We start from the raw sequence: 116,798 nt of genomic DNA, 5'->3' as shown, positions 1-116,798 counted from the left end.
GCAAGTTATAATTGTGATATTTCACACAACCTGGAGAAGATGGGGAATAAAAGAGTCATTTTCAGTGTCTTTAAAGTCACCTTCTTTGTGATTCTGTGTACAAAATCAGTCTAGTCTGTTGTTTATAAAGTCAAAAGGCTGGATATTGGATGGTAGTGTATTTGAATTTTATGCAGTTTCAAACATAAAGAGAGATTCCTTTGCAGATGTCCTTTTGACTTTTAAAAGCCCAGCGATGGTGGTGTTGAGTTGTGAAGCCTCAGTGAGAGGGGGCAGGGCAATGCCTTGCTTTGGAGGAAATCTGGAACCTATAAACTTGAGCAACTTCTGGGACAAGGAGGCAAACGTCACAACATTTAGATCTGGTTGGCTGCACAACAGATCTCTCTCTCCGCCTCGTCGCTTCGACTGGACCAATCAGTTAGGACTCACTCCTCTTGCGTCCTGAAGCTTCACTGTCCTAAAATCCGTTTCAGGCCAATCAGGGAACTGAGTGGGAGGGCAGCTGAAACATTCACAGTTGCCTGCCTTTAAAAATGTACACTCACTATGCTCTTGTTTCACATGCTGCTTTAGGAGAATAACGTGAGAGAGTTTGTGCCTCATAATGCATTCTTACAGAGACTGGAAGAGATCATTGTCGGGTTTTCATATGTGTGGATGAAGGAGATGACACTGAGTGCTTGCTCTTCCACTTTGGCTTGATTAAATATTCCCCAGGGAGAAGCTGTAAGGAAAAGGACAACAGCAGAAGAAAGACAAAGCAGAGAAGCAGAGGGAGGATCTCAAGAAGAACAGAACAGAGAAAAAAGACAATACACTTGAAAAAACTAGGTAAGCACAAGAGCGGAACACATAGAGCAATTGAAAGAACTAAAGGGGAGGAAGAGTGTGTCAAAGTATGAGAGAGGATGAACTGTCCAGAGATGATCACCCTAAAGGAAGGGTGGTTCCCAAAGAGAAGCTGGCAAGACCACTTTCTAATGCCTGTCCTGTTGTTGTAGCCACTCCAGGCATTACCGGACGTAAACGTCAGATTGGCTCACACACAGAGGATCACCTTACTCCACTTACCCCTACCTCATCGGACAACAGCAACAAAATCACACCAGAGGACAGCATTCAGATATACACCCCAACAGGCCCCAAAAAACTCAAACAGAGCCCTCAGCATCAGCCGCCTTCTTCCAGCCCCTCGCTTTCTCCCCTGCCGGGTCACAGTCCTGGAGGACTCCCAGCCCTTGAGGACCCACAAGCTCAGCGGGCCATAGCCAACATCCGTGAACGCCAGCGGACTCAGTCGTTAAACGAAGCGTTTGCCTCACTGCGCAAGATCATTCCAACGCTTCCCTCGGACAAACTGAGCAAAATTCAGACTCTCAAGTTGGCATCCCGCTATATTGACTTTCTGTACCAGGTTCTGCAAAGCAACGAGATGGACAGCAAGCTTGCCGGGTGCAACTACCTGGCACATGAGAGACTGAGCTATGCCTTCTCTGTGTGGCGGATGGAAGGGGCATGGTCAACTATGTCTGCAGGTCACTAGCTGGGTCTGAAAGGTCAACAAAGTTCACAGGGAAGCATTCAAACATAAAGAGAGATTCCTTTTCAGATTTCCTTTTGACTTTTAAAAGCCCAGCGATAGTGAAGGCTTTCTGTAAGCCACATTAGCCTTAAACCTCTTCAGGCTTGTGAATCAGATAGCCTCTGGACTGTTATTTAAATGTTTCAAGTGATTATTGGGGGAGGGACACTAGAACACACTCAAAGTAAGACCTCCGTATGAATGTGTATTCTGTTTACATTGTATCTAATTAAGCTTAGAAAACTGGTCTTCATTGAAGAAGTTCAAAGACTATCTCTCCAAACGTTTCTCCACATGAGAAGAAATAATTTTACTTAAGGTCTTTTAATCTATTTGTTTTCTTTGGATCTGAAGTCAGACTGCTGTTTAAATATAGCTGCTCTCCCCTAATTTTATCACTGCATCCATAAGCCTAATTTAAACTTTACGTTGAGTATTTTTCTGTATGTCTGCTATATCTTGGGTTAGCAAGAGGAAATTTGTGTGAGATATATAAAACCCAGCAGCTGTAGGGTTTAGATGAAACTCTTAAAACTGATCCTGGACCTTTGCCTTACCCAAATCCTTTCAACTTTTAATTTTCCAGCCCTTGAAATCCCTTGGCCACCTCAGAATTCGAGTAACAGCGGAAAATGTAGCCATGGGCAGTTGCCTCTTTTAAAACAAAACCAAGCCCCTTTGTGTTTTCTCCTGGTTCTAAAGAGAAACTCCTGTTGAAATATTTTCCTCCAGTTCTGGCTCAAATTTAGCTTGCATGGCACGGATCTCTGATACAGCTACAGTTCGCTGACGAGGAGGCGTAATGAAAACAAACAGTCTTTTTACAGCCATTAATCATGTGTGTCATCATCAAAGGGGAGGCTGATGTGGCTCCCCACTGGGCTTAGCATAAACCATGGGCAGTGATGGAGGAGGTGAGAGCTGATTTATGCACACAAATGTGGACGTGTGCATAGGTGTAGCCGTTTGCATGTACACATTCCCTGCAAATTGCATGTTCTTCATGTATTAGGTTCTAAAAATACCTCTGCAGTATATGTTTAAAGTCAGAAGTATTACCAGAGTAAAGTTCACTTTTTTGCCCCATTGAAGCACCATGGTTATTATTCTTACTGTTGCTTTTATTTTAACAAGAGAAGTACAAAGAGAAATGAGCAGGCAGGTTGGTTTGTTATGCTTCCAAAACAAACCAATGACAAACCTGACAAACCACTTCTTACTTCAGTGCCAGCATGCAAAAAGATCAGCAACCTATCATTTGTCACAAGGAAAAGTTTCCAACTGAGATGAATAATTGTAATTTTTTTTTAGCCCTGCAGTCAGTTCAGTGTGGTCTCAGAAGGCTTAAGGTCTCTGGCATATTAGAAGATGCTTGACTTTTCAAAATGACTCATCATCCAGGAGAGATAATATTGAATACATTGCAAAAGAGCTGCTAAAATGTTCCAAATTACTTTTCTATATTTTTTAAGTATATTTGTTCAAGCAAATTGTATGTCAATTTCAAATGCGGATTTGCAGATGGTTTCTGATGTTTATGGCCCCATTTGTATCTGGGTTACCTCGAAACAGGTATTTGCATGAATTAAAACTGTTCATCTCGATTCTTGAATATATAGAACAGCATCTCTAAACTTGACAGATTCTAAAAATCCATATTTGTGTTCCTTCCATAACATTTTGCCTTTTTTTTTACTTCAAGCTGATAAATAAAGTCTGATGTTTCAAATTATTTGGCAAAAAGTGGCACTTCATTACAGGCTGGATAAGAAATGTGTGTCTTTTTACCTCTGCTGTCAAGTTATCTCCATTATTGCCTCTTTACCATGATTTGCTGCAATAGTAAATATTGTGCTAATTTCAGCTTGCTTATATTGATACAGCTATAAAAACACAAAAATATCTTTGGAATTAGATGCGCATTCACCTAATTTGTATGAAGACTAAAAATTTTGGGATATTTCTTTAAACCAAATACATGTTATTGAGGGGGTAAATTTAAATACCCTGCTCACACCTGACAGTAACATTTTTGGATATGTTAGAGAAAAGACTAGAAGATGATTTGTCATTCATTTCTCAATGAAATAATGAATTGTAAAATAGTAAAATGATAGTAATTTTAATGCTAGTGGGATGTATTTATGACTTCAAATCACAATAGAAAACCTGGTTCACTTAAGTCAGTGGTTCCCAAAGTGTGTGGCACGCCCCCTAGGAGGGGTGCCGTGCCATTGCAGAGTGCGGGAAGAGGTTTGGATGAATGAAAAAAACAAAACAGTTACACAAAAGTGTTTCACTGTACAGATGGTTTGTAGTGTGTTTTGTTGCAACTTGAAGTGTGAAATAAACTTCAGCGGAGGTTGAAAACAAAATATGTGTCTAGGTTTCTGTCTGACTGAATGATGTGTGTGCCCAGTTGATTTTTTTTTTCTTTTATGGGCGGATTTTATTGTAATTCATAGAGGGGCCCAGAAAATCTTTGGGAACCACTGACTTCAGCTAACATTACCTGTCAAGCTGCTAGTTAGCATAAACTAGCGTTAGCCATATTCAACATTCACACTTTGACCGAAGAATTGATCAAGAAGTTAAGGAAAGCTATATCAAAAGTGTGCTAAATGGAAGATGTATTTTGTTGTCCAAATTCTATTATTTATGACTAAAAGACGTAATACTTTAGTTTATGGTTTTGAATTCAAAATAACCTACCCTCTTAAAACTGCGTGGTGAAAACAATCCTCAACAATCTTCTGCACTTCTGTTCTTTGACGATAAACCCTGTAAATATTTATTCGGCCACTATGCCCTCTCTGTCTCCTGCTTCTCTTGTTAAACTGTCTCCCTCTGTTCCTGGTCCGCTCTCCCTGGTCTCTTTTTTTAACGAGGTCCCGGTGCCTTTGCCTGGTCAATCACGAACAGTTAATAACTCTGCAAAAGAACAAGGTAGTGTGCAATTACAGCGTGCCGAACATTTATAGCCTGCTTGGTCCTGAGTATATGTTATTCTTGCATTATATGTTTTCATTGAAGCAGCAGTGACCTGCTTGACACTTTTACAAAAACTGAATTTTGAGATTGACGAGACTAGAAAGTAAAAAATAAAAAATAAAGTTACAAAGGATTCTGCATTAGAAATATGAAAGCAGGATGTGTTTTGTGTAGTAAAAGTTATAACAATCATAATTTTAAAGTTTCTAATTTAAACATATGACTGCAACATTTCTCCATCAAGGACATTTATTTTCAGTCCACCATTTTGTTTGAACTATATTTCATTATGAGAGGTGATAAAAGCTGCAGCCACCTCAGTTTAAGTAATACAATATTTTTGCTGTAATAAATTTATGTTCATGGCCTAAAAGTTTTGGCAGTGGTATAAAAAACTTGTAAACTCTGCAGCTTAGAGTTTTTCTGCTGACAGTTATTGTTTCTAGGTTACTGTTCATCGTGATGAGAGGCATGATAATACACTGTTGAACAGGGTTTTGGGGGGCTTAAAAAGTTTATTTTCAAGCAAAAAAATATGGTTTGAATTTGTGACACACAGTTTGTTTACTTTATTTCAGTCACATCACAGATGGAGCTACAAAAGAGTCCAACTAAAATCACTAGCAATCTAATTCTATATACAAGAGGTGTAGATGTCAGCAGTATATACCTCTGAAGAAAAGACTGCTGCTATTGTTCTTCTACTAAGATCTTTAAAAAGTTCACTGGTAGGGAAAAAGTTTTACAAGAAAAAAATGATTTTCTACTGAGAGAGAGCTCCCCACCAGTGCAAAGTTAAGCAGGTTGGTTACTTACTAAAAAAACATAATCTCACAGTATGATGCTGCCACAACCACATTTAACCAAAAGAATATTTTGTTCAGGGTGATGTCCCCCCAATACGCCTTGTAGCAAACTGCAAACAGGAGCTTTTACATCTGTCTTTTAACAATGGCTTTCTTCTTGCCTCTTTTCCACAAAGTCTGGATTTCATGAAATGCACAGCTTATAGTTGAGCTCTTCCACCGAGTCATAGAAAAACCACAAAGGGCAAAGTTCTGCAGAAAATACCAGGACGAACACTAATAAGCAGGTGTAAGATTGTTTGCTCTAAAGAAATGAATCCCCCTTCTGATTGCTTTGGACATTTTGGAAAATCAGGGAACAAGCCAGGGCTACCAAGAGCCCCGTGTTATGATGCAACCCATGTGTCACGCTGCTTCTCATCCAACGGAGACGGCTGACTCCCAGTTCTACCCCAAAATCTCTGCCATCAATAAAAAGTGGGATCAAAACATCCTCCAAAAACAACCATTTCCAACAATGACGGTCAGGGAGTGTTTCCATATGATGGAGCACAATATCACAATGTAATAGTGCTAAAGTAGAAGATAAAAAGATTTAAGCTTTTGACTCTGCTGAAAATTTCAAATTTTTGAACTCAGTTTAAAACTTCTACACTGTAGAACCTTAATTAGTTCTCCTAATTTTGGTACATGTAGATAAAACCAAAGATTTCTAAAGGCACTTTTTTAAAACTTGAAACTATTTACATAAAAAGAAATTACATGATTGAAACGGTTCCTGGCTCCTGCTTTTTATTTGTTTCTTCTATTCAAACTTTGACAAAAAATACAGAAATCGGTTGATCACTTTTTCCAGTAAAACAAACACAATAGGAGGCTGAGTGGGGTAGTAATGAGGACGAACAAACAACTCAGTAGTTCTATGTATGCAGATAAGACTGAGCTCTGAAAGAGACTCAGTCTTGATGACTGCATGAATGAAGCTTTTCACTTTAAACATCTTAAAACTAATTCTTGTGACAAGAAAGTGGTTAGCTGCTGCTGGCACAATTAGGCCTGTCGCGATAAACGATAAATCAATTAATCGTACCATAAATTAAAACTATCGACCTCATTTTAATTATCGGCATTATCGTCTCTTCCGGCCTTTTTCTCTTTCTGTTAATGACACTGAATGAAAAAGGGCTCTGCTCCGGTGCTCTCCACTGACCCTCCCTTCCTCGTTTCCTCAGTGTAAAGCCCAGCGCACACTACACGATCTTAGAGCTGTCGGCCGATTGTCGGCCCATTTTCAAAACCTGACAGATCACACATTAGCCGACAGAAATCCTAGATATAACGGTTCGATCGGGTTCGGTCCTGCCTTGTGGTGTCCAACAATGGGCACAAAATAATGGCTACAAGTTCAGTTAACTAATTTTAAAACCAGGCATTAATCAATGCTTTACTACAATCTACCTGCAATGCATGTTGCTAGTGTCAGTCCTGACTGAATGAAAATCATTATAACCTATTTATGTCACGTTAACGAAGAACAGCTGAAAAGTTACCGGGTTTATCAACTGCGGCAGCAATTTCGCTCCAACTCCTCCTCTTGTCTATATTCTTTGCATGTTGAATAAACATTAATGTTGTTTCCACATATCATCTCCAAAGTCCGCTGGACTTCGGGTTGCTCCGTGTCAGCTGTTTGGGATTCCCCTCTGTAATTTCCCCTCAGAAAGCACAGAGGAGAATCCGCGCTTTCTGATTGGCTACCTGTCACATTCAACAGGCTGAGTTAAGCTCCCAGTCGGGGAAAACCCCTGATTTAGATCGGAGCGGCAACGACGATCTACCGTAACACACCACACAATCTTAGAAAGACCAACGTTCTAAGATTGTTGTAAGGGGAAAAATAGGAGCCAAAAATCATGTAGTGTGAACTATTGCATCAGGTAGTCGATGTGCCCATCTTCTCTATTTAAATCTGATTATTACTGAAGGGCAACATAGTACACAGACTTCATAATCTGCAGTCTTTTGGTTGAATGCAGTATTTATTTCCACTTTGGCTTTATGTTGTTTAGTTTCTTTTCAAGTAAATTTTTTGTTAATGGAGACTGAGAATTAATTTTATTTTTGTTTTTGGTTGTTTTGTTTATTTTGTTTATCAGCTGAAGTGTTAAATGTTCTTTTGAAAATAAAGTGTATCTATCTTTGGCAGGAAATCGCATGCATTATTACGTCATTTCCACTAAATCAGTGTAAAAAGGTCTTCAAACAATATTATCGTTTATCGAAATAATTTTTGAGACAATTAATCGTTCAGCAAAATTTGCTATCGTGACAGGCCTAGGCACAATGCATTGTGGGATACCTTGCTGGCCAATTCTGACAAATACTCTTTGATATAACTTCAAATTAAGTAAGTTAATTTTTAAAACGTTTTTACCTCAAAAGGCCCTCAATGTATTTAAATCAAGTGCTTAGTATAACAATGTAAAAAAATAAAAAATAAATAAATTCACTCAACTTCACTAATTCACCATACACCCAAAAATTCACTGGACATCGAGTGTTACCAAACCTTGACCAAAGTCAAGTTATAATCACTAATCTTTTTCAATTAAATACAATGTTACAGTTTACAGTGTAAGTCAAAGCAGTAAGTCAAGACAGAGAGCATAGTGCATGTTTGTACAAGAATTAACGACAAAAATAAGCCTTAGAGCAGAGAATTTTTTAATCAAGAAGAAAAGGCAAAAAGTATAAAATAGACAATCTTTCTATACATACACATGGTAGGAAATGTGAATGAAAAATACAAGTTAAGTAAGAATGAAAAAGATTTCAATGTCATGTTTTGAGATACAAAGTTACTGTAAGTCCAGTTAGTTTAAAAACTACCAATACACATGCTACTGAATGCGTCAAGGCACACGTGTGACGTGTATTTTGGTCTCAGTTTCTATTTACAGCGTCTTTCTTTAAGAAGAATGTACAAATTACATCAGTAATGAAAGGAATGAAGAGCTGAGGCAGAACCGGCCTCTTCGTAAGACAAATACAAGGGGGGAACTATCATACAAAGGTCATTTACAGTATTTGACGGATGCACTCGGACACTTTAATACTTGCCAACGCATGCACAAAACACATGAGAGAAGTGCACACACAATCACAGACAACATTTTACCTCACAGACGACATGCAGGCAGCTGCTGCTGCTGCTGGCCACGCTGGATGAGACAGACGCAGCGCTTTGTTTCAATGCTGACACCTCCCACTGAGAAAATTACGAACAAATTCCAACCAGACTCGCCATGACAGAAAACAGACTTGTCTCAGCTCTGCAGAAATAGTCCAACCTTTGCTGGGAAGAAAATCTGCAGGATTTGATTGTAAAAAAGGCCGGCACAGTTTTCTGTCTGAGTGACAAACCCATATTTCCTTCAGTACAAGTCTCCTTCATCTCTAAACACGGAAGGAGTTTAAGAAAAACAAAATAATAATAATAAAAAAAAAACAATACTCCAAGTATACTGTCAAATTGTGAGAAAAGATTAAAAGTAGAATTTCTGAGTAAAAAAAAAATCGCAAAGAGAAACTATGAAGCCACATTTGCTTTTAATTAGTATAAGTTTTAGGAGGTTAGTGTCTAGAAGTATGAGAAGTTTGAACCATTTTCATCCAGAAATTACACTCAGCCAACCAGAGCTCTCGTCTAAAACAACATTAGCACGACTCATCCAAACCCGACGTAATGTAGGATGCATAGAACAAAGTTTGACAATCTCCGTTTTATGATACAACACTAACAAACACAATCTTGCTTTCCGTAGATTTGGAATGCAAAGTCCTGAACAGATTCGATTCCTCACCATCAGCTTCTGTGGTAAACTGTAGCTGTTTGATAAGAGGAGTTGCTACAAATACACAGAAGATTCTCACATGGAGATACAGCTACCAACATTGTTTTTCTTCAACAAACAAAAACCGTTTTCTTAATTAAAACAAGACTCGTTCCTTAAAAAAATCTGAACAGAGTGAGTCATTATAGTCACAAGCAAAAAGTTTAGAAAAGTATATGCAGTATATGTGACGTGAGCCTTAGTCCAAAAGTTAGAATATTATGTTCCAAAGTTTAGACCTGTTCTCATGTCACTTCCATACAGCAGCAGGTCGCTTTAAGGCAGATTTTTCTTTGGGTTGCGTTTAGAGATGCACCAGAAAATCGGCCTGTGGCTGGAATCGTCCGAAGTTCAGCTTGATCCCCCCACCACACCTGGTGCTAATTACAACTCTCTTTGGTGTGGAACTTGTTTCTTAAGAGTAGAATCCTCAAAGTTAACAACTTCTGATCTCTGTGAAGTGTTTAAAATGTAAGAAAAATGAAGCACAAAAGTAGGAGCTGGATTGATTGTTTACCAATGCTAGTCATGCTAATTGCTAATACAGGATGCTAAAAGCTAAATAACAATTCTGAAATTATTTCGTCATTGTTTTAAAATAGTAAAAAGCCCATATTACAGCGAGTGTTCTCTCACCCAGGCAGGCTTTTAATTACAGGTTCTAGAAGCTTCATTCCGCCGAGGCTAACCTGAGCTTACCTTCACCATCCTCCTGGAGTGATAAGTGTGATTCAACTGAGGAGGTCCTCCTGCACCATCATCCAAAGCTAAATGCAATTTTTTCCTCACAAGAATATAATACTCAATATATTCAAAAGGAGAAGAAGCTTGGGAAGCTGAAATTGGCTGTTTTTTGTAACAGCCAATCCAGGAGTTGCATTTCTTTTTTGTGATGCTAATTGGATGAAACCCCAAAGGGTGGAAATAAGGAGGACTGCAATATTAGCTTCTAAGATGGTTTCCGATGTATATTATATGATGTACATTACGATATATTTGATGTTTCAGTTATTAAAATAGGCAGCTATAGGCATGTTTAGAAGGCATCTCATGTGTTCATGGTCCTTAACCCCAGGAAACACCCGGGGTCGGCCGTACAGATTGACTGAAAGTGTTGATGCTTTTCTAGTTCATTGTTTCACAGAACCTCATCTACAAAGTTTATGCCTCCATATTCCATTTCAGTATCATCTTATATAACCCTTTGTTTAAAGACTTTAGTGATTTATTTATGGTCCCAACGTCAGCAATGTCATGTCAACACCATGCTTTCATTTTTGGGGTTTTTGTGGTTGGTCCTTTAGATCTTGCTGCCAACATGTCTGCTTGCGTTTGCTGATTTTGTCTTGCTTTGCTGTACTGAATGCACAAAATATTTCAAAAATAATAAAAGAGGTTTTAAACAGAAATTGGAATTGGGTCACATTGACATTAGTAGGTGGGAGCTTTACATAAAACTGGATATCGGAAATTGGCCACAGAAATCTGATCGGTGCATCTCTAGTCATCATAAGTGCTTCAACAGTACTGCTTATATAGAACAATACAATATAGTCTTCAGTGGTGCCAGGGTGGAATGATCACGCCTTTAGTCTCAAAAATAAAACATCAACATATAGCATTCAATACTAGTGGTACAATAACAGTTTGTCTTTGCCTTGTACATGTCGGAATGAATTTTATGTCTGTATGCAAGACAGAATAAGACGCTGAACAGCAGTGAAAAAAGATATTCTTGCCTACTTTTATGGTTTAGTTGGCAGGAAATACAACTCTACAGTATTTCGGCCAGCATAAAAAGAGTGAGAAAGGAGAAAAAAAGAATTTGGAAACAATATAACAAACACTATTTTATCCAAATTTTCGGGGAAAAAAACTACAAAGAGGAATTGTGTGATCCCAGAGCTTTGGAATTTCTTATGGTTCACATTAAGGACTGAACAGTGCAATAAAACAACAAAGGACAATTGTCCTTTTTTTCCCCCTAAAAACCACAGTTGTCCATTTTGTGTCTTCATTCACTCTCTTTCCTTGAGTTCTTTACCGTCATGGTCTAGTGGTTAAACTGTCTCAGCACGCTTCTCTTTGTCGCCGTCTTCGTTGCGATGCTGTCGTGTATTGACCGGTCGGGTGTCCGACACGGTGTGTCCACTCATCGTCCCGTTTGGTCAGCGTTTGCTCCAGCTCTCACATGTGAAGTCCTCCTCACTGTGAAACCTGATGCTGGGGCTTTACAAAAAAAAAAAAAAACACGAGGGTGAAGTTAAGGCATCAAATCAGCTGCTGGTGCACAGTGCTTCAAGGAGAATCCCAGCTGATCTCCAAAACTGTTCATTTATTTATTTTTTTGTGTCCCATAGCTCTTTGAGTGGCTGTCAGTCAGGAGAGATGAGGAGTCTGTCAGAGTGAACTTGTATTGCTCTTTGGTGAGGTTTCCCAAGGTTTCTCAGCTGCAGGTAGTGCTACAAGTGGTTACCAGCTCTGAGGTTCGATCTTGTGTGTGGGCTGGTGTGGTTGAGTGTGAAGAAGGCTAACTGGTGTGAGGAGGAAGGGGAAGGGCTCAGTGGCATTGCAAAAAACCCAGACAGCGCCATGGAGAACCCGTGGTTGTTGAGGCACGTTTTTTTCTTGAATTTCTGCAAGTTCTCCTACATGGAGTTGCTTTCGTGATCCATCGGCTCGTCCAGGAGCCTGGAGGGAATCAGCGCGTGTTAGTTGGATGGCATTGTGTGTGAGTGTGTTTTTGGTGTGTTGGGAGGAACGTGTACCTCTTGTTGGAGATGACTCCCACAGAGAGCGAGGCCAAAGCGTTTACGGCGTCCGTCTCCTCGCAGTCCTTACTCTGAGCGGCAGCGTACGACCTACCCACTGATCCGCTGTGGGCCTTCACACTCTGCCAGTACTGACCTGCAGCGCGAACACCCACACACACACATCTCATCAGTGTTAATTCATCCTTTAAAGCAGAAGTGCCCAAAAGTTTTGTCAAAATTGTCAGCTTAAAAGTACTCAAATATATCATTTTTAAAAACTAAAATCAACAAAAATGTTGATTTTTTGGAACCTACTCACCAGTGAACAAAGCATGAACTATTTCATTTAAACAAATAAACTAATCAGATTTTCTTTTGTAGGAATGGGATTGTAGATCCAAAACTTCAAATGGTTCTTCCTTATTCAATGAAAAGCAGTTAAATATTAGTTTGCTTATTAGTTCATGTAACAATTCAAATTCAGTTAATTTATATAGCGCCAATTCACAACAAATGTCGTCTCATGGCACTTTATAACAAAGTCCTTTAAATTTAATCACACATACATTTCAGTTGATCCTCGTTATTAAACAGTAAGCTCAATTAATTATTCAAAGTAGGTTATTAAAAAGTTTCTATCAAAGGAAACTCAGCAAATTACATCGAGTCCATGACTTGCAGAATTCACTCTTCGTGTTTCAGGTTTAACTGAAGAAATCAGAAAAAATATGTTGTCTATTCTGAGAAACAAACACAGGTTCGAGGTCAGTCTTTATTTGAAAAGACTTGTTGTATTAAGAGACATTTTAAAACAACAATTAACAGCAGATTTAGGTGCACCAATGTAAACGTCGTAGTGTAAGTCAATGAGGAGATACTTTGTGCTGAACCTAACATTTTATAGGTAGATTTTAACTCTATATGTCATAGTTTATTAAATTTTTTAAATCAGGTCAGGGACCGTAGATGGCCCCCAGGCCTCACTTTGAACACTCCTGCTTTAAACGAAGGGGCAGCTGTTAATTGCTAATGCAAGAAAAAGGCAGAGAGTGGATAAGTTAAAGTTAAAGTGTTGCTGCTGCTCACTTTGTATTTCTATCACAGTCTGGAGGGAGCGCACTGCGTTGGCGTTGGGTTTTTGGAGCTGAACATCCTCTGACATTGCGTCCTGCAAGACACAGACAAAGCCACGACAGAAAAAAATCTGTTAAATCAGAGAAAATAGCAGCATACTTACATCACTGCACTAGACCTAAAAAGAAGTTTTAGGGCATAAGTTAGTTACTTTTAAAAAATTAAATTACCCAGGACGCCTTACCTGTATACCCAGTAGTTCACTGACGCAGGCTTCAGAGGCGTCACAGATGGCTGTGAGGTCATGACCTCCCTCAAGGGCCAGAATCAGACGGCCTCCAGCGAGGGACATGAGCTGGCGGGTCAGGAAGCCAAAGCCTGAAGCAAACACAGAAACATTCACAGGAGGAATGCCTTAGCTCAAACATGAGGAGCAGTAAGGCTGGCAGGTGAGCTATAGTTACACCAACAGCTACAAAAACTGTTACGGAAACAGTGACAAAGCTAAAGTTGCGATGAAAGGAGCCACTTCAAGTGTTTTCCAACAACATAGAATCAGTTTGTAGCACAATTAAGTAGTTCTGTTACCTTCAGTTGTTATAAAAGAAATATGACATAGAAATTTAACGCCTTTAAATTAGGTCTCTGTCTCTTTAAGAAGCTCTTGTTCTTTCTAAAACTTTGTCTTCAGAAAGTCATCACAACAACTTTTTTACCAGCGTTCTGAGAAGTAACTCACTTAATGAGCTCAGTAGGAGTTTTCTAATTGCAGTTGGCTAGTCTGAAGGAGCTGACTGGTGTGTATTCTTTTTTTTAATTTTTTTAGTTGAATGGTTGCCATGGAGATTAAGAGGTATGTTTTTGATGAGGGAATAACATTATAACATGATGTTAAGCTTAAAAAAGTAAACTTTACATGATACTGCCTCTTTAGTTTCAAATAGAAAGAACCTGGCTCAGAGCTTTCATGTTTGCAGTGTCTTGCTTAATTAATGTTACCACCATGTTTCAGATGTTATAAATAAAAATGTATGTTTCATACATTGTGGCATAGCAACAAAGTTAAACTATGAATTAACCACATAATAAATGAGGTGAGATGTGGTCCTGCTCTTTGCCCCACACTGGACACGAGACGCAACTATCAATTTTGTCCCAAGGACTGTAATAAATATCAGGCAATTCAAGTTTCAAAGAAGACAAGACCACACTGGCTGTGGTTGGAGAGCTGTGCTTACACTTGGCAGAGACTTTGTACCCGCCCAGAGGAGCAGGGTTCCCCTCAGCTGCGTCAAACCCGGCCGACACCAAAACCACATCTGGAGAGAATTCCTGGGCAATGGGCATCACCACAGACCTGCAGGGACACAAACAGGTGATCCGTCACCCGATGGAGCAAAGACAGGATGATGCTAGCACCAAACCCAAAAGGTTCCTAACATCAACATTAAATCCTGTTCTAAAGAATTTGAGGACGCCTTGTTTTATTTTTAGCTTTTTCAACTAATAAAAAGTAAATACAATGTTTGCACCATGTTGTTTGATTGCATTGTTGTTTTTATGTAATATTAGTGTACTATCAGAGTAATTTTTACTAAAGGAATCATAGGAATAAAGAATTCTACCCTGGCCTGTAACGATAACCAAATTTGCTTGATGATAAATTGACGTTATTACAATAAACAATAACATTGTTGGTTGTTTTTTTTACCATTTTCAATTATTATAATATTATGACATAATAATCTCATAATAATGCAAGAACGCATTCTCAAAGATCCATAAACTTTCAATTCTAACAAACATTTAACACCGAACTGGAAGACATTTTAAATATCCAAAATAAATAAACAAAAACAACAGAAACAACAAATAAAATAAATTATGAAGTCACTAAATGAAATTGTTATTCAGAAAAAGGGCAAGTTGAGACCAAAGCACCAAACTGAAGACTTTTATCATCCAGTTTATAAAAGAAAGAGACGACAGAAAAAAAAACATACAGTACAGACCAAAGGTTTGGACACACTTTCTCATTGAATTCAACTTTTGGTCTGTACTGTAAATCATGCAAATTGAAATTATTGAACTCATTTTAATTTTTCATGTGATCAATTCATTTACTGTTTAAATTATTTATTGAAACATGCCAAATTCTACCTTTACATTTTGTCTCATTATGACCACAATGTTCAATGTTTTTGGCATTGATCATCACGAAGTAGAGCATATTTCTAAAGTGGAAAGAAAATTTTATCAAAATGTTCATCAAAATTGAATAAATCTAAGTTCATCATTCATTTGTTCATAGCATCCTTTACTTTGATATCTTTAAATAAAAATTCTGTGCAACAAATTGACTTTAGAAGCCACTTTATTACTTAATCCAAGTGCACATGTGAAATTTGAAGCCAGCATAAACAAAACAACTTAATTGTGCACTTCACAAATGTGGTCTTTATACAAGAGAAGGTTGAAAGGGTTTCCCAAATAACAATGCACATTACAATAGACACAGCATCCCCATGGTGAAACATGGTCCTGCCAGCTTTTCTGCCTCTTGCAGCTGCAACAGCAGCAAAATGTGATTTTAACAAAGTGCTAACTCATGAGGGCTGAATACAAGCCGCACTCATCATAAAAACTTTTAGAAACCATCTAAGTACCTCCTTTATTGCAAACACACAATTATCTTTGGACAGGTTCACAATCATGCACTGCTTTGCCTTGTTCTATCCCACAGATAGAAAGACCTTAAAGCTCATGGGTGTAAGCACTTCAGTGAGTATATTTATCTAGTCTCAAGAATAGAAAGATGTTCTACAAGGTAGAAGATAAAAATAATAGAGGGACCATTACTTTCTTCAAAACAAAATGTATTTCAAATATTTAAACAGTCAACCTTTTCAAATAAAGGTAAAACAGGAGTAACTGCTGCACTACTTTTATGTATTTCTAACATTTACGCCTCGTATCCACTGAGCGGTACGGCCCGGGTCTGTACTCTATTTTGTTTGTTTCTGTTGAAACAGACAAAGTAGCGCCCCCTATCACAGCATTTCAGGCCACATTCAGTTGTAAATTTATATGAAAACGGGGCATCTGTGACATGTACTTTGTAAATCCTGTTTTGCTTTGATTCTACCTACTGGTTGTAGTTTTTGTTTTTGCCAGCATGTGGTGCTGTTATTACATAGAGAGTTGTGGAGATACAGGAAGTTGAAAAAAATACTCATGTTTTTGCTGGTTAGGAGCTTTAAACTAGATGGCAATTCACATAATAGATTACTTTTACTCTGTATATTTAACTTCAATTTTCCGTCTACCCATTGAGAGTCCAATGGCGGTGGAAATACTCTCCTGAATAATCCGGACCACATTTTTGTTAACTGAAATAAATAACAACGTTAATCAATAGGGAAAAACTATCACTAACTGGAATTATATTGTGCATTTCTAAAATTTACTTAAACATACAAAAGTTATAGATGTAATATTCTTCATTTTCTTGTTTATGAGTCCATATATTAGCCTTTTGAACTGATGTAAAACAGATTTTTTTTTTTTTCCCTGCACAAGCAGTTTGCGTCAGCTGTTGGCAAATTATGGCACTCCATAATCTTCCCAGTCGCAAAATGGCGGCAGCAAAAGTTGTGAGAAAACACGGGTCAGTTGATAATTTAATACGCTTCTTCACAATGAGATCTTCTGTTGAGTGTTCATGACCCAACTCAATGTATACAAAATAAAAAGAATACTTTGACCTTTTTGAATTCTGCACGTAAAAATAAAGCAAAGCATCTAAAACTAAAACAATCTAAAACTATTACTGTGACTAATAAAAACTAAACTAAAACTAAACACTATTTAACTAAAAATAACTAATAAAAACTAGCAAACACACTCTAAAAACTAATTAAAGCTATCTAATTAAGACAAAAGAGGCCACAATGAAATAAAACTAAACTATGATGAAAAAATCCAAACTATTGTAAGTCTGTACGGATCCGACACATGTTGTACCACTCAGTGTAAATAAGGCATTAGATTAAAGTGAAGTGTTGTTGGAGAACAATTTAAGAATGAAGGATATAAACACATTAAAGGAGTTATTATGTGCCTAATTGAAAAGCTACAACTACAATGAGCCTCTTCAACTGTAAGTCAGCTCAACTGTAAATAATGATCTAATAGACATATAAATGAAGCTATATCTTCTGATTTGTCAGCATTTTACCTGGACAGCCTCATAAAGATAACAAATACTTATGATCCAATCTAAAGACTCATTAACTTGACAAGTGACACAAACTGTGGCAGATCCCAAACTCAGCAGCTCAAACTGCGTTGACAAAGGACTATTGTTTCTCTGTTGGACGAGCTGCAGCGCCTGTGAGGCAGGTTCGCTTGACGGAGTGGGTTTGCTGTCAGCTCTTATGCACGATGCATATTTCCTCAACGCTGTTGTTGTTACGAGGAAAAAAAAATTAAAAACCACATTGGGGCTAAGAGGTGGAAAGAGGCTCGACTAATGCAGCCCCACGCTGCAGGTCGGTGAAGTTCAAAGCCGCGGCACACGGGTCTGTTTCCCATTAGAGGCTTGTCACTCTCTTCACGTCATTGGACACAGAAAGAGAGAGAGGAAAATCAGTCCATCTGGGATCCATTTACTTTCATTATTCTGCCTGGGGACTAAGTAGACCTCCCTTCCCCTTCATACCACCGTGCAAACGGACAACATGAGCTCAGAGGATGCAAAGAGTCAAAAAGTACAAACGAGTTTCAGAATTTGCATAGAAACGTAAACACAAATCGTACAAACACAGAAAGATTTTGATTCCCACAAGGATTCCTTGAAGCAAAGAGCATGAGCCCACTCTTCACTCGCTCTCGTAAACAACAGTAAACCGCAAAAAAACCAACCCCACCTCCTCTGTAGGCCCATTAAAAACTAGCACGGTCCCCCCAGAGCGCGTAACTACAGGCATCCTGATGGGAACAGGGAGGGGTGAGGTTAAAGGAGAGGAGGGGATGCTTATTAAAGATCAATAAGGAGAGAGGACAGGAAGAGGGAGAACGTGCCAGTTATTGGCGAGGCTTGGCGTGATGGAAACTGAGGGGGTGGGGAGGCAGGAGTGCAGGGAAACGGTGAAAAGGCAGCAAAGCAGCCTCTTTCAAGCATGAACGCACACAAACTTTTCCTTGTAAAATACATTCTGGTAAAGATTTTTTTTCATTCAAACCATAAAATGTTTGAAAGCGTTGTATGCTACAAACCGGCTCTAAGAAGTGGTGGTGAAGAGTTAGGGGACTTTAAAGCACCTTGTTAGGGTCTAGCACTATAAATATACTTTGAAGATCAGAATGCATATCTTAAAATCTTATACTGTAACTAAGTGTGTTATGATAAAATGCTATAAACTAAATACAGGGCAATTCCAGGAGGAAATCTCCTGTTTGAAGCTACAAGGTTGAGACTAGGGTGGAAGTCCATCCTCCAACAGGAGGGCAAAAAGCTGCTCACTGATGATGATTAGCTAGCACTGGTTTTAGCCGTTAAGTTGTCAATATAACACGCTAAATCTTAACTGTGTGTATCATATATAAAAGAAAAAGGGACACAAAGTGTTGCTGCTAATTGTCAACACTACGACAACTGGAAAATAACGTCCAAGGGTATCACAATTTCACAGGTAGATAAAAAGTTGTAATTAAAAAAATAGTGAGGGAGAGGGAAGTAGGTTAGTTATGCTAGCTAGACTTTGACAACCTTAACATGCAGATGTGCTACTGAATTCAGTTTCTTTTCAATTAAAACAAAAGTGAGCCACAACTCTACTCTCTAGCAGAACATCAGAAGAGCAGATGTTTAAATTAGCTAATCAGCCATCGCTGTGATCATACCATCACTTATTAATAATTTCAAAATAAACACAGAGCCTGAAAATACTGTAACGGATTTTTCTGTTCTTTGTGCAGTAAATGTTTGTGTGTTTTTTTGGTGTTGAACACTGATACGCTAGTGAAACTTTTGTCAGTTGGTTGCTATGGTAACAGGCCTATGTGTAGCACATCCGACCCAGAGAACGAGAGAAAAAGAATACGAGTGGTTTTGAGTTATCCTTCCGTTTGCTGTGGGACACTGCAATACATTAGTAATAGCCACATGTACAGATTTCATTTAGGTAACGAAATTGTTCTACAGAGGCAGCGCAGTTACGGTTAGCCCGTGTGCATAATTTTTGGATGTAAACAATAACATGCAGCGTGTCTAAAAACTGGACACTTATTGTTTACTGCCATTAAACATGACCTGCTTTGTCTCAGAAACACTCTAGAGTGGGAACGCCGTCACACTGAAAATCTCTATCTTTCTACCGGTGCAGTCAGCAGAAACGCCAGCGGTCAGGTTCATACTACACAGCGTCAGTCTTAACAGAATACGGTTCAGTTTTTCTTAACACTAGCTTTAAGAGTAATATAAAAGCTATTACATCTACAGGATCGACACATTTCAAGCAGATTGTCAGCAGACATTCAACTGTTTTCTATGAATTTTGATCCATTCCTTAGAAGAATCATAGAAAAGTGGATTTGGTTTGTTTCTATGCGAAAACAAGTAAGCAGGTGTGTGTCTGTCAACTCTCTGCTGCAGCCCTTTTTCCCATAACAACACAGTTTCCCCATGTTTCCTCGAGGTTTAATATCGCAGACGACCAAAACGACCACACGACTGAATCTTTATTGGTGCTAAACACCCACCAATGACAATTACCCAACCCACCATCAGGAAGTCAGACATCCGCAGTCTATCAAAAACGAGACCTGGAGAGCAGTTACAGCATAACATCTGAGGCTGCTGGAAAAACCAGGGAGCAGCCAACACATGCTCTCCAAATGACAAATATTCTGAATTACGCCAGAAGTGCGTCAGAGACAATGTGGAGCCAAGACGGTGATCGGCCAGGCTGTTTGTTGTGGCTCGGTGTGAAGGAAACGAGGGGAAATTTTCTAATTAAGGCTTGTGTGGATGATTCTAGTGCTAATCAATAAAAATGTCAAACCAATTAACTGAGATAAATGTCCCTTGTTTCAGTGAGTTGCGGTGAAACAAGAAGGAGCTGCTTGTACCTGAACGCAGCAAGATACTCAGCATCTCCCATGGGTGGCTCCAAGCCTCCGGTCCAGGCTATGTTCACATTGAAGCCCTCACCGGCTCCAGAACCGACCTAAAACCCAGAAAACAGAGTCAGACCCAGTGTTTCTCTGACGCTTCGCTTTTCACTAAAGATACGACCGATTTTCATCCAACCTCTGTTGGTGAACCGCTGCCAGGGAAGAAGTTTGCGTCATCATAGCGATGAAGTGAAATGTACAGAACGCTGGGGTCACTGTAGAACACCTCCTGGGTGCCGTTACCATGGTGAACATCCTATGGAAAGAATATCCACTAATTAAATAAATAAAACACAGACAGGATATAAATTTTTACTAAGGCTTTGCTGACAGAGTTAAAACTGGGCGACATCTCACCCAGTCGACGATGAGGATCTTGCTGACATTGAGCTTCTGCTGGAGCTGCTTGGCAGCTATGGCAACAGAGTTAAAATAACAGAAACCCCTAAAACACAAACACAGAAAATTAAAAGCTAAATAAAAACATGAAAAATAACAAGTTTAGTTAGAACAGAAATCCTAAAATTATGAACTAATTTGTGTTACTATTTCCTTTTGCTTGTTTGATTATTTTTATAATTCATGTTTGATGAAAGCATTAAAATGTTTTTATTAAGATGTTGTTAGTAATAGATGGTACAGAATCAGAATCAGTTTTATTGGAAAATTAAAGAAATTAAATATATGACTTTTTCTTGATTGAAATGTAAAATTGGATCAGATCAAGGGAAGATTAAAAATTAGAAATAAATTATGGTTTGTTGGTTTTAAAGCCAAACATAAATTATAAAATGCATAAAAAGATGGATATATCTAATATCCATATTTTTTATCAAAGCAATATTCTAAGCCTAATTTAGATCCTAAATTAGATGGACTGTTGTCATAAGGTCATAAGGTTTAGATATTACTAAAATTAGTAATATCTTACATTCACTTCTGTAAATTCTGATCACAGACACATTTCTCAAAATATTACCTAAAAGTTTATTGGATTGGTTTCTATTGCTTTGTCAAGCTTCTATTACTAAGAAATGGTTTTGTAGCATTTTCAAAGGAAAAGTTGTTGAAAATAGTCTCAAAACAAATAAAGAGTATTCCAAAAAAGGTTTTCAGAGAAAAAAACCCCATAAACGAACAACAACAAGAGAAAGAGTGGTGCTGCATAAACGACAAGAAAGAAAAAAAAGTACATTTACTGTGGTTGTATAAAACACAGAGCATATATTCACACTCACATTGGGTTGGAGGGGTCGGCGTGATGTCCTGGCGGTCTGACCACAGCAAAGCCGTTCTGTGCAGCAGATAAAGACGTGTTAACCTGCGTCTCATTAATTATGATGCTACTGTTAGCATGCTGCATTCTAACCTGCCATATCAAATCTAATATTAAATGATTTGTTTTAGTTTTCCATCTGTAATATTCTTTACTACTAACAGTAAAACAAATCTTTTTTGAACAATTAAGATCACCTGAAGTAGTCATGGCAAAAACAGATGTGATTCTTTCTACCAATGACAAACTTGTTCTTCCACTAAACAACCTAGCTCCTGCAAAGAAGTAAATTAATATATGTTCAAATTAAAAACGGGCATCTATTGTGTCCTTAATGGGAAAAACATTTATCCTGGAAAGAAATGTGACTTCTGATGATAAAAATAAATGGCTATGATTGTTAATTTTGTGTTTAAACTATAATTTTCTCTACTTTGATTCCATAAAAGCATACATATTAAAACTAGGACCAAAGGCAATAAAATGTTAATTTCATATCATCCGTCCAAATGAAGAGGCTAATTTTACATTGAAGGACACTGATTCTGATTGGATTGTAACTGCTGCTTCCTCCTGCTTATTGTTCTGCTACAGTTATTTTATGTTCAACAAACAGAAAAAATACATAGCAGAGCAGGTAATCCATGCCTTAATCTGGATTGTAGATGTACTTTACATCAAGTTTCAACATTAATTGTAACTGAAGGAAACATTTTTATCCGACTTCAGCAACGGTTTAGTACGGCTGCTCTCTGGTTTCTGACCTTGAGCTCTCCTTTGGCCACCCTGAATGACAGCTCAACGACGCTGCCCGCCGCCATGCGTGATGCTGTGGAAGTATGTGACTCATTCCAGATGGTATCATTGTCCACCTGTCCATCACAACAAACATATCAACATTTAGACACACAAAAAAAATTTAATTATACCTTTAATGTCATCATTTTATGTTTCCACATTCCATAATTCTATTTTTGTTTTTCTCCTTTTCTGTCCATCTGGCTGACAGTAAAAATCCAAAGCATATTTTTCATCGCTGGTCACGGACATGCTGCTTTCATTAGTCTGAACTGTCACGATTCGACACAGGCTGTCAGGAGGACCAAGTCCACTTGCTTTCTTTCTCACTTTGATGTCTTTCCTGTCATCTTTCTTTTGCTCATTTTTTCCATCTTTCTTTAAAACAATATCACCTTTCATCAAAACAACAATCTGGACGTATTAAGCAGCTTCTACTAAAAGATGAGCATTTCCTCTTACCCCGACTCCGCCGCATGGCAACATGACAAACATCCTTTGCGAGAGGATTCCTGCATTACAGAAACAGTTGAATCTATTTTTAGCATATTTTATCTTCAATGTAGATTTGATGGCTCTGAATAGAGAACACATTTCTAAAACGTTTGGATCTATTGGTGCAAGACGTGACCTACCAGCCAGTTTGCGATTGTCCAGTTTCAGCCTGTTGAGGGGGTTTGTGCCGTAAAGCAACACGTGGCGCTCCGTGTGGACCGACTGCAGCTCCTCCAGGTTGGCCTTCCGACCGCGGATACTCTGCAAGAGCAAAACATGAAGGCTTCTCTGAAAACTCTGCAGATTTACATTAAATCCTACAAGGAAGGGGAAGTGGTAGAACACAGATATTTGTACACAGTAACCTGCAAAGTCATTCCTTAAATGCTAACTGAGTATGAGTGTGTGTTTTACCTCACACTGCCCTCTCAGGCCTCTCTCTTGCAGTCGTGACCAGATGCTCTGTATTCTCCCAGCATGCTCTGGGTGACTGCTGTTGTCTCCACATGTGCATTGGTGTTTTAGCATCTGAGAGTCATAAACCAGCCCTGAAGAAAACAAAAAAGAGACAACAAAATAATGATTAATATTCAGTAACATGTTCAATACACTCATATCCAGGAAAAGTCCAGGCCTGAAGTAAAAATCTGATCACCGTACAGAAAATCTTTTTTAAAAATTCTGTCACTTCCAAAAAGAATCCTATATTTACATCTACCCTGTCTGATGTTTAAAAAAATGAATATCCAGATATTATGAAAATTAAAAGTGTTACAAATAGGGATGCATTTGATTTCTGATACCAATGCCGATATCTGAGGTTTAGCATCCGTTGATACTGATCCGATACAGAAAAACTGTGGCTAAATTGACTTTAAATGTTTTGGGGGGGTTTTAAACACAGACAAAAATGTACTGAGTTATGATTCTGCACCAGAACAGCAAAATGAAATACATCAATAGCTTAACAAACTCAGTCAAACATGTAAAGGCAAATTTAATGTGTGCAGTAGTAAATTTGGGCCTGTCACAATAACTTTTTCTGGACAATCAATTGCTCCAGAAATTATTGCAAAAAAAGACATTATAATGTTAAGTACATTTTCTCAAAGATCAATAAACTTTCATTTTTAAACAACACTTAACACTAGAACTAGAAGACATTTTAAATATTTCAAATAAACAAATAAAATAAACAAAAACAATAAATAAAATAGTAATAAAGTCACTCACAATGGAAAGCATTAATAAAATGGACTATAAAGTCTCAATAAACAAAATCATCCTTCAAAAAGTATTAATCATTATGAAAAACAACCAAAACTGCCAGTTAAGCATCGGAGTGACGCCTTTTGTCATCCGGTCCCTTTGGAAGTGAATGAGACTCATAAGGAAAATAAACAATTGTGTGACTGGAAATTATTGAGATAACTTTGATTTATCACATAAGCAAAAATGTGATAAATGATCAACTGATTTTTTGCTTATTGTGACAGGCTTACCTGTATCCTACCTGTCAACAAATTTACTATAATGTGGCCAGAATATGAGTTAAAATATCAATCAACCTTATTTGAGTATCTAATTTCAGCAGCAAGGCAGGTCAAAGTGCTTTACGTCTTAAAAACACAAAATAAAAAGTGATAAAAACATCATACAGTAACTAAATGAGAGAACCAGTAACAAACATGTTGGTCAATGTTTCATTTATTAGGATTCAAAGCAACACTAAGCAGGTGGGTTTTTAGTTTAGATTTAAAGATACTCAGTGTTTCAGCTGTTTTTCAGTTTTCTGGATGTTTGTTCCAGATTAGTGGTGCATAGAAGCTGAATGCTGCTTCTACAGAACCAGAAGACCTGAGAGGTCTGGAAGGTTGAAACAACAGCCACCTCAATATGATTATATATAATTAAATCAACTATTATTTTCAACTCTAATATTATTTTAATTCATAGAATAATAGTCTGTGAGGTTGATGTAAAATATGGACTGTATTGCTTGAAAGCATGACATTTTGCACAAATGCTAGCAGAGCCACAAAAATATTCTAACTATCTTACCAATGTTTACTAGGAAATAATTTCATTATAGTGATTGGTTATTTACAGTCATATTTTGATGTAGAAGATGTTTTTATTACCCTGAACATTATTTTAAAAGTGGAATTTGTCCATTTGGTTGCTGTTTGAGAAATGTACTATCCTGTTTGTCTCCTGGGGGCTGAGCCCCTCTTTTCCTTAAAATCTAGTGACGCCCCTGCTGAAGAGAAATGAGATTTGTGTCCTCTCATATTTACGTCGGCACCTTTGGGATACGTAACTCACCGGTGGTGAAGCGGGGTTTGCTGACAGTGTCCTGCGGCGTCAGGCTCAGGGTGCTCTCAGGCGGAGTGAGCGAGGTGGAGGCCGGCAACGAGCGTGTACGCGACAGCGCCCGGTGAACGCCAGGCCCGCAGGCCGGCCCGCCGCCGCGGAACACAGGCACAGCCAGGGTTTCCATCTGCTGATGCATCTGCTGCAGCTGCTTCTGCTGTTCATATAGCAACGACTGGTCGGAGGGAAAGACACAGAGCAGCGTCAAGGAGAGACACAACAGAGAATCTGCTTTTTAAAGAGTTATGTCGCCATCTAGAGGACTAAAGATAAACAGCAGACGATCTGCCTGCTTCTTCTGAACTCTCTGTGGAGGAATGTTTGTGATTTTTTTCCCCAAACCTGGTTGAGTATGAGAGCATGCTGTAGGTTGATTTGCTCTTGGGCTTTGGATCCGGTTGGCTCCGCCTCCCTCAGTGACTCTGCCCGCACTCTGCTCTGGTAGCTGGTCTCTGTGGGTGAAGCTCCACCACCATCCTCAGAATCCATATCCTCAGATGGGATCTGATGCAGTCTGGGCTTCTCGCTGGACTTGGACATCAGCTGCAGACAGACGGAACGCCAAGATCATTCAGGATGTGAAAAAGACGATGAATTAAGAGACAGAGGGGAGAACTAAATCACATTTTTGTGGGAAAGTACACCTCTGATGTACTACTAATAATAATGAAACTGTATTTTTATTTTATTTTTTTTAATCAACTGTCACACTGGAGTCATCGCAGTAGTGCTAAAAACATAGCAGTGAAACTACATGTGAAACTGAAACTGAGGTGCACAGATTTAAAACTGCAACCTTAAGACTGTCAGAACATCCTGAATGTTGCTTATTATTTTTTAAAAGCATACACTACACAGCACAGCACTTCTCACTGAATATTTAATGCTGTTTCTTTTGTATATTCCTGACATGGTGCAGGTCTTAGATTTTATTCATAATTGTCTTAAAAGGTATGAAATTTGAGTTGATGAGACCTGCAGAAACTCTATATGCAAACACATGTAATATGTCTGTTAAAGTTCTGTTATAACCCCAACAAAAGCAGGATTTAAACTCATATTTTATAACTTTTGAATTTTTTATTTTAAAATAAAAAGATTTGTAACGCTTTTAAACTTCAACTGAAAGTATTGATAACCATTAAATCTTGACATACATATATTTTTTTTTACAAAGAAATACGCCTGTTTAGAGACACTACTCCTCCCAATCTGATAGATTCTGAACCATTTTGCAAAGATTAAGCAGCAAAAAGCTCTAAAACTGCAGCAGAACGTGATTCTACAGAGCACTGACTTAGGAAAGGCTGAATATATTAACTCATATATATTTTTATTTAAAAACATATTTTCTTTTCACTCCACTTTATGTTAATCAACCATATACATGCTGCATATACATATAAAACACACAGAACTCTGTGGTTGATAAAACATTAAATAATTCAGGGTCCTACATAAATCCTTTATACACTGCAAAACCACAAAATTCTACCAAATATTTTTGGTCTAGTTTCTAGACTTAGTACACTTGAAATGAGACAAAGCTAACTTATAAGTAACTTTTCAGCAAAAATGTGAGTTTAAGTCAATAATTCCTTGATAGTGATGAAAAATACAGTTCCCCAGTCAAATTATTTCACGTATAACTAAAACTTTTTCATCAATAATATGAATTATTAACTTAAAACAAGCTCACATTTCTTGCTGAAAAGCTACTTCTAAGTTAGTTTTGTCTTGTTTCATCTGTAATGAGATGTTTGCACTAGAAACCAGACCAAAACTACTTGGTAGGACTTTGTATTTTTTCTTGAACAGATTTTATGAAACGTGGCTCAGAATGTGTCGGTACCTTTCCCAGGTGCGTCTGCTGCTTGAGCCTCTCCAGCAACTGCGCGTTGTGCTGCTGCTGGAGGAGATGGTTGTGGAGGGCCCGCGGGCTCTGGGGAAGGGGTTCCGAGCGGGTTCTGCTCAGCGGCTTGTGGGCCTGAACGCCCCCCGGAGACAGACGGTCTAACTGTGGCGCGAACTGCAAAGGGACGGGGTCGAGGCCCGGCACTGCTGAGAGGCAAGTGGAGAGAGGAAAATGGGAAATTTATGCAATATGGATCAGATTAGCACATATATGTGCAAAACGGCACCTACAGAACCAGATTACTTCATGAATTTTACAGCATATAATTTGACAACCTATTAATTCAGTTTAAAGAATTTTAAGATGGGTGTATTAATTCAGATGTTATTTGCTGTAGGAGAAACATTACAAAGGTAAGCAGTTGGTGATGCTCTAACTTGTCAGAAAGTGAAACTTTGTGGAAACAGTCAATTTACAAATCATAGATGCACAAGTTAAAAATGGAACTAGAAGTGAGAATAAAATAGCTCATTTATTATGTGACTTCTGCAACTGAGGTTGCAAAGCTTTGCAGCTTGAGATGCGTTTAAAGTGTATGAAATAAAGATACAGACTAATATTTAGGCAGCCCTGGGACTGATGTGTAAAAAGCCTTAAAATAAAAATGATCTCTTATTTTAGAAACATGGCTTCACATTAAAAATGCATAAAAGATTCATATTTAGCCCAGAGTTAAAGTGCTGCAGATGTACTGCTGATCTGCATGTCAGGATAAAGGAGCAGCCGCTCAGCTCAGAAACTAAACTGTTGGAGAAAAAGAAAGTCTGAACAGGATGACAGGAAGAGAACTGCAGCATGGACGGGCATCTTGAAGGTCACTGAGTCGCCATGACAACTATAGGATGCTAGCTATATGCCGAGAAGTTGTTCGAGAAAGATGAGAGAAAAAGTACAAACTAGTTTCCATGTAAATCTTTCCTTACTTTGTACTTTTACCTATCCTGAGTTTGTGAACCTTATGTTCACTTTAATATATTAAATAGTAATGTTCACTATGAAATTATGGTGGATGATTCTATAGTGGGCTTGATTTGGAGAAACAGGAAGAAAGGAAAGAAAGAAGCAAAGAAGGAAGGAAGGAAGTAAGAAAGAAAGAGAGAAAGAAAATGAAAGGCAGAAAGAAAGAAGGACGAGCAGAGACGTAATGGAGGTAGAACAACAAAAGGAATGAAAGAAAGAAGGAAGGAAGGAAGAACAGCAGGAAATAAGGACTTGAGGGATGGAGGAAAAACAGAAAAGGAAGACAACAAACAAATATGGAGTAAGGATAACTAATAAATATCTTTCTTTCTTCATAATGATCCAACCCAGGAAAATATTGCAGTGAAACGATATATTTTTACAGGAACCTGTTATCACATAAACACTGAGGCGAACAAAAACAAGATAACTCATGAAAGCATCAAATGGCCGCAAAGAACGTGTGACCTGGTTCTGTTCTGAGACATGAATATGAACCCTAAAAACAACAAGACATCTTAAATGAACTGTTACAGTAACAAGAGCTTTTAAGGAATCTACACATCTTTACCAGAGGTGTCAACAAATAGGTGTGTGTGAGTGTGTTTGTCTCACCACCCAGAGTATGCATGAGTCCAGAAGGCTCCAGGATGATGACAGGCAGGTGTGGGTTCATCTGGCCCGCCTGGTCGTCTCTGCTGAGCGGCAGGAAGACAGGCGAGCCCCCGGCAGTGACCACGGGAATACGGCTGACCTTCAGCGAGGAGAGCTCCACCTCAGCCTGAAACACAGAACAGAAACCTAGAGTTCAGCACCGACTGGAGCTAGAGGTAAAAACTGACTAGATCACAAAGTCTGCAACAATGAGCTGATTAAAAAAAACATAAAACAAAAAAAAACCCTCAGTGAGTTTAACAACATCAACAAAGCTCCCGTCAACCCGTCGACTTCCCTTTTCAAAAACAAGATATTGGAGAGCTAAGTTTCATATGTATTTATGAGCTACAATGAGATTTTCAATGACAGTTTAAGGACTGGCTTTACTGCTGCACAGCCAACGCACATGAACACAACATCCTCCACACTTATTAAAATCCCAGATGAAGACGAGCGAAAACTAATTCAGCTATGAATGTTACCCTGAAAAAAATGAGAGTTACGTTTTTACTAAATCACCTGAACTGTAAAACCTGCAATAAGTTGGAAAATACAGAGAGGGGAATCTCTGACTATGTTTATTAGGCCACATGTTTTGAATTATTATCCTGTCATGAGCAGAGGGCACCAAAACAAATCTACATCTATTTTTGTTTCAAAGTGTCTTGGGAACCATGCGTATATATAAAGCTGGATTATGAACCTTTAATAAAAAACATGTTTTTTTGTTTGTTTTTTTCTTTTTACATATTTGTTAAAACTATCACCATGTTGTGACAGTATAATATGAGACAGATAATCTATAAAAGATGGAGCTCTTCCAGAAATAAACTGCTAGGTCAAAAACAACCAATTAGAGCAAGGAGGAGGGTCTTCATCACGCAAATCATGGTTGTGTACATGCTGCTCAGACCTTCCCCCTTGCTCTCTGCTACACTACAGCTGGTTCACTAGTAAGCTAGTTAGCATGGCCTCGATGTCAGCAGATGAATGCTAAATGGTCTCCCACCATTAGGACATGTAGCAGCATACATGAGGATGATTGACAGCTCTAACACCCTCCTCCACGCTCTGATTGATAGTTTCCAACTACATCTATATATTAACAAATATGTGAAAGCCATGTTGTTTATAAAAGTTACGTACTGAAACTTTAAACCATGTTCCAAGGAGGACTGGGAGAAAAACAGGTCCACAGAACTACAGATCCTCCACTGTACTTTCCAACACATTTATCCTTTTCGATCTCCATCTTACGTGTGAAAGGTGCTGTTAGGGTTGGCATATATGGACTTAAAGTTTTATCACAATAATGTGTGGTACTGTTATGGTCATGATTAATGTGATAATAACTATTTATTGCTTCTTTCTTAGGGAACTGTATGACTCTGACCACATGACAGCACACATATTTTAAACTGTATTGACATCTATACATACTTTCATTTAAAAAAAGCATGTTTAAAATAGTAAAACTAACAATCCTGACAATACTGACAGTTTTGAGGAGTTTCAAACATTAACTGGAATTTATTGTGATAACGATAAATCAAAATTCTTATCATTTTAAGAAATTTATTGCAATAAATGATAAAAGAAGGAGGTAACCTGAATAAAGGCTACATGAACCAAACATGCGCTTACCCTGGGGTTGACTGGCAGTCCCAGTGTGATGGTGGGCAGAGTGGATGGATTCTGGATGGTGAAGTTGGACAAGGTCCCATCTCTGAGCAGCAACTTCTGAGCCTGGCAACACCAAACAGGTACTGCTAAAGTAACCAACATGAACTCAACACTTCTTTTTAACGTGATTAATATATGCTGCATTTACTTTATTTTTTATCTGTTCACAAGCCGGCCAGTTTGTCCTGACAATATCTCCAGAGTTGTTCAGTAGTTAGTATTCAGTAGTCTGAGGACTGGCAGTGCAGACTGATGAAAACCTCCGTCTCTGATTTAACCGACCCGACACCCGACACGGCAGCCCATGAGTCAAACAGTGAGGCAGGTGTAACAAAGGCCGACTTTCCATGATTAAATGAATTATGCGCAACCAGCTGACAAACAAGCTCCTGTATCGCTGCTTTAAACATGTCATTACTCAAAGTCCTGACAAAGTTAATGTTTGCAGAGCAGCTTCTCACCTCAATCAAGGCATGTTTACTTTTTTTTCTGGCTTTGACACTTAAAAATGAGCCTGTGTGAAGATTCTAGATCAGAGATGTTCAAACGTTTTGTAACATTGACCAAAATCCTCAACAAGACAGTAATTGCAGACCAAAAAACCCCAACATTTAAAAAAAATTAAATTCACAAATTAATCAATTTTATTAAACAGTAAACCTACCATAAAATAAATGAATTAACAAATAAAAAATATTTTTTATAGGAAAGGAATGTGTAAAGCTTTCTATATCCAAAACTTTATATTTTTCTTATTTATAAAAACAAAAGGCCGCCACATTCAAAATTTATTTTGGAATCAGCTGAAAAAAACGGAAAAACATTTAGTCTATTTTTAGCAATAAAAACACAAATTAGATCACTCTTTTTTTTTGAAACTCTGTGTTCAGCTGAGTTTTAAGTATTGTAATTAAAAGCAGATTTGGGTATCTGCTTCCGTGTTTACGGGTCATATTTCCCATGAAATTAAAGGGAAAAGTAGGAAGCTTGATTTTTAAAAGATGAATACTTTTAATAGAATGTTGTGTATGACATTTTTGTGATAAGATTTTAATTAGTGGATCACAGTTTGATCCTAATTTTAAAAAAAGTCTTCATCTGCATTGACCCATCAACCCTAATGGCTCCCAACCTTTGTTCCACAAAAGCTCATTAATTCATCTTCATATTTTAGTTTTTCTTCTTCTATCAACAACTTAAAATAATGGCATATCTTTGAATCACTTTCCTATCAAATCTGTGAAAACCCTAAAGACACAGCAGCTTGGTATAAATCATTGGGAATGTTTGATATTTTTAATGAAGTTTCTGCTAACCTCATGCAGAGGCCCGCCTGCAGAGGGCAGCAGTCCATTCTCATTGGGCAGACTGTCATTAGGAGAACTACAGCCAGAGACCGGAGTGCTGCTGCTGCTGGGGGAAGAGTCTAGTGAAACACACACACACACACACACACACACACGCACACCCGCTGAGTTGGAGATCTGATCATCAGTTATAAGATAAACAAATCTTCATCAAACTCGCAGATTAAAGCAGCAATGTGGCATGATGCGCTCCCTCTGCTGCATTTGCCTGTGCGGGGTTTACCTAGCACGTCCGACGCTCGGTGCTTGATGGTGGGCGGGGCACTTTCCTTGCGGGTGAGTGGACTCTTTCGTGTTTTCAGGTGGTCCTTCAGCTTGTTCTTCACCTTCAGGTTGGGCTCAGATGCTGACAAATTAAACATGTGCAAGTCATTAAAGCTGTGTAGTATTTAACCTTTACAAAAATATGCTTTTACCATATTTCTTAAAACTGCCTCCATGTCGTGACAGCGTGGTATCATACAGATAATCTGTTAAAAATATCAAACTTCTCCACCTCCCTGTGCTACTATTGATATCTAGAGAACTGCTGGTCAAAAACAATGAGAATCAGGATGAGGGTCTTAGCGCTGTCAATCAATCTCGTGAACACACTGCTAAATGTGCTAAAGGAAATGACTGACGGTGAATAAACGGAAAACCATTTATCCACTGCCATCTGTGCCTATGCTCTATTTTTTTCAGTAAGAATTTTAATCTGCTCTGAAATAGCAAAGAAAGTTTTACTTTCAAATCTATGTTGTTAAAATTTCACCACTTTCTCTAGAGGTTATAAATGTATCATTAAGTAGTTGATTAATCTGACTTTATTGTGTAGAGTCAAATTGCTGCTGAACTCTTTATCTCTGTATTTTTTTAAATTGAGGAAATAACTTTAACTATTTCACTTCGTAATCTCATACATCCTCTGCAGAAAGGTTTCATTGGTAATTTAGGACATGGGACATGTAGCTGGTGTGTTACCTGCTCTGCGCAGCGGCGTCCCCTCCAGGCCGTCAGATGGAGGTTGTGGTGGAGATGAGACCAGAGGCTGGGCGGGGACGTTGGGGTCTGGACCAAGCTTTCTGTAAAAACACAGCACAGAAAAATGCACACAATTACTACAGTAATTAATGACATCACATTCAAGTAATGAATACTTAACAGAAGATCAGTTTTGAAAAATATGTTATGTACACTGCCTGGCCAAAAAAAAAGTCGCCACCAAAAAATGGTCACACTCTCTAATATTTTGTTGGACCGCCTTTATCTTTGATTACAGCCCGCATTCGCTGTGGCATTGTTTCAATAAGCTTCTGCAGTGTCACAAGATTTATTTCCATCCAGTGTTGCATTAATCTTTCACCAAGATCTTGTATTGATGATGGGAGAGTCTGACCACTGCGCAAAGCCTTCTCCAGCACATCCCAAAGATTCTCAATGGGGTTAAGGTCTGGACTCTGTGGTGGTCAATCCATGTGTGAAAAAGATGTCTCATGCTCCCTGAACCATTCTTTCACAATGTGAGCCCGATGAATCCTGGCATTGTCATCTTGGAATATGCCCGTTCCATTTGGGAAGACAAAATCCATTGATGGAATAACCTGGTCATTCAGTATATTCAGGTAGTCAGCTGACCTCATTCTTTGGGCACACAATGTTGCTGAACCTAGCAGTTGGTCAGTTGCTGACCAACTGCAGCAACCCCAGATCATAGCACTGCCCCCACAGGCTTGCACAGTAGGCACTAGGCATGATAGGTGCATCACTTCACCTGCCTCTCTTCTTACCCTGATGCGCCCATCACTCTGGAACAGGGTAAATCTGGACTCATCAGACCACATGACCCTCTTCCATTCCTCCAGAGTCCAATCTTTATGCTCCCTAGCAAACTGAAGCCTTTTTTTCTGGTTAGCCTTACTGATTAGAGGTTTTCTTACGGCTACACAGCTGTTCAATCCCAACCCCTTGAGTTCCCTTCGCTTTGTGCGTGTGGAAATGCTTTTGCGTTCACAATTAAACATACTCCTGAGTTCTGCTGTTGTTTTTCTTCAATTTGATTTGACCAAACGTTTAAGTAATTGCCGATCACGATCATTCAGGATTTTTTTCCGACCACATTTCTTCCTGGAAGACGATGGTTCCCCACCATCCTTCCAGTTTTTAATGATGCGTTGGACAGTTCTTAACCCAATTCTAGTAGTTTCTGCAATCTCCTTAGATGTTTTCTCTGCTTGATGCATGCCAATGATTTGACCCTTCTTAAACAGACTAACGTCTTTTCCATGACCACAGGATGTGTCTTTTGCCATGGTTGTTTAAGAAATGAGGAGTTACTCATTGCATCAGCTGGGGTTAAATAACTTGTTGCCAGCTGAAAGATAATCACCTATGCAGTACTTATCCAATAGGAGGCTTGTACCTATTTGCTTAGTTAAATCCAGGTGGCGACTTTTTTTTTGGCCAGGCAGTGTATATACATATGATATATACATAATATATTATGTATAAATAGATTTAGAAAAAATACATTATGTATATATGCATAATATATGTATATAGTTGAACAACCAGCTGGTGTTTTATGTCAATTTTTGCTATCGTCATCTTGCTGACTAGCGTTAGCTCCGATGTAATTTGCCAACAGCTGATGGTCAGGGGAACAAATGAATTTCACTTAAGGCTCTTGAACAGATTCATAAACACAAAAACATAGGATTTTATACTTGAAATTTCAGTATGTTTTATTTTTAGAAGTCTATGATTTAGTTCTAGTTACTTATAGTTTTTCCCCATTTTTTACCATTTTTATTTATTTCAGCTAACAAAAATATTTTCTCAATTTCAGTGTTTGTTATTTCTTTCATTTTAGTTAACTATAATAACCTTTGTCTGGACTGATTATTTTTATAATTTTATTAATGTGTTAACTCAGAACTGAAAGCCTGTAGTTTTCTTTTTATCCCGAATCTATGTTAGAACTATTTCAGAATTTAAGATTTTTTTTTGTGGCAGAGATAAGTTGATGAAAACAAATGCAGCACGATAAATAAGTTGAGAATGATTTCGTCACCTGTAGGGTACAGGATGTGCATTCAAGGCGTTTGAGTTTGTTCTTTCAAGCGCTGCCTGTTTCTGCTTCTTGAGAATCACCTCCTGGAGTTTCTGTTTCACCGCCGAACTCGCTACAGCGCCTGCAGATCGACAGCAGCGACCAGTTACACACACACACACACACACACACACGCACGCCCACACAAAACAACACACAGATGGAAAAATTACAACATAAAGTAAGCAGTCCAATCCACATGACTCATGTTAGTGTTTTACGTCGGGATATAATTAGTCACATCAAGAAAAAGTGTTTTAAAAAAACAACAATGGTTTCGGCCAACAAAAGCACACTTTTCATACGTGTTTTTGAGAGTCAGACTTTTCTGTGGGTGTGTTTGCCGTCATTTGGGTGTGTTTTCAGTGCAAAAGCAAATGTGTGCACACACAGGTGACAGCAGGTGCTAGGAGCGATCAAGTCAATATTGACCCACTGACTTTATGCGCCCAGACCCAACTCTATATTTAACTCCCCTGGTGTAGCTCCACTTGTCAGGTTATATTTAGCCGTTGTTTCAAAGCAAACAGCTCTGAGAAGTGAAGTGACGCAGTTCTGTCACTATTCAAAGCCACAGATCTCCTGTGGGGACTTTCCTCTACGGCCACGATTAGCACGCTGAGAAATGCTTATTTTTAAAGATCAGATGAAGAACGGCAGTTTGGAATCTTAATTTAAACTTGCAGAAACATGTCATTAAAGTAAAGGCTTTAGAGAGAGGGTGTGTGTGTGTAGGTGTGTGTGTGGGCGTGGGTGGGTGGGTGTGTGTGTGTGTGTACAGACTCACTCTGCTGGCTTCTGTCTTTGTGCATTAGCTGTTGCAGTTCCTGATGTTTCTCATGGTGCTCCTGCTCCCGTCTCCTCTGCTCCATGTTAAACTGCAACCGAAAACACACACAGAAAAATCTTGGGTTATTACCTTGAAGAAGTTTGTCTATCTATGCTTTTCAGAGTTACAACACATTTTTTAATTTCAAAATTCCATATTTTCCTTTTATTCCCCCAAAGTTAAATGGATGGATGGATACATAAGTTGCTGGTTGGATGGATGGATGGATACATAAGTTGCTGGTTGGATGGATGGATGGATGGATGGATGGATGGATGGATGAACATTCTGAAGAATGTAACATCCTGAACAAATATTTTTTCTTTCTATTTTTCTGTTTTAAACTCACGCTGCCCCTGATTGGTCAGAAACTCTTGACATTGCAGTGATCTTTACCCTGATTTGCTGATGCAGCTGCTGCTGGGAGAAGGCGCTGCGGCCTTGTGAGGAGAAGGGTGTGAGGAGCAGTGGCTGGTGCAGCGGGGTCCCCCGCTCTCCCACCCGGAGGTCCATGGGAAGGAACGCGGCGCAGGACGCTGACAGGGCGCTGGAAAAACCTGGAAGAGACGGACAACAGAAAGAGCATGGAGGACGTCAATAATCCTCCTCACTAACAACATCCAATACATAAAACAAGGCTCTGATAAAAAGAAGCATTATAGACATATCAGAGAAGTAGTAATAGAAAGCAGTTTTTTATGTAATCTTTAGGTAAAATTGGAACTCTTGGATTCAATAATGTCACAATGGAAAGTCAGAAAACAAGAGGAATCTACCATTTGTTCTGCTTCGAGACCAGGCTACCTAGCATTAGCATTGCAAACCAATAATGATGAATTCTCTAGATTTTATCCATTTGAACGTTCAAATATAATTGTGTGCCAATGATTATTTCAGATACAAATGATCAGAAGTTGGTGCTTGTAACTACTGCAATGTGTTACATGTGTGGCAGCCATGTTGGATTTGAACTTTGATGAACTTTGATGTAAATTTCCCACTACATAACTCTAGTTTTTATTATATATAAACTGAATGTTCTGCAGTCTAAGACTTGGAAAGAGTAAATACTTTTAAACTCTAAATTATTTTAATAAAATTAAATATTTTTGAAAATTTAGACATAAAAAAATGTTAGAATTTGGGGCTTTTAAGCAAAACCATGAGAGAAAACTCGATAAAAACTGAGATATGTCCAAAACAAACATAAAAAATTAAACTTTGTGGTTTGATTTTTTCTTTTCAGCAAACAAATAGAATTAATAAGGATATTTAAAACATTGACAAGTTTTTACCTGGGAATCCCTTATCTATTTTATTGAAATATCCACTTCCTAGATCAGAATCACACAAACTTGCAGTTGGCATCATTCCCAGAGGCGGAGCCTGCAGATAATTTGGTTCCAGATTGACAACAAGCAAACCGCTTTATGATATCTATATTTAAACATGAGATCTAGTCACTGCAGCAGTAATAAAAAAGCCTCGACAGATTTCAATAAAAATGTGTCGCACAAATTAGCAACGATGCAGGAGATATGAATATTCTGGGCTATGCACTTTTTACCGTATCATAGTTACAGTTGATTTATGGTGCAATACTCAACAGTAGACTTCCTCTTAATATCCACTGAAAACCTTTTTTGTAAAGTTTACTGACAGCAGCTGTTACGGTTCCTTATAGCTACAGTAATACAGAATTAAAGTGCAAAATTACATTTACTGCAAAAACACAGAATCTGAAGTATTTTTGTCTAGTTTCTAGTGTAAATATCTTACACTTAAAATCAGACAAAACTAAATTACAAGGAGCTTTTCAGCAAGACATGGGAGCTTGTTTTAAGTCAATTATTTCATAATATTGATCAAAAAAATAGTAGTTCCACAAGCAGATTATTTCATTTATGACTTTGAGTGAAATAATTTGCCAGTGAAGCTACAATTTTTATCAATATTAAAGACGTATTGACTTAAAACAAGCTCCTATATCTGGCTGGACTTACAAGCTAGTTTTCTCTTATTTCAAGTGTACTAAGATATTTACACTAGAAACTAGACAAAAATACTTAAGTTTTTATGTTTTTGCAATGTAATAAGCTTAGTTTGGCTGCTGCACTCTGCACATTTCCATGCCCTTTGCATGCAGTCGGGGCTATTTGCATAGCATGGCTGAGTCACTGGGAAACATCGCCTCAACCGGCGCTAAATGCAGGATCAAGGAAGGAAAGAGCTTGGGAAAAGGCAGAGTGGGAGGTGAGGGAAGGCAGTTTATGTCCATGACACACAGAGATGTTCCTGATACACAGAAAAAAAGTGACTCAGATCAGCAGCAGCTGTAAAAAACCGTCGCAGAAGCTGCACCAGGAGCGAGCAAGAATAAACACACAAAAGCGACGCTCTTTCCTACATCCACTCACTATTTCACACTACTTCCATCACTTTTACATTCACCTGAATGACACTTCCTTGTGAGCAAACCTTTGTAAACATTCCAAAAACCCACACCCCGCTCATAAACAGATGCATCTGCACACGTTCTCATGAGGCGCACAAACACTGAAACAGGCTGGAGCAGACACTGATTGCTCAAACCTGCCTGACGGTGAAACCACACTTTCAAGCGCACGCACACGAGCACACGCGCATTGACGATTATTAAAAATAACTTCATCTGACATCATCTCGCTACTTCTGGAGAAGTAAATGTCACTCATAAAGAGGTCTGGTCTGCCGCCAGCAGGCGCAGCGGAAATACAGTGAAATGAAAGCGACTGTCTCAAAAGTTTTGTTTTGGTTGATCTTTTGCATGCATGGGGTGTGTGTGGGTGTGTGTGTGTGTGGGTGTGAGTGTGTGTGAATGATTGCGTGCAGGTCAGTGCCCCTCCATATTAGGAAGTACAAACACAGCCCGGATGCAGACTCTGGCTGGAATGATAGAGGTCTCATGGCAAGAGATGAACATTCACACCATCGCAGAGCGCTGGGAGCATTTGCTTTTCTCCAGTGACATCCAGGAATAACAAAGTTATTATTCTCAAGGAATAATAACTTATTATGTTCTCTCTCTTACATGTTCTCTCTGAGAGAGAGAGAGAGAGAGAGAGAGAGAACATGCTTATAAAAGGAAATGAAGAATGAAACAGTGAGTCTGTTTCTGCTTCTTGCTCTCCTGTCCTGAAATTTGGGGAAACCAGAAGCAGAAGCACATGGTGATGTTACCACAGATTCTCTGAAACACAAATGAATCTGATAACTAAAAGTGTTTCTAATTAGATTTGTTCTGTCAATTGACTTAAAAATGTAATCAGATTAATCACATTCTAGCTCTATGCGTAATCAATATGAACTAACTTTGTAATCTTGAACCACAAGCCAAGCCCAACCTTCCTCTGCACTCCAACCAATTAATAAACAAACAATTATATCTTTTTTATGTTTTTTGTAGCAGAAAGCAAGTAATGCAGTCTCCCAGCACTCAACAGCAATTAAGGGAAACTTGCAAACAACTTAGCAAACTTATTCATGGGATAACTGACAGATAAGATACATTTTATTTTCTAGTACTCGCCTTTCTGATGCCACCCTGGCATCAGAATATGGGCTAAATGGGCAAATACCCATCCAGCTCATACCTGTAGACGTGCTGCATCACAACAAGTTGAAAAATGTTAAACTTCTGTTTATGTCACGGAAAAACTTTCAAGCTACTGTGAACTAGCAAACCCTCTGTGGGAGAGAGGCTCAGTCAAAACAGGTTGTTCAATTAATTATGTAATAAAGTTATTAATTCATTATGTAATAAACGGGTGTTCACAATTTCAGATCAACTGTATGTGTCAATGCATTAATGTTGACAGCCCTAAATTAGATATGAAATCCAATGTGACTAAATGATGGAGATTTTTACTGATTAGCCTTTCATTTGAAAACTTTGTTTCTCATTTCCCACAAACAGAATGCATCTCAACTGAACCCAAATGTTTCTTTTAAACTTTTCAATAGCTGGGTTTGGATTAGCTCAAACTTTCTGAAATGATGGAACTGAGGAAAATCTTTCTGACCATTTGGCTGATGAACGACTTGACCCATGATGAACTCTGGTCCTGCAGACAGACTAAAGGTTTTGTATGAAAATACAGTTTGAGTTCCCATGTTTACAACGTGACCCTTCGCTCACAGACTGGCTGTAAACTCCTGAATCCACATGACCTCTCTCTGCAGGTTTCTCCAAGCAACTCCATGTTCATATTGCAGAATCATATCATGTTTCTGCTCAGAATCACAACTTCCCTGTTTTCTCTTGTGTGGAGTTTACCTGATTTGCATGTAGGAATGAAAAACTTAAGTGTTTCATATCAGTCGACATCAATAATTATTGATTATATTTGCTGCTGCCCTGCGACAGACTGGCGACCTGTCCGGGGTGTACCCCGCCTCTCACCCGAAACGTTCACTGAAGATAGGCACTAGCACCCGTCCCAACCCCACTAGGGACAAGGATGTACAGAAAATGGATGGATGGATGGATGGATGGATGGATGGATGGATGGATGGATGGATGGATGGATGGATGGATGGATGGATGGATGGGTGGGTGGATGGGTGGATGGATGGATGGATGGATGGATGGATGGATGGATGGATGGATGGATGGATGGATGGATGGATGGATGGATGGACGGATGGATGGGTGGATGGATGGATGGAATGGTGGATATGTTTGCTGCCAAACTGGTGGCATGACCTTTCCTGTTTTTCATATTTAAGTAGTTATGAGGGAAAGTTATGACAAAACATGAAACTGCTGCTGTGCAAGTTACTCAACAGGTTGTTGCTAGGTAACCTAAGATTGAGTGAGTTAATTGACATCACCAACCTAGCTTAGCTCCCCTGCCTACATCTCTCGGAATGTTGTGCGGTTATGTACAGGAGTTCAGTGAATATTCTATATATTGAATATTCTATCAGACATGTCTATTGATACTGATCACATATCTATCAAAATATTGTTGTCTAGACTTATTTGCTTGTTTTTTGTTGTTTTTTTTTTCAAAAGCAAACTCCTGCAAAAAGACATGCTGGAATAACGCACAAAGAAAATCTGAACAAGAAAAAAGTCACATGTCTGACTTTAAAGACACAGATGGGACACTTAAACTGATCAAATTTTTGATCTGGATGATTTTCTTTTGCTGAAAGAAATTATTTTTGCTTCAGTCAATTAAACTATATCATTTGAGTTCTGTTTTTCTTTAATTGTACATTATTTTACAGCTTTAAAACACCCATTGAGATGAACATGGCGCTCCTGGTAATCTCACTGTTACTTTATTTCTATTGTCAGAAGAACAAACAGAGGATTAGGTGAGCGCAAACAGAACATAATGCAACATTAGGCTCTGAACTCCAAAGCTCCAGTTGAATCTACAGAGACAGACACACAAAAAGAAGCAACAAAAGCTACAACAACTGTGTGAGTGTGACAATGTGTGATATTATGGAAATCGCCATGGCAGCAGTGAAGACACCATTTGCCTGGTAGAGCAGAACCGTTGGGAATGTGCTGATTTGTTGGGCAGATTAGGCGAGTGTTTTCCAGACAGGCCAAATGAAACACAGGTGTGTTTGTCTGAGATAGTCGCTCCCACACGGTTGTAAAGGTAATGCCTCTCCTTTGATTCCTCCCAGCTGTTTCTACTTTATTTTAAGCGAGTGCACAGTTTAATCGGGACTGGTTTTACAGGTTGGGTCAGAGCGTGCAATAGTTGCTCTCTCTGTCTCATCGGATTATTTTGTTCTCAGAGAGTGGGAAGGTGTTGCCGTATGATGCAGACGACAGATGACACGTGCTTTTCCAAGTTTTGTTGAAAAAATCCCATTTGCCAGTTTGCCACACGCAGTGTAGGGGACAAAGAGCCATGCAGAGCTCTGAGGGCCCATCCACAGGGAAACCATTCCTTTAAAAAACTGGAACTTTTTAACCTTCTATGTCCTAGGAAACCATAAACAAGTTGATTTTTTAAAGCTGTTAAAATGTCACCCTCACATATTCATGTTGCTAACAAAAATGCCTCTTGTGAAAACGCAGATGAATGGATCTAACCTGACCTATGACTCCGAACGCATCATTCATAACAACAACAATGGCAGTTTACATGTTCATGGTTGTGATGCAGCTGTTGCAGAACCTCCTTCATCTCATTAAAGCCCAGTTTCTATGCAGCACATATCTTGTTTCAACTTCCAGAAAAATGCAAAACTGCTGGAACACTGAGATCCTTAAAATCAAGGTTAAAAACCCACCTGGTTAGAGCTTCCTTTGATTCATAATAAGTGGAAAATTGATCAACATGTTTGATGTATATCTGCTTGGTGAAGGCATCTGACAAAATATAATGTTAGTTGCAGTTTCATAATTGTTTACTTTATTATGTTTTTATGGAGTAAAGCACTTTGAACTGTCTTGTTGCTGAAATGTGCTAAACAAATCGACTTGACTTAATCAACTTTAAGAAACGGATAAAGTCCAGAGCTGAATCCAAATATGAAATATGTTTCACGATGTGAAAAATGATGCTCAGATTTTCTGCATGTCTGTAGGGAAACTTTTTTTAAAGCACTTTCTTTCGACTTCACAACTACACTAATTCCTAGTGAAATACATTAATGTTGTATTTTTGTCAGAGCACAATGCCACATGGCAGACCACAGGCAGCAAAACTTAAGTTTGTGCAAAACAGAGTAAAGAAAAAAAATACAAACTGCTCAGCTTAAAGCGAAGGGAGAGGGCAGGAAAAAGACAAGAAAAGCAAGTTGATCAGCAATCTTTGGCTACCTGCATGTTAGTGAATCTCTCTTGTGCTGACAGAGACGACATTCGGGACGGTGCGGCCAGCTTTAGAAAACAAAGTTATGATGCACAGAGCTGACAGCGCCTCTTCTTTTGTCACATGTCCAAATATAGCCGTAACATGGCCGCCTGTTCTCACTGTACCGACAGGAGCGCCTGTGGCTCAATCACTCATCCCCAACAGCTACTTTCAATAGATGAATATCTCATTACGTTTGGAGTGTTTGAGTCAGCATGCAAAAAATTTAAAAAAATGAATGCAAATGAGACCCCTTTAAAGTGGTAAACGGAAGAGATAAAAAGGTATGAGTAGTAATTTTATAAAATCAAATCTTTGGGTCAAATTTTACAAGAAAAACACAGAGTGCTCAGTAAAGTATGGTAGTGGCAGGATTATGCTCTGGGGTTACTTTTCTTTTGATGGATAAAGCATAAATCTAAATGAACAAAACAATGACATCAAGAGAGGAAAATGAGCCAGAACTAAATCTGAATGATGAAATTGGATCAATGGTTGCTTTAAAAAAGGGTGTGAACACTTATGTAACAGGCTTTTGAAGATATTTTTCCTTCTGACATATTTGTTTGTTTTTAGTTGGATTGGACAGGATGATTGTTTTAAAAGGCTTGAAATGACTTATCATGGTGTGTTTTTTATATCAAAACAATCTGGTATTATACTAGAGGTGTGTGTACTTTTCAGACCAACTCTGTGTGATATTTGTTGCTTGTTCTCTGGTACCAAAAATACAGTTGAAGGTTGTCTCACTCTAACTTAGGAACTTATCAGCTGATGATATGCAAATGTCAAAATAAGACACTAATGAAGCACAAAGAGGTCCATTAGAATAACATGAAACCTATTTTAAGTAAAAGCACATGTATAGCAATACACTAGAAAATCTTTCACTGCAGCCTGAAGCAGAACAGAAATAACTGCCACTAAGCGTCTCAACAGTGCAGCTCGTCAAATTCTTACTATTGTCCATTTCCTCATTTAGCAAAGTCAAATTTGAACTTTATGCTGAAAGTGCAATTTAACTTCTGCAGATAATGCAACATATGTCACGACAGAAGTATAGAAAAAAGAAAACCAACTGAAAATGATTCAAGCTTTAATTTGCTTTTCCTGTTAGTGGCATGTTCTCTCTTGGGCATTATTCTGAAAAAAAAGAACAACATATATGGTGCGTTTAAAAAATAATTACAATGTATTGAAGTAGATAAAAAAAGAAAAACATATTATTTAGATCCTCTGACCCCTACATGTTGCACAGTTATGTCAGAAGGGAAGAAGTCCCAACTGCTTCTGTAGTGTAGGGTGAAGTGGCACACTTAAGAACTCAGCACACCATCCATCCATCCATCCATTCTCTATAGTGCTTGTTCTTGCCTCTCTTTCATTGGGCGAGTGGTCTGAGCACACCCTGGTTATGCCATAAATCCCTCCTTACATTTCTAGTCATAAAAAGCTGTTCTGCATCGACTTGTGGTGTCTGTCAATTGACTAGTGAACGAAACTGGAAAGTTTTCTGTCTGCTCACTGGTAAACCCTCCAGTTGGAAAAGTAAAAATCCTATCAGTCAGTGAACACACTATGACTAACTGCTAACAGGCTGCAGCAACAGCAACACTCCTCAGTGTGGAAGTCATTAATGAGGGAAAGAGACTCAAAGTTAGCCGTTTGATCAGTGGTTTTACTTTAAAGTCAATGGAAACATAAAATAAAGTTTTATATTGTTTTTAAGGTATGTTAGCAGTTCATATATTCTTTACCATTTCTACTGTTGCTGTTTGTGTTGTTCTTGAGCAGATGTGCTGCAGTAGCGCAAAACTTTGTATTGAAAAACATGTTTTTTCAAAATTGCAGTGTTTGTATTAAGTGAATTTATTTTTGTAATTCTAATTTGAGCAATTTTACGATTAATAGAAACGCAGCTACTGACTGTTCTCCCACATTGATGCTGCTGCTAATATAAATGCTTAATGACTAAACACAGGAGGAAATGTAGTCAAAAGTCATTTTCTTACTAATTGTCTTGTGGGAGCTACTGCCTTGCAGGAAGAGGAGGTTGGCTGTTTAGCCAGTGGATGTCTGGGTTCTCCCTGTGCAGTCTGGCTTCCTCATACAGTCCAAAAACTTGACTTTTAGGTTAACTGGTTACTTAAAATACTTGAATGATTTGGATGACAAAAATATTTTAAAATGTACAACATTTTAAAGAGAAGTGTTTGTGAGCACTGTAAAAATAAGGAAAATTTCTGTTTTTAAGAACTAGAAATGTTTGTGAATATACAGGAAATTTGTTGTAAAAAATATGGAAAATTTTAGTTTGTGAGTAATTTTAACATGAAAACCTGTTAAATTATGGCAAAAATCAGATTTTTGGAAATGGAGATGTTTGTACAATTAACCATAAAGAAACACAGAAAAAGTCCTCGAAGAAAATTACCAGAACATTCTCTGTGGGTTTTTTTTTTTACTGTTTTTTTTTCTTCTTTACAGTGTATTTACTGTATAATCAGACTTTGCTTTGGTTGATATGTACCATCCACCTCACCTTACCTATAGGTATGAACTTAATATTAACAGACAATTAATGGATAAATGTCAAACAAACAGAAGGACAAATTTTTAGTTCTGAAATTGGTATTGTGCGACTAGAAACCAGAGTAAAAGCAATCCACAACTAATCTTTTTGATCAGCACATCTCTGGCTTTATTTCGAGTTTGAGTGATGGAGGACCTTGGATGCGATATAAAGTGCAGGTCCAGTTTCCAAAGTTGTCACAGAGTTTCCACAAACATCTGGCGCTGCTCTCTGTTCTCTCGCTGCACAAATCTGCTGTTTTTGTTTTAACATCAAATGCAGCAGACGAGAATGACAGCTAAGAAGAACGTTTCTTCTCTCCATACCTTTAAAAGGCTTATATGCAGTTTTAAAATCCCTCCACTGGCTCCCTGTAGCTCAAAGAATAGACTTTAAAATACTGTTGTTAGTTTACAAATCACTGAACGGCTTAGCACCACAATACATTAAAGATCTGCTGTTGTTGTATCAACCTTCCAGACTTCTCAGGTCTTCCGGTTCTGGTTCTGCTCTGCATCCCCAGAACCAGAACCAAACGAGGAGAAGCAGCTTTCAGCATCTATGCACCACAAATTTGGAACAAACTTCCAGAAAACTGTAAAACAGCTGAAACACTGACTTCTTTTAAATCTAGACTAAAAACCCACCTGTTTAGGATTGTATTTGAAACGTAATCAATTACAAATTTATTGATGGAACTTGACTTAATGTTGTGTTTTGATTATTGATTCTATCTTGCATTGTGTTTCTGTGTTTGTAATGATGTAAAGCACTTTGAAATGCCTTGCTGCTGAAACGTGTTATACAAATAAAATTTGATTGATTGATTGATTGATTGATTGATTGATACATGCAACCAAACTCACAGCAACAACCCTTCAAATTCCTAGAAGACTCCTTCAACTTGTTGCATGTCTTTCTCCAAAGTTGTAAAAATCCTAAAAAAGAAAATGCACATAAACGTACACGTCGTAATCTCCAAATTCAAAGTCAAAAGGCACATACCCGTGTTTGTCATGTAAATATCCGGCAGTGTAAAACCCCCAGTAGCACTTCTACCTCAGCCAGCTCACAGCAGGATCTATAATTAGACAGAGAGCTCTACTCCCCTCCAGTCATCTTTTACTGCTGGCCACATCCTCTTTTTTTCTTTAACTCCTTCCCTTTCTTACCCTTCACTCCCTGCTTCTCTCGATTTCTGCAACCATCGCTCGACTCTGTCCAACAACAAGCTGTTTGATTCGTTCATTTCTCTTGCTCCCAGCTTAAAACGGAACAGTCAGATAAATGGAGCATGCTATTAAGACTACAAAAAAAGAAAACCTCAATGAGAGGACTAACTGACCAGACTAACATAAAAAGGTTTTTCTTTCTAAACTGTTTTTTCTTTGTTTTTTGTGGGGTTTTTTAACCATTTGCGACTTTCACTCAGGCACCTCTGAAGTGTCCATCTCGTTAACAGCAGGGATGGTAACTATGGTGACACCAGCGGTACACTCGACAGGAAGTTGAGTCTATAAAAGCTCAACAATGACAGAACCGGGGTGGCTTCCTGTCTGAGAGCTCAGTTTAGACTCCCATTTCCTCCCATCTCCCTTCCTAGCTGTTGTGACGCAGTGGACGCTGCTGCTGCTGCAGTGCTTTTGAGCACAGCCACCGTGAACTCTATTATCAAGAGTAAAATCGCCACCAACTGGAGCATGGTGAAGAATTACCACATCCCCCCACCTCTGACCCCTCCATCACACAAAGCAAATCACTGCTCCGACGCTGAGCATATGACTGAAAAGCAGAGAACTCTGACATCATTTAATGACTCTGATTAATGGCTAAACGCTGCCCGAAGGCAACGGGCTAATGCGACAAACACACACTTGCTTACTAACACATCCATTATAGGAACATGGAAAACTACTAAGTAAGCTATTGACAACCCTGTTAGGCTGTGCCTCATTTATTCCACATGCTTTTCAGACTAAATGGATTCAGAATTTTTTATTTTTTTTAAAGCACTTGGGGATGAAAGGTAAAAAAAAAAATGGTTGAAAAAATTTCTTGGTGGCATCGTTGCAGATTGTTACTGATTTTGCTTACTGCAGTTTTAGGGAAGTGTTGTGGTTTGTTATTTCTGCAGAAATCCGTCGTGACTCACACTGGCTGCAGGAATTGATTTTACATTTTTTTATTGTTGATGGGGTTTTTTTCTCAGTAGCAAAGCCTATTAGATTTTGCTTATTTATTTATGTAAGACCTTCTTATTACACGGTGGAAAAAATGCACACTCTCTTGTGAATCACGTTCTCCGGTAAGATTCCTCGGACATTTATGGATCAGACCTGTCGATTTGTCAACTCAATGGGTTTTATTCTCGGAGCTAAAGGTCAGTGAATGATGGGAAAGGTGATTTTTTAAAATTGACTATAAGTGTATACACTTAAAAAAAAGAAAAAAGAAATCCACCCTATTGCTAAATCGGCCTTGTGCAACACAGGATTTCTATGAATAGTCTAATACTGACAGTTAGGATCACATGTTCATTTACTCTGTCGGCCTGCACTCCCTTTGTCATCAGGACTGCTGCTCATACTACCAGTAAACACCAGGCCAGATTCCTCAAGATTTGCCAATCCTCACTGTGCCTTGCAAAATTATTCATACAGCTTGAACTTCTTCACATTTTTCTTTCACCAAAAACCACAGACTTGAATAAATTTGGTGATTTTTACATGGCAGATCAACAGCCAAAAGTAAAACAAATGTGAAATTGAAAAAAATTGAAAATAATGACATTTCTTTTTTAAAAAAAAGTCATGCTGTTTAGTTCAGCTCCCCTTTACTCTGATACCCCTAAATGATAACCATCAGCTCTGTCGTGAACAAACAGAATAATAAAGACAAAGGAACGGAAAAGAGAGTCAGAGTTAAAGTTGTGGAGAAGTTTAAAGAAAATACATAGTGCTGTCATTAGTCTGACTCTCTTCGCTCATCTTTTTGCTCTTGTTTGTGACTCTGACTGCAGTACAAGACCGTGTAGCATGCTGCTGCAAAGTAGGTAACCCTCCACAGCTTTTAGGTCAAAATAGGTCATCTGCGTTATTTAACATTAACGTGTTAAGCTTTTTAGATTAATCACATGTGGTAACGCATTAATGTTGACAGTCCTACTTATAAAACAATAACACAATTATCTGAAACTTTGAAAGAGTGTGGCATAAGTGCAAAGTCATCCAGGAACTGTAACTCTGAAGCTGCAGAGGGAGAACCTGTTGACAGGGCAGAATGGATTTAGCTAAATACGGAGTAATAATGTAAAAAACAAATACCATTAGAAGATTTAATACTCGAGATCGAGGTTGAGGTTTAAGTTTCAGCAGAACAAGGGCCCTAAATACGCAGGCAGAGATGAAACAGTTTACATTAAAACATCCAAGTGTTAGAGGCTTGGTGCTTTAGCTGCAGAAGAAATACTTCTACATAGTCTGGATACAGGTGGTTGGATGGACTGCATCAAAGCTTTTTTTAGTACGTCACATAAAACCCCAACAAACTCATGACAAATTGAGAAAAGTCCAACAGGTATGGATATTTTTGTAAGGAATGCATATAAATCTATTGAGGCAAAATAAAACTCTTTACATTGAAGGAACTTTGATGTCAGAACAGCTTTTACTGTATGATTAAAGTCCTGTTTTATGCTTAACAAGTAACTTCATCTTCCAGCCTCAGAGTTCTTTAGCCAGATCTGTTTCTTTTCCCCAACCTCTCCAGAAGTCACTCACCCTTCTCTGACACAATCGCTCCACACAGATCTGTGAGTTATCTGCTTTTCGTACTTTCCGCTGCTTTCTCATCTCTCTCTCTTCCTCCTTCATCCTGAGGAATCCGCAGCTGTCACTCCCATTCAAATCCCTCTCGTCTTCTCATAGCAGCTGGTCCGACAGGGTGTATGCGTGTGTGCGTGTTGGCATTTGTGTGTATCTGCCTGCCTTCAACTGTCGCCAGACTATTTCTATATATACGGCCCTACTTTGCTGGTACAAACTCAAGTGGTAAATGGTGGTGTGTGCTGCTGTCAACAGCTTTCACAACTACTTCATGGCTCGTGTGTCTCTGTGCCTGTGTGTTGGGGTGTGTAGGGGTGTGTGTGTTACGAGGACAGATAGTTGAGGACCGGGCTCTTGACTGAGAACAAAACACAGTGTTAAGTGAGGACACCAGAGGAACCTAAATCATCCACGTGTCTCTGGACGGTATCTGGCTCCGTCTCCGTCCCGTACCAGACTGCTTTTGAAGGAGGCTCTGATTTTATGTTCCAGTCTAGGACAAAATGGAAATTTCTCTCACTGCTCAAAATCAGATGTGGATTCAAAACTTTAGCAAGAATTTCATAAATGGTAAGCAGGGTGAATGAATGGGGCTTCGAGGTTTATCATGATATTTTGCGGTAGAATTATGATCGCAATAAATGTGACAATAACAAGTATTTATTGCTTCTTTCTGAGGGAACTGTGTGATTCTGACTGCATGACAGCAATCACAGACACACAAACATGGAAAAACATTCCCATTTGTAATACGCTTCTTTTGGACACCAGTAATATACAGAAGTGTAATTTGCATGACTAAACTCCTCATATATTTGAAAATGTATCGACATTTATTGATACGTTCATTGAAAAAACAACGGCAAAAATAAGAACACTTCCTGGGTTTCAAACATTAACTGGAATTTATTGTGACAACAATAAATCAAAATTCTTATCATGATAAAAAAAATTAATTAACATCTGCTAAACTTAGCAGGAGTTTTCATGTTTATTTTACATGTTTACAACAATGTTTTTGTTATACTGGACATCTAACAAACTAATTTTCACTGTTTAGTCGGTTGACCATGGCTTATTTTAGTTTTAAGAATGCATCACACAGCCAAGAGTAAAATGTGGAATTCATTTGTTTCCCACCGTGACTCTGTTTTTCACGACAATGAAATATGGGTTTTCTTTTAGCAAGGAAAACTGTACAGCCATTCCTCAGCCAGTTAATCTGGAGTGACAGCAACTGGTGAAAGACAGGGACTGCACTAGTCTGTCCGCATCATAGGTGTTCTGGAAAATTTTGGTGGTTTTGAAATTTTTTCAAACCTTGGTGTACTTTGATCCTGGCAACCATCTCACCTACCTAAGTGAAAGTAAGACATACCCTGGAAAAATAAAAACATTCCTTGGAAATTCCCTCTTTCACTAAAACACACTTCCAGTAAGGAGGTCTGTTAATGTTTTATATCTTACATGAAAGGAATATTTGCCAAAAGTTTTTATTGGGTTTAGTTTGGTTATAAAAAGATTTGAAAACATATAAGTAAATGCCATCATAAAAAAACTCTACAACAGTGCATAGAATACAAATGAACACTGTTCTGCACAAAATGTCAAGATCATCATAGCAATGTTTATGAGTGATGACCTCACCATTAATGTTTCTATTAATGTTTCTCAACATACAGCGTTTATAAGTACACAACAGGCTCCACTGCATCTAAAACCCTGACTAAAACCAAATCCATTGCAGTGCTAAGCCACTCGCTGAGCATAAGTCTATTGTTTTTCCACTGCAGGAACGCTGACTCTGGTACCTAAAAACCGGTGCTATCTCTACATATTTCAAGTATTTGCTGGACCAGAACAAAGAACCAGTTTTGCAACTTACAGATGAACAGCCAAAAATGCTGCAAGTTTAAAACTTCCGACTTCCTCTAAACATTCAACTTTACACTTAATATTAGCCAGATCTTGAACTGTTGGTTTTATTATCACCAGTTACAGTACATAGTAAATGTAATTCAGAACATTAAGTAGGACAGCATTCATGAACATTATTTTAAGCTTAATTTATTTCCAGCAGCTCTTTTAATGATCACCATCAGCTGGTGTTACACTGGTGGAAAAAAATAACATTTGGACCACCCAGTTTTCACACCGCACAACTGCAAAATGTTAAAACAACATTTTGCAGTTGTTTTAGCTCAAACAATGGCAAAATGCTACAACACCAACTCAAGCAGTTGTAAATAAATTCAATAATCGTGGAAATTTCATAGACATGCAAAAACATCTGAAGATCCAATCAAAGTAACAGAACTTAAGGCAGATGTAGAATTGTTAGATACAGTCTGTCAAGTTTATAAACCTGACAGACAAATCTAATGATTGGTTTATCTGAAAAAATAAATAAATAAAAATAAAATAAAATCCCCCAAAATCAAAGTTGCAGCACATCATAATTTGATCTGTTGGAAAGATGTCTTCTTTTTTCACTTTTTGTGACCAACTCACAAAAGGTGTGAATTGAAAGAGTGTGAGTAAATCTCAAGACAAGAAGAAAGGAAGGAGAAACTAAATCAGAGTAAAAAATACTTCCTTAAATGTATAGGTTGGTTTTTTTTTACCTTGTTTCCGTTCCTTAGTCAGTACAACAGCTGAATCCAGGAGATGATCTTCCTCTCGTATCTGAGGAGGGAGAGGAATAGATTAGGATCGTATCATACAGATGTTACAAGAAGATCAAAATTACATAATATTTTTGACCAAAGTGACAGTTTTGCAAAGTGGTATCTAGTGGTATCCAGAAAGCATATGATTTTCTCTAATAAAATAAGGTCAAGTTATCAGCTCCGAATATGAAAGTGAGTGCTTTGAGGTTGACACCCCATCGAGACTCTTAGAAAAACTGATCATCCATCTGTCTGAAACCTCCGTCATTTTGAAATTCTTTATCTGGTAGCACTTTGGGTAAAAAAAAGGGTGAAAGCATAAAAAAACTAATTAAGGCAGTTTAATAACACTGTATGAATATGATGACAAGCTAACCGTTAACTGCTAAAAACCCTAAGAATAGCATCTACTTCAGTGCTACCCATGAGAGTTTTTATTACGTTAACTCCAATTAAATATTTCAATTTCAAGTCCTACATAAACTGGTCTGAACAGTCCTAAAAATGATTATTTAAAGCAGAGGATGCTCAAATCTTTCTTTAGGGTCTTAAACACAAAGAGAACAGCCATTTTGGCACTATGATAGAAAAAAAGCACCAAAACAACAACATTTGAAAATATGAACTTGTCAAATGTGTCAGGAATTCTCTATGAAATCTTTATTGTATTTCTGAAAATGAAAATATATATGTATATATTTAGTTTCTCTAAAAACAGTGATTAAAAACTCTTTATTTTTCACTATATTGTGCATCTTATTAGCTTGTGAAATGGAGGCATTGTTACACTCATAGAAAACAAAAGAAAGTATTAAATAATAAATGGCATTCATGACTGTCCATTTTTGTAAAAAGTTTTAATATAGTCAAGGATTTGGTATGGAGTAGGGAACCACAAGCTTATTTTAAATGTAAAGGTTTGGATATTAACCCACTCTTCCTCTTAACGAGACATAAACACTGTGTGACATTGTAAACGAGCAATCAGCATAAGTTACAACATCCTGTTTGGTTGCATCCTAGGCACTTTAACATTCCACCAACATACCAATAATAGATGTATTTACATAACTCACGCAGGCCTTGCTCACACACTGCATAAACAAATGGATGTCTGTCATTCTGTCATACTCCACTCAGTGTTGCAATTCAGCTAGAGCTGTAAGCCCTGAAACAACAATCATTGCAGGCATTGCTCCGTCATTCACAGAGAGAACCCCAGGTGTGCAGTCCGGTTGGACAAATGGCTGCAGTTCCCAAAACCCACACGTCTAAAGAGTCTCATTCAGCATAGGTCCATAGGTCTTCTAATCAAGACCTATGGAGCCATAAACTCTGAACTCTAGATTGAAATTCCATCAAAGCATGTTAATTTGATGCTTTGATTCTGAAAATTGTCAAACAAAGAGGGAAATGATTTAATTCACCAAGATTGTTTAGAATGTAAGAACTGGTTGGAATCAACAGAGATAACCACAGCGACAAAACAAAGATGCCTTATTTGACTGATGTCAAATAATCAGTCAAATAAAGCTGAAATAATAATAATAAATAATAATTATCAGTCAATTACCATTGACTGATTATTATCAGTCAATAATTATAATAATCAGTTAATAATAACTGATAATTATTCTAGGAATGAGGAAAACTCAGGAACTGAGCAATACTGTTAGATACTCAGTTCTTCTTTCACTGGAATCACTGCAGACCAGAAACATGTCAGAAAAGATGATGGACCAAAGCAAAAACAATCTCTCAACTCCTGAGAGAGGTTAACCCAAACCACAGGAGCTGTTCTGGATCCTGTAAAGAGATTGATAGCTGGTAGAAACACAGGCCATATACACAAGAAAGAAGCAAAACCACCCAGCACTTCCACCAGTGTTCGTCTCAGATGATCCACATGTTAATCCCAAAGTGAAAGAAAATGTTGCGGTGTTGTCAAGACCTGAAAAAATAAAGTCATATTCACAAATATTTTGTGTGGTTTTTACAATCAATATATATTAATTTACTAACTTTCTTTTTGTTGGCCTAAGTACGTTTTATGTGTACGTTTTTCATGCTATCAAACTGTTGAAGCTACTTTTACTTCTTTCATTTTTAATCTAATTAATTACTTCAAAGAAAATAACAAACATAGCTCTCTGTTCAAAATGAAGTTAGATGTTAAGATGCTGACAGGCTAACTTTAGATATAATACGTTGTATCATATTATAAACTCATGTCATGTCATATTACAGCTTTGTACAATATTGTATTACATTTTCTATTGTTTTCTTTCCTTTTTGTTTTTGTTTCTTTTTTTAATCGTTATGGCTAACCTACTATAGAAAGTACATTAAACACAAAGTATTTGGTTAAACCTGGTAAATCAACGTTTCCTCCGGTGTATCATCTCCCTGGCAACCCACCAGGCTTTACTTGCCCCCCCTTCAGGCTAAGAGTGGTTTGTTTATATTAAATACATGTGTGACAGTGAAGACGGATTAAGTTAGGTTTACAGTTGATGCATTGAACTGGGCACAAGATGATGTGTCCTTGCACCTGATGTTAGCCTTACATGCTATTATTTCCAAATTATGATGCACCTCAGAAAATTTGTATCTTAACATTTTTTAACACAAAAACATGGTGGGCTGCTGATGGACTGCCCTAGCGCTTCTACCACTGAGTTTAGGAGGTTTTCTAGGAGAAACCCTGCAGATACAGTAATTAGTCCAACTATTGCTGTTTTCAAGGCTTTAAACTGCAATGTATATAAAACAACTTTCATGTATAGAGTGATTTTGTATGACAAAGATTTTACATGAGTAATAAATGATGACTTGAAATAACTGATAAATAATATAGCAGCTATTTGATAGTTAAAAAGTCCCATGGAACTATTTGAATTTAAAAATGGCCACTTTATCTGACTGTCTGAGATTATTCAAAGGAGAATTCCTTAGCATGTGAAGCCAAATAGCAACAACCCAATCACGTTTGGTGACAGGCTATAAATCAGTGACACACCAAGCGATCCCAGGCAGCGAGTTGGTACATGAAAGGTTAAGAGGTCAGGTAAACAACCAGGGGTCTGACGGTTTAAAAACAAGCAATAAAGTCCTGAAATCTACTCCAGAACTCAGAGAGGCAGGCCATGAGGGGGCTGGGAGGGTTGGTGTGCCTGGCCTCTAACAGTTGTTGTAAATTGCAGGAGTCAAGTCTGGACAAGATAGAAACTGGCTGCCTAATTTTGATCAGCGTTGAAGAGGAAATACATGATCTTGAAAAACAATGTCTGTGGACTAAATCAAAACGGTTAAAAAATGTCTTACTTAAAAGCAAAACTTTTGCTATTAGTGGTAGAGTAAAAAGGAAACAAGAGTCACGCTTCCATCAACGTTTGGCAAAATTTAAAAAAAACTTCATCAATTTCACAAAAAAAGTGATCTTTAGCTTTTCCGAAAAAGAGTTAATGCACTAGCAGCACATTAACTCTGTAGTAACTGTTTACTACAGATATACGTAGGATCGACCTCTGACAAAATCCGCTTTGTGTATCTGGTTGATGAAAACACACCTACTTCACATTTTCTTTTTTGCGACATTCTAAAAGTTCACTCAAAATTTGCACGACAGTTAGATAGAAACATAGTTACTAACACTTGGGAGGACATGATTCAATTGTATTTTACACGCTGCATAAAAATAGTCACTGGCTAACTGCTAGCGAGCATCAGGGGCTTTCTAACAGTGAGTCTGGACTGCATTTGATTGTCTCCAGTTACAAATCAATATTAATCAGAGCGTTCACATCTGAACTGGATAATTTTACACTGCACTTTGAGATTTCAAAAAATCTTTATCATGCTAAAAAGCATTAGGATCCTGGTTGAATTAGACAAATTTAAAAGGAAAAGAAATTTATAGACAAGCAAAATGTGGACTGTATTTTTCTGTACCAATTATTGATTTTTTTGAAGACACAGTCTGTGTTTTGTGAAGCTGTTATTTGCAAAAAAGAAAAGTGTTTCTGAAAAATAATGCCATAATCTTTTCCCAGTTTATGAGCTGGATGTATTATTACATCCATAATATTTATAGTTCCACATTGGTGCGAATAATTATGTGCTTACACCACAACAAAGGAGATACAGTACATGCCGCTATCTCTGATCCCACCATCTATGCTGGATTACCATGTGCTAATGTAAAACATTTTTAAAAAGTCAAGATAATCTAAATCCTGCATCAAGTGATTGTCCATTTCTCTAACATTCTCTCACTTCTGTTCGCTCCAACATCAAACGCATTCTCCACATTTCCCAAAACAGACAAAACCACTCAACATCAGCTCATTCAACGGGAACCCCACTCCCTCCCTTTTATCTGTTCACAAACATCTCAGTCCTCCTTATCATTCCAAGTCACACAAACGTGGATACCTTTTAGCTGTACAAAGGCGGGTCAGACAAACAGATGCCAATCCAACTGCACATCTGTTGCTCAAAGCTGTTCTCACAAGCACTCTGCGACAAAAAGGGAAATTTATTTGACATGAACCAAATGATCTAGCAGGTTATCAAAACAGTGAGTCATGAAGACAACAGCGGAACAGAGTGTGGATGAAAGGCTGGTAGCTTAAAGAAACAACAATCTACTTAAGTTTTGATGCTGATAAGAATGAGAGAAAACTTGTGCTAATCCTCCTGAAGCCTCTATAAGCACTAGAGGCAGAATACAGTTTGGTTTCTCTCCACAAAGTGACATAAAACGCCCTCTCTCCAACTCCTTTTCAATTTTAAAGTGTTGGTTGTTGTATTGAGTCATGGTACAGTAAAAGTTTCTGTCTGCACAGAAAAACAATGTGAGATGGAAGTCTCTGCTTTCCAAATGAGAAGAAAGATTTTAGGACACAATATTGAAGGCATGACCTTTTCACTCTGAGATATTTTGGTGTGAGTGCAACATGTTGTGTTGGCCGCCTGCCACACCGGAACGGGTTTGGTTCCTGGTACAATTACAAAACAATTGTGAGTTGGAGCGCACGGACGAGGGAAGTGGGATTTCGTTGACAAACTTTGACATTAGCCTACGTGTCTTACTTGCGCTCTTGTGAGTTTTGTGTTTTTTAAAACTCTTTATGACTAAAACGAATAAAGAAGCTGTAACTCTATGTGGCTAAGTCTTTTTACCTTCTTTTCCATTTTAGCTATTTTTTGGTTATTTTCCTTAATCTATATCCTTTTCTTGGTAAAGGTTAACGTCTTCCAGGAAAATAAAAGGTTCTTGAATATGCACCGTCACACTCGACAGTCTGCCAGGACAACAAAGGAAGAAGACATTAGCATTCCTGCACATAATTTGTACTCTGGTCAGGGATGACTACAGACACAGACACATGCATGGCGCAGCCAAAGGAAAAGGGAAAGACAAAAAAAGTCTTCTGTTTTGCTGAATCCACATTATATGCTTGCAAATTCAGTATTTGTTTTAAAGTACTGGGCAATTGCACTACTGGGGTAAGATATTTGTATAAAATTAGTTCAAGGGCTTAAAAACAAACCAACACTTGATACACTCAAAACGTCTTGAGTTGAAGCTTAAGCAACTAAATGAACCCTAAGAGACACAATATTCAGAGAGAAAAATATGACATAAAGATTACACCATTAAACCCCTTATAAAAGTGTATAATTTGACGTGCAGTGATTATCTACTCCATGTTTCTTATTGTGTCATACTCCCACAAGGGTCCTTAAGATGTAATGTGGAGCAAAGTCGTAAAATTTGTCTCAAAGGAGGATCACAAAATGACTGAATTACTGCAAACAATTATTATTAACACAATGAAGGTACTTTGATGCTGGTAGCAAGTAGTTTATCTTGCAGTTCAGCTTCTACGTTGTTTAAGGTTGAAGAAGAAGAGGAAGTACAGAATGTTCTTATAGTTTTTGTATGATGCTGGTTGTCAGGAAGAGAAGGAGGAAGAAAACACACCTATGTTGATATCATGTAGAGCAAATATTAGGTTATTTAATTAGACATTTTTATACATTTTTAGTTTAAATTAGTCATTTATTTATTTATTTATAAAACATGAGCCATAATAGCAGATTAATAGGACACTGGCAGAGCCTTTAAAATGTCCAGAGATGGACCGAATCTCAAAGCAAAGAGCAAAAAAAGACATGCTGATGAAAGAAGCAGAAATTTTAAGATCCCAGAACAAAATACCTTATTTTTAAGTCATATTTTTTACATGTTGCTACTGTTTAAATGTTGCTCTCAAAGATGAACATGTAGTTAGTCACACAGCAAAGAGAAGCCAGACATTAAAAATGAGCCAGGTATTTCTCTAATGTATATATTTCTGCACAATCAGAATGAAAGTACTTAACATATAATGCTCCATCACTGGCACTAACATAATGTCCCACACTAAGAAGTCCCAGTAAATAAACATGAATTGTGTTGGAGTTGTCCAACCGAGCCTGAAGCTGCAAGCCTGAGTTGAGACAATCCATCACTCACATGCACACACTCACAGTCACATGTAAATTCAGGAGTCTGGCCGGATGAAAGGAGATCCTGTTACATCCGAGCCCACAGCAAGCCATCCGATCCGAGGTCAGTGTCAGCCACCTCGCTGATCTGGAGTGAATGTGAGCTGAATCATTATTCTGTCCCGCGCTTTAGGCCAGACAATATCAGGGTACAATGAGGGCTCTGCTTTGGAAAACTTGTGACTAAGGCCAGACTGGTATGTGAGCAGCACTGGTCTCTACAGAGTCAGGTAACGGATTTTTGTCTCATCTGTGAACAAGATGAGAAGCATTCCTAGAATGCAAAAGTGAGTAAAAACATACAACAGGGGCTGAATAATAGGCATCAGTTGCTACTGTACTCAGTTTACAAGACTTTGGGTTTATTCCCCAATGTCATTTAAAGAACAATTTCTTGAAGCTAAAAATATATATATATTTTTTTTTATCCAAAGAAGAAGAAGGGTGGGACTGAGGTTGAAATTAAAAGGTTACTCCCCCCACCACCCACAACCTTCACAAACACCAAATGCCACAAAAATAAATCCCTGGCAAAAATAATCCCATCGACTTGAGTGAATTTCAAACGGATCAAGTGCGTCGACATGCATGTGCTTGTGAAAAAGGCAGAGAAAGACAAAAGGGGAATGGGGCAGCGGGACGTGTTGAGGGGGATCCAGACGGTGGGTGGAGGCCAGTAACAGAACAGATTCCCAGCTGACCACAGCAAGAAGCCGTCAGCTCAAAGCTTAATGCCACATAAATTGATTTGACACACTAATAAAATCTTACGGACAGGGTTACCTCAGGTCACACCGCATGCACTTAGTCTCCTTATCCCATTTACACCACAATACAGCTAATATGTTCAGCACACACACCGAAGAGAAATAAAACTATTAGATGACTCCATACACACACACACACCCCAGCACACCCACCCCCGCACACACACACATACACAGTCCTGTGGGGCCCCACTGAGAGTATTATATAACATTAACCCTGACATATCAAGTGATTTCATGCACCTAGAGGCAGGACAATTGAGCCATTTGTTCAGCAGGGCAAAAATAGCCACCCCCCTCTTCAACGCCGTCTACTATTACTAGCATTACTACCACAACTGTGGCGCAGCTTGACTGTGCACTGCAGCTCAGCTTTAAGAGTCCCCATGGTTAAATATTACTTTAATGCCTCTGCAGAAGCTGATGTGGCCATTAAATCAGAAAGATGAAGCCAATCAATTCTTGGGTGGAAACTACCATGACTTAATGACGTTATCCTATTAAGTACGGGGGGTACCCGCCAAAAAAAAACAAACACTTTTCACAGGGTAAATTTGAGAAAGTACAATTAAGTGCTAATCGAACCACTGACCCCCAGCTCCCAGAATATACCATAGTGATATATTAGCTGTTCACTGAAAAGCCATCAAGCCTGTTGATTTAAAGTTAAAGTGTGGTCAGGTTACTTATTTTAAAAGAACACAGAATGAAAAAAAGATTAACAGAACTTTCTTTTGTTTTCACCAAGCTTTTTATGTTCTACTTAAAGGGATAATTAGTATATTTGAAATGGGGTTTTGTGAAGTCTTTATGGGTTACCAGAGTATAAACTGGAGGGGGAAAAGTGTTCAGAGTGCTCTTTGTTTGGAGAAACGGACTGAAACTCCATTGGTCGAAGGTGATTCAGCAATCTAAAACTTTCATTGCACCTTCAAGAACTTGCTAAATTCAGAGTTATATTTATTCAGGATCTGACTTCTACAACTCTAGGTTACAGGGTCCGTGGACCATGTTGGAAACACAGACGTCTTCAACTAAAAAAAAAAAACCGTGTACTGTCAGTAATCAGCAAATTGGAAATCATATTGGCTTTCCTAAAAAAAAAACATTTAGAAAATATTGAAACTGTGTAGTTACGGATGATTACTGACCAACTTAAAGACTGAGAGTACCCTACTTTGTACAATGTCTTTAAATAACCTTTTTTGACATCTTTAATCATTCTTTCTCTTTCTTTTTCATGATTGCAGTGTAAGGCCTGTAAATAACTCTTCCTCCTTTGGCTCTACAATGCAGCAGGAACAAGAACCATCAGCTGACCAAAGTATTTGGAAACCACAACCAGGAGATACGTGATCTCAACTGCAGCTATTACAATCGGCCCTGTTGTTATCTGTCCCTGAAGCTTTTCATACTCTGGTTTTGTGAACCAAAAGGAAAGAAAAAAAAGGGAATACATTTAAAAAAAGGAAAAGGGACAAAGAAAAAGGGAAAAAAAACATTTAAAACAAAGAGTTCAAGGTTACTTTGTATTTTACTGTGGAGAGCTTATATTAAAGATTTTAGGGAATTTTTCCAACAGTATGTTAAAAAATATTTATATATTTGAAAGGTCTGCAATGGTACAAAATCTACAAGACTATGTGGCATAAAAGTCTAATTAGTTGTTCAAACTATGTTGTTCAGAAACTGGAGATTTTAATAACAGACACAGAGCTACAACTACAAAATAACAATTTGCAGAAAATCTGCTGTCTTACTGAAAGGATGCTAAAGGCAATGCAGGCTAAATTTCCTTAATATAACACTTAGTGTGAAATACATCCATCACACATCATTTGTGTCTTCAGTCAGACTCAATAAATTAAAATATGCACTCAGATGAGGCTCGTTTGGTAAATTAAAAGTACATTTTGGAAATAAAAACCTTCAAACAGACATTAAACATACTTTTCATTAGGCCCATATTCCTTGATTAAAAATTATTTCTTTATTGCTGTAATATTCTATTCATCATATTAAGTGTATTATTCCAATGTAATATTCTAATCCTAAATGTTGTTTTTGTTAGCAGCAAACAGAAAATCATCATAACTAACAAAAACTTGAATTGAGTTATTGAAACAAAACTAAACATTTTATTGCACTCTTCAATAATATTCATATTCATGAAATATGACAGCATGTTTCTAAAAAAAAGAAAAAGGAAATGGACAACAGCATTTTAAAATCCACCATGTCTGGCACTTAAGATTTAGCAAAGGCGTCTGAAAAGCTCTGCATCAACTAAATAGACCTTTAGTTCTTTTTCAGGCACGGAAAAAGTAAAGACCAGCGTTCCTTCAGAGGAACTAAGACATTGTGGTACAAACAGGATGTTCTCCTGGTAATCTGAAAGTATTTGGATGCAGTCTGTCAGATTAGAACAGTTCTTAACTGTTAACCTTAGCAATTAGTAAAATGGTGGTTTCTCATGTTGAACACGTCTAGACTCACACTGCTTCCACATTCAACTGCTTACAGCCACAAGGGTCTAAAACCTCACAGGTAGATGTGACTGCGTGTTTTTGTTAACATAGAGAAGAGAAATAAATATTTTAAAAAACAAGACAAAGGCAAAAAAGGTCCCTGTGTCCGTTGCCCTGCATGGACAACATACATGTAACCAGACTCTACAGCCACGCCATGACCTCACCGGGTTTTTCCACAGACACACACACGCACACACGCACGCACACACACGCAGAGTGGGTCCTGGGTTAGTGTACAGTCAGCGGAGCCTGGCACAGTGAGAGCCAGCTTCAATTCAGGGACATGTATTGTAATCCTACACAGTGTGATCACACAGGCGTGCTTCACAGAAAAGAAAACTAATCTAAAGTAAAAAGCAGGGACACAAAGAAACAACCGGGTGACTCGTTTCTTCATGGGTGGAGCGTTGGATCAAATTTTTGATCCGCTGATCTGAGGTGAAGTGAAAAAAAGTGAAGTCAACTCCATTCCAAGTTGCTGCACTGCCTCTAGAATCCCTGAGTCCGAGGAGGAAGCATGGAGGAAATATTTGCCATGGGGAAACAGAGGAGCTGCTGTCATGGCAGGAAAATTTGATGATTATCATCTTAGTATCATATTCTGTTGTAGAACTAGGTGTCTCTTGAGATAAAAGATATCACAGGTTCACACCATGTCATACCAGTGGGAAGTCCTGAATTGTTCAATGTCTAACATCCAGAAGCTAAAAAATGGGGGAACTGTTTTGTAGGAAAATGGTTCATAATCTTTTTCTAACTAAGACCATTTTAGGAAACACTAAAGTTTCTAAGCGATATCATACTGACAGACATTTGGAAACAGTGGTACAACAGGATTTGAACCTTTTTTCTTTATTGGTGCTAGATGTCTATTTGAAGAGACCAATTTTGTGTTTCATTTTTCACAAAATTTGAAATTTCCAAGTTACAAGTTTAAAACTAAATTTCTCTCCAACCCTAGACTCAAAACCCAATATGACTGCTATGTGTTTAAAACAAGGTGAGAGCTGAAGTGATAACAATTTATTTGCGTTTTTTGTATCCTATTAAACCTACAAACATCTTGGGACCGAAAGTGTTTCTTCATTACTTAAATGAATAAAATACAAAGAAAAACAATGCAGTTAACTTTTAATGCTCATGGTAATTAGCTTGTCACTTAGCATATCAATTAGCATGTTTACCCAAGTTTAAAATTAAAAGACAGTGATACTATCTTAAATGTAATTCTCAGATCAATATTTCCCCTTATTAAAGGGTCACTTATTCTTGGGGGTGTTTTCTGGTGGTGAAGGTTAGGGTTGGTCTTATGCTTTATGTAAGGTACACAGGAACATTGTCAGGATTTATTTGTGCACAGACAACTTAACACAATAATAAATCTGAAGTAAGAAAACCTGGAAAAGAAACTTCTAAATTGTAAAGCTACATTGTACATGTCCACTGAGACAATTAAAACTCAACCTTTTAAACTAAAAGCAGCTTCAAACTTTCAAATTTGTTATTTGTTATATTTAACTTCAAACTTAAATATAACTTTCACACCTACGTTTTAAAGTGTCTGAGACCTGAACAACATGACCTGTGGTAAAACCCACACATCAACCAAAATGACAGAAGATCCTACTTAGCAAACTGCATCTTTCCAACTAGGCCAACACCTGTTCTGAACTTTTTACAGCACGACTTACAGAAGCATGAAGCTTAGATCATGTTGGAAAAACTGCTGTCACCCAAACGGTGTAATGCTTGTGTACACGCCTCAAAATAAAAACACTGTTAAAGATGACAAGATGTCCCGAGGGCCTGACTGCAGACTGGCAGTCAGGACCTTAATTTTTCCACATTAAGGTTCCACCGCTGAGGGCTGTGGCCTACCTTTCATTGGCTTACGGAGAATTTTAACACTTCTCAACACAGCTACTTATTAGGTTAGAGTCTGCATTTAGTACATTGTCCTTTAAAGGTTAAAAGTCCAACCTGTCACTGTGGTGAAGTATGGTGTCCTGTTTGTTTCTACGGTCTTCCCAGAGGGCCTGAATCCATCTGAAAATAAAAGAAGAGAAATAAAGTGTGAGAACAGCAGCATCCTTCCTTCAACTCGTTACAAGCAAAGAAAGTCTGATGAAATGTGACCATGTAAAGATCTGGCAACACCCCAATATTTCTCATCAAAGTGAAATCTGTCTTTCTAAGCAACATCTAGTTGCTTTTATTACGCAACTTTGTCGAAAGCAATCACTATGATCTCCAGGTGTGACTTGTTGGCTTTCACATGAAGAATAAAAGTAAGTAGTTCTTGAGTTGCTGTGTTGACAAAATCCATTACTAAACACTTCTTGCCTGGCAGAAGAACAAAGCTTGATTACGAGAGGACAAAGGGAACCTCTGTAATTTTTGAATTGTTGAATTCTTAGAGACTAAAGTTAGCATTTGCTTTATAGCTTTCTGTCACCACAAAACTAAGTGGCTAATTTAGATGTTTAATAAGCCAAGACTTGGCTTGAGATGGTTACTGGTGGTTTCCAAAGCACCATGATTTTCTGTCCTCCAGAGCTATACATGGTTAAAAGTCTTTTTCATTAAAACGAGAAAAAGTGCCAGAGTGAAGAAAGAGACTCTCACTTGTTGATTAGCTGGCTAAGGGAAGGATACTGCACTTTCTCTTTCTAAGAAGGAAAATACATCAACACGTGTATTTTTAGTAGCCTAAAGCATGGACAGTGATGATATCCACCCTCTCAGTAAAGGTAACACTGTTGTGTGTTCAGCAGGATGTACCTGAGCAAATCGCCTGACTATTTTAGCAAACAAAAGATTGCTTGTATGAAGAGTAAAACAACAAAAAGTTACAATATTCTTTTCAAACAAGAACATCAAAACTATAGGGGGTGATTTTTTTCTGCATTTTTACTTTATGCCTCAAAATAACAACAAATACATTTTATGGACAAGAGATTGTTAAAACTCAATATATAGGAATAATTGCTATATATTGTGCCTTATTTCAAAACACTTTTATGTTGCTCTGATGTTTTGGTTGTGTTAATACATTTAATAAAATAAAAGTGTGGTATTTTTTTCTCAATGTTATCATGCAGGATTTCACAGTACTAGCCTGGGCCAATCTGCACTACATTTGATAAACTCTTAGCCTGGTAAAAACCAGACCGTGTTCTACTTCACGTTGTCCAGAAGGTCTGAGCTCTGGGCTATCCAGAAACAACTGTTTTCTGGATGCATGGACTGTGTTGACATTTTAAATGTTATGTAATTAGCCAGTTCAACGTTATGCAGCTTACCGGAATCTGCCTGCACTGTAAACAGCCATCCTCCTCTTCAAAGAGAGAAGCTCGATCCGAATGAGGCAGCTGTTAATGTTAGTACAATATCTGGCAGTGTGACCAACACACACTGAATGGCTTTGTTCACCTCCTCCGCTGCTATTGTTCAAACTACAGGCAGACTACAATTCTAAAACAGCGCAGGTATTCGACATCATCATTCACAACTTCTTCTGTTTGCTGATTGGCCCAGAAATTCTACTTGAGGGAATCAAAGTGAATGGGAGAAAACCCAGACTGTGCTGTGAATGAGATATGAATCAGGTGGAATAGTGCAGGAAGGCAATGGCCAGGCTAACAAAATGTTGCTCAGAATCTAAAATGCTAAGATTGATCAAACCTCACTGTAATATTTTAGTTAATGGAAATTTCAACACAATAGATTTATGAAACTTTTATTATATTTCTAAAAATACACACACATAGAGACAAACACACAAATATAATTTTCAATAATTTTTTTGTAGCATTACAGAACATTATGGTGTAACTTCTGGTCTGAGCTGAACGTATTGTTACTCCACAACTCTAAGTGATCTAGGGTTTGTTTTGCACAATAGGAGATTCTATAATGGTAGGGCATGTGCAGCTGGGCACAGTGAGCTGCTCTTGCGATGCACAGTTCTGATATTTGGCCCAGATCTAGATGAAAACCACATACGGATCCTATAAAATGAGCGCACACTGCACCTGCATCTCTGAAACGCTAAGATCCTCCCTGTTGGACGAGTTGCTGCAAGGCTAAACTGACTTAAACAAACTTCAAACTGAAAAAAGACTTAAGATAATGATGTAAAGGGAAATAGCTAAGTTCAAAGTTTATTTATATGTTTTTTATACATAAAGGAAAGCAAAAGTTCTAGCATATCCTCAGTGATTTACGCTGTCTCAACGGCACTTTTGCGTAAAAGTGCCTTTTTTCTGTCACTGTTTAAACTCTGCTACTATTTGCATGATCCCCCATTGGGAATCTTACTGAAATAAAGGGATAGAGTGACCTGTGTACCAAGTTGAACCAAAAGCAACATGTTGCATTACCTTGAGAAGGTAGAGAGCTCAGAAAAAGCAGTTGATTAGTGGAAATCGTTGCTCTTCGCCGTGCGCTCATAAACAATAAAAACAAAGCAAAAAACCAGCGGAGGCAGAGACAAAACCTCATCTACTTTTACAGGCACAACAGCAGACCTGTGACACTAAAAACACAGTTCTCATCAGAGCGTTAAACCGGAGTTGCCTCCTACCTTGTGTGTAAAAAAGCAGAAACAAGCCACTTGATGGAAGTCCACACACTATGGAAATAATCCTGTACAAATGTCGAGTCAGTTGTAGAGCCGAAACGCAAGTCCGTTTATATCCGGGGGAAGCGTTAGTAATCTAAGGCGAAGTGATGGAGAGATCAGCTGGTGTCGGTGGAGTCGGCAGCATAAGAGGAACTGAAAGGGGGACTTAACTGAGACAAGTTGCGGAGAAGAAAGTCCGGCCCCTCCAGGGCTGCTCCCTCCCCTGCTTTTCTCCTCCCCTCCCCTGCGCAGCGCGACGCTCTCCCGTTGACAGAAATAGCAGGCGAGGCGGGCCCCACCAAAAATAGCCTCGACTTCACACACAGGACTTTAAAGACTATTGTTTTCCCCTGCGCGCACATGTGGGCCCCGAACAGTGCGCTGAGAGACTGGACTCCACGGCACTTCTGTGCTCACAGAATGTGAGGTGGGACTTTAGTGACCCCAACCCTGTAGCTCCATCTGCTGACGAAAACTTTTAAACATCTTCTGTAAATGTCCACCAGAAAGTTGGGGACTGCTACAAATCTTAGGGTGGCGCACCGAAGACAAAAGCAAGAAAATATGTTTTCCGATGTCAAAATTTGATATTTGGGTCCAATCAATGTTCAGAAACAAACAAAAAACGCCCTAATAGTTCATGTTTTCTAGAAACAACATAATCCCCAAAATATTTTTACTCCTGGCAAGTTTAAATCTCTTTGGGTGTCGCCATGGCACCCCGGTCAGATCCAAATTCATTTTGATCATAAATGTTTCGTGATGAACTTTCTGGTTAAAAGATCTCCTTGCCATCACCCTAATGTTTAGTGCATGTTTGTGTAATTTTTGGCTGATTTTAGAACAAAGTTACTTTTGGCTCCATTAAAATTTAGTATTTTAAAATACGGCAACGCTCCAAATTTCTAAACCAAAGCTCAAAAAGAGACAGAATGTTGGACAGCATATTTAATACAAAAAGACAAAAGTAATTAAACTTTTAAAACTTGTTTTATACATTAGATAAAAGATAGATAGATGTTTTTCTCTGATTATGCCTCAGATATAAAAATGTTTACACTACTGTTTGCTGACATATTACTTTAAAGTTTTTTATTAACTGAATTCATTTGTTTTGCCTATATAATTGTCAGAAACTACAAACAAAAAACTGAACAAGCTTCTGTGCTCACTAAAGATGCAGTAGGTAAAAAAGATTCTCTGCAAAATAGACCCATAAAGGTCTGCAAATAACATCTCAGGAAACTTAACACATATTTAACCTCATTTGGCTTCCTTTTATATTTTTGACTTCCTGCCAGTAATGACTGTAGCCGGGAGCTTTAATCAGAATTGGGTCAAAATTGTAGGTTATTATAGAAGATAAAAAAGAATACACCGTATTCTCTCTCTCAATATTGTAACTTAATTTTTAAGTTCTAGAAGAAGGTCAATTTTAAAATCTAATGTAATGAATTGCAATTTTTTTTTAATGATACAACATATATACACATAACAGAGCAATTAAATATTGCTTTATTGTCGTTTTCCTTTTTTATGTGATGTGACTTTATATCTTGGTGTGGGCTGCATTAATTTCACTGTATAATTGCATATGATTGGATAAAATCTCGATGTTAATAAATTGAATGAATTTGTTTTTTCAAATCTGTGTATCAAAAAACATATATACAAAGTTAAAACATTGATTACTATAACTGAAATAATCAATGTTACACCATATTTCAGCAGCTGTGGGTATAATTGTTGTTTGTTTTAAATATTAGTTAAATTACATAATCTGATACATGTTTGACTATGTATTGTAAAGCCATGATCTTTTCACTCCTGCTCATATCCCATCAGAATCTCTGCTTTACGTTTATGACTGAGTTACAATTATTTTTACTGAATCGTCACCAATAGCGGATGCAGAAAGGTGAAGCAAAAAGGTCTTCCAATCTACAAGAGGACTGAACTTCTGTATTCTTTAGTCATATTTTATACTGACCATTCATAGCATTCATTTATGCCATATTCATTCATTCACATACCAAAATGCTGCTTGCCCAAACAACCTTTTTCTTTTCCCTATTATGGCTCCATAATTTCTCAGAACTAAACAAAACATGCAGCATTACATTGTTTAGGGTTAAAACTGCACCTAATTTGCTCATGTGGTCAGATTAAAGCGTAATCTGTACAGTACTGAAGTTAATATAGGGCTGTGGGGAAACGAAACCCACCAGAGTACCGTAACTCTGTTGGACGGATAATCTGTGGAGAAAAACATAATGAAGGTTTGTAGGAACCAGTACTGTAAAAGAAATGTCCAATAACGTCATAAGTTGGGTCTCCATAAATGTATTAAAGCCAATAATATCAATTGTCTTGAAAGCGAATGACAATAAAGATTTGCTAATTTAATAATAATAATAATGATGATGATGATGAGGTTAAAATTAGTTGACAATGTAACTACAGTACAAGCAGGACTGTATGTCCTAGCATTTTTTCTCTTTTTTTTAACAGTTTACTGATCAAAAACAGGAATAGTGAATGTCATAATTATAATTGCAGAGATGTTTACTCAGGCCCCACCATGTTTCCTTAATTATGGCTGTATGAGCCAATTCTTGTTTTTTTTTAAATAGTTCTTCCACAGCATTTTTATTTAGAGTATTGTTTTGTTTGCTTAGATAACCAAGCCTATGAGTTCGCTTAAATCACATAAATCAAATAATTGTTGCTCAGTAAATTTGGTAATTAAATTATTTAGTGCAGAGGCCTTAAACTCCAGCAGAGTAACTTAACTCAGCTGCAACAAACCTGAAACAGATATTTGGTTATTAGCAAAGACTATGGAACTTAACTACATGCTGAGGAAGTAAATCCATTCATTTGATTCAGGGGTTTGATCAGGGATACATGTGAAAGCTAATGGACACTGGACCCTGGGATTGGAGTTCAAGAGCTCTGATTTAGTGGAATCCAAGAAGAGTCATGTGACTTATATGTGTTTGTTAGTAACCACCAACTAATCCTTAAACAGATTTTATATTATTGGGAGAATGTTTTTACAATAGAGGCAAGTTTTAAGTTTTATTACACTTTGAATACCAACATCTATGACATTTTTTGCAGATTGATGAGGTAAGTTGCTTTGCAGCAAAGTCATATCTGTTAAACGTGATTGCAGTTAACAGTTATTCTCTCTGCAGTATGAATAAAAATGGCACTCTCAATCTGTTACTGTTTGGTTCGTAACAGTGGCAGGCTGGATGCCGTGCGTGTGAATGGACTGGAATTGGTCCGGCAGTTTGACACCAGCAAACGTCGTTAATTCTGCGCTCAGAACAAATCTGTACTTGCCGTTGTCAGACGCCCCCGCAGAGCAAGCTTGGCGGCCCCTGCTTGAGGAAGTGGAGCATCCTGTCAGCGCTAACACACCCGAGCACACCCCGTCACAGTCACCATGCAAGGGCTGCGGCAAACAATTTGACGCAATGCCTATGTACCGTCTCGGTCTTCCAAGAATCAGACGGCAGTTTTGCTCGCAGCAGTTACGGACAATGAGCGAGTAAACGCACTGAAATGTGGTCAGCAAGATCCTGTAAAATGTTTAGCTTAAATGTGAATCTAGGAAATTTAATAACATTTAGAACACATCAATCGACAGGAAGTAAGCCACAGAATAAGAACTTTGTTTTAATTAAACAAGGAAACAAGGACAACCGCACTAAGTTGAGTTTGCAGATGCAAAATAAGCATAAATATATTTTTAGAAATTGTCTTCACATTTAATCTTGCATCCTTGTGTGTTTTGTCCTTGAGGTACGTGTTTTTTTCTTCATTTTGATGGATGAGAATCTGACCTTTCATAAGAGTTTCACTAGCAGTTGTGAATGTTTTTCCCCACTTTTAACCGTCCGCGAGTTTCCACAGAGTTCTAGCATCTGCATGCGTTTTATCCTTTTTTCCGATCTTCGCGTCAGCCGGGTCATCAAGTGATGCTTCAGACCAATACTGAAACCAAGAAGCGTGTGTCTGTCTTATGCTGGTGCTGCTGCACCGTCCGCTCGGGGTGCCTCATCAAGCATGGGGTGAGGGGGGGACCCAAGGCCGTTCCCAGAAACCCTCAGTGTGCCTGTGTGTATGTGTGGGTGTACAAAGCTATGCAACAGTGTATGAGAGAGTCCTCTCTCTCTCCGTGTGTGTTTTATCTGTTTGTGTGTGCAACAATATATGTTTATGGTGTGTATGTGTGGGGGGGTGCACACATGTGTGTATGTGGTTAGTCCATTGAATTACACAATCTACCATGCAGTCTGAATCACATCCGGTTTGAAGCCAAAAATAACAAAAACCACAGGGTGACAGAAAAGCAGCACAGCAGGCATCCGCCTACAGGGAGCGAGGAATACATCCATACACTCTCTCACACACACACACACCATCCAGCACTGGTCAGTTGCTATTTTCCATAAACAACATCTAGAAAAGGTTATTTCTTGCACAAAAAGACTGACATACAGGACAGTTAGTGGTTTATTTCACTTATCAAACTACAAAAACTTAACAGAATATTGCATAATTTTTTGCTAGATGAATGACTGCATAGGGAAAAATGGTAAATTCTTTCCTGTCAAAAAATCATGCAGAAACTTGGGGGAGTTTGGGTGGCGTTGAGGTGGATGGGGACCCCGATTTACGGAGGTCCTAGAAACTGGTCTAGGGTTTGGTTTCCGACCATACCATCCTCACTGCACGTCTTCCCCCACCTTCTGTCTGAGCCCACTCTGTGTCTGATTACTGTCAATAAAGGCCCACTATAAGATTTTTCACACTTTGTATCATAAACTCTATGAGTCTTTTTGGAATTCCTTTTGTCATAAACCGGCATCACTACCAATAAGAAGTGATTTGGAAAGAAAACCATAATTTTATTTTTGCTTACAAATAATCTGAACAGTAGCATAAATGTTGTATTTGGAACCCATACTCTGATATGCCTGTGTAACAAATTATCTTTATAGGTTCATCTTTTGTGTAATTTAGGGTGATTTAGCACTTAATGGTCCAGTAGACTCTGTTCCATTGGGGACCAAAATTACAGCATTTGTTACATTTTCAGCTCCTGCTGTTCGCGTTCATGCTGCATTGTGTCAAACCAACCAAACTAGTTAAAAAAAACGGTTTCTCCTCCTCGCCTGTGGTGGTGCTACACCAAGAATGACTGAAGGAAACATGGACACCTCAGAAGACTGAACGCAACAACCTTCTTCATGAAATGTAACCAAATGGAGTGGCATCAGATTTTAGTGGTTTTATGATTTCTATTTTGTCTGGTAAAAGACCACGAGCCATTAGTCCTGCTAGCGTGAGACTAGCATGTTTGTTTGGCTGTCCAAATAACCCGACAGGCCGGACAGGGGAACATTAATCATATCAGCAAGAAGTCAGTAAGTCTGGAGGAGTGAGAGGCAACTATTAGTCATGTGCTCCACATACCTGACCTTTATGGAACTTTTTGAAGTACATGCAAGTCATTATGTGTATTGGAAAACTAACACTTAACATCATGCCGAATGGACCATTGTCAACATTGTCACATGGAGTGGGCTGAACCACCTGCAGCTCAATGTGACAAAGACCAAGGAACTGATGGTGAATCTGGTGGAGGAGGACCAGGATGCCAGCGACCCCTGTTACCGTCCAGGGTGTCAGTGTGGACATTGTGGAGAACTATAAATATCTGGTTTTCCACATTGACAAAAAACTTGACTGGGTTAAGAACACTGACGCTGCAGGAAGGGCCAAAGTTGACTCTACTTTTTGAGGCGGCTGAGGTCCTTCAACATCTGCCAGACTTTGCTCAGAATGCTCTATAGGTCTGTGGTTGTCAGTGCCATCCTGTATGCTATGGTGTGCTGGGGCAGCAGGCTGAAGGTGGAGGACACTAACAGACTGAACAAACTGATCCGGAAGGCCAGCAACGTTGTTGCTTGGCCACCTTGGACAACGAGTCTCATCCACTCCATGATGAGATACAGGCTGGCTGGATACAGGAGCACCTTCAGCCAGAGACTCATTTTATCAAAGTGAACCACAGAGTGCCACAGAAAATCATTTCTGCCTGCAGCCATTAGGCTTTATAATTCCCAGGTCTGAGCTAATTAATTCCATTTTTTTCTGCACTCATTTATAGATTATTTATTGATTTATATATTTGCATGTGAATGCTTGATATTTATTTATTTACATATATTTAGTCATTTTAAACTCTCTCATCACTCATAGGTGTGTATATATTTTCTAAACTTTGTCTCATAAGGCTATATTTGCATTATTTAATACCTCAGAGGGAGTAGCTTGTCAATGAATAAGCAATTTCCCCTTGGGAATCAATAAAGTATATTCTATTCTATTCTATAATGTTGTGGGACGGGAAACCTGGTCATACATGATGTGAAGACAGATGGAGCTAAACAAAGGGAAGAAATCTTCAAGGTTAAAATGACTAAAAATGTACGCCACAAGTTCCAAATTAGAATTTTTGTTTTAAATGTGTGGAACTTGTACAAATTTCTTTTACCTGATTGTAGTTAAGTGTTTGTGGCTCTGTGTATGTTTGCTGTCTGGAAACTTATTTGTGGGTTAAAATCTGCTAAAAAAAAAAAAAAAAAGATAGCTATGGTTTTGTACCATATCTATTTCTAAGAATTAATAAAAAGACATTTGAAAGAATAAATGTGTGGAACACATTGAATTATTGTCCATCCTCTTCACATTCAAGCACTGCTTACAATCTGTAAATTACATCAATAAAATAAATACATGGTTGCAATGTTGCCAAATATGGAATGAGGGTGAGCGGTACTGATAAGGAGAAAACGGTCCAGAACTGAAGCAATGTCAGCTTGTGCAAAGAAAAACTGCAGTGTTAGAAACCTGATCAGTCATCCTTCAGATGTAAATTAAAATGAAGTGATACAGTTAAAAACAGCCAGTCTGACGTACACGGTGCTTTTTTTCGGTACTATATGGGGCAGGATGTGGTCAACTGTGTGCTACAAAGTTGCCTCCCACCTGCAGAGACGTGCTTCAGCTTCTACACAACAACTGACAACAAGAAGTCTGTAGAAAACTGGAAAGCTGAGACTTTACTCTGTCTCACATTCATATGCCATCATGAGACGTTACGAGGTCAGGTTTCATTTTTTACTTGAGTAAACATGAATGAGCCTCGTTTTATGTAATGTTGAATGATAAGACCCCTAATTTCTTGTAATTAGGGAAGATAGAAGTTTCGGTGAACGGCTCGTACTCCCCTGAAGCAAATATCTGGAAAAAATTGAATTAACACAAATGCAAGAGAACGAAAGGTCACAGAGGAAAAGAAGAGAAGGGATCAGATGGTGGGGGAGAGAACTGTAATAATGTTTGGCCTTGGTCTGCCAGCGGGGTCCTTCCCCTTAAGAAGCCAGAAGGAATGCAAAGAATGCTGCATGAGAGACAGAGAGCGAGGAAAGAGCAGATGAGAGGGGGAGCAGACAGGGAGGAGAGCAGGAACAAGAAACGAGGAGAGAGGAAAGGAAGAAGGGAAAGAGCTGGGGAATCCAGAGGAAGACAACATGATGAAGTCAGGGAGAGAGAGATAGAAACGAGGAAGAGGTTTCTTATCTGTGCTGGGCTAAGTAAACACAAGAGCAAAGAAGATAAAAATAATAAGCCTGGAAAATATTTGGAAAGAGGAAAAACGTGTAATCTCTGCATGTTTTTATTTTCTGTGCTGATGGACATCCACGTACACGTGTGTGTTTACATATTTGAGTCTCTTCCTGAAAGATGGAATCGGGGTGTGTGTTACACTGCAAAACACAAAATCTTGCCATGAAAGTTTAGTCTAGTGTCTAGTGCAAATATCTTTGTACACTTGAAATAAGACCAAACTAATTTACAAGTAACTTTTCAATAAGATAGGAGATTCGTTTTAGTAAACAATTCCTTAATATTAATAAAAAGTTACACTGGTAGGTAACAAAACATTATTCCCATAAATTAATCTGTCAATGGAACTTGTACTTTTTAATCAATATTAAAGGTTGACTTAAAACAAGCTTCTACTTGCTGAACAGTTACTTATAAATTAGTTTGATCTTATTTCAAGTGTACCAACATTTGCACTAGAAACTAGACAAAAATACTTGGTGTCACTGCGTTTTGCAGTGTAGTTAGTTTCTGGTAATGTCAGCACTGGAAAATTTTTCACTTTCAAGAAAGAGAAGATTTTTTTCCTCTTTTCTTTAGGTCTGCCTCAGCTAGCTGATGAAAGCTGCAGAGGCTACAGGTCTGCTTAAAGTAACAAGTGTGCATAATGCTGCTATTAAGGAAGATTACACGTTTACACGTCACGGGTCCGATCTCCCTGAAAATGCGCTGAAGCCGCAAAATAAAACTCTGTAACGAAGGGATTTAAAATTTCAGACATTATCCTGCCATCAAGCGTATAATTTCTGTAAAAGCATAAGATTTGTAGTAACAACACTGATTTAGACATCAGCCTAAACAGCAGCCTCGCAGTGCAAAGCAACACATGTTTGAAGCTGGTTGTTGAGGTTGTCACTGCCTGTCCTGCAGCACATGCTACTGTAAATGAGTTCATGTCGGTACAAGCTTGTGATGTTCAACCCAGAGATCAAAATCTGACAGTTTCACTTGATCAACAGGTTAAATGAAGAAAAGTTCAAACTCTTCTTCAACACTGTTCAGCTGCAGAGTGTAACTGCTAGCCTTTTTAAAGCTGCTTCATGTAACCTTTAAAAAATGTCTTTTACATATATTTTTTAAAACTGTCACCATCATGATGGTTTAATATGAGATAGATAATCTGTGAAAAGATTAATATCCTCCACCTCTTCCCTGAGCTCTTAAAACTACATCATTATGTATCCATTTCCTCCCTTTTTACCTTGTTATTTGTGACATTTAACAGTTTATACACAAGTTTATAAGTGCCGAGAAAGTAAATTAAGATTAGGATGTCAGACATCAATAAAAATTTGGAATTGATACAGGCCAGGAAAGGCCTGATCGGTGCAGATGTTACACAAACCATCACAAATTTCTGCTGCTGGCTGAAATCCTTAGCGCTGTCAATCACTCTTGTGCTCACCCTTTCCGCTTGCTCTTTGCTAAGCTTCAGCTGGTTCACCACAACATATCTAGTTAGCGTGGCCACTAATGATTGCGGATAAATGGATTTCCTGGATGGATAAGTCGTTTTTACTCCATTAGCATAAGGTAGATTGACAGCGCTAAGACCCTCCCACTGGTTCTGATTGGTTGTTTTTGACCGGGATTTTTTTTTCATTTTTTCATAAAGTAATAGCAGCACAAAGAGGAGTTGGAGGAGATCCATTTTTTAACACACTGTTTCAAAACATACTGCACAACATAATGGCAGTTTTAATTAATGTAGAAAAAATATATTTTTGTAAATGTTACATATTGCAACTTTAAAGTTATTTATAAGTAAGATAGTATTTCTAACAGTATTGCATTGTATTGTACTGTAATATTGAATCAATAAATAAATGAAATGTTGTACCAGGTGGATAAAAGGATAAGAGTGAAGATAATACATGTAAAAGCTCTTGGTTGCACACAAATGGTAATTTACAATCAGTGGTCAGATAGGCTGAAAGTCAAAAACAGAGATGACTAATAATTTATCTAAATTTGTTTAGTCTATCCATGAATCGTAATGTATGAAATGGGAACATCATAGCACTTTTGAAAAATTCAGTTTTTCCCCATCAAAGTGATTTTTGTTTTTGCTTGTGAGTGCTGTCAGATATATCAGCGTTTCAACTGAGAGCTACAAAAATCGGAAGCCATTGGAGGATTTAGTCACATTCTTGATTCTGTGCAGATCTTTAAATCAATGACCAAAAAAAACTATATTTAAAGAGTAATCAAAAACAGACATGTTCCTGAAAAGGCTGTGCATTCTTTAGTGTGTTCAAGCTGTTACTATGGTGTGTGACTTTGAAGAGATTAGCCCCACAGAGGGCCCCGATGACATGTGCACAGAAAAACAGCAAGTCGCTGACAGACATTTTCCACAACTTTACAGCCCTATCATCACCTCTTAACAACGCTCAAAAGTTCAGAGAAAGAAATGTTTATCTCTTTTTCATTTTTTAAATCAAAAACCACCTAAATTGTTAATCTCAAAAGAGAATTTTGGTGATAACAAATTTGAAACTGCTTAATTTTTTATTTTAAAGTATTGTTCATTTTAAGCTAATTTGAACCTGTTAAAAAAAATCAGTTAAACTGTGAGTGAACTCAGGCTCAACGTCCACAGCAGAGAAAAAACGAGTGTGTAATGAAAGGCTGCAGATCTTTTACACCCTCGAGATATTTAGAGCTTTTAAGTTGGCCAAAACAAAGCAGGAAGCCATGGCAACCACAAGAAAATCCCGGATATATCTCGGCAGCAGACACCCATGCAGAGAGAAACTCTCAATATTCTAATCGTATCAAAACTCAACCCTTATAACACCCACCAATCTGAACAACAACAACCCTGAGAAGCGTGAGAGTATGACTAGGAAACACCCAGACAGGCCTAAAAATAGCTCTAAACTCATTCCTCTTCTCTCGTTTTCAGTCCTGCACTCTCCGTCTAATTTTGTTTTCACCTTTGTCATGATAAAACCCAACAGTAGGAAAAAAAAAACACGAGATAAGTTAATGTTCCTCTACGGAAAATATTACCTTACCGAAGAGCACATGAATGTGAGAACAGCAGACATGACTAAATGATGGAGAGACTAACGAGTATTCAGCCAGAACCGTTGCACCAGGGGAAATTCATCGTCTCACTGAAGGGGAAAAAATACTCGTTGGAAGCATGTTCAGTTGACACGATAAAACTGATGATGCATTATCAAAATGTGTTTGAAAATGTGGAGATAGTTGGAGGGTACTGGAGCGCTGCTTTTCCACAGTGCCGTCCAATTCTAGGGGTTTGTTGTTTCTTGGTGACAAAGTTGTGAGTTTGTTTGGATTCGGGAAGCCTAATTAGGCTGCAAGTGAAGCAACAAAAAGTCACATGGACTCACAAGTAGAGTGTTTACAATGCAGTTTTTGCAACCTGTCATCCTTCAGGGAGCCATTTAAACAAACCCAATTGCAGCCTTTGTTCAAATTTGAGCAGAACATCATGGGGGGAAATGTTGAACTTCTCCTGTTGAGGTTTATTGGAAAGGGTTTAAAACTTATTTATACAGCAAAAACACAAAATCTTACCAAGTATTTTAGGTCTAGTCTGTAGTGTAAATATCTTAGTAAAGTTGAAATACGGTAAAACAAATTTACATGTCACATTTCATCAAGATATAGAGCCTTGGTCAGAGTAAATATTTCCTTTATATTGATGAAAAGGTAATAGTTCTGTTGGCAGATTATTTCATTTATAACTTGGGAAAATGTCTTGTTAGATTAAAATAAAAGGTTTTTAATCCCTTACAGCAGACTGGGGTTTATTTAGTTCAGTTGAAATATTTTAAGGTTTTATTGGCTCTAGTGGTCTTTATTTGATGGTGAATTGACAGAAAAGTGTGTAGAAGACATGGGGCAAAGGTCACCAGGCCGGGAATTGAACCTGCAACGACCGTGTCAAGGACCAAGGCCTCCATAAGTGGGTTGTGCTTAACCCCTACACCATCACAGCACCCCTACTTCAGTGGAAATGCATTTCAACAATATTTGTGGAAAAAAAAATTTTACAAGATAATTTTTTTCTATATTACAAAAACATGCCATCATTTCAACAGGTGGGTGTACACTTTTCAGAGATGCTGTAGCATTTTAATTCATTAACATTAAAGTTAATGTTAAAGACTAAAAAAAAAAAATTAAATAAAAATATTAATTAAATTTTTATTTTTTTAATTAAAATTTAAAAAAAATTATTTTTTTTTTGTTGTGATTCTGTTTCAAATAAAAGCAACTACAGACATTTTATGGTAATGTCTGTGTATTACCATAAAAGTTTTATTTTGGTGTATGTAGAAAATAAAATACTGTTTCATGTTTCATTTAGAGTGCAGATGTGTTGCTGCATTAGTTTTTATTTCATAAATGATAAGATATTTTTAGACTTGGTCTATTCGCAATGTCTCGGCTGAGACAATTTCACACACTATGCTAATGAACATGCAGTGACATATGTAGGGGTTTTCCATCAAAGCAGTTCTGGTGTCAAAACAAGGATGGTGCTAAACCCAGTTCATAAGGCAATGAAGTTCACACTGAACTGAAAACAAACTGAACTGAACTGATCGCAGTGCAGGGAGACGGTTTGAATGAATCCCATCAGCTGGTTTTCCCTGTTAACAGATGTCTTAAAATCTCTCAGTTGGAAAATGCTGTTTCACACATCAGTTGATGTTTATGTGAAACACAGATTGGAATTTTGTGAATGATGCTGGAAGTGAGAGATACAAACAATCAAGTGAAGTCTGTAAACACCAGCTGGTTGTGTTCATAAAAACGCTGACTAGTTCCTCCTGATTCACCAGACGGTTTTGTCCTGAATTAAAGTAAAACATCCTGTCGCTTCTGAATTTTCTATCCGACTAAGCCCAGATAACACCACAGACTTTGTCTTTGAGGATGTTATCTGCAGAGGTTCACCCTGTAGTGCTTTAAAAGTCTCAACTGGCCACTTTTCAAAGGGTGAATGTGAATTTCTGGCAACTTAAACAGAAAACTAGGGTAATATTAACTTTGATGGTGTCTTTAAGTACACTTTATATAAGCAAAGAGACGAGAAGATGGAATTCATATGCTAATTAATGCATGATGCCATCCATAAATACTTAACTGTTGTTGTAAGAGTTCATCTTGTGAAAACAAATGAATGAGTGTGATTCAGTTAAATTTAAAACTAGTTTACTTTTTTTTTAAAGGTGCAGTATAATGTATTTTCCAGGCACACTGTGCCATTTTAAATGACTATAAAATAACTATGCAAAAAATGCTACTGTATATAGGTCAAATATGGCTTAAAAGAAATCTTACTTTGTAATTTAATGACTTGAAATCTTTCTCTTTAAAAGCTTCTGCTCTTTCTGAAACTCTGCCTTCAGGAAGTCATCATAACATGGTTCCTCTATTAACCCTCTAACAAAGTTTTTACCTGCCTTGATATGTGAAGCAGCTGATATTATTGGTTCAGCAAATTTATAGTTCCTCCAGCTGTTTGCTAATTGTTGCTGGCTAGTCTGCAGGAACTGAATGGGGGAGCTACGGGGGAGAGCTGCTCTGTGAGGCAGAAGCTCAGAGGTTTGGAAACTGTAACTCAGAAGAGGAGTTGCGTCTCGAAGGCGGGGCTAGGTCCACCCAGGCGTTTTGCACAGCTGAATGGTTGCCATGGAGATTAATTGGGGTTTGCGATGAGCCTTTCTGACTAAGTCTACAGGTTTATATCTACCATTCTGGAAGAAGAATATTATTTCCAAGCAAATAAAAAAGAATGTATTTAATCTTAGAATGTTCCTGTTAGATGTGCGATAAAAAAAACAAAACTCTAATTATAACAGAGTTACTATAACTCTGTGATTATCTGGTACTGCAAGAGATCGAATAACTTTGTTGTGATTGGATCTTTGGAAAAGCAACAGATCTGCACAACTTCAGCAACTGATAGCATTGGGCAGAGTCCCATTCCTGTTCAGAGATCTGAAGCAGCCAGATTAAAAAAACTGAAAAAACGTAGGAGTGGTTCTGGGATAATTTTTCAACTCAACTGTTTTCTTAGCTCTCAGCCAGATAATATCAATGTTATGTTTGACTATGATTCTAATAAAACAGGGATGATTCATAATCTTCACACACAACCTGTCTGGCTAAGATAAGATTCAGGAAGATAAACTAGCAGGGAAATTTGCCTTGGCTGCTGATGATACAAGTGGATGGTAACAGCATAAAACATCTTAGTGTTTAAATTACACACTATAAAAAGCCTTTATTCCACACTACTAGTTTATTAGGAGAGGGAGAACGGCACATCTGTGTCTACTATCTGTCACTGATGAATGATGAACTTGGGTTTTCTCCAGGGATTTCAGTGAAAGCTTACACTTCTCCTAGCTGCTGTGCCCTCTGTGGGAAACTTTAGAGAGCGTATGAGGGAGAAAGAGAGACAGATGACTTTTCCTCGCAGGATATCCTGTTCTAAGTTGAGCTGCCGGGCCTATTCTGACCCCTCGACCCCTCTTGACTCCTGACCCGACCGTAGTTTAGACTCACATCTAAAATATTTCCTAATCACCTCAAATCTCGCAAGCTTTGTTGTCATCTTTGTTTTCTCTTAGGTTTATTAAACAGAGTGGCTCTGATTGGAAAGCAGCTTCAGTCTATCGGATGTAATGACATTTGCAAATCTTTAAACTGCAAAAACACAAAATCTTACCAAGTATTTTTGGTCAAATTTCTATTGAAAATCTCTTTGTGTACTTGAAATAAGACCAAACTAACTTAAAAGTAGCTTTTCAGCAAGATACATGGGCTTGTTATATGTCAGTAATTCCTTACTGTTGAAGAAAAATTTACAGATATAAGTGGAATAATATGTCAGTGGAACAAGACATTAAAATTAATAATATTGGAAAAATGTCTTGTTACATTGGCAGAATATTTCACTTCCAAAAAACTATTTCATCAATATTAGGGAATGATTGACCTAAAACGAGTTCCTATCCTACTGAAGAGTTATTTGTAAGTGAGTTTTGTCTTATTTCAAGAGTACTAAGACATTGTCACTGGAAACTACACAAAAATACTTTGTAAGATTTTGTGCTTTTGCAGTGTAGGATTAATGCACATGGCTGCTCATTTTGTTTGCATGACTATTATTTTACACATAGTCCAAACATATTAAACTTTGCTCTAGAATTTTGCTTTTATGATGCTGTTTATTTACTGATAGACTTTAATAAAATTACAAGACCTTCACAGAACTCTGCATTAAACTAAAAATTACAGTGTAATACAGCGTTTTTATTTTTTATTTAGTTGTATCAGAGTAAAGGGGGCCAAATGCAAACTTTTACTGATTTTGATTTGTTAAAAAAATATGTATTTTCTTTCCGCCTACCACACCATGAAGTGTTTCTCTGTGTTGGTCTATCACATCCCAAAAACTTCAGTTTTTCATTTTAACATGACAGTTATACAAGGCACAGTAAATGCAGGGAAATCTACCACTTGCATGTATTTTGACCATTTTTTTTCTTTTCCTGTCTGATAAATGACCTCATAAGCCACACGGCAGATAGAATAGAAAAACACAAAACACACACACCAAAAAGATTATACCCCTTCCCTGTGAATTCTTTCCTTATTCCATTCTAATAAAATCCCTAAATATTATGCTCACATCATAATTATCCTTGTTTTCCAACCACAGATGTCATATAGTGGAAAGATTATTTTGGAATAACTTAGTAAGGAAACTTGTCAGCCAATTTTGGACAGCACCAGACATAAAGAAAAATGAATACTAATATTAATTTTAGTATGAATATTACTAAAATTTGTTGTGCCAGTTTGTTGTTTTCTGGCTCCACAGATAATTCATCCAAGCTGCAAACTGGAAAGTAGGTACTGAACGGTTGTTTGTGTTTTTATAAGCTCAATAGCGCCACCCTTGGCCTCTGTGGCCAAAGTGGGCGCAAACAAAACACACTCTGTAATTAGAGAAATAATTAGCCAATCATCCTCTGACCTGAGATCCAAACCCAGAGGTCAAAGAGGCATAAAGTGTTCTGCTTCCCAGGTGCTTTCCCATAAAAAAAAAAAAAAAAACTTTTCATTGGAGCAACGACACACTGAAGTCATTGTCAGTGCAGAGGTGCTTGTGTGTGTGCGTGGATGTGCGTGTGTGAGGTGGACGGAGCGCAGCGTTTGTCCAGAGGGGCTGTGGTGGAAAAGCAACACTTCCTGCTTCCTGTGGCAAGAGGAAGTGCTACCGTTGATGTCCCCTTATCGCTATGGACACACAGGCTGAGTGGAAGGAGGAAGGCAGAGAAGAGGAAGAGGAGGAGGAAGAGGAGCTGAGAGGGAGGTCAAGTAAGCTCGACAAAGAGAGGGGACTGAAGAGGCAGTCAAGGTTTGGGTTTTTTTTCTCTACTTTTGTTTGGAAATAAGGAAATGAAAAAAACATCTATAGAAGTAGGTGTTGCTTTTGGTTCCTTTCATTTACTTGTTAGTTTATTTTTACATAAAATGCCTTTCAAAAGTCTTGTATAACCTCAAACTTTTTCATAATAACATTACACCAAAACTCAATGCTTTTCACTCAGATGTTAAATGATAGAGAAACATAAAGTAGAGTGTATTTTAAAATGGAGGGAAATATGTTTTGTTTTTTTCTTTTTAATATTGTTTTATAAAATGTGAAATGTTTGCTATTTCTTCTTTGAAATTTAGCCTAAGCTCAGACAAGTTTCCAGCAATTTCCAACTTTTTCCACAGATTATCTTTATTTCTTCAGGAAGGAAATCCAGTGAGACGATTCATCTATTTTAAGTATTTCCTGGCCAAGATAAAACAAAAACAAAGTACAAAAGCATCAAATATATTTAGATCTGGACTTTGACTAGTAATATGTCTAACATATTACTCTATCTGATGCATTCTTTTGCATCTCTGGTTGCAGAATGCTTCAGAGAAGCATTTTCTTTATTTACCTCCATTCAACTTTCTATCAAATCTCAACAGCATGTCTGTCTTAAAAAGAAAAGCATCCCACAGCATGTTGCTGCCACCATCACGTTTCACTGTAGGAGCAGTGTGTTCAGTGAGAATGCAATGTTAGTTTTCTGACACATTGTTTTCTATAAGAATATTTTTTTCTTGCCAATTTTCCATGAGGAAGTGCACAATTAATAGCTTTCCTATGGATTTATGACATAATCCTGCTTTTAACTTCACCACAACTGGCCTGTCTGCTGTGTTCCCTGATCTTTGTGATGTTTTCTGTTCTCTAATATTCTCTAACGAACCTCAGAAGCTTTCACAGAAAATCTGGATCTCTACAGAGATTCAATTACACACAATAAGTGGTAAAATTATTGGATTTTTTGGGGGGCGTTTAACAGAGTACATGGGGCTCAATAAAAAAAAATGCACGCCATTCTTTGTAGATTTTAATTAGCTTGACAGCATTGACACTTCCCTACATAACAATAGGACTTCAGAAGACTTGAGCCGTTGCAAAATTTGGTTAAAATAATCTATGATCTCTTGCCAGGTCTTTAAAAAAGATAAATATGACATCAAAGGAACAAAAACGTGGTATACGCACATCATGCGCAAGTGTGAAAACTAAACTTTTGTTGTTTTTGTTGAGGGATTAGGAAAGTAAGTAGCAGTCAGGTCATCAGCACCTACTGTATGTCAGTCTTCCATAACAGACTTATTATGTCGGTTTGCTGGCCTGGAGCATTCAGGTGTGTGCTGGCCCAAAGCCAAGACAAAAAATGACAGCAATTAAAGAAGCAATCACTCTTCTAAATAGTGACTTTTTCACTCACCTTATAATTGTGCAATTTGACATTTCAATAATAAATTTGCTTAATGGAAACACGGCAGTTTTGAAAAAAACAAGGTTTTATGTAGAAAAACTCTTGAAAGGGTGAGGTGGTTTTTGGCCATATCAAAATTTGCGTATTTTGCAAAACTGCAATAGAAACACTCTCTTCACATCATGAGTCATGTGATCAAAAACCAGATGTACTACTATTAAACTTAATGCAACCAAGTAGCCTTCCTTATCCAGACAATGTTTAACGCCTTGGCATTATGCAAGGAGTTTTCCTGCGTTGTATAGTTTTTGGGGTCAAACTGGAATAGACATAACTCAGCTGGGATTTGATATGATAGGACTGACCTCATAATCTAGTTATGCAAATAAATTTGATTTGTTAGTTTTATAAGCCACCTTTAGGTAGCATGTGTTGTAAATTGTTCCTATATAACCAAAGTTATTTGAACTACACTTAATGGCCACAGGAACTCAGTATTTGCAGACTTTAAATCCATCATGAACTCCTCTGTAACTCTAAGTATTCTGCAGTCCAAGCCTGGTCACCTGGTCTATGTTTGCAGTTTGGTTTCATCTAGATGCATAAATGGGAAAATAACTAAATACACACAAGTTATGTTTTTTAAAAATGGATGAAGATAAAGTTCTTTTGATGGCTTAAGAGTCAAATTCAAGACCTCCGCCTGATCTTAAAAAATATCTGCATAAATTCTAAGATATGTTAAAGTTTTTTCTGCTCCCTCTTACAGAAATACACACATTTCTTTTGCATTCATTGCACTCTGAGATGAACGTTTGTTTTGTGTTGATAGAAAGTAGAGTGAATGCTTACCCACAAGGTGAGTTGAGGAAGAAGAACTGTGTGACCACAAAGGTGAAATTGAAACAAGCACTGCTGGAATCTGGATCCATTTTGCAGAAACAAAGGAAATGTATCATTGTGTAGTTTATTATGAAGAATGAAAAGAGAGTAAACTAGGAAGACATCGACAGAGGAGGAGAGGGGAAGAGATGTTTGGGATCAGGGTGGGGAAGCTTTCAGCACTTGGGGATTGTCCCAGATGGACACAGGCTGCTCCCTCCCTTTACAAACAGCCCCTGGCTTCCACTTCTCCTCCTCCCTTCTCTTTCTTCTGTCCATCTCTTCCTCGCCTGACGCTTGCAACTCAAAAGTTTGGAGACCACTCAGCAAAAAATGTGAACAAATAGACACTTAATGGATCACTTTTCTTCTGACACTATATAACCTCCTCCCCCCCCCCCCCCCCCCCCATCCCTCAAACACATGGACCCCCCCTCCACCTCAATCTTTGCCATTTCCAAAGTCAACACACCACTAAATGCTGGGCTGACTCACTTCCACTGTGGGTGGCTCTGTTTCCAATTTTCTCACCACCTCGGCCTCTCCACCACCTTGGAGGAAAAGGGGAAGGTTTTGTCCAGAATACACACACACACATAAAAAAAACAGCCAAAGAGGCATGCAAAAAGTGACAAACATTATTTACACATGTTAAAGGTACGTTGGCACGGATAAGGACATCCCAGAGGAGATGTGGGGGTTAAAAACCAAGCGTGCATCTCCCACTTCTTTTGGAGTTGTGAAATGCTTGTCGCTGTTTTCCTTCCTATCTTTCTCTTTGGGGGAGCGTGGGAGCGCCCTAAGAGCGCTGCACACAAACCGCAGGGCTCATAACAACAGGAGGAAGCCGGTAACTTGAGTAACTCCAACCGGCCGAAGCAAAGGAAGAGAAGAGAGAGAGATGAAAAGAGAGGTATTTTGCATCTTTTGCTCCTCTCCAGATAGCGGAACAAAAGTCAAATCTGACAGATTTCCCAGTTTCTTGCCTTACCAGTTTGCGTTGCGCATCGTGGGGAGTGTGCTACGAAGTCTCATCAGTCATGTTCACGCACGGTTCAATCCACAAAGCTCTGAAGTGGAGACAAGGCACTCAAACAAGTCATTCACAGTGGTCCAGGCGCAGTATCAGTTCCCTCTGGCCAAGTGTTGAGAAAGTGAGGGGCCGCAACAAAAGGCGAAGAGGGAGGGAGCGACTGAGGCACGGAGTAAACGAGAGAGAGAAAGAGGGAGACGGAGAGAGAGAAAGAGATTAACCTCTGAGAAGACGGGTGGACTCTCTCTCTCTCTCCCTCCCTTCCTCTCACACACACAAACACGCCCACACACCAAGCTGGTTTGCTGTATCACTGACTTCTTGTGTTTTCTCTCATGTGCCAAGAGGAGGTAGAGAAAAAGAACAGGGAGAGCAAAGAGTATTTGTGTTCACAGTCATGAATGTGTGTTGGGGTGCGTGTGTGCGCGCGAGCGCGTGTGTGTGTGTGTTAAGGTAGGAGGGACTGGCTGGCACAAGTCCAGAGACAGCCAGCCTGGTAGAAAAAGACAATAGCAGGAAACACTATATCAGAAGGAGGCTAAATACCAGCACAAAAATAATTAACAGACAGCGAAAAAACAATGACATCCGCAGTGGAAAACAGAGTTTGCAGTCTGTGCTCAACAATGATACTGGAAACATCCAGGAGGTTATTCTTATTCCCACTGTCATTACCACTGGATGTTGAAATACCATTTCAGGAAAAAAATATAACTGTTTAAGTGTTAATCAAAAGATGAAAGTGCTGGTATTAGGTTCACAAGTGTTTTTTTTTTTTTTTTTATTTATATTTTTATTCAAAAAAAGTACAATGTAAGGTACATAAAGAATACAGTAACATGAATTAAATTTGCTTTATCTTTTAACAACCCGACCCCACCCACCCACATTCAACAGAAAAGAAAGAAAAAAAAAAAAAAAAAAAAAATGACGGGGAGCATTACGTGTCGACAATACAACAATTTGTCATCATCAATTATATATATATATATTCATACATACATATATATACATACATACAAACATATACATACACATCTTAGGGCTCTATAGGCTTATGGAGGTGATTCTATATTTTTAAGATTTTTAAAGTATTCCATCATAGGGTCCCACACCCTGTGAAATTGTCTTGTTGAGCCTCTAATAAAGTATTTAATTTTTTCTAATTTCAAGAGAGACATTAAATCAGTGAGCCAAACCGAGACTTTGGGTGGTTCAGAGGATTTCCAGAGTAAGACTATAAGTCTACGGGCTACCAAGGAAGCAAAGGCGAACGCATTCATTTGATCAGTGGATAGCATGTGCTCCTCAAACAATACTCCAAAGATGGCCAATCCTGCAAACGGTTTGATTTTGGTATTAAATGCTTCATTCAATGTTTTACAGATGGATGACCAAAATTCGGTTAATTTCGGGCAATTCCAAAACATATGGGTCATATTTGCTGGGGCAGAATGGCACCGCTCACATCTGTCATCAATGTCCTTATAAATTCTTGAGAGTTTAGATTTAGTATAGTAAGTTCTATGGAGGATTTTTAACTGTATAAGGCTAAGCCGTGCACAGGACGATGTTCCATTGATTCTTTCCAGAGCACGTTCCCAGAAATGTTCAGAAATAACAGAACCAAGTTCTTCAGACCATGCAATTCTAAGCTCATCTAGTGTTGTTTCCTGAAGAGATGTTATTATATTTGAGATGTTTGCAATGTGCCTCCTGAGATACAAAGGGTTACGCAAAATCCTCTCAAGCCCCGAGTCTGCTGGAGAGGCAGGAAATACTGGACTTTGACTTTGAATAAAATGACGGACCTGGAAATATCTAAAAAGATCAGTTTTTTGTAATTGGAATTTGGCCGAAAGGTCAGTGAAGTTGGCAAAAACACCGTCTATATAAAAATGGTCACAAGTTTCCAAACCATTCCTCCTCCATAAAGCGAAGGTGTGATCCATCCTGGCAGCCGGGAAAAGGTGATTATTACAAATAGGACTATATAAAGAAAATTCTTTTAAATTAAAGTGTTGTCTGAATTGTATCCATATCCTAAGAGAGGAGGATACTACAGGATTATTGGTGAATTTAGAGGGTGAAAGTGGTAATCCAGTAGTAACCAAAGCAGAAAGAGAGGAAGAGGTGCAGGAGTTTGCTTCAATCCTACACCAATCCAGCTGCGGGCTTTGATACCAATATATAATTTTTTGGATATTAGATGCCCAGTAATAGTTTCTCATATTAGGTAAAGCCAGACCGCCTTTATCTCTGGGCCTTTCTAGAAACTCTCTGCGAACTCTAGCGTTTTTATTTGCCCAGAGAAAAGAGGAGAACAATTTATTTAACGACTGGAAAAAAGACTTAGGCAGAAATATTGGGAGACACTGAAACAAATACAAAAAGCGGGGTAATACATTCATTTTTATACTGTTAATTCTGCCCGGAAGAGATAAGTAGAGACCGGACCATCTCTGAAAATCAGCCTCCAATTTAAGCAAGAGAGGTTTGAAATTCTTTCCATAGAGATCAGAGAACGTACGGGTGATGTATATGCCTAAATATTTAAATCCGGACTTTGATATATGAAAGGGGAGCGCATTGTCTGGTAGCTGAAGGGCTAGATAATTAATTGGGAAGCATTCACTTTTAGAGAAGTTTAATTTGTAACCTGAAAAACTTCCAAAGTCATTAAGAATATTGACAATAATAGGAATACATGACACTGGGTCAGAAATATACAAAAGTAAATCATCGGCATATAAAGAAATTTTGTATTCGGTATCAAACCTACGAATACCGAAAAAATTAGGGGTTGTCCTTAATTTTATTGATAAAGGCTCAATAGCTAATGCAAATAAGAGTGGGCTTAGAGGGCAACCCTGGCGTGTGCCCCTTGAGAGAGAAAATAAATGGGAAGATATCTTATTTGTAAGAACAGATGCTTTGGGTGATGTATATAACAAGCGTATCCAGGTTATAAAATTTAAACCAAAGCCAAATTTTCCCAGAACAGTAAACAAATAATTAAATTCCACTCGGTCAAATGCTTTTTCCGCGTCCAGAGAGGCAACTACTTCAGGAATCTCCCCAGACGCAGGGGAATAAATGATATTTAAAAGTTTGCGAATATTTGTAAAAGACTGACGACCCTTTATAAAACCAGTTTGTTCTGTTGAGACGATGTTGGGTACAACATTCTCTAGCCTTGATGCTAGCAGTTTTGCTAAAACTTTGACATCAACATTGAGCAAAGATATAGGTCGATATGAGCCGCAATCATTTGGGTCTTTGCCTGGCTTTAAAAGAAGTGAAATGGAAGCCTCTGTTAGGGTTCGTGGCAAATGGTTCTGATTAAAGGAATGATTAAACATTTCAAGTAGCAGGGGAGCAAATTGAAGAGAAAATTTTTTATAAAACTCAACGGTATAACCGTCAGGTCCAGGTGATTTGCCATTCTGCATTTTATGAATGGAATCAATAATCTCTTGTAGCTTTATGGCTTCCTCAAGGCTGTCTTTGGCTTGCGTATCTACTTGTGGTATATCAATATTATCTAAAAAGCTAATCATTTTGGATTTGTCTTGCGGGGAACAAGATGTGTATAGTCTGGAATAAAAATCCTTAAAGGTGTTGTTTATCTCTATTGGATCTACAGTGAAAGATTGTGGAGTATTACGTATCTGAGGTATTAGACGGGACGCTGTTTTACATTTAAGCTGATAGGCCAAGAGACGGCCTGCCTTATCCCCATGTTCATAATATTGTCCTTTTAACCAAAGTTGGTGTTTTTCAGTTATTTCTGTTGACAATAGGTCATATTGGGTCATCAATGTTACCCTTTCTTTATATAACTCAGGTGTTGGGGTAGTAGAATATTGTTGGTCAATTTGTTTTAATGATACTAAAAGATCGTTTGCTTTTTGCTTTCTTTCCTTACTCCGTGAGATAGAATAAGAAATTATCTTCCCTCTTATAACTACTTTAAGTGTTTCCCACAATATGGATGGGGATATGGAATCAGATCTGTTAAAATATATAAACTCATCTATTTCTTTACCAATAAATTCACAGAAATGACTGTCTGATAGTAAAGAAGTGTCTAATCTCCAAACTCTTGGTTGTGTGACATTTTGAGAGAACAAAATATCCAGGGAGACCGGCGCATGGTCGGATTCAACAATAGGATTGTATTCAATTCTCTTTGTAAAAGGGAGAAGTGTCTTGTCAATGAAGAAAAAATCGATACGACTGTATGTGTGGTGAACATGTGAAAAGTAGGAGAATTCTTTTTTGTTAGGATTAAAGAACCTCCATGGGTCAACCCAACCTGCCTTATCAGCAAACTCACCGAGGGCAAGAGACATTTTAGAGCGAGTTAAGTTTCTAGGGCTAGAGCGGTCCATAGTTGGGTCCATGACCGTGTTGAAGTCCCCCGATAGAATAAGACTATGTCTATTTAAGTCTGGGAAAATAGAAGTGAGTTTATGTATAAAGCCCACATCATCCCAGTTTGGGGCATAAATACTAGCTAGAATTACAGGAGAGTTAAACAGCGACCCAGCTACCATCACAAATCGTCCCTGGGGGTCAGAGATGACCCGAGATGGTGTAAATAATATTTTTTTGTGGATCAGGATGGCCGCCCCTCGTGCCTTATTATTAAAGTTAGAGTGAAGACTCTGTCCAATCCAATTCCTCTTAAGCCTGATTTGGTCCGCTATTTTCAAATGAGTTTCCTGTAAAAATATTATTTCTGCATTCAGTCTCTTTAAGTGAGAAAAAATCTTTGCTCTCTTGTTAGGCCCATTCATCCCTCTCACATTCCAGGTAATGAAACGTGTTGGTGTTACACCTATATCTGCCCTAACACTATCAATGCTATGCGACATATGACATCTTCAAAAATGAAAAGCAGGCTGAGCACCTCCACATATCTGCCAGCAATAAACAGAGACAGCCCAAACAATACAAGACAGCAGAATGAGGTCTCCGTCCAAAGAAAAGGAAAATAAAAACAAAAAAAAAAAAAACAAAACAAAACAAAAAAAAAAAAAAAAAAAAACCCCACCGTTCCTAAAAATAAATCTCCCTTTAACCCCAAACTGAACATATCCTATGCCTGTCCTCAAAACATGGGCAGACTGCAGGTTCTCTTCTAACTCCTGAACCTTCCGATACACACTCTTCTCTTAACTTGTGAAGAGCCTATGATCTTTTACCAGGGATGGCTTATATTAGTTGAGACCATTCCGGTATTAAAATTAAAGTAAAGGCATAACGTTAAACATACCGTTAATTTACATTCAGTTATGTTAAGTATATAGGTAAAAGAGAAAGAAAAAGAAAACATCCAAAATTCTCAAAAACATTTAGGTTACCCAGAATAGACTTTGGCGAGAGTTCACATACGTGTCAGAGCGTCTTCCAAGCGGTAAGATGGAGTCCACACAACAGGTACACACGACCCGACCAGTCCATGTCAGTCCTCTTCTCCAACCACCAGCTGATTGCAGTAAGCTCGTGCTTCTTTCGGAGTATTGAAGTCGAGGGATTTTCCCTTATGGAAGACTCGTAGGATAGCTGGGTAACGCAAGCGAAACTTGATCCCCTTCTCGTAGAGTGCTTGTTTAACGCCGTTAAATTCAGCACGTTTCCTCGACAGAGCAGCGCTGTAGTCGGGGTATATTCTCAGTGTAGCGCCCTGGTAGGTGCTTGTGTGCTGCCTTGCCCACTGCAGTAGCCGTTCCTTCTCCTGGTGTCTTTGGAAGCATACCACAAACGGGCGTGGAGGGCGGCTAGCGTCGCTGGGTTTTGCGCCCACCCTGTGTGCTCTCTCCAGCACCGGGGCTGAGTCGAAGAGTGCGTTGCTGCGGGTGAGCTCCATTAGCGCATTCGTCATGAAGTTAACAGTATTCCCCACACCTTCACTGCCTTCTGGAATGTTTATGATCCTCAAGTTATTACGGCGTGACCTGTTTTCTAGATCCTCAATACGCTCTAAGAGTGCAGCATTTTGGCCTTTTAGAGCTTTAACAGCAGATTCGGCAGCACATATCTTCTCAAAGTTATCACCTGCGAGTGATTCTGAAGCGGTTAGGCGTTGTTGTATAGAGCCCACCGTTTCTGTCAGAGCACTCACCGAAGCTTGTAACGGCACCAGTGATTCTTGAATGAGGGTAGAGATGTCTTCTTTTAAACTTTCTCGTTGCTTGGCTAACTCTTGTACTAGTTGGGTCATAGTTATTCCGTCGCTTTTGGAGGGGCTAGCGTCGGAGGCCATGGTGGCTGACTTGCTAGCAGTGGTGTTCCGCGTGGTTATCGAGGAGGTTTGTTTTTGCTTGGAGGTAGCCATTAACCGGCCAAAGTCGTCCAACGCGGTAATGTGTACAAGATACAACAATTCTGTGGTAAAGGTATAAGGTTTGGTCTCATAAGTTAAAAGTTGAGTCAGAGCTCTTCACACTCGCTGCCTACTCCTTCATGACCCAAACCGGAAGTCAGGTTCACAAGTGTGATACGTCGAGGCATTCCTACAGAAGCACGCAATGGATAACTGATATATTTTTTCAAGGTGTTGAAGGATATAATTTTGGTTATTTGACTGGATTTTAAGCTTAGAATGTATATTTACAAAGGGGTGGAGGTTGGGGCCATTCCAGAAGGTTCATGCTAGCCTGTTTCATCCATTCCAAAATCAACTTTGATGAGTGTTTGGGATTATTGGCCTGATAAAACAACCATTTGCGTTCATCCCTCTCTACCTGTTGATTTTAAGTTTAATTACAGTGAATCCCCAGGATTCATGGCGACCGCAGCTGCCTGTGAAGAGCTCAAATCTGTGAATACTTGAGTCCTCCCTGTAAAAACGCTTATAACTGCCCATTTTAATAATTCAAACACCAAGTATACCTTAATATGCATTAATATGCTAAGTGGAAACCATCATGCTGCTACCACAAAAGCTAACATCCTCTGGCTTTCTTATCGCCACTCCTCAGGGTACAGCCAATCAACACCAAGCAAAATGAATGGCACTCCTGAACTGGCTGGATTTTGCTAACACCAGTCACTAGCATATTAAGTACGATGGCACCAAAGTATTTTAGCTTCCTTTTTCTTTCAAATATTTTCCGCAAATAATTAGGAGTTACATTCTACAGAAAAATCCACAAGTACTGAAATGAAAGTACTTTTGTCCAATGCATCAGTTCAGAATTTGCAATTTAACAAACCCTTATTACACCACTACCATGCTTCACAGTACCTTCTGTCATGGTCAAATAGTTTACTTCGTGTCTCATCTGGCCAAAAAACTTTCCATCAAAAGGGCATTTGGGTTGTCCATGTGGGCAGATGCAAACGTCAGTCCAACTTGAAGATTTGACTGTTTGAGTAGGAAATTCTTCCTTGGTTAGCACTCTTTCAGTCCCTGTTTATGGCAAACATGTTTCACTGTGGACAGTAACACTGGTATTCCAGCAAATTCCAGTTTTTGATAAGCTAACATTATGATAATGTTCCTGGACATCATATCTGATTTCCTTTCAAGTAGCTTAAAAGGTGACAGTATGAATGAGATTTTTTAAAGGTGGGCACAGTTTGTTTTGTGAAAACTGGACACCAGTATTAAGCAACATAAAAAAGATAAGCTTCTGGATAACCCTGACATTAACCCTATGAAAAATCCCCCAGCTGTGCTTTACATTCATGTCCATAAGTGGTCACATTTCCTGTCATAATTATAAACACATTTGAGCCTTTATATAGTGGAGAAAATCAACAATAAATTCAAACGTGCTCCCAATTTTCACTTCTGAAAAGCCTTTAAGTTGTTTGTTGTATTGACAGTCCATCCATCCATCCATCCATTTTCTAACACCCTTGTCCCTAGGGGGGTAGGGAGGGGTGCTGGTGCCTATCTCCAGCTAACGTTTCGGGCGAGAGGTGGGGTTCACCCTGGACAGGATGCCAGTCTGTTGCAGTATTAACAGTCCATCCTCAAAAAAAAACATTTGAAATTTGTTATTAAAAGTCCAAAATTTTAAAGAAATGCTAAGACTGCAAATGTCTGACTGGAACTGCGTAATGGTTTGTGAAGTTAAGCATTTGTAACGTGTTGTTTTGTGTTCCTTGATGTGATATTTTCAGTTTAATTGGGAGTAGTATGATTGAACTTATCTTTGATAAAGAAGAAACTCATATTTTAATGTGATTTCAACATCCTTTGTTGTTATCACAAGAAACCCAACCTTTCCAAGGAAAATAATTAAATACTCAATTGCATAGACTCAATGGGCTTCAGTACATTTCTGTGCCTCTGTAGGAAAAAAATTCACAAATAGTTTTTAACTGTTTTGCACATTTTTATCCATATTTGTGTCACCATCAGGCTCACCCAAACACCATTTCAAGCATGAACACACACATTCCCTGTGCAATCATGACTTCCACACATACCTCGCCACTACCCACCCACAAACACAGCTATAACCATGTCTACTGATAAGGCAGCTTGGCCCAGTGGTTACTGGCTGTCTAAGCTCTGATCACAGAGACTTACAATGGCCCTGTATCCTCAGCCTGCACTGATTACACTCACAAGGAGCTGTAATACACTCCACTAATTCAATTTCCTGCCCTGGAGGTCGACCTCTGTGTGTCTTTGAGAATGTGTATCAGAGTGAACAAGAAGTTAGAAGAACAAGATGTTTGCTAAAGAACCGGCTAGCATTTTATGAATGTATGAGTTCTTAGGTAGCGTGTGATTATTCTCGCTCAGTCTGACGCTGTCAGATACTTGACTATCACCTGGAAATAAAATACAGTCTGTCCGTATTAGTGATTCTATTTCTAATTGTGTAGAAAGTAGAAGTCTGCCGATCGATCAGCCACCAATCATAATCGGCCGATTTCTGTGAAAAAGTGTGTGATTATCGATGGCCGATCATGGTCTCGTGTTGCCGATCACCCAAACCAATCACCTGTATCTCACTTTGTAGCCTGCATGTGCAGCTCATCTCCTCTTTTCTTCACGCTGCACAAGCACGCAGCAACTAATCCTAAGGAATGTGGTGTGAAACTTTTAACACTCTGAGAGTGAATGGGGAAGTTTGCGTGTTGCAACGGAAAATTTCCTAGGGGGTGAAGCACGTCAAAATGCATTAACACAACAAATCTAATATGACATTTATAAAACAAGCACTGGATACAGCAGGGGTGGGCAATCCTGGTCCTCGAGGGCCGGTGTCCTGCAACTGTTAGATGTCTCACTGATCCAACACACTTGAATCCAACAGCTGAATCATCTCCTAAATGCAGTCAAGTTCTCCAGAGTCCTCCTAATGACCTCATTATTTGACTCAGGTGTGTTGAAGTAGAGACACATGTAAAAGTTGCAGGAGACTGGCCCTCGAGGCCTGGAGTTGCCCACCCCTGGGATCGAGTATAGCTATATCAAGGCTCACTGCAGGGAAAAAAAGACATCCAGAGTGGTCACACAGCAGGTGAAGCAGCGCACAACCACCAACACTTACCTGGAACACTATGATGGTCAGAAAGCTAAACAAATAACCCGAAAATAACTTACGTCAACGAGTTAGCAGTATAAGATGCTGGTTCTGGTCTTGTTATTGGACTGCCGCTACACACTGCTGGTAGTAATATTTCACAGACGGAGCGCCGCTCAGCCTCCACCCAGCAGTGAACTCTCACACCGAACGTCTGCTTAAAGTTGCAGCATGTAACTGAAACAACAACAAAAAAGATTTTAGATATGTATTAAAACTTTCATTATGTCCTTACATAAGGCGATAAAAAAATTGATCTGTGTTCTATAGAATTACTCCACTCTATCAGAAATAACCAATCAGAACCAGCATTAATTAGCTAGCCATACTCTCAGGAAGTTTTGATTTAATAACACAGGATTGTTTATTTTGATGCAACCTGCATTTGACTTTGAATGATTGTTTCCTTTATGACTTGACATTATTTGATATAGGCTGTGTTATGAGAGTTATTTGTGCTGTTGGTGAGCAAATGCTTCAGATTTAAATGTTATACAGTATATCCCCTTTCTTACTTTTTTAGAGGGTTAGGCTAGGGCTCAAATAATAACAATTTGGAATGAAGTCGGGGAATACAAATATTCTTTCACACTTGTTTTTTCTTCCCTACATAGGAACCCTGCGCCACTGGAAATGATGATGATAATTGCTTAGGAGATGATGATGATGGAATCTCTGGAGAGAATTATGGAGATGATAGACAGGTTGTTGCTCAGGTGAAGAGGTTGACAGGAAATTGCCAGGCAACTCACTCTCTTTTCTCTTAAGAAGAAGAAAATGAGTGGTGTGGAGTAGATCGACATCCTTAAGGATCGTTGCTCCAATAAGACAAAGATGTCTGCTGTGAAGTTAAACTAAAAGACGTACCGGATGGACCAGGGACCATCATCCCACACAGTCACAACTCCCACACATGTGAGCCCTCTCCTTACGTTATGGTCCTTTCTCTCAGATCCTCTGGAGAATCTTTGATTCTATATGATGCAAATTTGATCAAGAACATGTTAATGTTCTTTGGCCTTTTGTGTTTACTTGATTCTTAACAAAGGATGGAAGACCAAGAAAAGGTTGCAAGTCTTGATTCTGGTAGATCTCACAAAAACACAAGCTGGCCATATGTTGCCTTGTGTCCCACACTGTGAAAGGAACATGCTGATTTAATTTAATGAAAATCTATGTTTTATATTAAAACAGCAGGACAGAATGCCAGACTTTTCCTATGACTCTGTAACGCTTCCTGATGCACAGCCTGGCCGGCTGCAGGTTGTTTATCCGGCTCTTTCAACACATCTGAGTTTCATTTTGGCCAAATAAAACTGTACAGTGCATCACTGTCAAATGCATGGCAAACATAAGCAGACTGTGTGTATGTGTGTGTTGAAAGAGGAAAAAAAATGTGTTTGCTATTAAACTGACTGAAACAGAGGGTGAGGTCGCTCTGCTTCCGGAGGGTTAGCTACATATCTGGGGCGCACACGCAAAACGCAGATGCAAAGTTTCCATTAATGTGATTTTTCAGCTCCTCCAGCTGACATTGCTTCATCTAACTAGAACACAACTGGAAATCAGACTAGCAACTTTTCTGCCACCTACGCAACCACGAAGAGAAATCCATTTTTAAAACTGAGCATTTTATTCCTAACCAAACAATTTGTCTCACACCTTTGCTGTCACACACTCCTGTTCACCCCCTCTTGTCTCCTGCAAACATTCATGGAAAGTTGTCTCCAGGTGTGGGTGTGTGTGAACATGTTGTGCTTTTCCACCTCATCTCTGTTTTGGTTGCCATCTTCTTCTGCTCAGCCTCAATAATGTGTCCTGCTGTCGGACGAAATGGAGAAAGTATCCATACCCTTTGAACTTTCTCACCTTTTGTCATATTACAACCACAAACCACCATGTGACGGACCAAAACAAACTTGGAAGAACATTTTTTGCTCAGATCAAGATTATCTAAAATGTTTTATTTTTTATTCTAAAAGCAAAGTTCCAAAGATGATACTAACACTGCACATCAAAACATACTGATGTGCAACACACTGATACTCTATTAACCTCTCTGCATAGAGGTGGCGTTATCATGCAGGGTAATCCTACGGGAAGAATATCTGTTAGAGGCTGCAAAGGACTTTAGACTGGCCCAGAGATTCACCAAGGACAATAAAAATGCATGCTGAAAGGTTTAGATCCAAGTATTTTTGCTTTTGAATGGGTCAGTCAAAGTCCCAAATCTACGTCCAGTTGAGAATGTGTGGCAAATTGACCTTCACAGGTGAAGGTCTTCCAATCAGAATGAGCTTGGCTGTATATCACCTGGAGAACGTATTGACTCGAGGGACTGAATACAAATCATAATATTTTTCTGATTTTTATTTAGGAAAAAATATAATCAATCTTTCGTTCACGTTAAACTTATGTATAACTTTACATTGGTCCATCACAAAAATTATACTAATAATTAAAACGTAAAAACTATTGATCAAAAAGAACACTCAGATATATCCTGCTAAATATTAATGTGCTTTCTAAACTTGTAAATAAAAATGCAATCATCCTACAGCTAGCGAGTTTTGTATAGCAGAAACTCATTCTGATCTGCCACAATAATGAAGACCGAAAAGGAAAGGAAAGGAAAGGAAAGGAAAAGAAAAGAAAAGAAAAGAAAAGAAAAGAAAAGAAAAGAAAAGAAAAGAAAAGAAAAGAAAGGGAACCTGGGGTCCAGCCCCCCTGACTAAAGCAGCTGCTGCTGTTTTGCCGGTCAGCATTACATCAGTAAGTTTATGGAAAAGGCTCTACTTGACCTACTTAAAGAATGTTAGTGTTTGATGACATATAATACTCCCTGGCTTCCCAGCACTCACTCATTCACTTCCTACCCAACTCGAAGCAACACACATTGTTTTGTCATTTTGTTTTATTAGCACTCGCTGAAAGACCGCATCATTTAGGAAGCTGTGCCTGAAAATGTTTCTGAATAAGTGCTGCTTGGTTCTGTTTAGCTGGGAGGATTCCTGGAACATCAAGTGTTTTTCATATTTTTTATGCAGTCCTACAGAGTAGGTTGTCCTTGCTGTCTGCAAGGCAAATTACCCCTTGGGGACAAAGTTTACCTGATCTGAAAGTATTCAAATTCAAAGTGTATTTTTGGCAACTTTAAAGTACTTTTTCTACAAATCACTGAAAAAATTAGCTTTTCTCTTGCCTCTGATCAAGTGTTGGACCTGCAGAAATATTCATGCCCTTTGTCACAATCCTTGGATGTTTGGGTTTTTCTTTCTTTTGTGTTTTCATAATTTTCCTGCTATTTATCTTACCCTGTTCTATTCACCTCTCTGTATCGATAATTGTTCAAATGGTGTTGCTATAAAAATGAAATCTTCCTAGTTTAAAATTTTGTTCAGTTTCTTTTACGTTTGAATTTATTTTCTTACATTATTGACAGCTCTTTGTCTTTGGTTGCATTCCTACGGAAGAGCATTAGAGCCACCAAAAAAAAAAAAAAGAATTCTGAGATTATAGTCAGAATTCTGACTTTAAAGTCAGAATTCTTTTTATTTTTTTTCGGTGGCCCTAATCCTCTTCCGTACATGACAGTTGTACTCAGAACTAGGAAATTCCAACTTCCCTGTTAAAATAGAATCAACTGGAACACCCTCAGAAGTTGGATTTCCCATTGAGAAACTGGGAGCAACTATCCTGTGGAGGTTCCTCCATCTTTTCCGCAGTGTTAGTATTTATCTAAATGTTTTCACATAATATATTTAGAAATTTTACATAATATATTTATAATTTCACTCTTTTTGTGGTGGTTGTTCCACAGATTAGATTGTTTACTATTATGGGTTCACACATTTAGTAAACACCTTATGTTTATTTGAATCATCAGTTTTGGTTTGTTATCCTGAGTTAGGTATGCCTTAGTTGATGATTTCTTTTGGGCCCATTTTGCTATATTTTTTAGATTTGTTGTTGAAAGTCTTTTGTTTTTGGTTTATTTTTTGGAAAAATAAATAGAAAATATTTTTTATATATGCCTTTATCCTTGTGTCTTATTGGTCGGACCGTAACATATCCCCAGTTGCAACTTTTATGGCCCACTATGTGATTGAATATGGCAACTCCTCGCATCAACAGTAGTAAGTTGAAGTGGAGACGTGTTTATTTTACCAGACAAGCATGTAAAATAAAGTGTAAAATCAATGGTACATCTAGAACCCCTCAACTCTACACTGAACAAATTAAAAGTGGTGTTTGCTTAGGGAAAGTAAAGCTATACCTCTCACTAGTGAAGCTCACTATAGCTTCACTAGCTATAGTGAGCTATAGCTAGTGAAGCTATAGCTCTCACTAGCTTCTTAAGCAGGAATTACGGTTTTAGCTTCTTATTAATTTTTATGGGCGTCGCCATTTTGAAATTCAGTCAGGGAAACCGGCTAACCACAGATCTTCTAGCCGACAGCACGGAGATCACATTTAAGTGGATCAGGAACACCAACATCGAAAAAAAAAAAAGGATAAAAAAACCACACAAACATTTCCCACACAAACAGAACATTCAGTCCGTTACAGTGTTATGTTTTCAGGCTTGATGTGTATTTAGCGATTATTGATAAGTGATGTTTGATTAGCTGGTGAGCACCTGTCAGGAGAAACATAAATTGGTTTCCATGCTCCATAGCTAGGGTCTGTTCAGGTTGATGTGCAGACTTAGGTTTCTCTAACTTCTGACCTCATGCAGAAATAACCCCCCATAAATTTATCAAGAATTATTTTATTTACAATAAATCATTAAGACTGCTCAAAATCTGAGTACAGAAAGGTTTGGAACAATGTCCTGCAGCTGGTTGATCTGATTATGAGTGAAAGAGTAGAGGAGGCCAAATACAAATGCAGGCTGGAACTTTCTGAATTTTATTTCTGAGCATTTTTTCACTCCATGTGTCATTTTCCTTTCATTTTACAGTTGTGTGCTACATTTTACTTTGCTGCTTATTTTCTATCACATGAAATCCCAATAAAAAACACAGAAGTTAGTGGTCGTAAGGTGACAAAATGTGGAAGAGTTTAAAGGGTATGAATATTTTTGTATAGCTCGTCAATGTCATGGCCAATATAAACGGGCGGCTGTCGTTTTTGGGCAGGAATTACGGTTTTAGCTTCTTATTAAAACGAGTGTCAAACCCAAAGGAGTCACAACGATTCAACCTAAAAACTCAAATGAGTGGCACAGGAATTTATAGGTCTGTTTGAATTTATGGTATCCATATGTTGGGGTATTTTTTTACAGTGTATAAATGTGGCGAGGACTCTCTGTGTGCGAGTCGGGGTTAAGTGTTGCGGTTCTGGCCTCTCAGGCGGGAGCCTTCCAGCGAGGGTCATGTCTTTTTCTTCACTGCAAACCACACTGGGCACAACACACGCCGAGAGACACAGAGCTGAGATCATCACGGATTTAAAGCTGCCGCAGTAAAAATAAATGTCTGATGGACGGAGTGAATTATGAAGAGAGGGATGGGTCCAAATCCACAGCTGTCATTTGTTCCCTCGTCGCTACTAATCCACCAATTATTTCTTGATGAAATCATAAAAAAAAAACTTTTCTCCAACAAAACATTGCTCATATTCACAATTAAGGTCAAAAATTACATTTTGAGCTTAACCGCTTTTCCCAAAGTTATGGGAATGTGATCACTCCAGTACCAGTTTAAATGCTAACAAGGTGATAATTTGATGACTGATGAAAGGGAAAATCAGTGGCATAATGGGAAGGCAGCATAAAACTGTGTCTCACTCTGTCTAAAAGCATCTAGTTTGTGGCCCTCTGAGTAAGTTTGACCTCAGTTCTAGAATAAAGCCAATTTGGCTCACAATCAAAGGCAGCTGATGGAGCCAGACACCCGATTTATCCTTCAGGATGAAATTTTTGCAGACAGAATCTTGCAATTAAAAAGTTTTAGAAGCAACACAAACTAATCCTCATTTATCTCTGAACCTTCAGAGTCGCATAAAGACAGTTACAAAGTCAGCCTTCCACCACCTGGAGAAAGTTTGCAAGATTAAAGGACAAATAATAAGATCAAGAAAAAGTCATCTGCTTATCTTAGAGATGCATGTATGATCACATTTTTTCATTTTCATTAATTCATTATATTGTTTTAATCTTGTTTTCTGTGGTGTGAATTTACCACCGTTGAGTCCTTTTCCTTTTTTCTTCTTTTTTTAAATGTGTTTTATTAAGAGCAACTCATGCATTTATTCATGCATTTATTCCATTGCAGTAATCAGTGTCTAATTAAAAACAATTTAAAAATCAATAAAACATTCTGGTCTGCTCTACATCCGAAGAACCAGAATCAAACATAGAGAAGCAGCATTCAGCTTCTATGCACCACAAAGCTGAAACAAACTTCCAGAAAACTGCAAAACAGCTGAAACACTGAGTTCCTTTAAATCTAAACTAACACCCCATGTGGTTAGAGCTGCCTTTGAAACAATAAATGGAACACTGGCAGACATATTTGGTGTGCATTGATGACGATGGCACCTGAAAAAATTTATTGTTATTGGTTTTCACAACTGTTGAAGATAAGATGTGTTTATGATAAGTTTAGTTATGTTTAATTATGTAAAGCACTACTAAAATGTACTTTACAAATATTATTGATGAATTGTTTATTAACCAGATTTCATCAGTTATATTAAAGCACTTCAAATGAAACATTAACCCACATCTTGGTCTTGTTGTAGACAAAAAAAATTCCTACCCTGGCTCTCCCAAAAAAAATCAATCAAAAACAATCTGGAAATTGTGACCTTGTCCTATAAAAATACAATTGTGAAATCTCAGTGTTTATGTTTTGCATGATGGATCTCCAATGCTCTACAAATTGCTTTTCCAAAACAATTTGACTATTGTTTCATAGCTCTTTTCTCAAAGGCGGCAAATCTTGCATGCTTAGTTTATTATTGAGGACATAATAATACAAGAAATGTATTATTAAAATTTTAATTTTAGTGACTTTTGTGGCCCTCAAGAGCTTTTAATTGGATGATCTTGGCTGTCGTGGCAAAAGTTTGGATTCAGCTCCTCTAGTTATAGGTACATGAGGTAGCATAAGAACATGTTTTACAGTAGTAGAATTATTCTCTCTTTCTCCTTATGATAAAACAATTGTTGATGAGAAAAATGAATCAGTACGCCTAAGTAAGTCTACAAAAAACAAAAAGACATTATTAAAATTTTCAGTCAAAAGCCAGAGCAGGAAGCTGACATTTACACATTCACACCTGTGACAAATTACCAGCTATAACCAATATCATCTTTTGATGACTGAATTTGAGTCATGACCCACAAGAGAAACCACTCACATGAGAATGCACATATACATCTATTTTTAATAAAGAAAGTGCATCATCATGACAATCAATAAACTCCCGACCAGGATACCCATTGGTAAAGAAAAGACTAATATTTGAAAAGCTTTGATTCAATTCTGGCCCTGCTATTGGCTTAAAAACAGTCACTGATAAGCTGATTGCAGGACTGATTTTTGTAGGACATGACAAAAAGCAGCTAAGGTTAATCTGAACTGTGGTAAGTTGGGAGCAAATACTTTTCACTGATTTCACAGAAACATCATGTGGACCTGTTGATGGTGATGTTAACAGCCCTCTGTGTGTGTGTGTGTGTGTGTGTGTGTGTGTGTGTGTGTGTGTGTGTGTGCTGTAATACAGATTGTGAAACGAGATGCAGAAAGCTTTCCAGCTACATTTGATTCAGAAGGAAGAGGTGTTTAAACCTAAGTTCAGGAGGTACAATGCATTCTGAAACCAGCTTTAGTGTGTGTGGGTGTGTGACCACCATCTAGGTATGTTCCAATCAGGTTTTTTGATGCCGATTCCAATTCCGATCATCCATGAGATCGATCACTGCCGATCATCAATCACTGCCGATCACCTGGATTGGCTGTTAACTTTTTGCGTTAGGTATAAATGCTACTATGTGATCTGGCAAAATTTAAAAATGATCTGGCAATAAATTCATCTAATTTATACATAAACATGCATTATACTTGCAGGCACAATATAGCAGCTATTCAATCAAAAGGACAACTGAAAAACCTGCAAAAAAATAAAACAATATCTGACAGTAAGATTCTCAGTACCATAAATCATTAGTCAAATAAATCTGCCTGTATCAAATAATGTCAAGTAATAAAGGAAACATTCGTTCAAAGTTAAACGCAGGTTGCATCAAAATAAACAATCCCGAGTCACTAAATCAAAACTTCCTGTGAGCATTGCTAGCTGATCAATGCTGTTTCTGACTGAGCTAAATAATTCTGCAAAACATAGGGAGGAGGCAGAGGAGATCTCTGATTTTTTTTTCCAGAGATTATCTGTCTTATGTTAGCACAGCAAAAGTTTTAATGCATATGTAAAATCTCTTTTTTTTGTTGTTTAGGTTACATGCTGCAGCTTTAAGCAGAGCAGATGTTCAGTGTGAGAGGTCACAGCTGGGTGGAGGCTGAACGGCGCTTTGTCTGTGGAATATTACTGCCAGAACCAGCGTCTTATAATGCTAGTCATCAAGCTCATTGACTGAAATTATTTTTCAGGTTAACGCTTGAAAGATTTCTCTTTTGTCTTTGTCAAAAGACCACGAGTCATTTCTCAACACAAGACACAAGCATTTGTTTTGGTTGTACTTACCCAGAATGCCCTGTTGCTATAGTACTCTTCCTGATCTTGGAGAGGTCTCCGATTTGTTTGGGATTCACATATGCATTCAAACTGCGCCAGTGCACAAACCGCACTGAAACCGAACCCAGACCTAGATTTAGACCGACCAAATTTCCCTTTTGTGGTCCATATCAGAGTGATATTACGCATTCACACCTCCCCAAACAAACCAGACTTTCTAGGCAAACAAACTTGAGTTTGATTAAAATGGACTAAACTTGGCTGGTGTGAGTGAACTCTCAGATTGTGCTGTGCTCAACTATAACCCTGGAATAAACAGATCTTTAGAAAGACCTTCAGGACCAAACCAAAAACAATCAAGTACCAACATGTGAACAGTCAAGGGAATTTGAGATCATCATGACTCGAGTGCAGAAGAAAAAAGAAGTGCTTGCCCCAAAGTCTACTGGAAATTGCAGCTGGCCACATCCAACCCAATCAAAACCAGACAAAACTTGAATGCTCAGAGATTTCAAGATGAGGCTCTCAGAACTAAGATCATAGTGCCAGGTCACTTATAGCAGTAGTATTAGTGCCTTGCACAAAGTGAATGGAAGAGGACGGAGAGCTACCTGCATATCAGTTAACTTCACTGATATGCAGGTAACATATCAATAACTGGATGGCAGTTATTGATTTGATCCAGTTGTCCATTTGTGATCATTGGAGTAAAGTAGACAAACAACAGTCTGAATTGACTCAGCTTAAATGAAACTTTGTGGACGATGATCAGGACTTTTTGTTAACTTAAACCTTGAAAGACGTCTCCATCTTTTAGGGCTGCAGGAGTCTAAAAGTTCACCAGATGTTTTTCCTGACCCAAAACTGATGAGCAGAGCACGGAAAGCAAATTCTTACACCAACGTTAACTTTGACACGGAAACAAACCGTTTTTGTCAGCGTGTTTGGTTTCAACACCACTGAAAGGAACTCAGTCCAAAACCTCAACCATTTCTGAAAGATGTAATATCCCTGTTTTATATTTAGCTATAACTTGCGCCCTGCCAAGTCTCCGCTTGACATTCACGTTGGCGCCAGATGCAGCTGAGAGATTTGTGATATCCGAACGCAGAAACCCCGAGGATGTGGAGATGGATGCATGGAGGAAGGAGGTGAAGAGAGAACACAATGGATCTGGGAGAGAGAGGGAAGACCGAGGCTCCCTCGGGGGGAAACTTGAGGGGGATATTTTATTTTCTCCCACAACTCCGTCTCACCCTCCAACTCATCTACATCGTGCCCTCGACAGTCGGTTTTTGAGCCCCCTGTTTCACTCAGAAAGCATCCTGCCCCGTCCCCAAAAACACAAGCACACACATGCACACACACAAGGTTTTGTCTGGAGGAGGCAGCGGTGTGAGTAAGAGCAACAGCTGCAGGGATTACAGACGAGGGAGGGAAAAGGAGGAGGGATAGTGTGTATTTCTTTGCGTGGGTGGATGTGTAGAGGGTGGACAGAGGAAAATGTCATAGGGAGAGGAGTGAGAATATATGTGTGAAAAGACAGAAACATTTTAGCCCAGACGGACAAGAGATGCAACATGTGAGAAGTGAAATATTTAACCTGTCTCTTTAAATGTGTGGGGTTTTTTGTTTGTTTTTTTTGCTTTTCTTGCATATAGTGTGTGCAGAGCCAAATGTGCAGATAATGAGAGCAGTTCGCAGCCGTACCACAAACTTTGTTCACCCCACAGTTCTAAACTGAGCGTCTACATCGCGGTGGGCTTGTGGTTTTACAGCTAAGTGGGTGGAAGTCTGAGCGAGAGCATGCTCTTTGTAGATGGAAACACCTGTAATTTCACTCAATTCACAGCATAAAGTTCCTATCAGCTCCCAGCTGCGGCATTCTGCTTTTCTGAAACTATTTCTCTTTTTTTCATGTTCATTTTTATGTGTAAGGTATCAAAAAATAATATAGTTTTGCTTAAGACGTGATGGAAAACAGATATTCACAAAACTGCATAAAAATAATGTTTTTTCACTATCTGACATTAAATAATACTAAACATTTCTTGTTTCCTGTTCTGTTGTCTTAATGCCATAATAACATGCAAGTCAATTTTTCCCCCGTTTGTAAAACTCAAATGTTTCCACACTGAGGGAGTTTTCACACCTGATAGTCCAACAGACTCGGTTCAATTGGGAAACAAAATTGCAATATTTGCTAAAATTTAGTCGGTGTGGTTTGCTTTCACACTGCACTGTATCAAACAATCCAAACTAATTGAAAAACCTGTTCCCCTTACCTTTGGTGGCGCTGCACCAAGAATTGTTGAAGAAAACGACATGAAAACTTCCTTCTGCATGAAATGTAAACAAAAATGGAGTGGTATCACATTTTAGAGGTTGTAGGATTTGTTTTTAGTCATTGACAAAAGACTATGAGCCATTTTTCCCATTAGCGTTACAATTGCATGTTTGCTGTGGTTGCATTTATCCATAATTCCCTACACCAAACAGTTTATGGATTTCCGCTGCTTTATTCCATGGAATCTTGTAAAACTGAAAAAAACAGACAAATAAAGCACTTTAGTGTATTGTTTTACAAATATGTTCTTAACAATTGTAATTCTGTCTAAACTCAACCATTCTGTGTAGAATGACATAAGCATACACAAAAAGACCACACAACTGTACTGTACATGTGAACGTTAACATAATGCTAACTAACATGTAAACCAGTAAGCTAATAGCCCGGTTCGCTAGCATGCTAACGCTAAATCCCATGAAATTCAATATAAGTTTGGATGCACAAGTCTGAAGCTTTATCTATTTAGCACAACATTGTTTTATGAGATCCATCTCAAACTCCAGTCCTCAAGGGCCACAGACCTACAGTTTTTAGATGTGCCACAGGTACAAAACACTGGAATGAAATGGCTTAAGCCCTCCTCCTTGTGTAGATCAGTACTCCCAGCCTTGCTAATGACCTAATTATTCTATTCAAGTGGTGCAGCAGAGGCACATCTAAAAGTTGCAGGACTGCGGCCCTCGAGGACTGGAGTTTGAGATCATAAACTCGTCAAGAAATAAACTGAACAACTTAATTTTGTAACTTACAGACATCAGCAGAAGGGCCGGAGCTCTGTCATTTACGGCAGTGGTCCCCAACCACCGGGCCGCAGACCGGTACCGGGCCGCGCAAGAAATAATGAACTACTTCCGGATCTTTTATTTTGAAAATCCTAAACCGGATTTTACCGGTTACGTCTTGCGCGTCAAAATTGAGCCAACTTGCAGCAGAATGAGTAACAAAACAACATCGGAGTACTGCGCGCACCTCCCAGCCTCCTCCCGAACAATAGCATCAGACTCGATACTTACGACTTAATTCAATAAATCTGTTAAACTGCATTGAGTGTCCATAGTTGTTGCTTGCCTTCGAGTCCTGGTAACGTCATGGTTTTTAGTGACTTATTGTGTGAATAAACTTGTTCACGTGTGTTTTTGATTGAATTTCTATTAGAAGCACTGAAAATGCATATTTTGAACATTAGCAGAATTTCAACAAAGTTTTGCACACATTAATAATGGAAACACAGCTATGGAGAGAACCTAACTGCAGAAGCAAAAGAAGCATTCAAACTGCAAATAACAAAAACATAAAAAGGAAAACAAAAGTCTACATTTCAACAAAAGAAGACAAATTGTCAGCAAGACAAAAACTCAAATGATTTAAGAATGTGTAGGAGACATGGTTGCAACAGGATTTAAACATAGACGTAATAAGATGATTGACCTAGAGAATAAGTACAAGAGAATGTGATTGCTGGATCTGTATCATGTGTGGAGAAACTGAGAAAACTAGGGGAATTTAATGTAATGACAAAACACCCAACAGAATATGAAAGAAACCTCTTCAACATAAACCCAGAGAGAAGAAAAGATCAGAAGAAAAGAAGTAGTTTCCCTAATCTCACTAAAATCATGAAAGTGTAGGAACATATTTTAAGTTTTATTTTGCTCCAGTGGCCTTTATTTTAGAGTGGTCAGACAGGAAAGAGTGTAATGAGAGGGGGAAGACATGTGGTAAAGGTCATCAGGCTGGAACTCAAACCTGTGACAGCCGCATCCAGGACTAAGGCTTCCATAGGTGGGTTGGGCTTTAATCCTGCGCCACCACAGAGGAACACATTTTTAACTTAGGGGCAACACATACTTAGAATGTCAGACAAGTGTCAGAAAATGTGCCCCTGTTACTTCTGTCAAAAAACTCACACTTGCAGTGTCTGTTTGGCTCCAACGTGCAAAACCCAGTAACCTTTTTCAAACCTGTTTTAGGCAAGTGCTAAAAAAAGACCTTACCTTAAACACATGTTTTGGTCAGTTATCAGTGTTTTTGCATATTTTTATTTGGTGATAGACCACGTTTCACTATTTATTGTTTTCATTTTGATCATTGAACCGATAGAGTTGGGCCTTCCTGCTGTGTCTGATAAATGGTGTGTGTTGTTTTCCATGCATCTGTGGTAGTGTATTCCTGTGACTGCTGTCTTTGTGTTGTTTTACTGGGAGGACTGAACCACTCGGCTACCTGCAGGGGTCTCACTGACCCGGAACCCAAACTTGGAGTCTGAGATGCAGTCTCAGAAAGTCTAACAATTTAAGTGTTGTGAAAATAAGAGTGCAGTCTCATTAAAGCGTCGGTCCTGAGGAAGCTTTGAAATGAGGCGCAGGGCTGTCTTTCTGTTCTTGTGGTAACACATGTGTTCACTCAGAGCGCAGATGCACAGGTAATAACATTAAAGAGGAAAATCCCCTCCACCATACACATCGGCATGCGGACTGGCTAAGAAAACGCACAGCGACATCTATGTGTTCCCATTTGAGGTACATACAAACACACATACACGCACACACAAGTTTGGTGTGTTTGAGACTATCATTATGTGGAGCTGTGGGACTATTTATCTGAGCCGGAGCTCAGGGAGAGAGTCTTCAAAACAGGAAGTGTTTTATGTAGCTGAAAAATTCCATTTTTAACTCTCACACAGGCGAAGTAAAAATAAATACCACACTGCAACGGGCCCCCCGCCCCTTTTCTCTCACCCCAGGCACCGCAAAGGTCTGATGAAGTCATTTCCCTTTCGATCAGGGGCATTAACTGAATTACAACAAACTAGGACCAAAATTTAATGCAAGGTTTTAAAAGCTACCCGTCATTAACAGAGCCCAGAATTTAATACATTACCCATGTACGTATGTAGTAAGGATTAAAAGTGACTAATTAATTCATATAGGTTCTTTATGGATAATATTGATAAGATTTTCCAAGCTGTCCAACAAAACAAAGGCAATCTACAATAGAAATTTAACAGTCACTGGACTGTTAATATTTAGTTTTTAATCTAAATTTTTTGCTTGCCAGTTAAATTTTTAGTTTGAAACTGTGACATTCATAAATGAATAAATAACATAATTATCATATGACTATGAAAATGAAACCAGATTTTTTTTCTCTTGTGGCAGGCTACATATTGCAAATTATTGCTGTTAAATTTCAACTGTGTATCATTACAAATATGGGCTCTTCACAGAAATATAAAAAGCAAACTCCAGGAGTTATGAAACATTTGTTCACTAATTAGCATAAAATAACACAAGTGGTGATGAAGTTGGCGACATAATTACTAACTGCCAATCAGAGTTTGTATCCTGTTGCATAATGTTAGGTATAAATAGATGTTCTGACCAGACTATATGTTTAATGCACTGATAGAAAAATTTAATATTTACCTTGCAGTTCTTGTGAAGCTCGTCTGATTCAATAATAACCTCTATAAGCACCACTTTGTCTCTTTCATTTTGTTAAATTCTAAGTTTCTGTTTCCAGTTTTTCTGTGTGTCAGTGTGAGCACACACACACACACACAGTGTTAAAATACTCCTAAAAGTTAGTTTGTGTTGGTGCATGTGCAGATGCTTCTGCAGAGACGTGGTCACACCCAGTAGACTAGGACTGAATGCAGCTCACAAAGCGATGCATAATCCAAATAAAAACGGGAACTGGATCATAACCGCATTCGGCAACATGTAACGCTTATGCATTAAATATATAATCTACCTTTCAGGAAATCAGGAACTCTGCCTCTATAAGTATATTCACACAGTTTGCATATTTAAACAGGATTTCACAACTCCAACTCCTTCCTCACTGTGGCCCGGCATGTATCGCTGCTTTTGCGTCATTATTATTTGCTGATGCAAGGAGACCAACAGCTGTTAACCACATACATCCGTTATTTGTTTCCAGCTAAATATGAACTTGTCTGCACCTCTCTATATGTACATGTGGGAAGCAGTTAAAGGAAAAAGCAACAAGAGATGAGGGGGAAAAAACAATTTTTATAAACTTTTAAAACTAATAAAACTTTATTTGTATCATCATTGCACAATAGTTTATAAGGAGCTCATTCTGTCTTCATTGGTTCCAATGTAATTAGACATTAAACACTTTATTATATAGTTTTTCCCAAAGTGTTTTTTTTTTTTTAAGAATTCAGTGTTATATATTGAAACATAATTGAAACAGTTTTTTTAATTTATGGAATCGTTCCATTTCATCAATTTCTGCCAAGTGTAACAGAGTCTCATTTAAAATCTGAAGGATCCAAATCCGGGCAAGGAGGATTAAAGCAGCACTGTGTAACTTTTATTAAAAATATGGGTTTTACATATTAGTTAAAACTGTCCCTATGGACCTGCTGTCATCTACAGAAATGACTCCATCAGAAACAACCAATCAGAGTCAGGAGGAGGGTCTTAGCGCCATCAATCACCCTTTTTTACACGCTGCTCACAACCTGCTCCTTTCTCTCTGCTATGCTGCAGCTGGTTCATCACAGTGGAGCCTGGCAAGAATGCTAAGGTTAGTTAGCATGGCCACCTATGGTGATTCACAGCACTAAGATGCTCCTCCTTGCTCTGATTGGTTTTTTAATTAGTATTTTTGAATTGAATTAAATTAAAATCAAAAATATTTTTGCAAACAGTCTTTCCCAATAAAATGTTGAGGAAAATGTCACAAGAAAAAGAGGATAACAACATCATATTTATTTAATTAAAGACAATATTCTTGAATTTTTAAACAGCTGAAATATAAAAAATATCAATTAAAATAAAATTTTGATTGTTTGGGGGAGGCAGGTGGGCTTGATTATGTCTAGCAAAGCTTCCACAACACATCAAAATGAAAGATAAAAATCTAACTCTGCTGCTTTTTAGAAGACAAACAAACAAAGGTTAAATGTCTTTTCAAGGAGGAACCCACTTCATCTTAACAGCAGCTGGGCGACTGCCAATGTCCACAGTTGGAGAAATCTATCTTGCAAGGATTTATTTTTTGATTCTGGCTGAAGAAAATAATTTGCTTACCGGGTATCCCCACTGATGTAATCTGAGTGAGGCACCACTTTCTTCTTGGAGAAACTTCCATGAATGCAGCAGAAGCAGCAGTGGATGGCCATAGCAGACAGCATGTTAAACACAGGTCAAACCGAGAAGTCAGAGCGGAGGAGGTTTTTCTTTCCTATCCCAGAATATTTTCCCCAACCTACACACGCAGCTTACGAAAGCCATCCAAGTTACCAGCAAGAAACAAAAAACCAAAAAATATAAACAACAATAATAACAACAAAAATGGGATGAGGGAGAGAGCAAAAGTATTTTAGAAAGAGATGACAAAGAACGAAGCATGTTGTGGAGTAGATTTCCATACAAGAGGCAGAAAAAGAAGGAATGGAGGAAGCGGCAACATGATTTGTTTAATCTTTAAAGATTTGTGTAATTACGTGATTTTCTTAGGGCTAATTACGCTAGAAAATTATAGCGATAAAAAAGAGGAACAACAGATGGGAGAGAACATTACTATTGTGTCTAAAAAAAGACCAAAATTGTTGTTTTCACATAGCTGGTAGTCTAGAAAGAGGAAAAGCAGAGAAGATAAACAAAGAAATAAATGAGTGATCGTCTTTTTACAGAAGTAGACTCTGGGGAGATGCTCTCCAGTCCTTAATTCCATTGCCCCCCTTCACAAAAAAAGAAAAAAAAAAGTCTTTCCTATTTTTACCCCCGCCTCGATGATCCCTAGAGGGAAAGCACCCGCTCCGGGCCGTTTGCTTTTCCCGCAGATATGTCGTCCCCAAAGAAAAGCCCCAAAATAAACACGCGGAAAACCGCAGGGATAAATTTGGCTGCCTATGCAGAAAGGCTTGGAGTCTCCATGATTGCGCTCCTCACATGCTTTTAAAAAAGAAAAGACAGGAGGGAGGAGGAGGAGTATGTGGGGAAAATGCAGCAAGGCAGGAGTTTATAGATGAGGAGAACAAAGAGCTGCAAACAGATGGAAGGGGGAGAAGTGAAGAAAAAAAAGGAAAACAGGCTGGATGATGGCCTGTCAAAAGCTTGTGACACAAGTTGAGACTTTTGGATTGAGCACTTAAAAGTTTACATCATTAACATTTTAGGAGACATGCCGTAAATGCCTTCATACTGACGAGTTAGGGGAAACTTTGCCAGAAGGAGGGAGAAAACCTCCCGTCATACTTTTCTGTTGAGCAGATGACAACTTCAAGTTAGGCTTCAACACTCTGCAAAAATATTCATACTCCTTGACCTTCTTTACATTTTGTCCCCACATAAAATGTTGGGATTTTCATTGAAAGACTAGCATAAAGTTGTCATGTTTGTGTGCAGACATGGCTAACTAACAAAAAAGAACTATAAAGTATTTAATGTATCCATGCCATGTCAACTCAAACCAAAACAGCAAAAGCAGCAAGCGTGGCCACACAGCTGTGCAGATCCAAGGAGGAATGAAAGAGACAAACTGGCTGGTAAGAGCAGGGAGGTGATTGGTGACGCCATGGTAACCAGATCAGAATAATCAACAGAATGCATGGGAACCCACTGAGTTTAACCGAGAAGGATATGAACAAGACACAAATGGACGGAACTAAACCAAAACCTAAATACACAAAGAACTGAACAAAAACAGAAATAGAAATTAAGGAATACTGGGAGTGACAACAACCCAAATCGATCCAAATACAAAATGAGAGAGACAAACAAAACACTAAGACCTGCGGATTATGACAGAGGAGTAAAATTTCACTTTTTTCTTAAAAATAACAATAAAAAAACTTTAACATACATTTATATTCAGTGCATCTAAATACATACTTTGTAGAAACATTGGCCACAGATTTCAATAATTGACTAAAACCTAGTAAATATTATGATGTTTAGTGTATAGGTGTAAACTGTGATAAAATTAGGTACGTTAGGTGCAAAGAAGTTAACTTGAGCTAGCGATTAAAAATTCAATGTATTTATAATTATAATATGTAACTAAAAATTACTTGTGCCTTATGGAAATCTTTCAAAAACAGTATCAGCATACTTAGCATTGGCATGATGCATGATGCATTATTCACTAATGTTCTCTCACAAACCTCTGACATCTGAAAGCAATTGGTTGTACTGGATTTTATTTAGGGGTACCAGGGTAAAAAAGGGGTTAAACACAAACTCCCCAAACTTTTTTGACTTTTACATAGAGATGGAAATAAAAAAACATGCATCACTTTCCTCCCACCTCATATTAATGCACTGCTTTGTGCTGGTTTTATCACATAAATTCCCAATAAACTGCACCGAGGTGTGGGACTGCAACATGACAAATTGCAGAAAAGTTCAAGGGGTGTGACTACTTTTGCAAGGCACTCTAAATCTAAAAATAGGCGTCCCTGTAGTGTTTCTTTTTTGTTTTATGTTAACATGACCTCTGATCTGCTACATTTCTGCTTTGACAGGAAATAAACCCTGAACTTTAAGACAAACACACGAAGGCTTTCCTGCCAGGACAGCGGATCATTGAGGCAGGCTTGAATTACTCGAGATATGTGGAGAAAAATCTTTCAAAACAGAATTTAGATGGTGTTAAATGATGGCAGAGCTCAGCTGGAGAAAAAAAAGGGGGGGAGGGAGTGAGATTTGCAGTTAGTTAAAAAAACAAAACAAACGATATTTACTCCATGGTATGAATCCCTCCATCTGTCTCCTCCACCCTAAACCCAAACTTTTCTTTCCTGACAAGAGAGTACACTACAGTTCAGGACATTATGCAATAAAATAGACCTCAAAACCACAAACTTTTTTACGCAAGGAACCATTTCAAACCTTGAAATTAACCTCGCCTGGTAAAATTCTCACATTTTCCAGTTTTAAATATAATTTTTGGCTTCATAACCATCTTTTGTATGTGGAGTATGATGTAAAAACCCCCAAAATGTGGGGGATTTTTTCTGTTAGCCAAGAAATCTTTTTTTGTGGAAACTATTAGAATATTATTTCCAAAGAAGCAGAGAAGACGTTGACCTCCTGAGCTCTAATGACTCAGTTTAATTTTTGCATCATGGCTGGATTGTAGACATGTTAAATGTGTAAAGAAGGGAGGATCTGAGACGCCAAATACCCGAGCTGTTTACGTTGCTTATCATGATAAAAACGTCTCTGACTCTTCTCAGTCCTCCCTTGCCTGTTTTTATGACTACAACTCATCATTGCTAACTGTACAGCTTTTTTGGCTCACTTTCACTCCTGCTATGATTCACAGGACTCAAGCATTTAAGTATGATGAAATTTAGGAAACCCAAAGATCAAAAAGTAAATGGAATAAAACTGCTGATCAATTTTGATAAGTGCAGAAGAAACAGCAATTCCTTTAGCATAGATGTTCCACTCTCCATAGAGTCAACAGGTGAGACTCCAGTCAAGGATATTTCTCCTTCTGTTCAGGTTCTGACAAGATATCTCAATCCAGATGGATCTGATGAAACTTCAACCTAAAAGAATGGAGAAGAAGCTTGCTAGTCCATGGTGATTGTTTAGTCACACAACCTTCTGAGCACACAGTAACAATTACCATCTTCCCCATGTTGTGGGTCCTAGTTCCTTTTGTTTGACAACCCCCATTAAAACCTCATGTAAATAAATTGTATCTTCATGACTCAAACTACAAGAGTGAGCAGAATGCAAAAGTAACAAAAATTAACTAAGAAAGACAAAGGAAAGAACACCAAGAATACAGAACTTGAAAAAAGAGCAATAAACTCAAAACCATAATGACCTCAACAAATATCCTGGGAAAACCCAGAAACCAAGTCACCACCCACATCATACAAACTTCCAGATTGCTTCTAACCCTGGCAGAGTTGGAAAGGCAATACCCAGTCTGAGCTGAAATGCCACATTTATAACAAATATTACATTTTTGCCTCCCTTCAATATCTGTCTTCATCAATGATCTTTGTGTGCTGCATTCTGTCCACCATCTGGCCCAGACTCTCAGTTTCTGTCCAACTTCTTCAATGAAGTCCACATACAGAATCTTTTCTGTCCATAATTTCAGTGGCTTTGCACTCCAACAAATTGTGGGTTCTTGTTTTGCTTTTTTTTCTCCCCCAAATGTTTGGTTTATGTTCTTGCGACTGAAACTGGACAGTTTTAGCCAAACAGTGGGTCAAAATATGTGGCTCAGTTTGTTGTGTTAAAAAAGAGACAAGAACCATAATCTTTACATTCAGCCATTTTGACCTACACCACCACTGAACTTCTCCCACAGGACAAAATAAAAACTTCTCATTCAAGCTAACATTGACCCCTACCTGCTAAGTGGTTAGCACAAGCTAATGCTAGCTATGATCAACACTCATCTCATGATTTAGCCAAAGAACAGTCAATAAAGTTAATACAGATAAGAAGTATTTAATAGAATACAGTGAAAATGTTTCATAAATACACCATTTTTATAAACACTGAAGTAATTGTGCTATAAAATGACACTATGTGGCTGGAAAACACATAATGCAATTTAAGGAATGATTTTATTTGGGTATTTGGGTAGAAAGAGAACTAAATAAATCTACTACAAACTTCAGATTTTTATTTGTATATATATTAAAAACAATGTCAGTTTTTGGGTTTGAGGTTCACAAGTGCACACCTTTTGGTCTAAAACAGTGGTTGCCATGTGACAAAATGTGAATAAAATCAGGGCTTGAATCCACTTGCAAAGAGCTGAAAGTCAACTGACCTGTTGTTTGTCATTTTTGGTTTATTTAGACGCACTCGGAGGTCACCATGACACCCTGGTTATTTTGACTTTGTCTTCTTTAAGTGTCAGATTTATTTAGACTTGCTGATGAGTCGGTTAAGTTTCATTATTATTCGAGGGTGTGGATGAAGAGGAGGAGGAGGAGAGAAAGAGGGCAGAGTAAGAGCCTGAGGAGGAGTGTCTGGGGTTTGGTCCCGGTCCCCTGTGGTAATACTTAATAACAAACATTAAAAATACCACAGAAATCCCTCACCGCATTCCCACGCTCCAGCCGGCCAGAACACACACTCGCACGCACACACACATGGGTAAGGCTGTCTTTTTGACTACACCTTCATATACAAACAGAGAACCATTTAGTCACATGCCTGCATTGAAATACAAACACTCACACTTTTCTACTTGTGTTGGGTTTGTTATTAGAAAATATGGTCTGGATGAAAATGCATTTGTCTTGACTGCATAATGAAAAGCAGAACAATCAAAATGATCAGTGAACGTGTCAACCACAGCTAGATAAAAACACCCTGAAGAGCAAGGAAAGAGGGTTGTTCCTCAAAGAGAGAAGAAAAAAAGGTCTGTTCAGTCCGAGTAGAAGCCAGAGAGCAGCTCCTCTGCTCTTCATGGTCATTTCCCTCCAGTCACAGGCCCGTCGTCGATTATCGCCATTTAGACTGCCATTATTCCTACTATTAGTGCTACACCACCGTGTTTGCCGGGATGGGTTTTCCTCTTGTCGCCAGTGGCTTTCTGA

At 38.3% G+C, this 116,798-nt stretch overlaps 2 protein-coding genes across 8 annotated transcripts; one reads left to right on the top strand and one right to left on the bottom strand.

Moving 5' to 3' along the window:
* The first annotated feature begins 496 nt into the window (after positions 1-496).
* Positions 497-3,317, top strand: LOC116727098 (twist-related protein 2-like). Its single transcript, XM_032574248.1, has one exon. It carries the CDS (start codon positions 902-904, stop codon positions 1,544-1,546), a length of 645 nt encoding a protein of 214 aa, XP_032430139.1. The 5' UTR covers positions 497-901; the 3' UTR covers positions 1,547-3,317.
* A 4,766-nt stretch (positions 3,318-8,083) lies between these two features.
* On the bottom strand, positions 8,084-85,885 carry hdac7a (histone deacetylase 7a). 7 transcript variants are annotated; one of them, XM_032568683.1, is made up of 28 exons: positions 85,589-85,885; positions 63,490-63,555; positions 56,091-56,174; positions 51,612-51,672; positions 36,119-36,279; positions 35,681-35,771; positions 34,855-34,975; positions 32,766-32,866; positions 32,026-32,148; positions 31,752-31,861; positions 30,397-30,498; positions 28,711-28,876; positions 27,073-27,281; positions 25,563-25,763; positions 25,173-25,395; positions 23,262-23,395; positions 22,988-23,108; positions 22,815-22,864; positions 22,319-22,426; positions 21,517-21,572; positions 20,636-20,723; positions 20,415-20,534; positions 20,234-20,331; positions 14,341-14,459; positions 13,347-13,480; positions 13,115-13,196; positions 12,044-12,182; positions 8,084-11,966 (listed from the first exon to the last, which is right to left on the bottom strand). In XM_032568683.1, exons 5-28 carry the CDS (start codon positions 36,233-36,235, stop codon positions 11,924-11,926), a joined length of 2,856 nt encoding a protein of 951 aa, XP_032424574.1. In that variant the 5' UTR covers positions 36,236-36,279; positions 51,612-51,672; positions 56,091-56,174; positions 63,490-63,555; positions 85,589-85,885; the 3' UTR covers positions 8,084-11,923. The 7 variants fall into 7 exon arrangements, with proteins under 7 accessions (XP_032424574.1, XP_032424588.1, XP_032424579.1 ...); XM_032568697.1 differs by lacking the exon at positions 85,589-85,885 and adding an exon at positions 84,568-84,588; XM_032568688.1 differs by lacking the exon at positions 85,589-85,885 and adding an exon at positions 66,095-66,301.
* Positions 85,886-116,798: the final 30,913 nt, after the last annotated feature.

The sequence above is a fragment of the Xiphophorus hellerii genome, chromosome 1 (assembly GCF_003331165.1).
Source record: "Xiphophorus hellerii strain 12219 chromosome 1, Xiphophorus_hellerii-4.1, whole genome shotgun sequence".
Taxonomy (NCBI): domain Eukaryota; kingdom Metazoa; phylum Chordata; class Actinopteri; order Cyprinodontiformes; family Poeciliidae; genus Xiphophorus; species Xiphophorus hellerii.
The sequence above is the reverse complement of the archived record's forward strand: the minus strand, read 5'-3'. Positions and strand labels throughout refer to the sequence as shown.

What these genes read in the sequence shown, in the direction of transcription:
- LOC116727098 (XM_032574248.1), top strand. Translation starts at nt 902, where the DNA reads ATGAGAGAGGATGAACTGTCCAGAGATGATCACCCTAAAGGAAGGGTG.
- hdac7a (XM_032568683.1), bottom strand. Translation starts at nt 36,235, where the DNA reads ATGGACCTCCGGGTGGGAGAGCGGGGGACCCCGCTGCACCAGCCACTG. An exon ending in GCACATCCTGTACCCTACAG is followed by an intron (nt 32,867 to 34,854) that starts GTGACGAAATCA and finishes GTGTTTTTACAG; the next exon opens with AAAGCTTGGTCCAGACCCCA. An exon ending in GACGCCGCTGCGCAGAGCAG is followed by an intron (nt 32,149 to 32,765) that starts GTAACACACCAG and finishes TTAATTTGTCAG; the next exon opens with CATCTGAGCCCAACCTGAAG.